Source organism: Nannobrachium achirus (genome assembly GCF_963921795.1).
Source record: "Nannobrachium achirus genome assembly, chromosome: 4".
Classification (NCBI taxonomy): domain Eukaryota; kingdom Metazoa; phylum Chordata; class Actinopteri; order Myctophiformes; family Myctophidae; genus Nannobrachium; species Nannobrachium achirus.
Genome location: NC_137813.1, coordinates 21,949,149 through 22,093,327, shown reverse-complemented (window position 1 = coordinate 22,093,327; position 144,179 = coordinate 21,949,149). Strand labels below are relative to the sequence as shown.

Below are 144,179 nucleotides of genomic sequence, written 5' to 3'. Positions count from 1 at the left end.
ATACTGTCTTCCCCTTTCAGCCTTTGCATATCAAATCCCCCCCAGAGTGCCCACTGAAGCCTGATGCACTGAGCTCATTCTCTGACAGATAGACCACCTGCTAGACACCATGGGCTCATTGGCTACAGCTGTGACCGTGGTCTCTGTGCTGCTGGCGGCTGTGACAGCCAGTATGCCCCCTAAAACAGGTGAGATGGCCGAGGTCAATAATCAATACAACTAAAGTAGTGTCAATACAAGCGTGAAGTTAAGATGGCAGCAGATGGTAATTTCAGGGTTTCTGATCATCTGTGTGTGAAGGCTATAACAAGTTTATAATTCTTTGCATGATGAAAATGCATCACATTATTATTTTGTGTCAAAAAGACAGTCAATGCAATGAAGTATAAAGTAGACTTAAAACACAGTTATGTTATTTTTGAGATCTAAGAGAATTCTGAAATCACAAGAGCACAGACCTCAGGGGGTCAGCGTTTTCTGGTTTATTAAATTGATTTAGCTGTGTTTCAAGTAGGGGAGTTCTTTACATTTTGGCCTATGCTTGACATATGGAGGATATTAGTGCTCATCGTCAAGAGGGAGAAGGAATGATGTTACAAATCGGTTACCGAACCTCTGCATCATACCGTACATGCCGTAATTATTGAAAATAATTTTGATCCTACTTGTTCCAGTGTTCCTGGAGAAGCAGCAGGCCAGCCAGGTGATATCCCGTCCGAAGAGGGCCAATGCAGGCAACGAGGAGAAGGACCTGCCCGCCAACCTGGAGAGAGAATGTATACAGGAGGTGTGCAACTATGAAGAGGCCAGGGAGGTCTTCCAGGACTCCTACCGCACAGTGAGTTCCTCTCCTGTTGAATGGGGCCTATTTCATGCTATGCACAGTTTGCACACTAGGCTAGGAATCGCCATGTACCTCACGATACGCATCACATCGATTCACGGTAAAATGTGCGATTGGATGCGAGACGTAGAATTACGGCGTTCAACTGTAACAATATATTCTTCAGTAATGAACTGCTCTTCAATGAACTCATCGTGCAAACTGTGTCTTTCAGGATATTTTCTGGTCAGTCTATATTGGTAAGTACTGTTTCTTTCTTTTTTTGTTTTTATTTTCTAGATAGTCAGTGTGCCAGGTCAACATCATTTTAATGACACGCCATCACAATTCTGACATATTTTGAGTGTCAAGACATTGTTATAACGGTCATTCAGAGCAATAATCACCTATCTCCCAGACTACCTCCCCAGTCAAATAATTATGTGAAGGATGTAATTTGCTGCACATTAGATGACTTAATTTATTTAGTTTAAAAACAAATGTTTTTAAAATCTAAATCCTCTCTCACACTTCTGCTAGTGTGCCAGTGATCCCCCCCCGTGTCTAAGGTTGCCTACCCCTGATGCATAGTAATAGTCCTCCTGGTAAAACCTCCTCAAACATCATGTAATGTTTGTTCTTCAGATGGCGACCAGTGTGCGGAGAAACCCTGCAAGAACGGAGCCATGTGTTCAGACAGTGTGGGGGGCTACGACTGTGTCTGCAAGTCGGGCTTCTCTGGCGTCCACTGCGAGACAGGTGAAAAAAGAAGATCCTCGTCCTTTTTGTTCAGCCACACAACCAAGCTTTACTTTAATAGTTTTTGGTCGACATTCCTTCGTAATATTATGAATCGGTATTGATTGGTTCCTCTCTTCCTGCATGGCGCAGACCAGACTGTGTGTGTTCTGGATAAGACCAAGGGCTGTTCACAGTTCTGTAAGCCTGGCTACGTGTCCTACGAGTGCTCCTGTGGACGGGGCTGGAAGCTGGACCGCAAGGACAAGAATAAGTGCGTGCCTGCAGGTATGTATGGTCTTTCCCCTTTGGTGCCATTGTAAAAGAGAGGAGGAAATGATGGAGTCTCTCCACCATCTGTGTTATTTGTTCTGTCATCCTTCATCCGTGCCTTCCTCTCTTTTTTTCTTTCTCTCTCCTTCTCCCACTGTCTCTGCCTCAGTGACGTTTCCATGTGGGAAGGTGGGCAGTGCCAGCGAGTGGGAGAACAGACAGACTGCCAACGTCCGCAGCAGCTTTGAGGGAGTGAGCTGTAGCTCCACGTCATGTCCCTGGCAGGTAGGAACACACACACACACACACACACACACACACACACACACACACACACACACACACACACACACACACGCACACACACATGAAACATGAAAACGTAACATGCAGTTAATCTCTGAGCCCGACACAATATTTTGGTTATTCAAGCAAACTGTTCTAATCAATTTGAAAAAACATCGATTTTGTTAAAACTTCTATTTGATAACATTTGACTTATGCCTGGACGGCTGAAGTAGCCGTTTGGTCACCTACTGTAGGCTGCTAATCCAGACTGACAGCGTGTCGCGGGTTCGAGTCCCGATCTCGGCGACCTTTGTTGCGTGTCCCATCTCTCTCCCTATTTCCTGTCAGACTACTATATATCTAATCTATCAATTAAAAATAAAAATAACATTTGACTTATGCAAATAAGTTAAACAAAAAAATGCTTTTTGATAAATACGAAATACAGTAAACACACAAATTGAACTGGATTTGAGTCCTACTAAAACATGCCCAAAATAGGAACACCAGGTTGAAATTGGTAAAACATTGGGACACATTGGCTGCATAATGAAATACTGAGGGCTTCCAACATAAAAAAGACAGTAAAAAGTCTTATTTGGGATGTTCCTTTTAGGCAGGGTGTTTAACTGTACTTGTACTGTACTACATTTCAATTGTATTGACTACACTTGTGCTGTTCTCCATTTTCTTGCATAACAAAAATAATCAATCAAACAATTGCCGATACCGACGTAAAAGAAAAAGTCAAATAATGACTGATATATTGGCCCCACTCGCTACCGTATCTAACGAGAGTCCATGTCATGGTGGTTCTCCAGGCCATCCTGAAGAATACGGAGTCCGCCGGGTTCTGCAGCGGCGTCATCCTGAAGGAGAACTTGGTGCTCACCTCAGCTCAGTGTGCCGCCCAATACACCACCTTCCAAGTGGCCGTGGGTGAGTGAACACTGGACCAGCCTGAGAGCTGTTTGAAGGGTTATCATGTTTTCTGTCCCTCACAGGAAATGGGTTCTTCATTAATCTACACTGTAAAATCATCAGTGCTGCCAGTAGGCCCTAGACGTTTATACCTTTTGAAATATTTAACTTTATCCTTTAGTCTAAATGTCTGACTGTACCTGGTGCTTTTTACATTTCTGACTAATAAAGTATTCAATCAATCAATCAAATATTGATGATGGATGTCAATGGGGCTTGGACCGGGCTGAAACCTTGCCCTGAAATTTGGAGTCATATGTCTTAGAAGGACGACATCATAAATGACTTGATGTCACAGGCTGGCCATATGTCAGAAGTCCAAGATCCACATCGGATCCATGCCTTTCCCATGTGGATCTGGATCCTGAGATTCACATGATCCGTTTGTACACCCATGGTCCGATTAACACATAAATAGCACTGCTCACTTCACACTGGGTGTGATTTTTGACAATATTCTGAAAAACAGGGAAACAGTTGACAACATTCCCAAAACATGGGCAGCAGGTTGAAGGTGGTTAACACCTCCCCCCATCTCCCCAGGCAAACGTGTGACCACGCATGAAGAGGGCGAGCAGACGCTGTATGTGAAACTAGTCCACATCCACCCGCTCTACGCGGAGAGCCCCGACAACGACCTGGCCGTGATCGAGCTCCGCGACCGTATCGTCTTCAAGAAATCGGCCATCGCCGCCTGCCTGCCCGAACGGGACTTCGCCGACAGCGTGCTGATGTCGGGCAACTTCAGCGCCGTGGTCACCGGCTGGAAAGACCCCAAGGAGGGACCGGAGGTCCGGGGCCCTCTCACTATCAACCACCTGGCCTACGACCGCCTGTCAGAGTGCGTGGAGAGGCACCCCGGGCTGATGACGAACAAGATGGGCTGTACCGTCCCCAGGGCCAACGCCGACTGCACCATGAGCTCCGGCAGTCCCCTGCTCACTCTCTACAGGGAGGCGTTCTACCTGACTGGAGTGGTCAGCCAGCCAGCAGGGAGCGACTGCACCAAGGGCTACATCTTCCAGAAGGTGTCGCGGTTCCTAGGCTGGCTTGAGCCACTCATGGACTCCCGCTGAGCTGGGGACAAGAGGTGAGGGAGAGAGGGAGTGGTAAGGGTTGGACGTGATGATGTGATGGTACAGGATGGGAAGGGGCCAAGGGGGGTATGTTGAACCTCCCTTTAGGGATCAGCAAAGGGAATCTAATCTAAGAGATGGTGGAAATCACTGGTTCTCAAACTTTGAAATTTGAAGGTCTCCCCTTAACTTTGACAGCGTACAAATGGAACCAAATGGACCCATCAGGGTCCATTTGGTTCCATTTGTACGCTGTCAAAGTTACAGACTTGCAAGGGTCAATTTAGACCCCCATAAAGGAACCTAGAAAGTCCCTGAAATCCACTTTGAGAACCACTGTTGTAAATTAAATGTAGGGGTGGATACAGAATGACTTAATGGTGAACTAAAAACCCCCAGGGCAATGTTGAGAGTTTGCAGCCATCTAAAGGTTCACAATCCTTTAAAGGGCCAAGGCTGACCTCTGGACACTGTGTTGTGAGCCACACAGCTGCACATAATACAATGAACAATGGGTATGTCTAATTAGGTGTTTTAACGTGATCATGCCAAATGCTAACTGTCAATAATCAATAGTATCGCTGTTTGACGATTCTTTGACTTTTAGATGGCAGCAAACTCTAGTGATTTAGTCCCCCTTTAAAACAGGGAATTGGGTTTAGAGGAGAGCAGATGCATTCCATTGTGTATTTAAAGGTTTCATTAGAGGTTGTGTTGTAACTCGTCACCCATATATCTACAATATTTCCTACTTGACTACATCTTAACAGATATAATATATCCATCCATTGAGGGCATCTCTTGGCCCTTCTATTTTCGTCTGTGTTGACTTCCTCATCCATCCACACGGTGGAGGTCTGTCATGAGGAGACAGCGACAGAGACACCCACCATAGCATATAAGGCAGCCAGGGGAGGATGCATATTATGCAGCATGCCTTTTGAGTTGCGGCCGTACTTGTTTAGCGCTGTTTAACTGACGTAGTTGTTTTACATACACAGACCGCTGTTACTGGTTGTCAAAGCACTGACTCTGTATTAATGTTACTGTTAATTACTCTACTGAGAATGTAATAATAAATCCCTAACACAAGACCTGGAGTCAGTCATGTGTCGTGTCATCAGTAATTAATTAATGAACCCACTTAAACCCTCTAGACCAGGGATGTCAAACATACGGCCCGCGGGCCGAATCCGGCCCGCGAGATGATTCAATCCGGCCCCCCAGGCTAGAGCATACATTTCTGAGCATTTAGGAAAAAAAAGTAAGTCTCTAGCCCATTCCTGTCAATAGTTATGATTGTTTTAAGAATTAACCTAACTAATGTCTGTACACTGCAGCTGCAGGCTAGGTTTCTCCCACCTGGCAGTGATTGAGTTGATTGATTGGAATGTTAAGTGACCAGCTCTCTCTCTCTCTTTGAAGATGACAGCATTGCTAGGAATAGGGTGGTTGGTCTGGCTATGAATAATACCTGAACATACCTACAATATTCGAACTGTACTCAAAGATTACACATATTAGACATGGAAATTAATGTTGTTAAAAAAATAACTTATTTAAAAAATATAATAATAATAAAAATGTAAAAGTTTTATTATTCCGATATTTTCTGAATATGCCATTATTGTTCATTACTTTTATTTTTTTTATTATAAAATACAATAAAAATAATTATTGTCCTGCATCAATAATATTTTTTTAGCCATTTACAAATTATAGCGTACTGGAGACTATCAGGAATTGAATTATTCTATTATCAAATGGTTTATTCTTATTGGCACTTCGGAGCCAATGTAGACTCATTCCTAAAACAGAAATTTGATTACAATAAATGCATGCCTATTGATTCCGGATGCCATCCGGAATCAATGGGGGGAAGTGTACTATTATCACATTTTTGTCTTAGTAATGCGACAAATAAAATAAAAATATATTATTGAACTCAATTCTCCATGGCGTGAGTAATCAAAGAAAAAGAAGTCATTTTGGGGATGAACTACTCCTTTAAACAAATAGCATCTCTCGTACCTAACTGCAACTGTAATACCAATAATGAAAGTAGCTATTTTACTTAATAATGAACACAATTTGTAAAATGATATACTGCTATACTGCTAGCTACAGCAGTGGCTGAGACGACAGGAAGAAAAACAGAGCGAACATGTGCGCGAGTTTGCATGCCATCCGATCCGCGACTGGTTCGGCCCTCATCAAGTCGCCTTTCATCCAATGCGGCCCTCACCCCAAGATGAGTTCGACACCCCTGCTCTAGACTTAGTAAACTGGACCTGAGTTGGTTCCGTATTTGGACCACTTTTGCCCGAAATAGCCGATCTACAAACTTCCTGACAGAATATGGATGCTGGGGTTCAAGATGTTAAAATAACAGGTCTAACAATCTGAGTATGCAACATACAGGTATAGTAGCTCACCAAGAAATGTTTTATAAAAAAAAAAATTAAATAATTTTAACCACTCGACACATCATACTATATAAAAATCCTTTTTTTAAATTGGCTTAAGGGAGGACCTAGCCTGATTTCAGACTCAGCTGAAGCTTGGGTCTGACATTATGCCCTGTTTGAGCGATATTTGGAGGGGAGGGACTTTGACGGCACGGATTGCTTATTTGTTAAACCCACCGCCACCCCCTGCGCTAATTGGAGGAGCCGTCCTTTCGGCTCCAGAAATCACTTATTATGAACACGATACCAGACCAGAGAAACAGTACACTCTGAGAGTGGGCGGGTCTATGGGCTGGAACCAGGCTAGGGAGGACCGGCCGTTCGATGGACCAGACTCAGCCATAACCATACAGTATAAGGAGTTCCCAATGCAGCTATGCCCAAATATGGAGTGTTTTGTCTAACCTCAATGTGTCCTCAGGCAAACAAATCAATCAGCTCCATATGGGCACAAAAGGGGGCATGCCCATACATAATGACAACAGGGATCTCCATATAGGGGCATAAAAGGGACAAGAGCAGAAATCTCCATATATGCCATGGACATATCGGTCGGATAGGTGGTGTGACGTAGGTGTGAGGACTGTGTAGTGTCCGGAACCTCTGGTACAATTAAAATAGCCAATCCACAAGCTCACAACATAGAAGCGCACAGATTTGCTATAGTATTCGCTGCGTAGCACCAGCGTACCCTGATACTGACAGTAGCCTATCATGTTAGAATCATGTCAGTATCATGGACTGCATCATGTCAGTATTATGGTCAGTATTGGCTTAGGCTACTTTGGAGAGTTTTTGGTCTGTAATGACATGCTCTAAATAAGGATGGTTAATGTGCTTATTTTCAGATCAATGTGTTTAGATCTTTATTATTATTATTATTATTACTAGAAGCTCGGGCGGCCGAGCGTCTAGTTGGCGCCCTGGCCAACTCGGGAACAATGTAAATAGGGGATGAATGCCCCGCCCTTTAATGCAAACCCCATTATACCTGTTGTCATAGGATCTGTTTTGACCATCTGTTTGCGTGTGTCCATTTATGCCCATATATGGGGATATCTATCTGTCTACGTCCATTTTATGTCCATATATGGAGATCTCTGTAGGACCCGTTTTGACCATCTGTTTGCCTGTGTCCATTTATGCCCATATATGGAGTTATCTGTCTGTCTGCGTCCATTTTATGCCCATATATGGAGATCTCTGTAGGACCTGTATTGACCATCTGTTTGCCTGTGTCCATTTATGCTCATATATGGAGATATCTGTATCTGTCTATCTGCATCCATTTCATGCCCATATATGGAGATCTCTGTATCTGTTTATCTGTGTCCCTCTATGCCCATTATGGAGATCTCTGTATCTGTCTGTGCCTCCGACTGTGTTGCAGACACAGTGCTGGTTCCCCCTTTAATGCAAACCCCATTATACCTGTTGTCATAGGACCCGTTTTGACCATCTGTTTGCCTGTGTCCATTTATGCTCATACCGTATATATATATATACGTATCTGTATCTGTCTGTCTGCATCCATTTTATGCCCATAAATGGAGATCTATGCAGACACAGTGCCGGTTCCGGAAAACCCTGATGTCAGACATCAGAATCCGAACCTGTCGTGCTGGTTCCAGAAAATCGTGTATCGGATCGGTTCGAGGCCGGGCACTGCACTACCTGCTGCGGCGGGGAAAGCGCGTGCCGAATTTGAAATAGGGAATGAATGCCCCACCCTTTAATGCAAACCCCATTATACCTGTTGTCATAAGAGCCGTTTTGACCATATGTTTGCCTGTGTCCTTTTATGCCCATATAGGAACATCAGAATACGTAACCATGGCATTTTTTGTTGACTCATGTGGCGTACGTGATCTCAGAGCCTTTTATGATGTGATGCCACAATGAGTCAGCGCTTGCGCCGATTTCCTCCGGAACAGCCTGATGTCAACAATCAGCCCCGCATAAGGAGATTCCGAACGTTTCGCGCCGGTTCAGGAAAACCGCGCGTCGGGTCGGGTCGAGGCCCGGCACTGCACTCCGTGCCGCGGCGGGGAACGCGCGTGCCGAATCTGAAGCCGGTGGGACGAACGGTTCTCGAGATACGCGGATTACAGACAGACACACAGACACACACGCAGACTTCTCGCATTTATAGATAGATTATTTACAATTGAAATTTATGATTAGGCTCTATAGACCCTAGGGTAAATGGAATTACCACCACATAAATATGTTCACTTTATTACAATTCAGAGAAGTTGGAAAAAAAAGCAAAACCAGCATGCAGCAACATTTATATCATAGAACTGCCATAGATACTGCATCTTGGGAACTTATCTTGAATAGATAAGAGGCTATTGTACTTTGCCTTCATATATCAAGTCTACACCCTCCTTTGTCCCAAATATGAGGCTGCCCTCGCTGTCACATTCCACGGTGTTGTCTGGCAACCTTTTCCCACAGACACTACCGCTTCTCAGTCTTCTCACAGCCTCCCCAGTGTCCAGGGCCAGCACAGGGCGCGCTCCCACATCACGGAGGGACAGAAAAGAAAGGAAACAGAGAGCGCTGGAGACGCCAAACAACAAAAACCTGGCCTGACACTTCTGATCAGACCCTTGAAAAGGACGGCTCAGAAAGCCGAGGCCCGCGTTGGCTGTTGCCATGGCGAACGCCTAGGAGATGGCTCCTGGTTCCCAAAAATGGCCCAGATCCTTTAGTGGGCCGGTCAGTGGAGATTAATCTCAGCTCCTTCCTTCCTGTTTCTGGCTACTCTCTCTAGCCCTGCCACCTCCGCGTATATGCCCACACACGCACGCGCGCGCGCACGCACGCACGCACGCACACACATTTAAACAAAAAATATTATTCCTTGTCCTCTGTGTCTGTAGCACACAAATATCACACAACCATTGCAATGGCATTCTTTTTCTTTTCTCCTTTTGTCTCTTCAACCCTAAAATCTCAACCAAGTGGGAAGCAGAGAACGTGACGTGACTGCCAAGGAAAAGTGGGCATAATAATGAGAAGGAGAGAGGGACAGAGCAGGCGATATTTTTGAACTGTTTGAGAAAGTGACAAGCTGAGGGCGGAGAGATGGAGAGAGGAGAGACTCGTAGATGCAGTGCTGAGAAAGAGAGATTAGAGGACCGGGGATTTAACCCATTTAGAACGGGTACACATTTTGTGTATCATTATTTTATGATTTAACTATTGAAAAGTAGCAGATATACAAGCTCACAGCGCGGCACCGAGTGCCGCGCTGCAAGCTTGTAGATCTGCTATTTTTGAAAAATCGTGAAAATTATAATTTTGACCCGATTCTATAAGTGTCTTTTGAATCCTTCTAAGATTTTTTGAAAAACCTATGTTTCTATGTCAGCAACCTGCCGGCCATCGTCAAAGAAAAGGTCCTTTTCACATAGCTGGAGCTCAGTTAGTCTGTTCTTGAGAGACCACTATGTCAGTGGTTCTCAAACATTTTCATGTGAAGGACCCCCAAAATTATATTTATTTGGCCACGGACCCCCATCTCAAAATATCTAGTTCCAGGGACCACCCAGAAGCAGAATTTGAGTTACAAACGTTCGCTTTGAAAATACATATATTCAAAGATTTGCACACATTTTCATGACTTTTTCTAAAATAGCAGATCTACAAGCTCGCAGCTCGCTGTGAGCTTGTATATCTGTTATTTTTCACTGGTTAGAGCATTCAATAATTCTAGGCCTAAATGGATTTAAAAAGATGGGGATGATGTTGACATAGAGGAAGCCAGGCGTTCTGCCGGCGTCTTGATGGATCTGTATTGGAAGTGAATGAAAAGGCCTGAGAGATGAGCATTAGAGGGGCCATTATTGATGGCAGAGGAAGGTGATAGCACTTAATGTCAAAGCTTTCACTTTCCCTACACACAAACCATATCGTCACTGTCAGACGGAAACCTCGTACTGTATGTCCACAACTGTTACTTTTCAGGGTTTGGAAAAAAGAATTAACTTTGTTCCGATCAATGTAATTATTATTTAGTCACAAGCTCTTGTACTTTTCTATTGCTTCAGTATTTATAAACCACTTTCAGAGATTTTCAGAGATACTAGCGAAAACTGATGATCTACAAGCTCACAACGCATCCCATCGCGACTACGTTGCGAGATTGTGGATCAGCTATTTGTGGCACTATTGTGGAAATGTCTTGTATGACATACATTTAGCAAACTTTGATAAATGGAGATACAAGGTTTCTGCCCGACGGCGACGATATGTTAAAGCATGACATGATGGCAGGCAGGCATCTGCAGAACACGGCAGACATGAGGGAGAAATGAATGAAGTGAAGTGCAATTTGACTGTATCTGTCCTGTGGGCATACTTACGCAGTGAAATCCTCCGTGTTAATTTAACTCTGACAGAGTAGGAATTTAACCACAGAGTTACAAACGGGTAAATGAACACATCAGTAATCTCTTTCACTCCCCAAAACCTTGAAACTAGCCAAATGATGTAACCTCAAATTCCACTGCTCCGACCATGTGTGTGTGCATGCATGCATGTGTGCGTGCGTGAGTGCATGTGTGTGTGAGTGCATGTGTATCTATGCACAGTTGCACATGTAAGCGATAGCCTGAGACTTGGTGGTTTGGTTTGAGAACAACATCAAATGCCAGTATAGAAAGAATTATCGGATCTGATATCTGATCTTATGCAAAGGGTAATTCTATATGTGTGAAACGTAGAAGGCAGAGTGACCGACTCAGGGTCTTAATACTGTGTGTGTGCGTGCATGCATGTGCGTGTACTTTGCAGCTGAATCCACATACCGTATGTGGTGCAGTAATCCCCAAGATTCCAGTTACCCATCCACCACCACACCCCCTGCCTCTGCCTCCCTCAAACCCAGCTCTGTTCCTTGCCAGGCCCAGAGAGGGGGCTCTTCAACAGGACTGGTTGGCACAGGTTCAGGACCCCTCACATGGTGCCCCCCTATTCCGCCAGACGGAGGCAGCTTCCACTTGGCTGGGTAATTGTGCAGGAGCGAGGATAACATGAGTCCTCCAGGGGTTAGGGTCTGGACTGGGCTTAAGAGGACTGACTAGCTGATGGGAGAGAGAGAGAGAGACGGACTAACAGAGAGATAGACAGACAGACAGACAGACAGAGGCTAATCTCTTATGTAACTCCTCTGCAGTCAACCTCCCTCCCTGCGTCAGTCATGATATCAGTCGTTTAGTCATGACCTCATCTCACTGCCACCAGAAATGCTACATGTGTAGCTTAACAGAAAACGAACTTCACGTGAATTAAACACTGTCCCTATTGTGGGCCTAATGGCCTATCATTATAGGTGAAACTTGTGAAATCGCTGTTCTAATAAGCTCGCAATAAGATGCGTTTTGAGCTTGTAGATCGCACTTACTCGTCAAAGTATAAAATAGGCCTTTAAGTGGCTAAGACATATGGCTGAGAAAATGAATGTCTACCAGTCCTCCAAGGCTCTCCTGGAGTTCGCCATACTTTGCTCGGGTTTTGTTTGGGAAAAGTAAACCATTTTGTCCCCAACCTGATAGATACATTTAATCAGTAAAATGGACTTTCTGATAGTTACGTCACGCTGTCAACATACAGCCATACTGTTAAGATGACGGTGAGTAAATCCTACTCTTACATTGATTTGGCCCTGGCTGTCTAGGATTAATTCTCTTTCACGTCCATTGAGAAACTCGAGGACACCTCAGTGATCTTAGGAAGTGTGCTCAGGTCTGGGAGGCAATCTTTGAAGAGACCAGGCCGATGTGTGTGTACATTTTTGGAGTGGTGAAAGCACTCCCAATAGACAGGTATGTCTGTGGGTGGCTGGCTATGTGGCTGGCTGGCTATGTCTGTAGCCTGGCAATACCTCTAGTGGCCACACACAACACACATGTTAAAGGAGGGGTGCTGTTTAGCAGGCCAGGCACACTCAACACGCACGCACGCACGCACGCACACACATGGTATAGCTGCTCAGATTCACCACTCCACTTCGAACCGAGGTTTGATTTTTCAAGTGTAGGCTATGTTCTAACTCCCCCATCTCCATCTTCAAACAACGAGGTTGTACAAATATTGTACAGATAATGGTACATTTTAGATGCCAGTAATTTATTTAGTCAAATAAACAATAACTATTTCACACTGATGGTTATACTATGCATTAACAACCTTGAATTAGGCCTTCCTAACCCCAAAATAAATTGACCAAAGACCAGATGGCCTCCCCCCAGCATTTATCTGTATGTTGACCTAACAAGGTCCCATTCATTTGACCTTTAATGTCGGCCCATCCCTCTGATAGGGAATGCTGCCCACAAAGGTCATGACCTCTATGGGTTTCAGCAGTCAGTGCAGAGCGTGACAGCCTTAAGGCACTGTGGCAATAAGGACAGATGAGGTCAAGCATATCCCCTCTCCATACTCTATACCTGGGCCACCTTAATTACCTCAGTGACCAGCTCAGCACAATTCACCACCACAGGGCACAGTGATATATAGCCTGTATAGTAGTATACTATATAATACTATCTGAATAAAGTCAGCGTTATTTGGCATATATATATATATATTGTGTACAAAATGTAAATGGTGCATTTATACAGAATGTACAATACATTCACCCATCCATGATGGAGGCACCTGCTCCGCCAGGGGTTAAGCGTCTGGCTCAAGGACGCACATGCGTGCGTGCGTGCGTGTGTGCGTTCGTGCGTGCGTACGTACGTGTGTTCATGGTCCTCTTTCCTGTTACAAAACTACTCTCTTCTGCAATCTACATCACCCAGCATCCAAATTGTTGATAACAGTCTTCATTCACTTCTCTAGGAGCCACTGTGGTAGCGTACAGTGGGGATGTGCATCCGACGACAAACTGCTCTTAAAATAAGAACCTCTTCCTGTTCACTCACACCTGCATCCTGTCATAGTTATTACTTCCTGTGAGGTCACAAGAACCCCGTCCTGACATTTGTCAATAGAAACTGTACAAAGCGTGTGGTCTGTATGTTGGATTATCCTAAGAATAGATAGCCACCTAATAGTCACTGTGAGGGTCCATCATCAGTGTTTTTCTTTGTATAGGAAGGCTCCTAAGTCCTAACACAGTGACCTGGAAGTATCTAGGCAATCGCCATGATACCGTAAGTGCAGGTCAAAGGATTCCTTTTGCTCCATTTATTTCAGAAGCGATCACACAAATCAGCCGTTGTAAAAGCACAATCAGTTGTGTGGTGTGGATGCACGCACCCCAACTACATCGCGGTTGTACTGTATGCATATGTCAACAAGCTGCTGTTTTCATCCGACTTTGTCCAGATTTTTTATTGATTGATTGAGGTATTTATTAGAAGTATTGCATAGGAGAATGTACAGTTTCATGACAGTACAGTTCACTGATACAAGGTCAACTAAAAGGAAACTCAGGTAAGGCAAAGCTTATTTCGGTTGAGATCCTTCTCTTTAACTCATATAACATTGAATGACAGACGGATAGAACACAGTACTATGCAGTAGATATCTTCAGCAAAAAAGTATATGCTATATATTTAGTAGTAGGCTACTGTACTGTATATAGTATAGGCTATGTTGCAAATGAATACTTTGAAGGAATTTAATGGACTTGTTTTTTTTTAGGTCACAGTGACTTTGACTTTTGACCTTTGACCACTTATTTCTAATCAGTTTTTATTTTCTCCAAATGCCATGAAATTCCCTCAAGGCATTCCTGAGACATTACGCTCAGAAGGTTGAGACAGATGGACGGACGGACGGACAGAAAATGTGGAAACATAATGCCTATTGCCACAGCTGTCGACAGCGGAGGCAAAAACAAGTCCCTGGCTGCATGTGCAAATGGTTAATGCCCCTGTGCAGTTTCAGATTGACTGACCAACCCACTAAGGAGAAAAATGCATGACAACAGCATGTTCGCTGATTGGCCGTTATGTTACTTTACAGTTATTCTGTGGGTTCTGCTGCATTGATGAGACCATTTTGTAAGCTTCTGCACTTTATTGACCATGGTCACACATGCACACACGCACGCACGCACACACACACACACACACACAAACACAGGATTATATCAGTGTGCAATCTGGTTGCTATATAGACTCCACATTTACTTTTTATGTTGTTTTGTAAATGTATGCCCTACTTCGTCATACAAGAGTGTGCACCTATGTCGGCTTTTCCGACTCCCCCTATTTTTGCAAATAGGAGGGCTAAGAATCTAAGTGACAAACTAATAAACAATGACATCTCTATACAACCTAAATACTTTTTATCTACTTTACCTTCAGGAAATTTCCCTTGTAAAAGTTGCACTAACTGTAATGCTATGATTACTGGAGAGACGATAACACATCCACATACAGGTAAAAAAATCAAGGTAAAAGGAAGAATAACCTGTAAGACTAAATATGTGGTATACCTATTGAAATGCCCTTGTGGTTTGTTACGTTGGCAAAACTAAAAGAGAGCTGAAAACAAGAATTATAGAACATAAAAGCAACATCAGAAACAAGGATGAAAAGTCTCCGATAGCCAGGCATTTTAATACTACTAAACATGACATTTGTACTCTCAGATTTCAAGGTATAGAGACAGTTAGCCCTTTAAAAAGAGGTGGGGATAGAGACCAGTTGCTGCTCCAAAGGGAAGCTTTTTGGATCCATACACTCAATACTGAGTTTCCTAAGGGATTGAATGAGGAATTATTACTGAACTGCTTTTTGTAATTTGTTTATTTATTTTTTGAAATTATTGGATTCTTTGTGGAAACTGCATGATGTAATGTTTTCTATTTTCTACTCACTGTTTAAAAACTTTTTAAAAAAAGAGAATGTAAACACATGATGTAATGCATTTCCTGATGAGACTCAGCTGCACTTGATTGCAGCTCATCTTTATATGTCACTTCCGCCCAGGGAAGTTCAGTTTAGAGACGCTCGCTGAGGAAGGCCACACGGCCGAAACCGGTCCGTCTATTCGGTGAGATGCTGTGAAATAATGATTTAATAAATCTACAAGAAACTACTCCAGAGAGTGCGGATATTCCCTTTTTTCACCTATGTCGGCTGTAATATCGTATCGGCCGATATTTGCCTCATTGACTGCCATCGGCATTAGCCTATGTGCAAATTAGATTACATGCTGATGGCAGTTTTCTGTTCTTATGACGCATCAAGGTCAAGGCAATCTGAGTTCCCAGAGGTTATTTTTCTCGCCACTAGGGGTAAGGTCAAGGTAACCAACCCATAGACTGTAAAAAGGTGCTGACTTATGGCATGGTACTGTACTGACTATAGATGGTGTTGACTATGGTGCGTACTTATGGCACTTTTCTGGTTATTATGAGATAAGGATATTATTATCATGAGAAAGATGAGATCATATATTATAATCATGAGAAACTTTCGTAATAAATAGATCCTTAGGCCTATCTCATTATGATAAATTATCGTACTTAATTATGAGATCCTTAACTCAGGAAAGGAAAAAGGAAAAAATATAATTCTTCAATGCAATAAATGTAGTTGATATTGGTAGGAACACCCTGCCCTGACTGGGAAGTAGATGAGGTGATGAAGTAAAATGATCGACAGACGGACAGACAGACAGACAAATAATAGCAAAGAGACTCAGAGAGAAGGAGAATATAGATTTTGTATAGAAAAAGGAGCATCGCATACATTGCTTACATAATACACAGAGCCATTAAAACAAGCACTCTTCCCATTAAAACCAAAACTCACCCAGCCAAACATAGCCCTGCTTCCTGTCTGTAATTCTATAGTCAATGGTTGGTATCCACAGTCTGAACCCTATCCGTCTCCCTTTAAAAATGGCAGGCCAGTTGTCTACCGTGAACCATCCCTCTCAGGTCGTCTGTGACAGGTCTGCTTTCTGTCCCCTGAGTCAGAAATAAACGTGTAGAAGCAGAGTTTTTATGTTCTACAACAAACTCAAACTCTCAGAAAACTGCAGATCTGCATCTGCTATCTCTCAGTTCTTTTAAATCTAAAGCTGAAGAATTGCCATTGCCTTTTGAGATTTTTAAAATAATTTCTTGTGCTGCTCACAATATAACTTTATTCTTTTATTTATGTCTGTTTTATTTTAGCTTATTCTTATTTTATCTCACGCCTCAATAACTATTTTTAATTGTATGCTAACTTATTTTTATAATGTGTATAAATGTTTTGTTTGCAATTTATCTATCTTTTAATGTTTTGTGTAAAGCATTTTGAATTGAAAAAACATTTTACCTGAACATTTCAAATAGGTTACCTACCGGTAAGTAGGCCTAAGACTGGAACACTCATTAAGTCTGCATGTTTATTGCAAAGGGTGACTGACTCACATTTCAACAAGCTTCTTCCTCAGAGTCAAGCCGCTTGTTGTTAAGGTTAAACTAACCTTGCCTTGTCTATGTTACAGTATAAACCTCAGCTGTATCACGGAATCAGATATAGGCTACACAAATACATAAGGACATATTAATGTGTCAAGAGGTGCCCAGTTAAATTGTATATAGCTTAATTAATCAGGCACGTCTTGACCTCTATGTTTACAAGAAGCTGCTGCAGTTGGCTCATCGGTGGTAGATTGACTTGAGAGTTGCCAGGGCCACACGTACAGTCGAAGCTATACACATGCAACATGTGTATTTTGATTTTGCACACGTTTATATTTCACATTATATATTTTTTTATTATTTCTGTTGTAATTTCGGTTGAGTCTCCCTCTACCTAAGGGTGGTGAGTAACGTTTCAATTGAGTCGCATTTGCGCATAACAAGATGACACCAGACCGTATCGTACGGCAAGTTCTGAAGTTTATTACACACACAGTGAATATATATGCAGTGTTGGACACATGATGGTGAAGATAAGATATGAGACAAGGACAAGAACAGAATGAATACAGAACATGCATCTGGTATATCATTGTGCACAGACGTCAGTCTATCTGATAAAGTAGTCGATGGTCATGGACATGGTATCAAGGGAATCAATGGTCCTATTGCTTACGCATGAGAGTGATTCACCACATGTATGTAGGCTACAGTGTCAAGCAGATAAAGCTCATAATTCATACTTTCTTAAAGTGCATTCATCGTGTGCGCTCATAATGCAGCTGGGCACAAATGTTAGTTTACAAGGCAGACAGTGTGTGTGGAGGCCTAATCGTGACAACGCAGCACCATATGGGCTCCTCTTCAGCAGCACGTTGCCACAGGCCTTCACTTACTCGACTCCTATCAGAGAAATTACACAACTGTCATGAACAGGAAGTACTGTAAGTAACACACTGAAGTCTCCTTAAGGCCAATCCACACCAATGCAACTCCTTGCAACGTGCAACTATACTTGCAACTACTTGCAATCATTTTGGGTCCCAGTCAGGCATGTGCACACACATAGATAGATATTAAAGGGGGCTTGAGCCCCTGCCCTTTTATCCGACTGTAAAAAGTGCCCTCTCCAGACCATGAATGTAGGTTTCACTATGGTGAAAGAAATGCAAATGTCTTTCGTTCCATGCCATATTCTGAAGGCAGCATTCAAGAGAATGTCCTTGTACAAACTCTCCTGAACTTGAATGCAGCATCTCCAGTATTGACTTCATTATGCTTAGTTCAGTGCGGTATCAAGTACCAAAAATAGCCGACCTCCAAGCTCACAACGCATCGCAGCGCAAAGCGTTGTGAGCTTGGAGATCTGCAATTTTCGATATTTCCACACAGCGCTCACAGTGGGTCTCAATGCAGCAAGCTGTGAGCTTGTAGATCCTCTATTTTTACAGAATATATAGTGCACAGCAAAAGCAGGAGGGGGCCTTATAGAGCCCTTGGAAATCAGTTCAACTATCAGTTCAACTATAGCCTATAGTGTTTAAGTGGTTCAAAACTATTAGGTTCCGAACGGAACCCTGTTTATTTAAAACCGGAGGACAGGGTCCCCCTAAGGGATAACAGCGCCATCTGGTGGCGCAACAGAGTAAAACTCATAAGCTCCCGAACGTCAAATACAAAATGTCGGGAGGGCTGTCAATCACAAACGAGGGCACCGCCCCCCGAGTGTATAAAAGCCCCCTGGGCCAGCATAGCTTCCTCTAAAGCCGCACCTCTGCCCGCAACAAGCGAACCGAGGGGCTTAAATCGGGGGACCCTGTCCTCCGGTTTTAAATAAACAGGGTTCCGTTCGGAACCTAATAGTTTATTGTCAAACCTCCAGACAGGGTCCCCCTAAGGGACTCATAAACACCCCGAGAAGCCATGCACCGACAGAACTGTCGTGAACCCAGACCACAACCTGAAAGAGTCACCGTCAACCGACGTGACCCCTCCCAGGAACCGGCCGACCCAGACCCACAGGGCCTGGGCGTGTCCAGACAGTAAAAAGACCCTGACAGACCGAGATCTGCCTTATGCACTAATAGCAGACATAGGTCTGCCTTATAATACTACAGTAAGATAAGGAAACAGTCAGGGTCCCCCCCAAGCCACCCAGGAACAGCGGCACGCTGTCCCAGGAAAGGGAGAGAAGAGAGCCGTCCCACTACACAGTAGATGGGGCAGCAGCACCCAGGACCGAATGCGCCAAAGCAGAAAGCGCAAGGTCCAAGTGATAGTAGGTCGCAAATGTGGAGGGCGAAGACCAATTCGCCGCAGCACAAATCTCATTAATGGAGACCCCCTTGGACAAAGCCCAAGAGGTCACCACACCCCTAGTGCTATGGGCCTTAAATGCCACCGGCACTTCAGACCCCGCACGGGCGTAAGCCAACTTAATAGCGTCCACAATCCAACTTGACAAAGTTGGTGTGGACACCGCTTTTCGTTGCCGAGCATTCAGAACAACAAAAAGCTGAGAAGTAGACCTGCTGTCCGCCGTCCTGTCACAATAGGCCTTCAAGGCCCTAACAGGACATAGACAATGAAGACGCCTATCCTCCTCCGAAGCAAACGGAGGAGGATGAAAAGCCGTCAGAACAACAGGGTCCTTCGGGACCACCCGGTTCTTCGGAACAAAACCCAAATGAGGTTTAAGAAGAACCCTAGAGTCATTATTGAGAAACCTCATACAATCATGACTCACTGAGAGCGCATGAAGGTCGCTCACTCGCTTTGCCGTAGACAAAGCCAGCAAAAGAGCCGTCTTGAAACTCAAATGCTTCAAGGAGGAACTCTCAATAGGTTCAAACGGTGCCTTGCATAGGCCCACAAGAACCACCTGTAGATCCCAAGAAGGGAACAACACTCTAGTCACAGGTCTCAAATGGTCGACACCATGCATGAACTTGACCACCTCAGGGATTTTAGACAAGCCTTTGCCTGCCACCCCCAGGTGACAGGCATCCAAGGCCGCTAAATAACCCCTCAAGGTAGAAAACGCCAGACCCAGGTCCAGGCGGTTCTGCAAGAAATCCAACACCCTCTGGGCTGGAGCCAAGTGAGCCACCACAGGAGGATCCTGAAGCTCACACCAGTCCAAGAAGGCATTCCATTTTCCATCATACAAAGCCCTAGTAGAGGAGGTTCTAGCACTCTGAATAGTAGCTACAACCGCTGGTGAGAAGCCTGCTGCCAGCAGATTCTCCCTCTCACGGGCCAAACCCACAGGTCTAGGACCCGCGGGTCTGGATGGAAGATCTCGTCCCCTGCCTGGCGTAGCAGATCCCTGTGCAATGGGAGCTGCCAAGGGGACCGATAGAGCAGTGGGGTGATCAAGGACCTCCACACTCCCCAGGATGGTGCCACCAGAAGAACCTCCAGGTTGGCACACCTGATCCTCTCCAACGTGGGAAGGATCAGCTGCAGGGGCGGAAACGCGTAGAGAAGGCCCACCGGCCACTCGTAAGCGAACGCATCCGTCCCCAAGGGAGAAGGCCCCCTTACTGAGAAGTAAAGGGGACACTTCGAGTTCTCCTGGGAGGCAAAGAGATCGATCCGAGGCTGCCCGAACCTGGAGAAGATCTGCCTCACTACTGCCGGATGGAGTGACCACTCCTCGTAGCGAGGCTCCCCCCTGGACAACAGATCGGCGCCGCCGTTCTGAAGTCCCGGAACATGGGAGGCCCTGATGGACCTGAGACGCGGCACGCACCATAGAGCCATCTCCCGAGCCAGCTGATCCAGCGTGCGCGAGGATAGGCCGCCCTGTTTGTTGAGATAATACATGGCCGCCGTGTTGTCCGTCCTGACTAGGACATGGCAACCCTGGAGAAACGGTTCGAAGTACTTGAGCGCCAAGTAGATCGCCATCAATTCCAGATAATTGATGTGAAACTCCAACATAGCCGGAGTCCACAGACCCCTGGCTGAACGCCCCTCGTGGGTGGCACCCCACCCCGAGCGGCTGGCGTCCGTGGTAATCACCTTGCGTGACACCACCTCGCCCATGGAGACTCCGGTTGTCAACAACGCCTGATCCCTCCAAGGAACCAGAGCGTCCAAGCAGACCTGGCTGACAACCACTTTCCTGTAGCCCTGCCGGGAGGAAATCCTGAGTGCCAGTGTCCACCGCTGGAAAGGTCTCATATGAAACCTGCCCAAGCGCAGAAGTTGCACCGCTGAGGCCATCAGCCCTGCTAACTTCATACACTCCTTGTATCTGACCACCTGGTTCAGCTGAAAGGAGCGGAGACAAACCAGAAATCTGTCCACCCTCTCTGGTGAGAGGCGGGCAGACATCTCCACCGAGTCCAGAGATATCCCTATGAAGGAAATCTGCTGACAGGGTGTCAACATGCTTTTGCCAAAATTGACGTTGAAACCCAGAGACTTCAGGTGTGATAACACCAGATTGGTATGACGCGCCGCTTCTGAGCAGGAGGCGGCTGAAATCATCCAATCGTCTATGTAGTTTGCGAGTCTGACCCCCTGTCGCCTCAGTGGAGCTATGGCCGCTTCGGTCACTTTCACGAAAACCCGCGGGCTCAGGGAAAGGCCGAAAGGGAGGACCGTGTATTCGTACAGGCGCCCCTCGAAGGCAAACCGCAGGAACTTCCTGTGGGGGGGATAAATAAGGACGTGCTGATAAGCGTCCTTTAGATCCACTGAACAGTGGAAATCCCCCTGCCTCATTGATCTCATCAGAGCCTCTGACGTCAACATCCTGAATTTGAATTTTTTCAAGTGCTTGTTCAGAGCACGTAAATCCATAATCGGACGTAGCCCCCCCCCTTTTTTGGGGACCAGAAAATAACGGCTCCAGAAACCTAGACGGCTCTGATCCCGAGATAGCTCCACTATAGCGCCCTTGCGCAATAGCGAGCTTATCTCCTCTCTCAAGGCCTCTGCCTTCAAGCCACGGGCTCGAGTGTAAATAACCTTGCTGGAGAGAAAGGGTACTTCCGCGAACTGTAGCCTGTACCCCCGTGTCACCGTCCGAAACACCCATTGATTCGGATTGCAACGTTTCCAATGCTCCGCACACCGAGCCAGCGTGTTGTTGAGCAAAGGAGAAGCCTTGGGGTTGTACAGAGTCCGCGTGACTAAAGGGTCGCGAGGAAGAGGTTCCGTTCCCAGAAGAGAAGTTTCCGTATCCGGTGGCCACCTCGCTGCGCAGCGAGGGGTCTCCGTGTCCGGCACTTTCATTTCCGTATCCGGTTGCCATCGCACCGGAAGGCGCGTGACCCCCGTATCCGGTAGGTTCGTTTCCGTATCCGGTAGAGACCAGAAACGTAACGCCCTCCTGGCCCCGCTCGTTAAAGATGCAGGGGGAACACAACGTGGAACCCGGGGGACAGGTTTTATTACATAAGAAACACAATCCCCGGCTTGGGGAAGTGTGTTTACGTTTAATACCTTTTCTAAGGCCTTTATTTTCTTCCTTACGGGAAGACGAGGCCGACCCTGGTTGTTGTGAAAAGCTGACTTCTTCCCTATCGTTAGCACCAAACCCCTGTCCTGTACTAAACTCGGCACTGCAGTGCCGCTCAGTGGAGACAGAGGAGTATTGCATAGAAGAGGAGTTGAAATGCTGTGAATAGGATCTAACGTAAGAGGAAGCATTTTGCAAAGAGAAACCCCTGGCTTGTACCCCGTCTGCCTGACTGGATAAAGCGGTGCTTTCTGAGCTGATAGAAAATCCAACCTGGACTTCTCTATACTGGCTGTATTCATGCAAAATGGAGTCGTCTGTGCTAATGCAGGAGGAGTCGAAATAAACAGGCATTGTTTCATCAACATACTCTTTATTTTTATTGGCACTGGACACAGAGGAGGAGGCACACATATTATTTTCTTGGCATGAGAAATAATTATATTGTCCACCCGCCTGCGTTTGATAGGGGGGGTCCCCTGAAAATTCAAGGGGGCCCCGCCAAGGTCCAATGTCACTTCCGCGACGGCTTCCCACGGGCCCTGTAGGAGCCGCTCGGTTTCCCGCCCCTGTGAGGGGGGCGAGGCTGTGAGCGGGCAGGAGCCCTCACCTCTCCGCGGGTGGGCCCCGCAGAGGAGGAGGGGGTCCTGGGGGGATGGGGTTTTCCCCTGCTGGAGGAAGAGCGCCCTCTGTCAGCCTGACCTTGGGCCTTCCCTCGTCCCTGCCTGTCAGGTTTAGGCTCCTGTTTGGGCTCGGTGGTAGCCTCCAGGAGCTCCAGGGTGATCCTCTTGGCCTCCACCTCCTGGCGGAGGAGATCCAGTCCACCGCCCATCAAGGTGGTAGGGTGTCCGGGTAGGTCCTGCATGACCTTCGCGGTCTCCACCCCCGAGGAACCAGGTAGCTTGACTTTGTTGAGCCACCTTTGCCTCTCCGCCTGCATCGAATAGTCCATGCCATGTCCAAGCCATTCGATGGCATGGACATTCAGGTCCACCAGCATGCGGAGGGTCTTGTCCAACTCGGCTGCTGTGTCTTCAGGGACCCCCTCTAGCTCACCGAGGAGGCGCCTGGTAGAGGTGAGCAACAGCTGTGTAACGTTCAGTCCTCTGGCGGCCAGCGCAGAGGATCTGTAACAGTTCCTCACCAAGGCAGACTGTTTGTCGTCGAAATCAATGGCGAATCCAGGCGCCTTGTTCCCGACAGCCAGCTTGAATGGACAGCGACCGCCCGGTGCCGTCCGCTCGTGCTCTGGCTTGATGTTCCCCGCAAAGGACTGAGCGAGCAGCTTATCCATGGGGGGACACAGGGGATCCCTATGCTCTCCGCGTTGAGGCAGTCAACAAGGAAAGGGAGCTTCGGGGGGTCCTTGTGAGTGGACCAGGTGGAATGCAGGGCCTCCGCAAACCCAGGCACCACAGGGATCTTCGCCATGCGTGGCGGTGGGGAAGGCTCCACGTCCTGGCCTAGGATGGGGACTCTGTCCCGGGGTCCAAGCGCTGGGGCTTCGAGCGGCAGCTCCAAGCCACATCTGATGGCGGCGCGCTCCAACACCGACAGCTCGTCCAGCGGGATCGAGTCTGGGTCGGGTGCTGTTGCTCCGCTCCCCCCTACTGGCGTAGTAGGGGGGATGGGAGCAGTATGGGCCGGGGAGAGCACAGCGGAGGAAGGAACCTCGGTATGAGGGACCTCCTTGGCTGCGTCTCCGCCCTGTCCGGAGGGGAGCTGAGGGTCTTCCTCCTCATACTCACCCTCGGACCCTTCCTCCGACATCCCAGGGTCGTAGTCGTCCTCCGCCTCATCTCCATCGCTGTCGTGCCAGGAGGACTGCATGGCGCGCTGCTGGGGGACGGAGAATGACAGAGGAAAATCACCGACGGTGAAGTGGCCAGAAGCACCGGGGTGGAACTCCTGGAAGGCGGCCTTCGTGGCGGGAACTGGCGGTGAAACCACTCCGAAGGCGGCCTTGCATGTCCTCTTCTTGGGCACGGCCCCAGTGCCAGGAGAGACATGAGCAACAGTGGAAGGGACCTCCGGTGGAGCGGGAGTGGAAACAGGTCCGCTAGCGCCGGGGCTACCGGTGCTAGAAAGGGCCGCATCCGCCGGAGGCCCAACCTCGTGGCGAGTAGCAGCGCTGTGGCGTACAGCGCTGACCGGCACACTAGGAGGGGTAGAGGGGGAAGGTCCAGCGACGAGAGCGGTGGCTAGGCCGAAGCCAGCGGACGCGATCTCGTACCGGGCCCGGAGGGCTACCTCGTTGTAGCGGAGGCAGTCCACGCAGTTCACCCCCACGGCTGGAGCTGGCGGAGACAGAGCAGCCAGGGCATGTCCTACCCCCTCGCAGACGATGCAAAAAGGGTGAGTGTCCTCCCTTGCGATGAGTCCTCTGCAAGCAGGGTTCCCACACTTCTTGGGCACCATAGCCAGCAAGTGGCTAGGGCTCGGTCCTCTGGGTCGTGGCGCAGACATGCTAGCGAGCTAGCTTAAGCTAAGCTAAGCTAAGCAAGGCTAACGCACAAAAGACCGTCGAGAGAAGAAGCGTGAAGGAGAAACAGAGGAAACAAGTGAAAACAAGGAGAATAACTGAAGAAATTAGACGTTAAAGTGGGAGAATATTCTAAAGAGGCCTGTGGCCGACTTCCTAGCCGTCGCTTTAAGCTTAAACTTTAAAATAATAATGGCTGAGTTCGCAGTACTCTAGTTGCGGTAAGCAGAGGTGCGGAAAGAGGAAGCTATGCTGGCCCAGGGGGCTTTTATACACTCGGGGGGCGGTGCCCTCGTTTGTGATTGACAGCCCTCCCGACATTTTGTATTTGACGTTCGGGAGCTTATGAGTTTTACTCTGTTGCGCCACCAGATGGCGCTGTTATCCCTTAGGGGGACCCTGTCTGGAGGTTTGACAATAAACAATTGATTGCTGTGAAGACAGCCAAACAGTCAACAGATGATGATGATGGTTGTGTAACAATGATGATGATGATGATGATAATAATGATGATGATGATTATACAGGTATATTGATGTTGATGATAGCAATGATAAAAGACCACAGTGTTGATGCAATCATTGTCTTTCAGTTGAAGGGGGTGAACTTTCACCTCCCATCATTCCATCATGCTGCCACTCACCCAGCCTGCAGCTGTCAGATTAGTGTTCAACCTTCAGCTGCCAAGTCGTCCCCCTCCCCCCCATATGACACGCCTCCTTAAGCCTAATTTATACCCCCTAATTTATACCCCATAGCAGGACGGAGTCGCTTGCCAAAAATAAACTGATTGTTAGCTTGTAGATCACTGTTTTTGTCAGACAGAGAGAGAGAGAGAGAGAGAGAGAGAGAGAGAGAGAGAGAGAGAGAGAGAGAGAGAGAGTGTGTGTGTGTGTGTGTGTGCGTGCGTGCGTGCGTGCGTGTGTGCGTGCATGTGTGTGTGCGTGCATGTGTGTGTGCGTGTGTGCGTGCCACAGGGGCCGTCATTGTGTCATGCGTCTCACTAACAAATGTAATGTTACAGGACTTCGTGCCATAAATTTCCAGACCCAAATTACGCCCATTGATAATTCACATCTCGTGGGTGCAATTTATCAGACACAATAATGCATATAGAGTAGAAGGACAAAGGAAACTCATCCTCTTGGCCTTCCCTGTCTAACAACACAGGTCTATATATTCCATGATCACTGTGTGCGTAATATTCTAGGGCAGGCAATCATAAATCATCTAAAATCATCAATAGCCTATTATTGATGATTTATGATTGCCTGCCCTAGAATATTTACGCATGCAGTGTGTGTGGACAGAAGAACTGTCGTGGGGGCTGGTGAGGTGACCATGTTCTCTAGGGGTGTAACGATACATTTAAAAGCAATACGATACACATCACAACACTGTGATTCTCTTGCAAATACACGGACATTATAGGCCTATTTTTAATACTATATTATTACACTAATGTTCTCCCTTCTCCTTGGGTGAGTCGACAGTCGACTTGTCCCTGTCGGTGGGAACCCATTGGTTTCTATGCTGCGAAAATGAAGCTTTTTTGCCCTTGTATGGGTGTTGCCATCATTGTTTTAATGTGGGTACCAGGAATGCTATTGGCTGCCAACGGTCACGTGCAACCGCAGGGATACATGGGACATTGTCTTGATCACAAACCCTTCCTACAGTATACCCTGCTTTAACATCAATTATAACATAAATTGGACCATATTTTCACCAAACGCATATCATGGTGGTTGAAACAAGGCTTTAAACTAGCGACAGGAACCATAAAGTATTTATGACAATGTTTATTAAGGTAAGAAAATCAAATGTAAAAGTTCGGGGGAAATGAATGGAATCCTATGGTGAAAATGTTGCTTTTGGTACCAGAACAGCACAACTAGCGGCCAATCATAGGAACTTTTAGTTCCGTGTTTGCTTCATTTTAAATCCAGACAACTGGGCCCCCATGTCCCAATCCGAAAAACAACTTCAGGGACTGCTGAAGGGGGGGAAACACTGCTACAAATCACTGTTCACCACTGGGCGGGACCTCCACACACTATCACACAAAAACACGCCTTCCCTGACTGAGTAGATGGAACGAAACAGCTGTGGACGTGTGGTCAGGCCTCACCTTCCCTCTATGATCCGTGCCAGCAACTGTACATGAGCACAGGAGTCACTTTGGAGGCCATTAGGTGGGCGTATATATCCGTCCCCGTGGGACAAGGCTCACGTGCCTGTGGCTAGAAAGGACAATAGATTTGGGGGTGACCTGCAGCTCTGGGCTATAAAGCAACTTAAAGGACAACTTTGTTCATATTTTAGATAGTCATTAGAGAAAAGAAAAGATGAGTGCTAAAATGTTTTCATTTACTTCTTTCTATCGTTTTAGTGATTTTAACGATTTTGATTTGCATGCATGCCCCCAGGTTAGGGGCATGCATTCAAGTGGCTAAATATGTATTTTTAGACACAATAAGCCCATTCCCAAGATGCACCACAATATTTCAAGGGCAGATGTGACTATGGTGACTGGTGTAAAATAGTAACAGACATTGCCGGCTTATTGTGTTAAAAATAGACTACATATTTAGCCACTTGTACGCATGTCCCCACCCACTGAAATCAAAATACTAAAATCGCTAAAACAATAGAAAGCAGTAAATTAAAACATTGTAACACTCATCTTTTCTTTTCTCTCCCAAAAGAAAAATGTGATGTGTCCCCAGGACAGGAAGCTCTACAAGTGTCGCTTGTGAACTTGCTATTTTCACTACTCAAATTTGTTTTCTAATTTCTATGATTTATTTATGAAATTGCTGAAAACTAATCTTTTCAACATTTATGCTTTTTTGGGGAATGTTTTCTGAAAAATGGTTATAAACAACAATAATTAAAAACAAAACGTAGGAAACCAAAAATTAGGGGACCCATAAAAACGTGTCCGCGACCCACACATGGGTCTGACCCACTCTTTGGGCAACTAACTGGCAACAGTGATCTATTCATTGCACATGTCATGCATGCATGATCATCCTTGCACTAGTAGGCTACACCAGTATAGTGGCGCACACACAGCGAGGGACACAGCGGAAAGGCAAGGCAAGGGACATCATCACATTGGTCTGGAGACTCAGTGGAGAGCTGTCACGTAGCAGAGCGGAGAGAGGGATTATCATTACGCGCGCGTGTATGTGTGTGTGTTTGCGGAGCGCACGTTGTCATCCACGGCTGATGCAGTCCGCTGGGAGCAGTGAGCGTCGAGTCCACGAGCTGTGGACGCACACAGCACAGCGGCATAACGGCGCAACAACCACCACTCTTCACACGTTTTAGCGCACATGTTGTGTGTGAACGAGCAGCGGATTTCCACGCCACGGCTCCTCTGTTTTTACTCATTTATGTTGAAGAGCATTTATTATTGACAGACAGCGGATAGGCTCGGGTTGGAGGAGAATAACGCACCACTGAACAAAGGATTTATGAAAAAACGACAGAAAAGCGGTCTTACAAATTCCACAAACCCTGAAACCATCTCGCCTGTCGGCTTTTTTTTCTCCGAACGGTAACTGGTGGGTTATTATGAATGCATAATCTATTCAAGAGGAGGACAACGGGGACGGCTGTGTGAGCGCTCCTCTTTGCAAGCCTGGAGCGGGGTGGAAACGCATCGGTCCACCGCGGTGGGTGAACGTGGATGGAGAGAGAGTGAGCCCCCGTCAGATGGGGTTCATTCCGAAATGTGACATTTTCCCATACAGCCTTCTATAATAATAATAATAACGTGCACGTGCATCGCCTCCTACCCGAGTCGCTCTCTATTGGATCTGTTTACGTCGCTCAAGGTACGTTCTACACAGATATTCCACTCAGTAGCTTAGGCTTATCGATTAATAGAGGAGAGTCAGCTGGCAAGATGCATGTGCATGCTATATTTAACGCGCTTTTATTGCTGTGTGAATTCACCACCCCGGCTTACGATGGAACCAGACGGGCTATTTCAGGATCCATCATCAGACCAGCGTGGGGTGGAAGTTGCACCGTTGACATTATTGCGAGAGAAACCGCTATGTTGATGCACTACAGTAGCCTATATGCATTTGTAACGTATTAAAGCTCGCTCGCTCGCCCGCAGGCCTGGCATTTGCTGATGCCAAAAGGGCACTGTTGTAGGCCTACATCATGTTGTTTGGGAAATGTAAGGTGGCATATACGCGGCTCACCTCGACCTTAGGCTTAGAGAGGCAGCTTTGGCATTTGGGAGAAAAAAAACATAGCAACCAATCTGCCCTGATAGCCTGTGGATTCAACATTGTGTTTTTTTCGTGCCACTTTATTTATAGAATCAGGCGAGTGAAAAAGATGGATGGGTATTATTGGGTACTTGAACTGATTTACAGCTCCATTTTGTGGCAAATCTGGTCTCGGAACATTTGCATGTTTTTACAGTGTCGGTCACGGGGCCCCTCCCACTCCTTATTGCAGACACACATGAGGTTAGATGTTATTCTTTATTTTAGGATCTGAGAACCTCCCCCATCCCACCCTTCTCTTTCCCACAAGCCTTCCCCCTCTCCCTCCCTGTCCCTGTCTGTCTGTCTCTCTCACACTCACACACACACACACACACACACACACACACACACACACACACACACACACACACACACACACACACACACACACACACACACACACACACACACAGCCTTATAACAATGGTCTTGCTGCTAGTCCCTAAAACAAACTCTCTTCTGGAATCCCCTGCGGACCCTAGTTGTGCTCAGTATTGTTAAAAGAGTGTGTGTAGGGGGGGGGGGGGGGGGGATCTGCCAGAGAAGAACATTCCCGTTCTCACTGAACAGGTATTTGCTTCAAATTGGACCCTATAGGTCAGCTAAACGCATGGGTGTCCCCTTATAGGGGATTCATCACCTCCACCAGACTCTCTCTGGCCACCCATGATCACCCAAGATCTATCAAGAGACAGGACAGACACTGTATATCTTCTGAACCGGTAAGAGGTTGGATATTATCACGCCACCTGCAAGACTTGAAGATTGGGATGGAATGAGACCTCACTGACACAGCATGGGCTCGTGATAGTTAGAAGTGGTGTATGTCTCTGGTCAGATCGCTCCCCAGGGCCCCTTTTAGTGTTCAACCATAAATCAATATTCAGTAGTAGCGGAGGTGCTGCTTTTCCCCCCACACACTGTGTTATGTTATGTTGAGAGATACCGGTAGTTGCTTTTCTCTTGGGACTCTCCATCGCGCTCTCCCACCATATGTATCTTGTTTGGATAATCGTGTGTGTGCGCGTGTGTGTGTGTGTGTGTGTGTGTGCGCGTGTGTGTGTGTGTGTGTGTGTGTGTGTGTGTGTGTGTGTGTGTGTGTGTGTGTGTGTGTGTGTGTGTGTGTGTGAGAGAGAGAGAGAGAGAGAGAGAGACCATGACCTCTTCATTAAACATGTACACCTGACACAGCCTAGTGTGTGAATCGTGTGTGAACAGCATGTATGGTTTCATGGGAACTTCCCTGTTTCCCCTTGTATTTGTGCACAGGTGCACCCTCCCACACATACACACACACACACACACACACACACACACACACACACACACACACACACACACACACACACACACACACACACACACACACACACACACACACGCGCATATCCTGGTACTACACTCCAGTCAGATGCTAACACATGACACATAGCAGACAAGGCTTCATTCCAGGTTGGGAGCTTCCCCCGCACATCCTGCTACCTCGTCTCACCAGACCCAGTGCTACACAGTATTTCTTCAGATGCTTATCATCACACTGTCTAATATTTCTGATAATAATACACCCCCCGCTCTTCATCCATAATGGATGAACCACCTTGATACCACATAGGAATGGAACACTTGAGACTAGATGTCCCCCTCGATCTCCCCCTCTGAAGCAGAAATGGGGGGTACAAGAGAGACCAGGGAGGAGAGGGCGGGGTGCCACTGTTAATTGCAGAGTCAATTAGCATACGGCCACGCTGCGAGCCCAGCCACATGGTAATGAGGCCTAATTAGGAGGTGGCCGAGGGGAATAACTCCACTGCCGATCTCTCCGTGCAGACACCCAAGGGGGGGTGGGTCTCACGATTCAGTCCCTTTTTATTATTTTTATTTCTCATTCGTCTTCACCTGTCTCGTTCCAACTCTTGCATTGGTGCCACTGACCGATTCACTAGAATTTCAGCTTTCCTTATCGTTCCACGTCCATCATCTCTCATCATCTCATGATGTTGTTTGCTCATTCTTTCCTGTCTTTTTAATCTTTTTTATATCCTCTCTATGAGGAGCATAAAGCCTGCAAAATGTTATTAGTGTAATGGGAAGAAGAGCCAGCCACGCCAGATTATATACTCTAGTCTATAGTGCTTAAAGACTGTGCAGCCTAACTTGAAGTTCATGGCTTTGCCTTTGATCGTTGCAACAGCCATGTTGTGGCTGGGTGTCCTTCAGGAAAACATTTGACGACTGGAGTTACTCACTGTTTATACGTTGCTACAGACAACGCCAAATTTGTATTCAGAACTTCCGTCTTATGACGCTGTTATGCGCCAAAATAGCAGGTCTACAAGTTGCTTTCGGTGTACAGCAATCTCATATGACAAAGTATAAGGCTTCAGAGTGACAGCCTAAAATGTACATTTGCAAATGTGAATGATGTGTGGAGGTTTGCCTGCCAAGCAGCTCTTCAAAAGAGAAAACAAGAAGAGAGAGAGAGAGAGAGAGAGAGAGAGAGAGAGAGAGAGAGAGAGAGATTAAAGCCCTCAGGAGATTCATGTCCTCAACGTTGCTCCTGTGACCCTCTCCTCCATGAACCTTGCTTCAGGACAAACTGTGTCTCTGGAAGTTTACTTCTAGACAGTTATTGTCAGAGAATAGAGATGCTCAAAGCAGCTTTGAGGTGGAGGTAACAGAAGATAAAAGACCTGTTTGAGATGCCTACTATTTATAAGCTTAGCTAATCAGTTGTGCTGTACTGACTCAATTTAGCAACACAGATGTGCTTGTAATGCAAAGTAAAGCACAGCACATTGAGGTATAGCACCTCCAGGCACATTCATTGGCAGATTCATTTAATTAAGAGTAATTAAATATTGTATCTTAGCGTTCATTTATCCTATTCCAACGCTCTTCAAAGCAGGTTTTCAACAGAAAAACGACTTGCGACTTTCTTCATTTAAAAATACACAATTCTTATCACACAACATGGCCACTTTCAACCTGGCATTCCTATTTTAGAGATGTCATTATAGGCAAAGACTTTCAAAAATCTTCAAAGATAAACCAAAACCAAAAGGCCTGTCATGCTATTTTATACTGTACAAACCCCACTGCTGTTACGGATGTCTGCTGTTACAAACCGTGGATGAGTACGACACGCGCATCATCATCATGATCATCAGCTGGCAGATGTCAGGACACTCAGACCCTGCTTGGCCCCAGAAATAACATGCTAGCTGCTGCATCTGGATTATTGTGTTGCTGGACACGCACGCACACACGCACACACAAACACGCACACACACACACACACGCACACACACACACACACACACACACACACACACACAGTTATTGTTCCAGCTGCCTGAATGGAGTGATAGGTGAAAAAAAGAAGATGGAAGGGAGAGAAGTCAAAACGCAATCATCCGCCCAATTATGGTTATGCTAATTACACCCAGCATCTGGTTGTGCACTATGTCTGATAATTATAGTGGATGGTAATTGTACAGGAGGGCTTGTTAGATGATTCACCGTCTCTGTCCATCCATTCTGAAGCACATTTGAGCGGTTCAGATTCAGAATGCTGCAGAACTGTGCTCACATTAGTATGTTTTCTGTTTTCTGTCAGCGTTTTGTTATTAGTACGTACATATGCCACATTCGGGCATTGTGCAAAAACGCTGCACCTTTGCACGCATGCATAATACATGCCACAAGACAGCATGTTATATTTGTATGCAAATGGATCCGGCATAAATGGGCATTGTGCCAGTGTGTGTGTGTGTGTGTGTGTGTGTGTGTGTGTGTACATACTGTTGTATGTGGACGTGCTTTATGAATAAATGTATGTGTGGCACGGTGTACAGGGCTAATGCCTACAGTAATTTATAATCCGTCGTATGGCAGTGTCTTGTCGAGAATAGACGATCTACAAGTTCACAATGCGTCACATCCAGCATCAGGCTCAAGATGGATGTCTGAGGCACCAGAAGACTCCCTGACACTGACAGGCGGATGCAGACATACAGCCATGCAGCAGCGCTGGCAGGGGCTGCCTCTTTCCCTAGTTACATAAGACTCACACATAGAGAGAGAGAGGGGGAGAAAAAGGAAAAGTGATAAAGGAGTAGGGAGGGCTGGAGGGGACGCAATTGGAGCAGCAAAGGAAAGCTTGAAAGAAAAAGAGAGAGTGAGTGAGAGTCGGGGTACAGACTACAGAGGGATGCAGGGTAACAGAGAGAACAGGTGGAGAGAAGAAAACGAAAGAGGCAAACTGGAACATAAAGGGTGGTATGCAGAAAGAGAGAGAGAGAGGGATTTCTTGCGATTAAGCAGTTGGGTGAAAGAGAGGGAGAGAGAGGTGGGAGGAGGAGGATGTGAGACACATCTTTCACAGCACATCTTCAAATACAGCGGTGACATGAGACGGCTCCAGCAACCGGATGGAGATCCCAATCTAAATGAATAGGGGATGATTTAAATGGGATGGGGGGAGCTAGAGGGAGGATAAGACATCCTCTCTGCTCTGCTATAGGGAAAGGAAAGCTCGAGGCTCTGTCTCTTCAAATGACTCATAATATTAATAGGAGAGGAGAGGATGAGAGACTGATGTGCTGTGTGTGTGTGTGTGTGTGTGTGTGTGCGTGTGCGTGTGCGTGAGAGAGAGAGAGAGCGAAAGAGAAAGGATGAGAGAGAGATTTGGCTTGTACTTTCTGTGTGTGTATCTATGTGCGTGTAGTCACTGACAGCACACTGTGTACAATACATCCTTCAATCTTCAGTTTATCAGCCTGTCTGGAGGACCCCACGATCTGTGCTGTGACAGATGAGTGACTGAGTGACTGAGTGACTGCCATCACTCAGTGGGTAAAATGTAACCGTTCATTTATATCATATTGTACCTACAGGACCAGTAAGACACCCTAAGGGCGTGGGGAAAGAAGTTAGTGAATGAGTTAACGCGGTTACAGTCTAGGACACAACTTTCACCCTCCTGCCTCGTCTCTCTGTCCCTCCTTCTCCTCCTTAGAACCTCTGCCCCCTTGCCCCACTCTCCCTGTCTGTTTACAGACCAGTGTGCACTGGTCTGTTGCTGTGCGGTTTTACAGTGCTTGTCACTAAACACGAGACAAAGAAGGAGGCAGAGAGAGGTAGAGAGGAAGACAAGAGCACAGCCGATGTGAAAAGGGGAGACGGAGCGTTGTGGAAGGCTCTTTGAGGGTGAATGAGCCCCCCCGACCCCCGCCAGCGTCCTCTGTGCGCTGGATGTTTTGCTCCTGTCATTCAGAGCTGCAGCGTAACCATGGTTATCAGGGCCTTAGCCAGAGAGCACCATGCCGTTAGGAGCAAACTGTTTTCTCAAGTGTGTGAGAGGCAAATTGTATGTCGTTGCTGCATAGGTGGGTGCGTGTGTTATGGGCGTTGTGTGTGTGAGTGTGTGCTTGCGTGCATGGCCGTGAGTGTATGTGCATGTCTGTGCGGGCATTTAAGAGCCAGCGCTGCATGTGTTTTGGGGTATTCATTCGTCTATATGGGCTGATTGATGTTAATGTAGCCCAATAATACACCACCATCTGCACCACAAGGTCAATGACCTTGTGAGACCTTGCGATGCAAATTATGACCGTCATAATACAATGACAAAATGTCACAGAACGAGGCTCGTATGGAGAAATAATTTGAGTAATGGTAGCGGGTGGGGGGTTGTAATGCTTAATTTATACTCTAACTCATATTCTTGGCAGGCAACACCGTTGTACAACACTGTATATCGTCACTGTCAGGCAGAAACCTCGTATCTCCAAGTTTCAAATTTGTACATTTTTTCGCAAAGCAAAGCCCTGCTTCATCATACAAGGCCGTTGCACAAAAGTTGTGAAAACAGCCGATCTACAAGCACACAACGCCTCGCGGTGCGGGGCATTGTGTGCTTGTAGATCGGCTGTTTTCACTAGTCAATCATTTTTTAAATGATAAATACAAAACAAACTGTTTTGGACATACAAGGTTTCCACCCGACAACGACGATAAATAAATAAGGCGTAAGAAGGGATTCAAAGGGGTTTAGTTCTCAGAAGAATACAGTACATGCAATGGCTGTAAACAAATGCAAGGCAGCCGTGCCCGCAATCTGACATTCACACAATGTTTGTTCCGTTGTTATGCCCTTTGGGGCCTTAAAGACCAGCTTGCATAATGATAATTAACGAGTCACAAACAACCACTATGTTAAAAAATGCAAAAATAGGCTATGAAGATAGACACATCAAAGACTTAGATGAAGCCAACAGAGCAGCTATGCAGATAGCACAGCAGTCTTCTGCGTGTGTATGTGCTTTGTGAGCGAGAAGGCTTAGTGGGAGAGAATGTATCACCTCACTTTGATCTAGGTAGAGGGCTGCAATCGCTGATGTATAATATACATTCTGGATTGGCCAACATAATAATAGGATGTTCAATAAGGCAAAAGCCACAGTGGCCATATTATTTGTCAATGAGACACTAGATGTGCAGGATACGGTTGTGACTAACATTCATGAAAAGGATTTTGTCAAATGACAGCAACACTAAAAGAAAGTGTGATGATATGTTATAGCTATGATGGGTATTTAGAGTCTGTATTGCCATCCTGTAACTGATTCATCTGTCTAACCAATCCAGATTATAGGAACTTTAAGATGTAGTAAGTGATTATTATCTATCTATAAATGCGACAAATCTCTGTCTGTTTGTTTGTAATCCGCGTATCTCGAGAACCGTTCGTCCCACCGGCTTCAGATTCGGCACGCGCGTTCCCCGCCGCCGCGAGGAGTGCAGTGCCAGGCCTCGACCCGACCCGACTCGCGGTTTTCCGAAACCGGCGCGAAACGTTCGGAATCTCCTTACGCGGAGCTGATTGTTGACATCAGGCTGTTCCTGAGGAAATCGGCACAATCGCTGACTCATTGTGACATCACTTCATAAAAGGCTCTGACATCACGTACGCCAGGAGTCAACAAAAAATCTCTGTGAATGTGTATGTATGTATGTGAATCTCGAGAACCGTTCTTCCCACCGGCACGCGCGTTCTCCAGATATGGGCATAAAATGAATCCCCGAATGCGGAGCTGATGTCTGACATCAGAGTTTTCCGCAACCGGTACTGTGTGTGCAGAGATCTCCATATATGGGCATAAGGGGACAATGGCAAACAGATGGTCAAAACGGGTCCTATGACAACAGGTATATTGGGGTTTGCATTAAAGGGTGGGGACAAAGGCTAACAGAAGGCAAACAGATGGTCAAAACGGTCCTATGACAACAGGTATATTGGGGTTTGCATTAAAGGGTGGGGACAAAGGCTAACAGATGGTCAAAACGGGTCCTATGACAACAGGTATATTGGGGTTTGCATTAAAGGGTGGGGCATTCATGGGGTCCGCTCCAAAAAAGAAAATAAAAGAGACAAAGACAAACATAAGACAAGCGACAAAGCGTGGGACTGGGAGGATGACTTGAATGATGCAGATTTAAGCAGGCTGTGTATTCTGCTTAAAGAAGAAACAAACAAAAAGCGACAGAGATCTCATATATGGGCATAAAATGGACGCAGATAAACAGATATCTCCATATACGGGCATAAAGGGACACAGACAGACAGATACAGAGATCTCCATATATGGGCATAAAATGGACGCAAATAGACAGATATCTCCATATATGGGCATATGGGCATAAAATGGACCCAGAACTATATCTGCAGTGATCTCCATATATGGACATAAAATGGACGCCGACAGACAGACAGATACAGATATCTCCATATATGGGCATAAATGGACACAGGCAAACAGATGGTCAAAACGGGTCCTATGACAACAGGTATAATGGGGTTTGCATTAAAGGGCGGGGCATTCATTCCCTATTTACATCGTTCCCGAGTTGGCCAGGTCGCCGACTAGACGCTGGGCCGCCCAGCTTCTAGTATTATTAATTTCTTTAAAATAAGTGTTAAATTGCGCTATATTCTGATAGTCGTCATTGCTGTCTCTCCAGCTATTTAGTAAACAGAAATTATTATCCAATAGAGAACTCATGCAAGATACAGGATCAACATGTGAAATTGGAAGTGATGACACAAAGAAGTGAGCAGACAAAACTGGAACTGGAACAGATTGGATGATATTGGCAACACATCATTCTGAACATGTACCTGTATTTTCTGTTTGGTAAAGAACTGAACAAACACTCTATAGCAATGATTACTATCTAAATTAGCCTAGGGTCCCTTCACTTTTCAGGGTTTGATCTGGTCGGGAGCGGAAACCACTCTACGTCATGTCGTAGTCCTAGACGGACTACACTTTGGCCGGAACTATCAAACCGGAAACAGTTTTAACCCAAAATATTCCCCTGCACTCAAGGACATTCTTTTATGGCCTACCTAATAAACCCCTTGATGCGGCGTAGTTTTGCTTTTGGAAAATCCGTTTGGTACCGGTATATGCATCTTTTAGTCCAACTCGTAGCGACTGGCAAGACTACACTAGGCTACTCGAGCATTTTAATAGGGATTGGGGAAACAAAACAAAGCGCTTATTCTGCTTGTGGTTTCCTCCTAGAACGGATCAACGGCCCGTTGTAAACGAACACCAGGCTTTCCCCCGCGAAAGCCTGTGACATAAGGTTAATCTAAATATAGAGCTTTAACCTTTTCACACACACACAAAGTTTTGTTTTAACATTAGGGGCGGGAGAAACAATTATATGACATTCTGAGAGTTATTGTCTTCCATTTTAAAAAGTGAGTCGATACTAACATGATAATGACCATGATACTACTGACATGATACTGACATGACATGATACTGACCATGACACTGACCATGTTTACTGATGCTATGGGTTGTGAGATTATAGATTTGCTATTAACAAATTCAAACGGTGGTCAAATACATGTTAAATTGGGGGACCTTGACGTGAAAAAGTTTGAGAAGCGCTGATCTCATAGACCGCCATCTCTTTCAGAGCCACTGACTGCATGAAGATGTTAAAATCTTAGTGGTTTCACTAATGACCTTCATCAACATTTGATCACGGGGGGTGTTTTAGTTTTTTGGTATGGAGGGGGATGTGATGGGAGAAACATTCATAATCCTCATATGTAGAAGGAAAAAAGTGTCTATGGGACCTACTTTCCAAGCTCTGTATCGTCCCCCCACTCTGTACATGATTGTCCCAGTTCTACAGTGTGCTGGAGGGTGTGAGTGTGTGTGTGTGTGTGTGTGTGTGTGTGTGTGTGTGTGTGTGTGTGTGTGTGTGTGTGTGTGTGTGTGTGTGTGTGTGTGTGTGCGCGCGCGCGTGCATGTGCGTGCTTTCATGTCCCTATAGCTCTGGCTGGTGTGTAGTTAAGTCCAGCTCTCTCCCCTGTTGGCCTGGCCAGTGTTTTTCTGGACGAGACGCTGAAAGAGGATCTAGCTCTGAGGATATCCAATGTCCTTTATGTGGTATGTAAATACTGTGTTGCAGTCTATTTGTAGACGGCAGGGGAAGGTATTTCAGCCATGGCCTTAAAGTGAGCGTAGTGTCTTGGAAGCTCTGTGAAATAAACAAGACCCTGGCTGGAACAATACGCACCACAATGTTAATTTACCATCAACCACTTGAACCCCAGCATCCCTGTTCTGGGAGGAACACATCAGCAAAAACAGCTGATTCACAATGTTGCGTGTTGTGACTCGTGGTGCATTATGAGCTTGTAGATCGGCAATTTCTTGTACCGTAAGTAACTCTTAGTTTCACCAAGTATAAAGGGTTTAAGTGGTTAACTGGGGAAAAAATGCACCTGTGAGGGTACATTTTAATACATTGAGAGTTGAATTAACACTTTTTACAGTGTAGGAGAAATAGAGGGGCACGTGCGCCGTGCACATATTTGTATGTGTGTGTGTTTACTGTTGGGTGATGGTGATGACTCAGCACAATGTGTGTGAGGCAGCTTGGAAAAATGTATGAAAGGTCAGTGCAGTGATGTGTTGGACAGACAGTTGTTGACGGGGAGGCTTGCTCAGATGTTTGATTAACTCTGTGTGTGTGTGTGTGTGTGTGTGTGTGTGTGTGTGTGTGTGTGTGTGTGTGTGTGTGTGTGTGTGTGTGTTTGAGCGTGCGTGCGTGCGTGCGTGTGCAATGTACATCCGTCTGAGAACTGTGATGAAAAAGAGAAGCCAGGTAGACTGATGCAGCATTGATTTCCTCAAAGGTAATCTTGTTGCTGCCAGAGTTTCTCTATAGGCACTTCACTTAAAAGTGTACGTAAGGCACTGTGTGTGTGTGTGTGTGTGTGTGTGTGTGTGTGTGTGTGTGTGTGTGTGTGTGTGTGTACACACTGTATTATGTATAGTCTCGCATCTTGCCAGGTACCCGCAGATGGACGATAGTGAGTGGAGCTGTTTGTACTCATGACTTCCTTTCTGTGTATCACAGTTTGTCATAAAACATATACTTGATGCTACATCCCTTCCTGTCTGTACTGTAGGCGGTACAGTTTCAACTCATAAATCATATATCTTGTTTTGAATAATTAAAAAGGCTCTCTGATGCTGTCCTGCAGAAGAAAAGCGGTTTTTCTGGGTTTTTATTATTTTAACATCTATCTCCAATTCTCCATATATGAAGATCACGACACTGACCTCATCAAACCCTGGATATCCATACATGGAGACGACTGGATCATCACCTAGATCTCCATATATGGAGCTGGTCAATACCTCTACATCTGACCTCACAGACTCCATATATGGATATAGCTGACCTCTTCTGACAGGCGAGGTGACGAGGTCTTTAGGGCGAGGTCACTTCTCGCCCTTACTGGTTATTATTAATATCACTATAGTTCTGGGGAAACTTTATTCTGGATAAACCTTTCCGCTGCCATTGGAAATTGATGGAAAGTGATGTCACTGATTCTGATTGTAGTTGAGTCCAATAGGGGAGTGGTGCTAGTGAGGATTGGTCGAGCTTCACATGACGTCCCCGGCTATCTAGGCAATAAATAGGCAACCACACTTGCAATTTCCGGATAAACTTTTCCGCTGGCATTGGAAATTGATGGAAAGTGACGTCACTGATATTATCCCAAATATGGATATGACTGACATCTGACATCATAGATGTCTTACTAAATGTTATATTTCCTTTGTAAATCAGTTGCACTGATTGTCTGTTTCTGCTGTGTGAAATGTTTCACTGGACGATACACGTGAAAGGAAAATGTAGAATGGGCCAGGCTGCTGTGGTGGTCGGACACAAGCTGTACTGCTTTGGAGGATACAGAAACCAGAGGAAAGGAGATCACATTGATGTGAACATCTTCAACGCAAAGTCTTTATGCTGGAGGACGTTGAGGAGAGGAAAACATCAAGGAAAACATCGCCTGGAGTTCCCCCCTACACGATGGGGACACACAGCTGTGCTGATAGAAAATGTTGTTTACATCTGGGGCGGATATGTTTTTGTGCATCCACCCGAGATACATATCCCACATATATATCGCAATTCGTTCGACAAACCGTTCTGCAACCGTCTTTATGCATTTGATGTCAACGCTCACAGGTGGTTCAAGCAGGATATCTAGGACTCTAGGACTGTTCTAGAGGGGAGGTGCGGCCACTCAGCTTGTGTTTTGGGGAAGGTCATGTATATTCATGGAGGAGTAACCCGGCGGAATGAACGTACTAATGACACCTACAAGTTGGACACCACCACGATGGGATGGTCTTTAATTAACATCAGAGGCACTCCACCTCCTGCTTCAGGCTACCACTCTGCCACCATCATCGGGACAAAGATGTTCGTATTTGGGGGCTGCGACTGCAACACCATCAGAGTGTTTGACACAGAGACCAACAGCTGGCTGAGCTCAGCTTCTGCGAAGTTTTGTCCAAGACGTGGGAGGCCTTCAGCCTTTGTCTACAATGGAGAGCTGTACATATTTGGTGGCAAGACTCTGGACCAGAGTCAGACCGACTGTGATCTGTGGAGATTCAACCCAGAGACCTCCTCCTGGAAGAAGGTTAGGTCCAAGGGGATACGCCCATCTCAGATGTTTAGCTTGTGCTGTTGCATGGTGGGAGATCGTATCATCCTCTTTGGAGGAGACCACACAGCTGATGACCTGTACCTGTATGTCTTAGACTTGAGTCCTAGCCTGAAGACGCTATGCAACCTAGCAGTTATTAAGTACGGTCTGGAGCAGTCAGAACTCCCACACAATATCAGGTGGGAACTGGCAGCCATGACTATACCACCAAACAGCTCTCTAAAAAACAAAAACAATTAGCAAACCAGTGACTCCAACAGTGTTACAAAGTGAAAGTATCCGGTCTACCAGCGATATGAACAAATGTGAACTTAAAAACACATAAAAAAAAGGATGACGCAGGATGATGCAATGTAATGATATCGGGTTTGTTATGACTGTGTGAGTCATATAGTGACATGCCTATGGCATGTTGAGTTTGTTTATGGTTACAGTATTTCTGAGTAGCCTTGGTAACCAGGCTTTTATTAGTCACGGCAACCACACCTGCAATTTCCAAGTGCATCTTTCTCTAGTTGTGGGCTTGCCGAAGGCGAGAACACTATGTTATCCTCATTATTTATAGAGTGAGTTCCGCCGCAGACAGTTGGCATTTTCCGCCGCAGACAGTAGAAAGGCAGAGCCACTAGCCAATGAGTTGGCATGATTGTATTTGAGTTCCGTCGCAGACAGTATAAAGGCAGGGCCCTTAGCCAATGAGGTGTAATTGAGGTGTGGAAAATCTGGGAGTGGTGTTAGCTGGGGTATTGGTTGAGCTTCACATGACAATTAACACGTCACCTATGGGTTCTGCCGTATATTTTTGCCACATATTCCTAATATGTCGATGGGACAATTGGAGGGACAATTGTTTTAAAGAAAATGTTTTTACAAGTGAGCCCACACTGTTTCGTAGGAAAAGTATCTCTAGTTATTATCATCATCATCATCATCATCATAAACAACACGAAAGTTACTAAATGCTTCATGCAATGCAAAAACATATAAAATGAGCTAATTAAACAATACATATACCGAAATATAATAAAGAAAAGTATATAAAGAAAACGGCTGATGAAAATTTTAAATGAACACAATCTTGCATTTTCTATAACCTTTGCAAACCTACTCCAAGATGTTTTCAGTCAGACTCAGTTCGATTCATGCATTTTAAAGAAAATCGCAACAGACTCTGTATGCAAGAGCCTTAAGTCATCCACCCTCTGTTAACTGATGTTCATTGTTTGAAACAGAACTATGGCAGATTGTTTGTATCGTTACTCAGAGGCAGATGATCACTGGGGAAATAACCGCCGGTGCAACAAACTCTAGAGTCTAAAGCAGGATAACTCCCTCCTCCCCCTTTCTGTCCAGTTCTTTGTCTTTTCTCTCATTTAGTCTTTTTCTGTTTCCAGTCTTTGTCCGTCGTGCTCACTCTCCTCTCTCTGTTTTGTTCTTTGACTCCCTCAGAGATGGCGAGCTTCCTCCCTGTCCTCCTCCTCCTGCTGCTAACTGTGTCCCAGCGTGCCAACGGCCAGGACTCAGAGGACACGTCGAGCACGCTGCCCCGGGGCTGTGGCTGGGGCCTGGTGCGCCCCTACACCCTCCTCTGTGATCTGGACTCCATATGGGGGGTTGCCGTGGAGTCGGTGGCCGCCGGCGGGGCCCTGGCGTCCATCCTGCTCGTCCTCGTCCTGCTGTGCCGCGTGCGCCACATCAGCGAGGGGGAGAAGCGTAGCGGCGTGGGACCCATTCTCCTACTTCTCCTGGGCATCCTGGGCCTGTTTGGCCTGAGCTTTGCCTACCTCATCGAGGAGGACGCGTCACTCTGTCTGCTCCGCAGGGCCCTCTGGGGGCTCCTCTTCGCTGTCTGCTTCTCGTGCCTGCTGGTGCAGGGCGTTCGGCTGCGCAGGCTGGGCCGCGAGCGTCGGAGTCCGGGCGGTTGCGCCCTCACGGGCCTGGCGCTCGGCTTGAGCGCTGTACAGGGTATTATCGCCGCCGAGTGGCTGCTGCTGACCGTGCTGCGAGAGGGACGCCCCGCCTGCCAGTACCTGCCCCTGGACTTCTCCTTAGCCTGCAGCTATGTGCTAGCGCTCTTGCTGGCTGCGCTGACCGCCGCCTCCCTGGCACTGTGCGGGAAGACGCGCCAGTGGCGCTGCAATGCCATCTGGCTGCTGGTGACCTGTTTGCTGTCGCTGCTGTTGTGGGTGGCCTGGGTGGGCTTCTATCTCTACGGCAACGACTGGCTGGGGAGGTCCCCTGACTGGGACAACCCGGCCCTGGCCATCGCCCTGGTGGCCCAGGGCTGGCTGCTGCTGCTCTTCCACGCTATCCCTGAGGCCCACATCTGCATGAGACCCCCGCCACAGCCCACCGCCCCTGACTACTTTGACACCTCCCAGAACTCCACCAGGATGAGGGAGACCAGCTTTGACGAAGACATCCCCCTCTCTCACAGGCAGTTTGTGGAGAACCAGGGCTACGGCTACAGTGACGAGAACACTGCAGGTACGCTCCAACCCATGGAGACTGTAGGCAATTGTGAGTAATGAAACAACACCCGGATATACTAATAACTACAGATTTCACTCTGTTCAACATGATTATGCGTGTTTCTGTGTTCAGACTGTTCACACATCATTTTAGTCTGGACACCTGAAGAAGTGAATTAATATATTTGAATGAATATAAAATGAGTAATATATTTAGTTTGGTTTAGAATAGAAAGTAAGTGTTATTGGCAACAATTAAGGGCACAATAACAAAACAATTAAAAGTGCCAAAAGGGATTCATCACAAAAAAAGGCAAAGCTTGTTTCCATTGAGCTCCAGGTATTGGGTATTAGGTATTTATAGGCATTCTTAGGGAGTACACTAACATTTCCCTTACCAAATAGGGGTCTTCTGAATCCCCCATATAGTACATGAAAGCAGATCCAAAACAACAGGTGGGAACTGGTGGAGGGTGGGCGGCAGTTCCTAGAAGGGCAGCAGCAGCAGTAGCGAGAGACAACGCAGTAAACAAGCAAATGAGCAATGCAAACATCCCCTTTTAAACGGGACACACACTATTAGTAAAGTCGTGCATGTGACTGGTTGAGAATAGAAGCATGAGGCTGCATGAGGCTGGCTGACCAATGGTCGGATAACAGAAACTACAACAGGGGGTTTCCTGACTGAACTTGCTCTGTGCATTTCTGTACAGGAAAGATACAGGAAGAAAGGGGGGGGGGGGGGGCGGGGGGGTCCTTGAGGAGATAGGGGGGCTTGTAACTAGTGTTGGTTTTGACAGCACATTTTGATTTAGTTTTAGTCATATTTTAGTAATCTGAAATGTTTAGTCTAGTTTTAAATCTACAGTTGATTTTGTCATCATCTTCATTTTTAATTTGTTTTTATTTAGTTTCCGTCAGTGAAAAAGGGGTTTGTCGACGAGCATTTTTCGTCAGTGTTAGTCGACAAAATCAACACTGTTTATTTCTAACTCCTCAAGGAGGATTGGAACCGTAAAGGCTCCAATTGGTTTCCATTAGTACACTCTCTGAGTTAAATTAACACTGAGGACTAATGGGGGGCCGTGGCCTAACCCAGTGGTACCCAAACCTTTTAGCTCGAGACCCGAAAGAGAAATTTTATGAAACAAGTTAAAACAGCCGATCTACAAGCTCACAACACGGCGTGAAGCCTTCTTAAACTACTTGCACGACTTCTTAAACATTTGTTTTCTAACTTATGGAATTCTTCGAAATTTATTTTATTCATTAATGAAATTACTTATTCATGAAAATCTTAGCCTTTTGGGTAATGTTTTTTGAAAATGTTTTGAAATAACAATAATTAAAAACAAAACTTTTAAGGAACCCATAGAAAATGTGTCCGTGACCCACACATGGGTCCTGACCCACTGTTTGGGAAACAGTGGCCTAACGCATATGACACCTTCTTGGAATTCAAAGAATCCATGCTGAATCAGGAGACAGAATGTGAGTAACCTCTCCATGTGCTCTCTGTGCCAGCAGGCTTGAGGAGTGCTGGAGGTCATCATAATGGGAGCACTGGTGCCAGGCCCAGCGCTCCTTTCCGCAGCAACGTCTACCAGCCCACCGAGATGACCATGATCCTCAACGGGGGCGCGGTGAGTAGAACATCACAGGTACACACACACACACACACACACACACACACACACACACACACACACACACACACACACACACACACACACACACACACACACACAGCTCACCCCCAAGCACGTGAACACATAGACATCAAAAGGGGGCTTGAGCCCCTGCCCTTTTATCTGCCCGTAAAAATTGCCCTCTCCAGACCATGAATGCAGTTTTTACTATGGTGAAAGAAACGCAAAGTGCCCTCTTTCCATGCCATACCTGAAGGCAGCATTCAAGAGAATTTGCCTTGTCCAAAGTTTCCAGAACTTAACTTAAACGCAGCATCTTATGTTGAAATAATTGCCCTCTCTGTATAGAATTCTATATCGTACGCTCCAGTATTGACTTGATTATGCTTAGTTCAGTGTGGTATCAAGCACCAAGAATAGCCGACCTCCAAGCTCACAACGCATCGCAGTGCGACACGTTGTGAGCTTGGAGGTCGTCTATTTTCGACATTTTCACCAAAAGGCCCTTTTAGAAATGTCAGCCCCTGCCTCTCTAACATTCTGTGCCCTGCCGCCAAGTGCTCGTCATGACTATCAGATTAGCCATCAACTGGGTGAAGCTGAAACAGAATTTAACAAAGGCCTCCCTCCCATCACTTGCGTTCTTTACACACAAAGCTCTCTCTCAATCAACAAATGAAATGCATGCACGTCTGTGCCACCAAACGACAATGAGGGAGGTGTGTGAGTGTAAGAAAGTAGCCTTGGGAACCAACAGTTCCAGAGCCATGTGGCCCATATAGGTCAGCTTCTGTTCATGTACCTGAGGCAGCTTGATGTACAAGTACATCCCCCAGCCATGATGTACAAGTACACATACTGTACCATGCCAACCATACGTGTGCATACTGTACATGCAGAGTTTGGTTTGTGCACTATAACCTTATGTGTGCATCTGTGTGTGTGTGTGTGTGTGTGTGACTGAGTGCATGTGTGCATTTGTATGTGTGTGCGTGCAGCCGTGCGCACGTGCATCTATGTGCGTGTGTTTGTAGGCTGTGACTCTATCTCCTCAGTGAGTGATGCAGTCGTGTCCTGGCTCCTGTCAGGTCCTCCATTGTGCCTGAATAGATGGGCACTCTGGCTGGTGCAGGGCAGGTGAATGCCTTCCATTCACCATGCTATAAATAAAGCCTAGCCACTCCGCCAGAATGCTGAGGCAACATTCTGTTAATATTCTGGCCATGTATATCAATAAAACCATAAAGCCAAAACGGTTTATAGGCACTATTCCTGGAGATCTCAAACAGTGTGATTTAGTAAACGTGCTCTGTGAATATGCGTAATGTTCTCTCCGCAGCGTAATAGATCATTACTTGGCTAGAAACTGGTGTGTGTCAAGTGACTTGAAAAAATAACACATCTTGCTGATACCAGCTGTGAACATTCTGTTTGCATGTACTACTTCAGTTAAATTATTCTATATAGCAGTGGTGCTTAACGTTTTTGAGAACCAGGTTTTCCTTTGAGGGGTTTCAAATGGACAGTTATGGGGGTACTTGATATAAAACTTTTGAGAACCACTGCTATATAGTAAGTAGAAGCTACTGGTGTGACGAACCTGATTCATGGAGTTCTGTCTCTTACAGGTACCCTCGGCCCCCCCCACCTACACGGGGCGGCAGCTGTGGTGAGGAAGAGGACGAGAGAAGATCATGAAGATGAAAGGATGAGAGGAGGAGGAGAAGAAGAGGGAAAAGGGTTTTTTGGTTGAGGAAGTATACGTGGTCCAGGGGCTGACAGCCCGGAAGAACATGGACTTCAACAAGGACCCCATGTCTCTGTGTTTAGACTGAGGACTTACACACTCAAATTACACACTACTACTGTGTGTGTGTGAGACCGGAACAATGGAGGACAGAGCCAATGTTCTTCTAAAACACCTCCTGTAGCCTACACACATCTCTGTAGGAAGGTGGACGAGGCTAACGAGAAGAAAAACAATATATGAGCGCATGTGGCTCTGGAAATATTGACACTCTCAGTATTATTCTGTTTGAACTTTGCTCCCCTGAGACTGTATACCACTGTAAGCATCCTTGAAAACTGTGAAATGTATCGCCTAATGTCCCTCCCTCTCTCTCTGTCTCTGGTTCCCTCTTCCTGTCAGTCAGGGTGTGTGTGTGTGTGTGTGTGTGTGTTATGCTATGACTCGCACCGCTGGCGCTGCAGCAGAAACGTGTGGCTCTGTCCTCCATTCATCCATGCTGCAGGTGCAAGCCCTTGCCAGCCTCCCGCTGAAATGAATGCCATCCTCAGAGATGTGCACATGAGAGAAGTGTAGACCTTGAGCAATCCAAAAGAATACAGTGCGTGTGTGTGTGTGTGTGTGTGTGTGCTATCTGTGCATATATTTGCCCTTCACCTCAACTCTGGACCATAATACATCCTCCTTCTCTGCTTTCCTTGGCCCTTGCTCCATGGATCTCTCTCTCTCTCTCTCTCTCTCTCTCTCTGTCAGTCTCTAGTGTGCTTATATGTGTATCTACTGTGAGTAGCACATAATTCCTCATCCTCCCACCCGCATGGACTGTTCCCAACATATAACACAGACTGGAGTATGGAGTGAAACTCCGACGTGACCACACATTAAAACAACAACAAAACATGACCACCTGGTAGCGGCTCACCTCAACAGAGGGGACGGTGAGGCTAAATGAAATGGCATCCGACTGCGACGGGATGGAGCGCTTTCTGACTGTATGCAGAAGGCGACAGTCAGTCAGTCAGCGAGGTAGCGTAGCGTCTGAATCTAGGTCAGACTTGTGTGCTCTCTCGCTCATCTCCAGTGTCTCCAGTCTAAGCCAGCCGGGAGAAACTGTCACTTTATATCAGGGCGAAAAAACAGTCCACTGTACTTATTCCCTCTTATCCGTGTTGTATGTGTGCATATACGCGTGTCGTGATTCTCTCCTTTGTTTTGTTTCGCGCATTGGAGCGCGACGAATCCACAGCGCATTTCCCTTCTTCCTCAATTTCACAAGATCCCATGAAAACGTAGTTTATATTTTGTTGCGCGAAAATGGTGGTCGAAAATGCGACTTGGTGATTCAACCCTTTTTTTGGAGGGTGATTGACTAAATATGCAGTATACTGAAAGCCCAATTAGACTTAGTTGTGTGCAGGTGTCACGCGCCACAAATAGCAGATCTGCAAGCTCACGACGCATAGACCTGCTATTTCTGGCACGCGATAACCCGCACGCGACGAAGTATGCCTCAGGCTATACTGTATACATACATATATTGAGACAGAGACAGAGAGAGGTGATCGTTGCGTGCAGACATCCAAGAGCCTTAGAAAGAGAGAGAGAGAGAGAGAGAGAGAGAGAGAGAGAGAGAGAGAGAGAGAGAGAGAGAGAGATCAGATTTTCAGTGTGATGCACAAGAGGGGGAGATCAAATGAACACTGGTGCAGAGGACTGAAGGAGGAGAAGGGAAAAGGGGGGATGGGTAGAGCAAGAAGAAGAGAACAGATAGGCTGGAGTCTCGGAGGAGAGCAGGACGAGGGGGCTTGAATAGTCGATATGACAGTGACGTCCCTCTGTGTCCCTTCAGTCAGCCTCCTTTATTCTGTGTGAGAAAATGGCTCCTTCCTCTTCTGCGAGTATGTGTGTGTATGTCGCGTTGTATGTGTGTGTGTTTGTTTCTTTGTTGCAGTGTGTGTGTGTGTTGTGTACAATACATGTATGTGTGTGGTTGCGTAGGAGGCTGCGCTACGCAACGTGACCGTCCTCTTCATCTGGCGAAGCCTCCGTTGTCTTGGTGTAGTGGTTAGATAATCGTCTAGCCTGTACGACGTCCCAGTGCCAAGAAGGACATTGCTTTCTCCGGGGTCTCGTGTTTCGAGCCCCTGTACCCCCAAAACCACCCCTCTCCTCCAAGAACCCGCGCAGTACAATCCTCAGCGTTCCTTTAATTTGGAGGGTGTAAAGATTGACCCATACCAATTTGGGTCATTTCACCCTTGGAATGAAATAGACCCTGAGGGTTTTACTGTGTGTACATAGTTGTGCTGTATAGCATTTGCTTGGCTGTTTACGTTTTTGTTTTTGGTAGATTAAGTTTAGACACCAGTGCTATATAAAACCACTGGACATCTGACTACTGCAAAATGTTTTATTTTTTATTCTTTGAAGGGATTTTTAACTGGATTGTCATATATTATGCTTTTATTTTTCACTTGCTGGTGTCTTTCTTTTTTTTTACTAGTATTTTCAAATGTTTTGCGGATACTAGATATGCTGTTATTTTTATTTGGGTTAATGAACAAAATTATACCATCCGTCTTTTACGGGGATGGAATTTTGTGTCCCCTCTGTAACCGTGCGACTGAGATGTCAAAGACAGACGTGGGTTTACTGCTGTAACAGTTATGGGGGGGGGAAACAAACCTACCACTTTTCTCAGAAGTATGAATTATTGCTATGAATAACGTTTTGCACTTCATGCCGTAGATAATGACTGTGTCCGTGATATTATAAGGTGATTGCAGAGAGCAGCGCAGGGAATGGTGGAAACAAAGAACTTTGACCCTGCCAGTGGTCATACCGGTCACCCTCCCAGCCCCGCTTCCAGTGCCCCCCCCCACCCCTCAACGACAGAAGAGATGGACTTACTGGACAAGGGGTTGTTGACCCTGGACTGTACTGTTCGAGCAGGTCTAACCCTAGAACTGGTGCGATGTCTGAAAAGAGAAAAAGAGCTCGTTCAATGGGGCCAGGTTCTGTTTGGGCTGACCTGGGAGTCAGGCTATGGGCCAAGGATCCTTGCTTTTCGCGCGAGAAAGCAGCCCTGTTCCCCAGGGCTTTGGGTGAGAGGCAACTGGAGGTTCAACTCCCATAGCTGAGGGGTGAGGGAGGTTCATTATCGTGTTGTTTTCACTCAATGTGGAGTACAAAAAAAAGAAAAAAGAATACTATTAATAAGATGTGACGTCGTAGATTTTGCACTTGTCAACTACCTATCTGTGCATGCTCATCACCATTTCTACTTGTAAGACCTTTCTCAGACGTACTGTTCGATACTAATTCTATTTATGTCAAGGTCATGTGGCAACAATCATATTTTCTGTGTATATCAGAGATGACACAATTATGTCTGTGCTTTCCTAAAACACAAAAGAGAGTTTGTTCTTGAAGTTCTTGAGAGACAAAAAAAAACACATTTATATATAAGAAATAAATAAATAAAAAATGGAGGTGGTGCAAAATACAGGTCCCAAAATAGTCCCAGAAAATACCTGAAAAGGTGGATGTCACCTCATCAATGGACCTAATTTTAACTTCCTCTGTTGGTTTGAAGACTCACTGGGGGATAGAGGCAACTTCTGAGAGATATCTCTGTGTTTATCGAAATGAAATAAACTGTGGTGAGATTTGCACAACAATTCTATACGTATAGTTTTGTCATCCCTGGGTAGCCCATGAAACGTACCCCTCCTTCCTGGGTTCCACGTGCCCTTAAAGGAGCAGTTCACCCCAAAAAATGATTTATTTTTCTATCAATTGCACACCCCATGGAGCCTTCAATTCATGGAGATTCTTTTAGTTTCTGTCATCAATTATTGGCCCAGGAATGCGACAGAAACTCCAACAATTCAAGACTTCATGGGATGTGTAGTTGATAGAATTGGGGGGTGAACTACTGCTTTAAGCCTCATTTATATTCTGTATTAGAACGGCACGTTGCTTGTTTACAAGAACTGATCTTCAAATGTCACGATGTGATGCTTGAAGATCAGTGAAAATCAGTGTAAAGCAAGCAACGATGTAGGCTATATTGTTTCCCTCGCTATGTTTGGGGAAGACGATCGCTTGTTTTCGTTACCTCACCGCACGGCGGTAGTGCAGGCTTGAGGCTTGCAATCTGCGCCCAAGCGAGCCATTTTGAGCTGTCAGAGTTGGAAGACGTGGTTGACGGCAAAACGAGCACCCCCTTAGCCCTGTTTCAGCCAATCACAGGCCAAGTCCTCCCCAACCATTCCCCAACTCTACTGGGTAAACAATGTTGCACACTGTAGAGCCGTGCACGTGGTTCCCAAACGTTTTAGCTCAAGGCCCAAAAGAGAAATTAGACCTTTGCCGGGACCCAAACTGGGTCGCGCCGGGTTGTGAGCTTGCAGATCTGCTATTTTCACTACTTCTTAAACATTTGGTTTCTAATTTTTGGGAATTTCTTTCACCTTTCACTCGTGAAAATGTGTGGAAAATGTTTTAATTGATTTCCAACCCATGAAAAATGTTGGATTTTTGTGGAAATCTTTTAAAATAATAATGAATGGAAAAATGTAGGAAACAAAAAACAAAGGGGATATTCACTCACGACCCACGAAAATGTATCCGCGACTCACAAATGGGTCCCAAGTTCCCAACCCAGTGTTTGGGAACCAGTGCTGTAGAGTATATAACTGAAGCTTTACCTGTTCACTCCTGAATGGTCTGGCCTCTGAGTCTGGACTGTTCCACTTGGGCCCAGCTGATGGGAGGTGATATTGGTTTTCACAGCTGTGACTGTGCCGTGACGCAGCATGCCTATGTACAGTGTAGAGTTTGTTTCCCCTGATTTGGGAAAAAGAAAGCGCCACAGTTAAAGCCTCATTCATGCGTCGTCGCACGGCGGAGCATCACAGGGTAGTGAGTTTCAAGCTAACGTGCTGTTAGCAAGCCCTTAACTTACTCTCACACCGTTGTGCGACAAAGAATGAATAAGGCTTAACTCTTTGTTTCTGTAAACTGATTCAGGAAAAAAGAAAAAGCATTCAATAAAATGTCATGTTTATAGTTAACTTTGAATTCCATGTGGTCTTTTTCATTACAAACATAACGCTGCCATGTGTTATGATTGAACTATAATACTAGTAGTAATATTACTATGTAATTCAAATGACAGATTTCCGCATTTTTCGTAACTTTTTGACATTTCCAAAATAGAGACACCAGGTTGAAAGTTAAGAGAGACAGTGTGGCACAACCACCAGTGCTTCTCAAAGTGGATTCCAGGGACTGTGGGTTCCTTTAGGGGAGTCTAAATTGAACCATGCAAGTCTTTAACTCTGACAACTCTTAACTCTTTGTACACTGTCAGAGTTAAGGGGAGACCTTGAAATTTGAACGTTTGAGAACCACCGAGTTACAGTATGCGTCTATTCCCTACCAGTCCAATGCAATGCCTACTTCATACTGCGGCTACAGTGTGATCCGGTTTCATCCAGGCACAGTGCGACCAGGGAGCTAGCTGTCTGCACTATCGGATGTCCCCGGAATGAAATGGTCGGTTTTATCACCTTGCCCGGTGGCAGCTTGGCCCCGTGGGCATTGAAGTACCTGCGGAGGGAGATACATGACCCGCGCTGCGGCTCGCTGGGCGGCCAAGTGCCTCGCTGACTGGACCGCTCACGGAAGCACTTCATCATGTGGGGCACCTCTCGGTGCTCAGTCACCGGGCCTCTGGAGGAAGACGAGTTGCAGGTCAAAAGTATCCCCATAGATTTGTTACGCCCATGAACCACTGGACACTGGCCAGGAGTGCACTCTATCTGTTCAATGTTATTGACATACAGTCAAGTGAGGACAGTTACAACCTACACAGTCTTAAAGCCCATTCAGAACGGGTACACATTATTGTGTGTCATTATTTGATGCTTTAACTATTAAAAAATAGCAGATATACAAGCGCTGCGAGCTTGTAGATCTGCTATTTTTGAAAAATCTTGAAAATTTGAATTTTGACCCGATTCTATAAGTGTCTTTTGAATCCTTCTAAGGTTTTTTGAAAAACCTATGTTTCTATGTGTCAGAAATCTGGCCAGCCATCGTCAAAGAAAAGGTCCTTTTCGCTTAACTGGAGCTCAGTTAGTCTGTTGAGAGACTACTGTGTCTCAAACATTTTCATGTGAAGGACCCCCAAACTGATATTTATTTGGCCACGGACCCCCATCTCAAAATATCTATTTCCAGGGACCACCCCTAGAAGCAAAATTTGAGTTACAAACGTTCGCTTTAAAAATACATATACTCAAAAGATTTTTCACACATTTTCACGACTTTTTCAAAAATAGCAGATCTACAAGCTCGCAGTGCGGCACTCGCTGCCACGCTGTGAGCTTGTATATCTGCTATTTTTCAATAGCTAAAGCATTCAATAATTCTAGGCCTAAATGGGTTAAAGTTAACATTAAGTGAGGGGAAAAAAACTGCAGAGTCCAGTGGTCATCATCAGCGGTTTCTTTTATTCAGCATTCCTGCGTGTGTCGCAAATCAAATGGTATATTTGCTGCTTGACCTGCAGCAATAGTCTCTAGAATGATATGATGTACAGCAGGGATCTTCAACGTTTTCAGGCCAAAGAGACCCTTTAGTTGAGAGAGAGATGAAGCAGGGACCCCCACAACCTGTTCATAGATTCCATATAGTTTCATTGTTTGACAGCACGATCATCGGTGTATTTTGGATTAATGTCAATGTGTGTTTTCAGATATTTAACCACTTGAACCGTCAATACTTAATAAACCTGACCTTTCACTCTGTACTTAGTCTGCTCTTTTTCCCCTCTACACCAAACCTCTTTGCCAAAAAATAGCAGATCTACAAGCTCACAACTGCGAGGCGTTGTGAGCTTGTAGAACGGCTATTTTTGTCTAAAGTTCTCAGAATATGGACACTAGGGTTCAAGTGGTTAATATAAAAAAGGGTTTCTATCACACAAAGATTTGGAGGCCCCCCTGTAGTAACTCTGAGGACTCCCTAGGGGTCCCGGGCCCCCTGTTGAAGACCCTTGATGTACAGTATACTTTGTATGGCACGGGCAAGCCTTCTAGATCTGTCCAACCTTTAGGACCTGTACAGTGTGGCGATGTGTAACTGAGTAATTAACCGTTGGAAGAGAGCCAGCAATTGCCTGAAAAGGAAGCAAATTCAAGTCTTTCCACAAACGTTAGTGTATCACATACCCTACCAGTCAAATGTTTGGACACAGCTTTCATTCAATGTGTGTGAGAAGCTGTGTCCAACCTTTTGACTTGTAGGGTAATTTCCAAGCCTGCAAAGCAGTTTTAAAATGTCCATTTTCTTTCCAGGTCTTGCTCTGTTTCCTGATTAGCAGGATAGAACAGGCCACTCATTACATTCACAGTCATCTGGTCCCTGGCCGAAATTCCTGTTTTGAATGGAAAGGCTATAATCTGCCTCATGAAGTGCTGAGGTCTTATCTGTGTGAGTATGGAAAAAGGAAATGACAAATCAAGGAAGTATTGTGGATTGTTCCGCTTGTGAGCTGTCGAGTAGACATACTGAGAGGAAATATCCTGTTTGTTCAAGTACTATGTGCACTCCGGTCTGAGCGAGATAGAGTAGTATCAGAACCATATGGTGTGTTCTTATTTGCTGAGACTTCACAATCCTGCAACGTGATCCATCAATGACATGAAATGAAATGAAAGCAATCAACTAATTGGACATGAACGTCAAGACTACAAATGCTCGACCCAATCCAATCGGGCATCAGGCATTCTAAATGGCTTGTTTGACTGATCAGTTAGATTAGAATTGACTTCCCCCTTAATGCAGCTTAACAGCCTTTAAACTTGTAAGACACAGCCATAATGGCTTCACTGAACGGCCTTAGCAGAGGTCGTGAGCGCCAAGCAGAGACGGCGACATTGCGGCCGGGGACAGGCCTCCGTGCTCAGGCACGGTCAGGGAGTTGGTAGGCGACGGTGCGGAGGTCAGTCGCTCCATGCTGGGGGTCAGTGACTCAACGGTCTCCGGGGTCATGCGGGCGTTCGGGGTATGCACCACCGTGCTCTGCGGGCTCGGCGACACAACCTGGATGGACACGCCCGAGTTGGTGGGCTCAGGGGTCTCCGGGAGATCTGTGGCGGCCGAGCTCACTGGAGACAAAAAAACAAAAAACTAAACAACAACAGCAACATCCCGAACATGATGTCAACAAACCGTGTTTCACTCAGTCATGTGTCACGTGCTTCGCTGTGGCAGCTGCAAGGCTATTGTGCTGACCTATTGTCAGCTCCCCCGAAAGAAACAATGGCCTTTGACATCACGGCCAAAGTGAACCGGCTGCCGCAGTATATTTGATCAGTTGAGCATTTAAGCCTGATTTATACTTTGATGTATGGTGGTGTTGTGTGGCAAAAATAGCCGATCTACAAGCTTGGCTATTTTTTTCAATTACAAATCCCACAGGCCTAGTCTATCTTTAGCCTGTAATGACATGCCCAAAATATAGACACCAAGGTTAATGTGGGCAATTACTCCATGGCAGGACAGTGTCACCGTCCGACAAGATTGCAAATGGTTTCCAGTGGAACTCGTTTAGATGCTTTTGCACAAGGTAATGATGGAGGATGTTTGGCAAACCATGCTCCTTGTCCCGTGCGCTCACGAGGCTGAGGGACTGACGTTAAACGCTGACATAGAGTCAAGGACAGACCGGACGGTGATTCATGAGGTGCTGAAAGCTGCACCTGTCCAATATGGAGCCCTGAACGTTTGACCTGGAGATATCGCTGCCTCTGTCTCTGGGCAGGGGCGTCACAAGGGGGGAAAAAGTGGGACTGAGTTACTAGAGCCCAAGGTGGAGGGTCCTGGAATTATCTTATACTTTAGCTATTGAAAAATAGCAGATCTACAAGCTCAAAAAGTCTTGAAAATGTGTGCAAATCTTTGGATATATGTATTTTTTAAGCAAACATTTGTAACTCAAATTTTGCCTCTGGAGGGTCCCTGGAACTTAGCCTCGGAAACCCAGGATTTTACCTGGAACTAAACTAAATATTTTAAGATGGTGGGTCTGTGGCCAAATACATATCATTTTGGGGGTCCTTTACATGAAAAAGTTTGAGCACCACTGACATAGAAACAGGTTTTTCAAAAAACCTTAGAAGGATTTGAAATATTCAAAGACTTTTCAAGATTTTTCAAAAATAGAAGATCTACAAGCTCGCAGCGCTGTGAGCTTGTATATCTGCTATTTTTCAATAGTTAAAGCACAAAATAGTGCGTAATAATGCGTTCCCAGTCTAATCCTTGTACCCAGGGCCCAGAATTTGGTGCGACACCCCTGTCTCTGGGAGGCGCTTGGTTTGCTTCCTCCTACATTATTGTTTTTCTCTTCGCTCACTGATTCCGTTTCAGACTGTGAAATATGCCATGGTGGGCCGGGTATCGTATGGTGCCCCCCCCCCCCAGTCCCTTTTCCCCTGGTCAAATGAGCTCAGTGCAGCTGTTAGGGGGATCCGGTTAAGGCACTTGGATACAGTACACAGTAAAATCCTGGGTGTTCATTAGACTTTAACAGCAAATATAGAGCAGAAAGGGTCTATTTGTACACTTTCAAACTTGAATCAACGCTACAGTGTATAACTATTTCATGCCTCTAAATTTCTTTCAGTAATCCCCCCCCCCCCTCTCTCCTGTCTCTCTCCGTCTGTATCTCTCTCTCTGTCTGTCTGTCTGTCTGTCTCTCTCTCTCATTTTGTTTCTCTGTCTCTCTCTCTCTCTATGAGTCATATGTCTCCCGCCCTCTGTGGCGCGGGGCTGTGCCCGCTTCATTACACCCAAAACAACAGGCGAAACCAGCAAACAAACTGCAACTTCAGCATCAATGTCCCAGCAAGGTCTCTCTCTCTCTCTCTCTCTCTCTCTCTCTCTCTCTCTCTCTCTCTCTCTCTCTCTCTCTCTCTCTCTCTCTCTCACACACACACACACTCACTCACTCTGCCTTTCTCGTCCCATCCCTCTCCTTTCTCTCTCTGGCTCGCGGTAACCTGCTGTAGATCCAGACTGTTTCATTTAAACCTGACAGTGTCAAATGGATCTCGGTTAATTCACCCATTTGTAACTCTGACGGTGTACAAATGAAAGGAAATAGAGCGTTTGGTTCCGTTTGTACACTAGATTGAAACGAACACTATGGATGTGCAGTGGTGTAAAGTAACTAAGTACATTTACTTAAGTACTGTCTGTACTTAAAGGGGGCCTGTCACCTAAAGGGTTACTGTCACTTTAAGAATCATCTTAAAAAACAAGTTAATATTTTATGATGTCATTGTGGGGATGCGCAATTATAAGCCAATAAAATGAATTGTCTGTATAGCCTGACTGTATGACTACTTACTGTACTGGTCAGCTGTTGTTGGGAGGCGAGGGGCAGAGTACACTGTGACATGAGCATCAGACTGTTTCAGACCGTTTTCAGAGAAGCTCATGTCACAGTGTAATCTGCCCCTCAACCCCTTTAGGTGACAGTACCCCTTTAAGTACAGTTTTGAGGTATTTGTACTTTACTTGAGTATTTCCAGTTTTCAGTACTTTCACTTCTACTCCACTACATCTCGGATCCAAATATTTTACTTTTACTCCACTACAATTATTTGAAAACTTTAGCTACTAGTTACTTTGCAGATATAAATGATTATATTACAAAACATACATTAATGCACTTTAGCCCTATTCTATACCTTGGCTATTTGAAAATAGCGTTGAAAACAAGCTCACAACGCGTCACATCGCGACGCGCTGTGAGCTTGTAGATCTGCTATTTTCAATCATTTTGTACTTTTACTTTTGGTACTTTAAGTACATTTTTGATTGCATTTTGATGCCAATACTTTCATACTTTTACTCAAGTACATTTTGAATTCTGGACGTTGACTTGTAACGGAGCACATCTACAGTGCAGTATTGATACTTTCACTTAAGAAAAACATTTGAGTACTTTTTCCACCACTGTGGATGTGTCAGTATGGCAGCAGTTAGCTGGCTCATCCCATTGTAAGAATGTTTCACTGCCCTGCTACCGTTCCACTGTCACTGACTTTGTAGTGTGGAATGCATCACGCACACACATGCACGCACACACACGCATGTACGCACACACACACGCACACACACACACACACACACACACACACACACACACACACACACACGCAGGCCTGCCACCATTTTGTATCTCTCTCTCTTTTTATCTGTATTCTCTGGCCTTCATGTTTTTTTCTTGAGATGTGCCCACTGCCCCAATCTCTCTCTCTCTCACACACACACACACACACACACACACACACACACACACACACACACGCGTGCTAAGAGACCCTGAGCCCTGAAGACATCTCCTTTCTGTTCTTCACTTGCCATCTCTCTCTCTCTCTCTCTCTCTCTCTCTCTCTCTCTCTCTCTCTCTCTCTCTCTCTCTCTCTCTCTCTCTCTCTCTCTCCTCATCTAGAGCCCTTCACTTCAAAGCCCTGAATGAATACACTGATGCTGCAGCTGCATGGTGTGTGTGGGTGTGTGTGTGTGTGTGCCCGTGCGTGCGTGAGTGTGCTCTTTGCACACAGGCATGTGTATTAAGACGAAAGTGTGGTTGAATGCATGTTTCATGTGAGTATATACGTGTGTGTGTGTGTGTGTGTGTGTGTGTGTGTGTGTGTGTGTGTGTGTGTGTGTGTGTGTGTGTGTGTGTGTGTGTCTGTGTGTTGCCGTTATCAGGAGCTGTTGTGAACCACAGGAGGAGGTTCCAGATCAATGGTATTATGGTAGCAACCCTGAGGCCTGCATTCACTGATAGGCCACAGCATGTGTGTGTGTGTGTGTGTGTGTGTGTGTGTGTGTGTGTGTGTGTGTGTGTGTGTGTGTGTGTGTGTGTACCTCTGCTCTCTTGCTGAGCCCAGAACTCCTGGACCTTCTTGCTAATGTCACGGTTCTCCTCTCTCAGCTCTCTCTGCCACTGACGCAACTCTTGCACATCTGGACGACCTCTGACCTGCATGACACACATGCACGAACGCGCACACTCACAACGGCAGATGTACACAAGTACTGTAACACAACAATAGGTTTTCATTTTCAGTTCACAGATAAGGGAGGCAGCGGACACTGAGCAGAAGTTTGCCAATAATGCTTTAACTCTTGGCTTGGGCGTACAGTACCTGCCCTGTGGCAACTAGTTTATGGACATTACTGAGGCCTCCAAATATAGGCTCCAGCAATTTACATTTCATTTGACCAAGTTACATCATAGCATCCTTGAGAAGTTGGTACTTTAGGACGGTGGTAAGGATGAATGCCTCATCCAGACTGTGGTCGAACTTCTAAAATGGACACTTGTCTACATCAACAAAATGGTAGATGGTGCATTTATATAGTGCTTTTATCCAAGGCGCTTTACATAGATTGTGCATTACATTCACCCATACATTCATATACCGATGGAGGAGGAAACCATAAGGCACCAACCTGCTCACCGGGAGCATCTAGGAGTTCAGAGTCTTGCTCAAGGACTCTTCAACATTAACTCAGGGGGAGCACTGGTTCGAACTGGGAACCCTTCGGGGACCCTTCCTGCTCTAATGACGGTTTCTCTACCCCTGAGCTATGCCGCAGCTCTAACAGCTGTAACATCTGAACTAACAAATTAACAATGCTATCATGCCTAGCGATGTACATCACCTTATACACATAGCAGCCATTCAGGAACCAGGATATTATGTGTTTCAGTGACTGAATTATGACTATGGTGCAGACAATGAGGAAAAGATTTAAGTCTTGTTGGAAGTACTTTTAATTTGGCTGTAAAAGTGACTATGATCTAATCCAGTGGTTCTCAACCTGTGGGTCGTTTGGGGGGTCCCCAGATGATTAGCTTAATGTGAAACATTGTTATCTCTCTCAACAGTAAACAAACCAACATAAAGTTTAAGTGTATAGAGTGACATTCCTAAAGTGACAATTTAAGGACTTTTAAATTGTGAAAATAACCGATCTACATGCTTGTGAGCATGTAGATCTGCTATTTTCACAATAGAACCATGTTATACAAAATGTAATTCCTCAACTCTTAGTGATTGTCAGGGTGTGTGTGTGTGTGTGTGTGTGTGTGTGTGGGGGTCCCCAATTCAAATATGATTAATTTGGGGGTGAAAGCCTGAAAAGGTTGAGAACAGCCTGCATCAGTGACCCACTGATCTAATCAACCCCCCCCCCCCACGCACGCACGCACACACACACACACACACACACACACACACACACACACACACACACACACACACACACACACACATACACACACACACACACACACACAGCACTGTCACACGTGCCCGAGCAGCACATGCATACAGTAAATGCCAATAAACAAACTTCATCAATATACTGTAATCGTGTAGCAGGTCAATCAATAGCCAACGGAATTGTCTTTAAATTGCCGTGCGTGCATGTCGACCTGATTGGCCGTGGTCCCCATGCCACTGCTGCACAGAGAGCATGCAGCGTCAATTAAATCCTCGGTGTTCATTTAACTCTGAGAGTGTACATTAAGGTTCCATATTCCTACACTTTTAGAATTTAGGGTCACAAATGGACAAATCAACACTGAGGACTTTAACTGTGTGCTGTGCGTGAGTTTATTGTTAAGTAGAACAGATGGGGCACAAACCTACATATCACACCTGGCTGGAGATTGCTTAATCACGCATGTGAGTGTGTGTGTGTGTGTGTGTGTGTGTGTGTGTGTGTGTGTGTGTGTGTGTGTGTGTGTGTGTGTGTGTGTGTGCAGGGACATGCTGGGCCCCTGATTCAGCCCGGGAAAAAGAGTAGAGGCTTTCATTACGCGCTATAGAGAGAGATAGCGAGATAGCGCTGCTGCTACTCAAATATTTGCCATTTCAGATCATGACAAGTGACAAGCCAGTGGGCCAATTACTGTACATGAGTTTTATTTCGTCGTTGTCGAGTGGAAACCTTGTATGTCCAAAACCGCTTGTTTTGTATTTATCATTTTAAAAATGATTTAAAATAGTGAAAACAGCCGATCTACAAGCACACAACGCCTCGCACCGCGAGGCGTTGTGTGCTTGAAGATCTGCTACTTTTGTGCAAACAGTTTAATTTGTACTTTTGTGCAAACAGTTTAATTTTTTCCTAATGGCCGGCCTGGACCGGCCGGGAATGAACCGGCCGTTCGGGAGTTGTCCCACTTTTCCCAAAGGCCAGCACGTCCCTGTGTGTGTGTGTGTGTGTGTGTGTGTGTGTGTGTGTGTGTGTGTGTGTGTGTGTGTGTGTGTGTGTGTGTGTGTGTGTATGTGCGCGCATGTGTGTAAAAGTGTGTGTGGCCACTTTCACATGCTCTTGTATTTTATATGGCTCAGTTGGCAGGATAGTACATAAATGGGTCAAATTTCCTGGCAGATGAATGTTGATAATAAACTCGCTCTGAATCCTTTCTATCTGTCCAGTCACTGGGTTGTTTTTGTTGTTGTTGTTGGGGTTTTTCTTGGAAGAAAGCCCTGCTCTCTTTTCCTTCGACTGCCCTGCCCCTATGTATGTGTGTGTGTGTGTGTGTGTGTGTGTGTGTGTGTGTGTGTGTGTGTGTGTGTGTGTGTGTGTGTGTGTGTGTGCGTGTGTGTGCCAGCCATAAATTGGTTAAAACAATTACAGACAATACAGGCTTAAAGGAGTAGTTCACCCCCAACATTACTCGTTTTCTATTGATTACTCAAGCCATGGAGACTTGAGTTCAATAATATTGTATTTGTCGCATTCCTACAACAAAAACATTGATTATAGTAAATGTACCCTGACGGTTTCCCCACCCAGTGCCATGCATATGCATTTGGGTCCCCATCTGGAATCAATGGGAGTACATTTACTATAATCAACATTTTTGTCTTAGGAATGCGACAAATACAAAATAATATTATTGAATGGAGGGTGAACTACTTCTATAACTCTGTGTTAGAATGTCCAGTAGAGGTGACCCTGGACTAGAGCGAGAGAGACACCGGGGAGGTTATAGGTTTGTCTGGGGGTCAGGAACACAGTCAGAGACCAGGGTTGAGGATTGGTGAGGCAGGGTCAGCGGCGTCAGTTCAGAAAAAGGTAAGGTATGGCAACATGACTGGTGTCTTGCACGCGCGCGAAGGCATAATATAGTAAACGTGCCACAATTAACAATAATGCATTGCACCTGTGCAGCTGACCTACGGAACCTGGGAATATATGCTACTATTCTATGTTAAATTTTGCATTTGTAGTTATTTTAATGTAATTTAACAACAACATAACCAGCACAGATAGACAATGAGACATTCATGGATTTATATTTTAAAGTAACTTATTTTACTTCCCCCCCCCCTTTGCCCAGGGTATGGCAGCTGCATACCCCTGCCATACCCAATTGACGCCCCTGGGCAGGGTACATACAGCCTGCATCAGTGACCCGTCATAACGGGGTATAGAGGATATTTTGGATTAGGGAGGGACTGAGTCGTTGGACTGTGTTACTGTGCTGGCTGTAAACAAACCGTGACAGTAACAGTCCAGGACAACAGACCCAGCAAGACACACGTGCATGCACGCACACACACACGGATGCACGCACACACACACTCGCACTCCACATACGCACAAAAACATTGATTGATTTTATCAATTGAAGAGAAAGAGACCAAGCTCTGTGTATGTGTAAGGTTTGGGTGACTGTTGGCTAGTGGGTGTGAATGAATTGAATAGAATACATCCCTAACAACTATATACTCTCTCTCTCTCTCTGTCCTCTCATCTCAAATCATCCTCCCTCACTCCTTCTGAAGGTGTGCCATCTCCTTCCTTTCCTTTCCTTTCCTAGCACCCACCGCCCACCTCCTTCCCTCTGCAGCTCTCCATTCTTCTCCACCTCTCAACCCCCCCTCCTTCTCTCCTCCAACTTTTTCATCCTCCAGTCCCTCCTTCTGTGGTAGCAGCGCTAGCCTTTACTGTCGCTAGCGTTTAGTGTTGTTGTGCCTAAAAGTGGGGCTGTTATATAACGTGCAGCCTGTTGAAAGGGGGCCGCGGTACACAATAAAAGTCCTGGATGTTGATTTAATTCTGAGGGGGTTCAAAAACGGAATCAAAATGGACCCTCACGGGTCCGTTTGAACCCCCTCAGAGTTGAATGAACACTCAGGATATTAAAGAGTATAGTGAGTGGAGGAGGGACACAATAGTTCATTCAGCGGGTGTCAGAACACGGCAACAGCCTTTCTGCAGACGGGAGATACAATAGAGATGGAAATGAAGGTTGAGCATCAATGTGGGCAATAGCCACTGTTTTGTGTGTGACTGTGTGTCAGGGACGTGCAGAGAATGTTGGAGAGGCAGGGGCTGACATTTCTAAAAGGGCCTTTTGTTGAAAATCTGGAGGTCGGCTATTTTCAGTGCTAAATAAGCATAATCAAGTGAATACTGGAGATGTGGCGTAGAGATGATGCCTTCAAGTTCTGGAGAGAGATGAGGCAATTCTCTTGAATGCTGCCTTCGGGTATGTGTGTGTGTGTGTGTGTGTGTGTGTGTGTGTGTGTGTGTGTGTGTATGTGTGTTTTATTCCCCCCTTGTGCATCTTTCCTTCTGCATGTGCATTTTGTCTGTGTCAGCCAGGCAGAAACGTCTTTATGTCCCTGTTTGCATTTTTGTCGCCATCAATGATATCTGATATTGTTTACTGCGTTTACATTTTGGAAAGGGATCAAACCAACCATCAACGATGATGTCACTACCATGCCCCCCCCACCTCCATAAAAGGGGTGACAAAGGAGAAAAAAATAACAAAAACATGAGCGTGTTTGCACGCAGCATTTTGAAGCCTGTCTATGTCTATCAGCTCAGGTAGTTATAGCGGGGGTAGGGCTGTCACGATATGACATTTTACATGACGATTAATTGTCACTCAAATAATTGGCGATTAACGATTTAATTGTGTTTTTGTCGTTGATAATTACATTTCTGTTTGGCTTTTAGGCTTTGAAGTTGTACATGGCAGATATGACACATAACCTAAATATACAAAGAAATTACTGACATATTTGACAACTTACTACTTAAAAAATAACTTTGATAGTGGAAATAGCCGATCTACAAGCTCACAACGCGTCGCGATGCGACGCGTTGTGAGCTTGTAGATCTGCTATTTCCACTATTTCTGACATTTTTCAACATTCACGATTATGACGATTATGACAAAATAATTGCGATAATGTCAAAATAATCAAGCATCAATTCAAGCATCATTACATTAATGAGCAAGACAGTGTTCCGACACTCAGGGGCACGCACGCATACACGCACACACGCACACACACTCACATTATTGGACACACATGCACATACACATCAGCATCCAAAAACACTCCAAATGAAGGACCCCATCCTCCTTAATCCCTTCATGCATCTTTAATCAAACCAGGGCAGAACACAGCACACGCATGTACAAGCACCCGCACTCACTCACTCACACACACGCACGCACACAATGTGCCTCACATAAACACTACACAATCGCCTCAACCATATTCATTCACATTAGTAAGGTTCAGTGTACCTTCATCTTCCTAACTAGAAAGTGCTTTTTAAAGGGAAATTCCACCCTAAAATGGAATAGACATTGTGCTATCAAGCGGACGTGAGCCACGTGAGCCAAGTGAGCTAAAGCAAGAGAGTCGCCGTGTCCACTCAGCGCCGACTCAGCGACTCAACTCCGTCCGAGTTACGTCCCGACTTTCGGCACCTCTGCGCGGTCCAAGTAAACACAGCGGAGCGCTCCCTACCTCCGGTTATATTTTGGGCTATTTTGACATGCCCAGATATGCTATCGTTGATGTAATGTGGTTAAAAGAATGGAAGATTTTAATAGAATATCTCAAACAAGTCATGATGCTGCGATTTCCGGCTTAGGGCCATCATGTTGTGTTGTGTGTGACTTAACAGTACAACAACAGTGGAATAGCACAAATCAATTCTGCTTTAGGGTGGGTTTTCTCAGGAGAATGGGTGCACATTGTTGACCTTATACTGTAGAAATAGATATTACATGGATATATTGTATGTGGAGGGCCTCTGTCCTTCTCTGCAGTATATCAAATCCGGGAATGGTGGTATGGATAGGGGACATTGGGGCTAAGTAACGCCCAGGGCCACTGTATGTCCAGAGAGTCTGTGCTACATCAACATCAGTGTCACTGCACATGGTCCATCACTGACTTTACAGTGGTCAAATCATCTTAGATCACCCATGGCCTACTACAGTACAAAGGGGACCAACTAGTGCATTCCCAAGACTATTCAGCTGGAATCACAGACCCAGTTCCCCTGCTCTCTCTCTCTCTCTGTTCGTGTGTGCTTGCGGGCGCACGTGCGCATGTGTGTGGTTGTGATTCTCTGGCTTGTGTCAAGGCTGGAGAATACGCTCAACACAATGCCCCACTTTTCTACAAAGACTAAGCCTAGGCTACACCAGTATCCCTCCTCAGACATGTTGGACTTGCGAGACAACACCCTGAAAAACAAAGATAAGTCTAATAACAGCGTGAGCTCGCTAGTTTCCACTGTTGAGTGTTTAGCTATCGATCGTTACCGATGTGTGCCGTTTGTGAACCAAGCCACACAAATCACAATGTGGTGTTCCTTGGTTAAGCCAAACTACAGGGAATGCATGCATGTTGTGGGCATGTTCACTAGTCTAGTCTATTTCTCCTTTGGACAAAATGTTATGGCAATTGCAATCTTTATAAATGCTTCACCAATAAAATACCAAGTGCTTCACAAGGTGGGTATTTCTATTCATAGATTATGACCCAAACTCTCAATAGTATATAACTCTACACAGGAAACAGAATTTGAGAAAATTCACCATGCATCTCAAACTTTGCAGAGTTGTAGTAAGAGCAAATTTTCCACTTGCTGTCTTGATCCTGTTACTTTACTTCACTCGTTAAGATGGTCTTCAATAGTATTTCAAACAGTGTCATCTTACTATAAATGCGACAAATCTCTGTGAGCGTGCGTGCGTAGATGTAATCCGCGTATCTCGAGAACTGTTTGTCCCACCTGCTTCAGATTCGGCACGCGCGTTCCCCGCAGCGGCGCGGAGTGCCGTGCCCGGCCTCGACCCGACACGGCGCGTGGTTTTCCCAAACCGGCGCGAAACGTTCGGAATCACCGTATGCGGAGCTGATTGTTGACATCAGGCTGATTCGGAGGAAACCGGCGCAAGCGCTGACTCATTGTGACATCACTTCATAACAACCGGAGGGGCATCATTCCCCACGGGTGGAAAAGCAAGCAGGCTGCGTATTATTGCTCAAGATGAAGACAGACAGATACAGAGATATCCATATATGGGCATAAAATGGACGCAGACAGAAATATATATCCATATATGGGCATAAATGGACACAGGCAAACAGATAAATCGGGTTTGCGTTACTAAAGGGTGGGGCATTCATTCCCTATTTACATCGTTCCCGAGTATGCCGGTACCCGACTAGACGATTGGCTGCCCGAAGGGCAGAGATCTCCATGAAAGGGACACAGACAGACAGATAGTGGTTCCATATAAATTATGGGAAGAATATGTGTCAGGCAAATATCATGACATAACTTTTTGTGTTGCACAATGGAGCTGCCTTGAGCATTAGCTGTTCTCACAAAATGCTTCCACTCAGTGATGTAATTACAATAAATGGACGAGTAATACATTTCTAAAATTAAATGAGGAAGACATAAATGTTATTAGTTGGCCCCAAAGCGGAAAAAAGGGCTAAAAAGCAAAAACAAATGCATGGCAACCCGAATCCCTTGATCAAAAGGGAGTCGGGTCAAAAGAGAGTTGAGTCAGATTATGCTTCAGTTCTCAAATAATATGATGCTGTGTGTCAACTGAAACATGGAAGCCTAGCTGTTATTTTAAACTCATATTTGAGTTTTAAATCCGATACAAAGTGACCAAAATAGCATTGTTTCATCTCAGAAATGTTGCCAAAGAACCACTCCTACACTGAAACACAAATTCAAGCTTTCATCTCAAGTAGCACTACTGTAAAGCATTTTTTACATGTCTATTTCTCAGCTAGCCTACAATCACCAGCTCCTTTTGTCTTCCAGAGTTGATGTTTAAAGTAATTCTACTGGTTTATAAAGCTCTCAACGTGTTAGGGCCAGCATACATCATAGACTCCCTGTTGTCTTCCAAAATGAAAAACTGTAAATTGTTTGTTCCTTTACGAGCCCCCTAAAGGCCAGACCGCACCAATGCAACTCCTTACAACAAAAATGTTTTAAGGCAATGTCACACCAATACAACTCCTTGCAAACTGCCATTGGGGATAATGGTTGCAAGTACTTGTAAGTAGTTGCATGCAACGGTTCTGTTGCAAGGAGTTGCGACTTGTTGCATTGGTGTGGACTGGTCTTAAGATCTCCTACTGCAAGCTTGCTAGATATGCATAACAATACACTAACCATTTCAATCCTAGCATCCCCAATCTGGGAGCAACATTTGCAGAAAATAAAATGGAAAACAATTAGATATTTTCTTTAGAAACCTATAATGTCATGTCCAAAATAAGCACACCAGGATTAATGCCACTCTCTTCCCAGCAGCAAGTCTAAAACTCCCATCGATATTTTAATTGGATGCCCTATTTATTACACTGCTACAACGCCTCCATACCTCAGCCCAACTGGACTAGAATGGTCTGAAAGGTCGCAGAGATCAGTGATGTGTGTGCGTGAGCGTGTGTGTGCGTGCGTGCGTGCGTGTGTGCGCGTGCGCCATACAGTAGCAGGCATGGATGAGTGGATTATAACTAGGATAAGGCACAGAGTATAAAGAAGATTATATAATATGTTTGGAGCTAGTGGCTCTTTCGAGTGCTACCAGACTGAGGCAGTAGACAATAGCGTTGTCTGGGTCGGCGATGTGGACTCGGGTCCAGCCTGTGTTTCCATTTTGGCTCGTCTTTAGCCCACAACACATTGCATTGACAAGAGTTGAATAAGGGATGGAGAAAAACATCCCCTTGCTACAAAAAATACCCTCCCTCCCTCTGATCCCTCTTGGTCCAGATCTATCTTATACTCTCTCTCTCTCTTTCTCTCTCTCATGCTAACAAACACACGCGCGCACACACACGCGCACGCGCACACACACACACACGCACACGCACACGCACACACACACACACACACACACACACACACTCTGCAGTCTGCGCTGCGTCAGGCAGGTTACATAACAGAGAGAGATGGAGGGAGGAAGAAGTAAAAGGAAAAGGGAAACAGAAGAGAACATGGGGAGCGAGCGTGTGATGGATGGATGGATGGACAGTAGGAGGTGAGAGAGTGGTAACAGAGGAAAACATTGTTAATGTAAACCCACAAACCACAAGCTGTTGTTGAGTCACAAACAGCCACACAAATTTACTCTTACATACCAGAGAGAGATAAAGGGGAGCAGTGTGTGTGTGTGTGTGTGTGTGTGTGTGTGTGTGTGTGTGTGTGTGTGTGTGTGTGTGTGTGCGCGCATGTGTCTCCTCATTCCTCCCACACACTTCCTCGGTTCAGAGTTGTGTCTTGCTGGGTCTGTTGTCCTTGGCTGTTAGTGTTATGTTACGGTTTGTTTACAGCCAGCACAGTCCAACGACTCAGTCCCTAATCCAAAATATCCTCTACCCCGTTATGACGGGTCACTGATGCAGGCTGTACCCTGCCTCACTGATCCTCAACCCTGGTCTCTGACTGTGTTCCTGTCTGACCCCCAGACAAACCCATAACCTCCACGATGTCTCTCTCGCTCTAGTCTAGAGTCACCTCTACAAGGCATTCAAACACGGTTAGTTAAAGGGGAAGACCACCCATTTTCATATTGAATTACTATGTCATTAATATAACTTAGAGGAGTTGTGTGGAAATAGAAAAAAAGTTCCCCCCCTTCTGTGTTGCCTAGAACTGGAGGATTGATTTTGGGGTTTGTATTGTAAAGTACAACGGTGTGATGTCATCAAGTTATACTTTACAATACAAAACCCCAAAATCAATCCTCCAGTTCTAGGCAACACAGAAGGGGGGGGGGGGACGACTTTTTTTTCCTATTTCCACACAACTCCTCTAAGGTATATTAATGACATAGTTCAATATTGAAAATGGGCGATCTTCCACTTTAAGGCGGTGTTTCTCCTCTCACATCCTAATCCAAGCCCCCCTCTCTACAGCATCAGCCCTCATCCACTCAGTGCATTTCCGCTTCCCTGCCATTCATCTATGCTTCTATCCACCCCTCCATCCTAAAATAGTACAAACATACTCTGAGGTTTATGAAACCGCAGCCTCCCAATCACCCCCCCCTCCCCTCCAAAATCCATGGTGTTGTGAGGAGGTTGCAATGCCATCAGTTGTCATGTTGTGAACCTCAGAGTAAACACAAGTGGGGAAGCCAGGCAGCCGGCTCAACGCTGCTCTCTGGTGGTAGAAGTGGGGACCGTTTTGCCCCATACGCTATTCTCCTTTAAAGACAAAATGTTGCCCCCTGTTGGAAGAATAGCAAGCACACATACATACTGTACTGTATGTACTACACTAGTTTATCTTTCTGCTCACTTGAAAGGAACATCATTCTTCATGTCACCCGAGCAGGCATTTTGCGCCAAGTAGCTTACACAGCAGGAGGCTTTGTATGATCTGTATTTTCCCAGAGGGTGGATAAGAGATGATAGAAAACAACAAACATTTGTGCTGTGATAAACAAAACCAAAAAGACTATTCCCTTACCTACACTATACAAACAGGGAACTGAACAAGTTTGGTGCCTGCAAGTGTGCCTGCAAGAGCCTCTGTTGGTGTGTACTGTACAGTAAACATACTGATATCACAGTACGGAGCACTTCATTCCATAACTCCCACTCAGGAAGGAATTAAGCTCAGCATTACTGATGACATAAAAAAAGCATCAAATTAAAATACATGCCAAGCAGGGGGGGGAAGCTTTTCCAACCCAACAGGGATTATGCAGTGAGCTCGTTACAGAGACGTCACTGTTGGCCAACACTGGATTTGCATAAAGTCAGTCACTGAACTGTCAGCCCCACATGACATAATGCAATGTTCCATATTGGATGTGTAGACTTAGGACAGTTGGAGCTACGACATTAACGTAGCAGGTCCGTCATCTGAAGATCCCCTGCTACAATTGTAGCAGGTGATCTTCAGATTATGCTTCACTATGCAAATGATACTGCATGTCAACTGAAACAGGTTGTTAATGTTTTATACATTTTTTTGTTTTATCAAATAATTAAAATAGCTCATCTGAGAGATACTTTCTTTTAAAAACACTTTTGTTTAATGTTCCCAAAATATGAACCCAGGTTGAAAGTGGTCAACTGTCTCATGTCTTCAGAGTCTACCTCTCTTTTTTTTTTCTCCCCCCCATGATAGGCTGGTTCCTACCTACCTTGCATCCCCTCCAGAAAGCCTGGATGAGGAGAGCAGCCTCATCCTCTGTCAGTAACAGAGATAGAGGGATGGGAGGCCTGGGACTGTGGAGAGACAAGGGGAGAAGGATGATAAGCTAGGTCACCGTTACTTCACAAGGACAGGAAAATACAGCTGCAGTTTAGGGAACGAGCCAGTGGCACATACCATATTCATGTGGCGTACATTTTGCTCTTGTGCAGTACTTGGGGGTACTGCACAAGAGCACGATAACGTGTGTATTTGTGCATGCGCGCGCCGCACACGTGTGTGTGTGTGTACAGGCTTGTAGATTGGCTATTTTCACAAATTATTTTTTATTTATGGAATTTCTTAGAATTCGTGACCCATAGAAATTGGTTTCGTGACCCACACATGGGCCACGACCCACTGTTTGGGAAACAATGTTATAGTCTTTACTGTACATTATTATTGTCACTTACTGTACACTGAGCCATTGCTTGACAAAAGGGATGTCGTGGAGTTTCACAGGGCTCTGCCCTTCCCTGCGGGCACTGTGGCTATGGGACGAATAAAGACAACACAACAATAGAGGTTTTTGGATCAGATATCGATTCTAATATTGGGTGGTAAAATGTTTTTAAACATGAGAAGAACTGGTAATCACACTGTTTCATTTGTGGATTGGAACAATAACTCTAGATAACACCAGAATGAGTCACCAATGTTTTCCTGCAATAAGCAGATGTTTCAAAAGAAGAAGGTCGGTGATTGAGCTTTAGATGAGGTGAGTGCAGGACTTACTTGTACAACCACTCGGTAAGGAAATCACACGGGTTGAACGCTGTTCTTCTCCTCTGAAAACAGAAGGAGAGTCATCATCAAAGCACTGCAATATGAAACTATTCAATAGACTTTTATTTTATTTTTAATCCAATGGCAGTGTTATGGTAAGGCATTGTACAAACTATTATATAATTATTTTCTTCATAGAAAAAGTAATTAATTGACAAGACAACAAACAGATAAATGTCCAACAAGGATTACAATTAGTAGACATTTTGATAAAATAGAATACAAAACAATAAGATGGTGTTTTCTTCTGCAGCAGAACAGTGGGTCAGATTGTTGAATAGGTCACAGTGTATGTCAAGGGTCTTCAACAGGGGGTCCACAGAGTTACTACAGGGGGTCCTCCCAATTTTTGTGGGGTAAAAAAAATCTACTTTTTTATATTAACCATTCGAAACCTAGTGTCCATATTCGGAGAACTTTGGCCAAAAATAGCAGATAGCCTGTGAGCTTGTAGATCGGCTATTTTCGGCAAAGATGTTTGGTGTAGAGGGGATAAAGAGCAGACATAAGTATGGAGTGAAAGGTCAAGTTTATTAAGTATTGACGGTTCAAGAAGTGCTTAAATATCTGAAAACACAAATTGACATGAATCCAAAATACACTGATGATTGTGCTGTCAAACAATGAAACTACCACCAGTAAGACTCCCTAATCGGGAGATAAGCGACCGTAGGTCACTTATCTCCACAAATAGGGCAAAAATTTGTTTTGCCAAAATCTTCCTGATCCATGTTGATGACATGAGTGTAGACATACTGTGTAGTGATTTTCGTGATTTTAGGGCAAAATCTGTAGGAGCAGTGTCCAAAAATGTGTTTTTAAAAATCGGCCTGGAGGTGGCGCTATATGGGAGAGATTCATGTTGATGGGATGAGTGTAGACATACTGTGTACCGATTTGCGTGATTTTAGGGCAAAAATTGCCCCGTTGGGGTGGTCATTTGGTCAGTTTAGCACATTTGGTCATTTTTTACATCTGGGGGTCCCCCAGGGACCTGGGGGTCCCTGGAGCTCCGGGGGTCCTTGGAGGTTGTAGTTTGGCAGGTAAGGAGTGTGTGTGCAAAATTTGGCATGGATCGGGCAACGGTTGCGGAGATATGAGCAGGGCAAGAGTGTGACGTGTGACGTGTGACTGACGGACTGACTGACTGACTCACTCACGGACAGCCTGTGGAGGTTTTGGTAGTAAATGCGACCTACGGTCGCAATAATGGCCTGAATGTAGGACGAAATTTTATTCTATAAAACACATCCTCAAAATATGGGGTCCTATTATAATCGAGGACTAGACATTTTCCATTGTCATTACACATCCGCGCCACTATTACGGTAAATGCATTGAATATACTATATCTGCTATTTTTAAATAGTTAAAGCATTCAATAATTCTAGGCCTAAATGGGTTAACTCTAACCCCAAGACTCCTGTGGACGTCTTAGGCACCCATTGTGTTAAAGGTGTTCATTATAAATCCATCAATCACAAAGGTTTCAAGTGTGTACAGTAGGTCTCAGATAATGTAAACGTAGTCTCTCATAATGGATCAGACATGGTTTATCATCACAGACCAGACACACTTACAGTTTGTATCATTATACTGGTGTTATATCCTCGCTGTCGGGCAGAAACAATTCATCCTTTGTCAAGTCCCACCCGTTGTCCCGCACCTCTTCACACCCATTGGTTGCTATGTCTCGGTGGGACATTCGGTGGGACACTCCATCCACTACCATTGTAATTCGGTTGCTTCGTATTGTTATTCTGTGTGTTCAATTCTCATTTCAAACTTGGTTTCAGTAAAATGGAGCTTCTCAGTGGCAGTATAGTGACTCAGAATGTTTTTAAATGATTTTATTTCTCCAAAAATTATGTTTCAGCAAATTCAACATAAAAAAGGCGGAACCAGGGTGGGACAAGGTAGATAGAGCCTTCTGGTTGGTCAGTCAGGGACAAACCAGAAGGCTAACAAAGAGTGAATTGATAAAAACGTTTTTTCTATATATGTATTCTATATATTTATTTTGTCTTCAACAATTCTTTTTCACAAAATGATATTTGAAAAATAGGTAAGAGTAAAAGTAAGTAAGCCTTGCCGAGCCATGAGGCCCATATGACTCGGCCGAGCCTTGAGGCTCATAGGGCAGGAGCCTATCTCCTGTTTCTGTAGCGTGAGGCAGCTTGATGTACAAGTACACCCCCTGGACATGACACTAGTATGTCGCAGGGGCTTATCCCCAATCCAACCCTTGATGCTGAGTGCCAAGCAGGAGGCACTGGGTCCCCATTTCTTTTAGAGTCTTTGGTATGACCCCGATCTCCCAGTCTAGACCACTAGGCCACTGAGCTGGCCTAGTGGTCGTTTTATAATCAGAGTTGTCCTATATTCGGGCCAATACGGTATATGGAATCTATGAAAAGGTTGTGGGGTCCCTGCTTCATCTCTCTCTCAGCTAAGGGGTCCTTGGCCTGAAAACGTTGAAGACCCTGTCATAGGTCATAGTGTATGTTCACAGTCAGGCAACAGTGCTGCTGACCTGGAAACACTGCTGTTGCTCAGCCTCTTTCAACATGGCTTCCAACGCAGGCAGCAACACTGGAAACACACTCTCCTCCAAATACCTGGTGATCGGACCTAACACACACACACACACACACACACACACACACACACACACACACACACACACACACACACACACACACACACACACACACACACACACACACACACACACACACACACACACACACACACACACACACACGCGTTTGCTCATGTACAAGCTCACAACGCGCCGCATTGTGACGCGTTGTGAGCTAGTAGATCGGCTATTCTTGGTGAAGAGAGTTGGGGTAGATGGAAAAAGAACTCATCAAGTACAGTGCAAATCAAGTCTGTTTTACTAAGCATAGAGGGTGATTAAACTTACTGAAGCGATATTGATGAATAAATTCCAAATATTATCAAAGTATTCTGAGGCACCCCTGGACTGGCATCGCGTCACCACTTTGGGGAAACCCTGATTTAAACTTACGCTCATGGAGTTGTGGTGGGGTCATAATGTCTACTGCTGCCACAGGTGGGCGACTGTGACTCGCTGTAGGTGGGCGTTTTTCCAAGATGGAGTAGCCAGCCAGAGCAGGGTGGCTGAGCAGCGGGTCGAAGCTCTTCCAGGGGTCATCGTCCACAAAAACCTGTTGAGACCCATGATGACCATCAGTCATCAGTCATCAGTCAGTGGTTTTCAACCTTTTTCCCATATCAAGGTCCATTATTTATTTGGCATTTGAGCCACGGAACACCATTTGATGAGATTTTAGCCTCTCAGATCCAACAATAAATTCAAAACCTAGAATTTATCGTTGGATAAGATGGTGTCCACAATTCCATGCTGTATTGATGAGGTGCCATATAAGAGAGAGAACAGGCAAAAGTTGATACAAATAAAGAAATACATCTACATTCTCTAATTTGTGTAGACTTATTAAGATTAGGTAATGAAGATGTTTAACGATAAATTAACTCTTGAGAGCGTAAAATTAAACCTGGTTACCAACTTTCCATCATTTAGCTGGGGACCACCTGGAACCCCCTCAAGGATCACTGGGTTGAAAACCACTGACATACACAATTGATCTAGTTGTAACTCTGAGAAATGTAACCAAATGGACGATATGACTGATCAGAGTTAAATTAACACTGAGGAAACATGATTTTTTTTAATTGAATATTTCATCAGTTTGCAAAAAGAAGGAAAAATCACACCCGTGTGAACTGAGCGGTGGTTTACCCATCCCCCCCCCCCCCCCCCGTGTGTGTGTGTGTGTGTGTGTGTGTGTGTGTGTGCCTGGCCTGAAAACAGCGCCCCTCCCTTAACATGTGTGGTCATAAAAGGTACACCACAGGCAGGCTACATACAGACAGACACACACCAGAGGCGACAGACAGACAGACAGACAGACAGACAGACAGACAGACAGACAGACAGACAGACAGACAGACAGACAGACAGACAGACAGACAGACAGACAGACAGACAGACAGACAGACAGACAGACAGACAGACAGACAGACAGACAGACAGACAGACAGACAGACAGACAGACAGACAGACAGACACACACACACACACACACACACACACACACACACACACACACACACACACACACACACACACACACACACACACACACACACACACACACACACACACACACGGCCACGCTATGGAGACGGTGTGACCACCGCTCAAAAAGAAAGGGAAAAAAAAAGCCCTATGCTTGTTGGCTTGTTTCCATTGGGGTCATTTGTAGGCCTACTCAATTCAAAGTTCTGTAGTCAGAAATTCAGAATGTATTAATAAGCCTATATGTGGACACGGCAGTTGTGGATAATGAATGATATATAGGCCTACCGACCTTAGCTGTAGTCAGTCCATAGAAGACGGGGGTGTGTTTGCTGGCACTGTACTGTGAAACCTGACTGCTCACAGAGCCACAGTCTGTCCATGAGGCGTCTGGGTGACTTGGCTGTTCAGCTTCATATTCTTCAAAAGTGATGATATAGTGGAGTCAGTAACGCACTTTTTACTTCAAGTCATGATGCAAAGGTCCCCTTTGGTATGGAAGTACCTGAGGGCCATAGGAAACAATTCATCCAAAGAGACAATTTAGATCACCCTTCATTTTCTATCTATAGCCATTTAAAAAATGGCCGCCAACAATAAACCACTATTACACCAGACCCCAACTTTGCTTCTGTTAGAGCTATAATAATAATATTGGTGTCAAAGTGTACATTTTTGGGGTCGAGGAATTCAACTAAACAGGTTTCAAAGCAACAAACCCAATACATCACTAAATAACATGACAGCGGGGGGTAAAATATGCAAATCTCATGAAAAATAACACGTTTTAACAGGGTAACTTACCCCCCCACCCCTCCCCCTAAACTTTGATTCACCTTTTCTTTGGTATGGAAGTACCTTAGGGCCATAGGAAACAAGTTATCCAAAGAGACAAGTTAGATCACCCTTCATTTCTATCTATAGCCATTTTAAAAATGGCTGCCGACAATAAACCACTATTACACCAGACCCCATCTTTGCTTCTGTTAGAGCTATAATAAGAATATTGGTGTCAAAGTGTACATTTTTGGGGTCTATGAATTCAACTAAACAGGTTTCAATGCAAAAAAAAACAATACTTCATTAATTAACATGACAGCGGGGGGTAAAATATGCATAATTCATGAATAATAATACGTTTTAACTGGGTAACTTACCCCCCACCCCTCCCCCTAAACTTTGATTTACTTTTCCTTTGGTATGGAAGTACCTTAGGGCCATAGGAAAAAAAACTAATCCAAAGAGACAAGTTAGATCACCCTTCATTTTCTATTCATAGCCATTTTAAAAATGGCCGCCGACAATAAACCACTATTACACCAGAACCCATATCTTTGCTTCTGTTAGAGCTACAATAATACAGTCTGTCTTGCACTTCCAATGGAGTGCATCACTGCTTGGTGGCATGTGATCAAATTATCTTCCTTTTTGAAGGAAGAGGGAGAGTCGAGCATTAGGACACAATCCTGATGTCGTCCCCGGAAACACCATACAGCTTCTGGAGACATTTCTAGAGAATGGGTGTGTGGGTGGAGATCATCTCAGTGGTTGGGCTAGGGCCAGAGAGCAGCTGAAGAGGTAAGGTGAGTTCAGGCAAGGACTGCCACACAGACTGTCTTCTTGCCCTTGCCAAATGCTGTGTTGCTTCCCATTAAAGCATGGAATGCTGGCAGTGCCATTGCCTTGGATGGTCCAAGACTGAGCAATGGCATGTGCTGGAATATACCTGGTAAGGGAAAAAAATATCCAAAAGAAGGGGAATGTCAGACAAATTCGCTTCAGTCTGGGAGAACACCAGATCCCATCAGTCATTGAGAAGCCGGTGATGAGTTTGGAAATGTCTTCAACCGCACTCTGAATGACAGAGATTCCATCAAGGCAACCAGTGCTGACCTGGAGGGGGCTCCCTGGAAGATTCAAGGCCTGTGTCTACCAGCATGAAATGCACCCAAAAATCCTCTGGCCTCTACTCATCTATGATCTGATGGCTGAATGAAGATGGCTGGGATTGCCACGCAGCCTAAGCAAAATCGGGCCAATAAACTCACGCTCTGTTTCGGCACGGGCACATGAATATCTGCAGTACACATAATGAGCACACAGGTACATACCTGAACATATCCTGAGCAGCTGCTCCAAGGTGTTGGGTGAGGCCTGAGGGCCAGGTTATTTCTATTGAGGCACCACCAGGTCCTGAAATCCATCGCTTAAGGAGCGGCATTGCTCAGGGGTAGAGAAACCGATATTAGAGCACGAAGGGTTCCCGAAGGGTTCCCAGTTCGAATCCGGGCTCCCCCTGAGTTAATGTCGAGGAGTCCTTGAGCAAGACACTGAACCCCTAATTGCTCCCGGTGAGCAGGTTGGTGCCTTGCATGGTTTCCTCCGCCACGGTGTATGAATGTGTGCGTGAATGGGTGAATGTAATGCACGATCTATGTAAAGCGCCTTGGATAAAAGCGCTATATAAATGCACCATTTACCATTTACCATTTTAAGCAATCAGCAAGAGCATCCAATACTCCCAAGCCACAGCTAAGGCCATTCATTGTGTCAAGGAAGGGAAAAGGCCAGAGAAAACACCAAAGAACTGCTCTGCTGGTTTGCTCTCCACAGCCCGAGACTGAGTGATGACAGTTGACCTGGAGAGGCAGCTGAAAATTCCACCACACATCTCCCTGTCCAGATTGAGACCTGACATAATCTGGCAGTCTGGAATTTGCCAGTCACTCCCTAAGCACAGCTACGCCACTGTGCATAATAACAGTTCCCAACAAAGAAGAGCCTTAGGCAACAATGTGGATGCAGCAGAAAAAGCCTCCAGATTAACACATTGACCGCCATTTTAACATACCTCCGTACTCCCACCTGCCATTCGTCTCCATAGACTTCCATGTAATTGGGTGTGCACGGATCATGCACACCCATGCCTAGATAATGCACCACGTGTGTCCACATTGCTCACAGCTTTCAAACAAAAAAATCCGAATGGAAATCCATTCAGGCATTCATGAGATAACAGCCACTATGTTTAACAAAGATGGCTGCCAAAATGGCTGCCATGCTTGAAAGATGGGGTTGCTATGGGGGTTAAACATGCAATTTCGCGATTGCTATCATGCCTACTCCATTTTTTTGGGGTCAAAAACTTTTTTTGAAAAAAAAAAAAATTGTTTTTTTTTTTTTTTAATTCTCGGGACTATCGGGCCTGGCGGGGAAAGACATTGGAATAATCTCGGGACTATCGGGCCTGGCAGGGAATGAGTTAAGAGGGGAGAGCAGTGGGGACAGAAGCATACCACTTGGATACATAACGAGGTCTGATCAGCTTCGGGTCGCCTGAGGAGGCTGACTCTTGCAGGACCCAAAACACCCAGTGACTCCAGGAAACAACACTGATGATGTGTCCAAGTCAGTAAATGATTTGTTAACTGTTAATGAAATGTGATTAATTATTTCACCTCCATTTTGAGGGTAATGAGAAAACTATTGTTTTTTGTTGTTGTCTTGAAACCAATTTAATTGGATTCCTTTTCCTCAGAAATGATATCTCTATCAGAAGCAAAGATATAGGATGTGATGTATTGCTGTAAGTGTAAATGATGGCTGCCATTTTTTTAAACGTGTATATTTCAGTAATGAAGGGTGATCTAATTTGTCTCTTTGGATAATTTCTTTCCTATTATCCTAAGGTAGCCTACTTCATTGCCAAAGCTGGAAAAAATGTAACGTTACCCTGTTAAAACGTATTCTTCTTTTAATATTTTACTCCTGTTGAAACATTTTTTTTTTTTTTCATTGAAACCTTGGATTACTAGACCCCAAACATTTACACTTTGACACTAATATGATTATTATAGCTTTAACAGAAGGAAATATATTGGTTCTGCTGTATTGTTTTGAATTGTGGCGGCCATTTTAAAAATGGCTATATAAAAAAAGGAAGGGTGATCCAACTTGTCTCTTTGGATTAGTTTTTTCCTATGGCCCTAAGGTACTTCCATACCAAAGGAAAAGTAAACCAAAGTTTAGGGGGAGGGGTGGGGGGTATGTTACCCTGTTAAAACGTATTATTTTTCATGAAATGTGCATATTTTATCCCCCGCTGTCATGTCAATTAGTGAAGTATTGTTTTTGTTTTTTGCATTGAAACCTGTTTAGTTGAATTCCTAGACCCCAAACATGTACACTTTGACTCCAATATCATTATTATAGCTCTAACAGAAGCAAAGATGGGGTCTGGTGTAATAGTGGTTTATTGTTGGTGGCCATTTTTAAAATGGCCATAAAAAGAAAATGAAGGGGGATCTAACTTGTCTCTTTGGATTAAGTATTTCCTATGTCCCTAAGGTACTTCCACACCAAAGGAAAGGTGAATCAAAGTTTAGGGGGAGGGACGGGGGGGTAAGTTACCCTGTTTAAAACGTGTTATTTTTCATGAAATGTGCATATTTTACCCCCCGCTGTCATGTTAATTAGTGAAGTATTGGGTTTTTTGCTTTGAAACCTATTTAATTGAATTCCTAGACCCCAAAAATGTACACTTTGACACCAATATTATTATTATAGCTCTAACAGAAGCAAAGATATGGGGTCTGGTATATTGGGGATTATTATTGGCGGCCATTTTTAAAATGGCCATAAAAAGAAAATGAAGGGTGATCTAACTTGTCTCTTTGGATAAATTCTTTCCTATGGCCCTAAGGTACATCCACACCAAAGGAAAGGTGAATCAAAGTTTAGGGGGAGGGGTGGGGGGGTAAGTTACCCCATTACGTGTTATTTTTCATGAAATTTGCATATTTTACCCCCCGCTGTCATGTTAATTAGCGAAGTATTGGGTTTTTTGCTTTGAAACCTATTTAATTGAATTCCTAGACCCCAAAAATGTACACGTTGACACCAATATTATTATCATAGCTCTAACAGAAGCAAAGATATGGGGTCTGGTGTAATAGTGGTTTATTGTCAGTGGCCATTTTTAAAAAGGCTATAAAAAGAAAATGAAGGGTGATCTAACTTGTCTCTTTGGATAAATTCTTTCCTATGGCCCTAAGGTACTTCCATACCAAAGGGGACCTTTGCATCATGACTTGAAGTTAACAGCTTATTTTTCGGCGTTACTGACTCCACTAATATAGAAGCATGGTGTTATCACAAATTCACAAAGCCGTTTTATTTACCACGCTAATTTAAGATGTTCGCCTTACCTTCACACACTTCTTCCCACAAGGATTTCTTAGCGCCGATGATCTTTGCCATTTTCAGCTCAATTGAAGACAAGTTGCTATGGACGCACTGGTTGCCAAGAAAGACGTGTTGACGCCACGACGTTCGCCAACGAGGGAAGTAACCTCGGCTACTTTTTTTTTTTTATACTGTTCCACCGCGGAGGAAAATACAACAGAGGAAGCAGTCTGCAAAGTATCCAGTCTTCGATTCACCACTAGATGGCAGCAGAGAAGCGAACATGTCGCCTCAGCACTCAACCAGAATCCACAAAGTCACTGCTGGCCCCATTCAGTGGCTGAAATGCAATAATGCCAAATCTCATCCAAGTTGACCACTAATTAGACCAAAATGGAATGCTTAGTTTATAAATCAAGTGCAGTTGCCACTATTACAACTAGCAGTAGAATAAATATAAGACACTTGGCTTTCTACCATATATAGTTATTCCAACAATAAAGTATTCAAATAAAAGGGCAGAAGAGTTTTTATGAAAATATGACATTCGTAGTAAGTTCTCAAAATTAAATTCTTTATTGGAATACTTTCCAAAGCAGTTAAGCCATCTCATGACAGCAGAACAACAAAAATAACAATTTATCTAAAGACAAAATAAAATAATACAAATTACTGTCCAAAGATGGTTCCAAAACGCACTGAATAGCATTTGACAAAATATACATTGCACCAAGTCCTATCTTGTGGTAACTAATTGCCCTATTAATAATAAATAAAACCATGATCAAAATATTTTTACATTCCATTTTTGACTTCTTTGTCTCCGCAAACAAAATCATTAACTAGACCTCTTTATTTTTAATACCACAAATTATTTAGACTTGTGCAACAAACCTCTTTAGTAAGTCAATACAGTGCATCCTTCGATGTTCTCACCCGCCCCCCCATAAAAACAAAAATACAACAAAACAAAACCAATACGCATACAATGAGTAATAATATAAATCATAGTTAACGGTGGTAGTAATAATTAATATAATAAAACAATAACAAATGACGGGGTGCACCCTTTTTGTAAAGCAACACTGATAAGAAGCAAATATCAAAAAAAGGACCAACTATCAACAATGAAATATACAGATTACATTCCTTCAGGGTGTGAGTGTGTGAGAGAACAGAGGGCGTCCTAGTGACGAGGACGTTTACGACTGCAGAGAGAAGGGTCAAAAGCGTTCAGGAACAATCTAGAAATTACAGCGTCTACACGGCTGGCTGTAGACTTTCACTGATGAGATCCAGACCTAAAGCCTAATTCAGTTTTCATTTCAAGGACCACCAGTTTGACATGCATTAGACCACACCAGCCCCAATCTACACTGTAAACTGAAAAGGGAACACAATGTGCTTTTGGTGGCCAAATGTGTACTCCGAGGTAAGATGGAGCCGCTTGCCAACAAGAGCTGGACTTGTCTGCAAGGGACACCTTCGTGCTATGGAGCAAACATTGAGCTTAGGGTTTTCACATGTCAAACTGTCACATGCAGGAAAGAGTTTACACATCCGTTGTGTGTAGAAGGTAATTAAGTCTGCGGCTAAATGTAATCTTAGGAGTCCGTCTATATAACCGTTCACAAACGTTTGTCTATGTTGCTAAACGTATGTTTATATATATATACTGGACTTGTTAACACTCTAGCCAGGTGCGCTCCACGTCAGTGGTTTTAGTGTAGCTTAGCAGTGTTGCTAAAATGAGTGTTTTTTTTTTTAAATCAAGCACCCCACCCTCCCACCCACCGGAAAACACATTCAAAGCCTGTCCATATGCAATGTGTTCACTGTTCAGTTCCAGAACAGTGTAGGTGGGCTGTGGGTGGATGCACGATGCCTTGTGTGCTATGAGACATGATGGGTTAGAATCCAGGGAACGATAGCAATCCTTGGGCTTGAGTTCAAACCTTTTTGCGCACCGACAATAGCAGATCTACAAGCTCACAACGCATTGCGCTGCGTTGTGAGCTTGTAGATTGGCCACTGTCGGTGCACTGTCGGTGCACAGGACTAAAGTATGAAATCAGGCTTTAGTTGTTGGTGTTTGTGTGTGTTTTCTGGTACTGCAGGCTGCCCAATCAGCAGCAGCGGTCAAGTCACTTTGGGAAATTCGACAAACACAAGGGAAGCAGTTGCCTTGACGACAGCTTCACAGGCAAGATCATGTACTGTGGCTTTGATCCTGAAAGTCTGATAGACTCTCAACGGGAGTCTAAATTAAATACACATGATTAAAAATGCAAACCATGATCAGACAGAAAATATGAGTAAATGAGAGGGATGAGTCGGTTGTCCTCTCAGTCCAATGTTCCAAACTCACATCCAAGTGGTGTAGTCAACTGCACCCCCTGGGGGCCTGATGCCCCCGCCGGAAGAGCAATTCAGTGCAAGAGGCGTTTTAAGGAGAGGGACTGGGGCTTTTTCTAAGCTTCCTCCATCATCATAATCCTCCTCCGCAATCCCTGACGTTCCGAAACAGTCTGTTCCACATTCCACTCGGTACCATGTACAAAAAAACAACAACTCAATGATTCTCTCTGTCCACATTCCATTAAAAAAAGAATTCCCACAATTCCATTTCTTTTTCATGTCCAAGTCTTTCAAGTGACAACGTCCCCACATTTAGCCCAGTCCCCTTCCATAAGTCCAGAGCTATGTACAGATAGTGTGATATGTACTATATGAGAGTGTTATAGTAGGAGCTGCTTCACTGAGGCCGGGGTTCGCCGTGGACCCGGAAACGATAGAGGCAGGTGTACTCCGGATGACCCCAGTTAGACAGCACCCGCACCTCGATGATCTGGAAAGCCCGGTCGTTTTGCTCCTGAGGAAGAGAGGACACACTCAGTGCTGCTGCATGTCTTATATACCTCAAGTTTAATTTGTATTCTTTGCTATACAATGGTGGTCTAAATAGTGAAAATAGATGATCTACAAGCTTACAACACAGCACAACACGTTGTGAGCTTGTAGAGGGGTGCCAGTTTCACTTTTTTTAAATAATCATTCAATAATATTAATAGTAACTGTGGTAAATATTATCATGATTTCAATTTGAGGTCATACTGTATCACCCCAGCTCTATTGGATCAGAGTAAATAGGTACTATCTTAGAATCCTATGTGTCTGCTCTCCTGGAATGGACCCTTTCCACAACAGAAATATTTATGGGTAAACACACTATTTCTTTTAGGTTCAGTGTCGGGTCAGATAACCTTAGCAGAAGTCCTGAATAACATAAGCCTGGTGGATTTAAGTCTGCTTAGAGAGTAGTGTTACATTTCGACAGATTTTAGTTACCAAAACAGGGAAGGACTGCAGTGAATCCCCGTCGTCCTGGTAGATATATTGACCCAACAGCTTCCCTTCCTCTTGGTACTCGTCGTCTAGACCCTGTTACACATAAATAAAAATAAAGTTATATCAATGCTAGAGCCTCACAGATGCTCAGTCAGTACTGGCTTGAATTATGTGCTGGAATGTCTCTTACAAAGACGGTGAAGTTGCGCGGGGCGCTGGTGATGTTTCCAGTTGGTGACAGCGACTTGGGAATATGCTCCAGGCAGAAAGCAGTGGGGCGGATCCTCAAGGACAGCCTGATCACCAGGTAGCCCTGGGAGCCCTTGAACGCCCAACAGTTACCTGGATAGACGTCAGGCTGGCGGGGTGAGAGGGAGGAAATATGAGTACGCTTTGACACAGGCGTGGATTTATGAAAGTCACATGTTTCCATCTTTCAGTCAAGCATTCAATTTATCTTGGGTAATTGCACACTCAACAAAATCCCTGAGACACTCACATATTCCCGGGAACACATTTTGCTGTTTGGGAGGGGCTTACAGTATGTACAGTATGTAGCAACATATTTGTTTTTGTAGGCTATTTCTGATTTAGCCCCAACTATAATAGGTTAGGCCTAAATGGGTTAATAATACCATTTCAGAAGATGATAGAAAATGGAGAGTTCCATTACCTCTTGGGTATAATTAGAAAACACACACTTTGGTCTTTTAGAGGTGATATAGGGAGGGAGAAATACCTCAACATAGCTCCTCTATAGACCTTTTTATTCGCACATCACTGATGTGTTGACTGTGAACTGATACTCTGATTAGGTCCTAGCAATTCACGAGCCAGTTGTTCTGGGGAGCACCCGTTTTGGTTAACTCTCGTTTTTAGGGCAAATGCATGAGTTTTTAAATACTTGAAAACAAGTCATGTGTGCAAGGCATGCCCACGCAAGCTGCTAGATGAGCAAGTGGGCGCTGAGCAGCCGAGGGCGATGTGCGTCGACAAGTACACCGTCAGAGTTGGCAATGCGTGGTGGACAGAACAAAATAGATAATCACATTAAACAAAACAAGCGCTCCCTTCACACGTCTCAGCCAATCACAGCGGTTGAAGGTGGGAGTTTGAGCTAGCGTATAAACGGTTCCAAAGTCAGCTGACCTCACTGTTGAAAAGTCAGTGTTTGGTGTTTAAAGGACTACAAATAACTAAGTTAATGTGAGGTATTTCTGGGTATCTCTGATTGGTGTGCAGTTTCCTCGGTTGTTCTGGGATTCCGTGGGACACCAGCGAGCCTCACCTGGATGACAACACGCGGTGACTGGGAGAAGTACCACAGGGGAAGCCCAAACAGACTCATCAAAGCCGTCTTGGTTTCATAGGTCTCCGAGCAGCGAGTGCTCAGGATGCTGCCGCCTGGGAAAACAACAAACAAACAGTCACGAACAGTAACCAACCATGCAGTGGCCAGGTTTCAAAGTACATTACGGCACAGAGATTAAAGGACAGGAACATCAACACTGGCACTCTAGAAAGTATAAAAATATTGCCTTAATCCACAAATCCTGCCAGATGAAGCCAGAGTGTACCAAATGAACTTGCGAGGGTCCATAACGGGTTTTACTATGTGCTGCATCTGTAGCAACATTAACCGGTCTCCATCTCTTTCATCTTTGCATTTTATGAAGCATACTGGTCACGTGAGTCATCACACTGGTGAAAAACAAGCTTAACTATAGAACCTGACCTTTGAGCTCTAAAAGCCTCACATCACCTGACATAGTTAATGCCTATATGGTCCATTATATTATAGAATATTAGCATGCATAGCCAGGTTTAAGCAGAGCTCAGCTATCTAATTTCTTGCATTACATTAAGAGTTTTGTGGCTTGTGGATGAAAACTCTTTTGAAGAGAGACATTCTTCTTACCTCCAGACTCGAGGGCATAGTCTACCAGGCCTGTCCGATCCTGGGAGTAGAGTTTCAAAGCGTTCTGGACAATCACTTGCACTTGCTAGGGGAGAGAGAGGAGGGGTCACATTAGGAGCTCGTAGACACTTCAACGTACGCAATTGTTGTTTATGATTGCCGTGGAACTTCACAATGATCCTCCAACAGCAGAAAGGCGTGACCCAGTACCTCTTCAGACAGTCCCTCTGCGGTGGCGGTGTGCTGGACGCTCTTGGAGACCGTCTGGGTGATTGTGTCGGCGTGGGCCTGTGCCTGGGCCAGAGTCTGTTCTCTGCTCATCTCCAGCTGCAGGGACACGTTCCTCAGAATGCTCAGCTCCAGGGAGGCCAGCGAGGCCTGCAGGTCCGCTCCGCTCACGTAGCGCTGGGACAGCCAGAGGACCAGGGCCTCCGGCAGCTCTCCCTGCTCCTCTCCAGCCTGCCCGCTGCCGAAGAACAGCGCCCGCAACTCCTTACGCACCTGGGCGGACACCTGGGAGGACACCTGGGCCGATACCTGGGATGATATCTGAGAAGAGGTGTACAGTTAGAAAGATGAATGTATACACAGTATGTTCATGCCGTGTTGTAGTCTTTAGAAAATAGTCTCAACAACACTGCTTAAAAGAGTAAAGCTCCTTATCGGTCTTCCTCACCTAGTTAGGAATATTTCTTATCTAACCGTTTTGTCCAAAGGTTCCATGATTTCAGAAAGACCTAGAAAGGTAGCATAATGTGACTATCCTAAATTTGTACATAAGTAATAACTCCTCACGCAAAAGAACTGACTGACTCCAAAAAAATATTGTTAGCAATTCATAGAACCCGACTTCGATGCATCAGATGCTTCCAACTGAAGTCAATGCGGCCAAATTTCCTAAAAATGTTATCACCTCGGAGCGCCGGTGTTACTTACCGTCTCATGGAGTGTGTCCAGCTGCTCACACTTTCCCTTGCATCCCATAACGCCCTGGAGGTCCTGTCTAATCCTGCCCAGCTCCAGTTCAAGCCTCTGTACCTCTGCTAGCAGGGCATCATGGTCCTCCTGCTGCACGCCCACACTATGGCCAAAGAGAATGTTATTTGCAGACCGCATTTATTTACCCCTTGAAGTCAGCTTTCAAGAAACAAGACCTCCTGTCCCTGTGTGCAGTTTGCAAGTGAATCCACACACACAAACATGTCACAATGCTTTGATGATTCCGAGGGAACACACATGCTTACATAACGTACAAACCCTAGTCTAGATGGATTGGCCTCTGGCTACAGTGTAAACAAATTTTATAAAAAAGAAAATTGAATATAATATTTATTCCCAAAGAAAGTATGGCGGAGCTAGAGCTAGCTAAAACTTTTGAGGAGAAAGTCATGAACCCACTAATTAAAGCTGTGTGTACCTGACAGGAGCTGGAGCTGGGGTTGGAATAGCTGCCTCCTTTTCTTTCTCTTCTTTCTCCTGTTCATACTGTTGCTGCTTCTGTCGCATCTCCTGAAACACATGACCATGAATGTTACGGACACAGCGATCGACAGCGTGTCATGTTTTGGCACGTCAACACAAACATCAACTGCAGTCCCATTTGCGTGACCAAGACCTCTTAACATCAAGCGGCGGTATGCATAGTTAAAAGTAGTTCGATTACAGTGGTTGGAAACATGGTAAATGAAAAATAAGGCAATCATCCTCCATCAAGGGCCTTTTACTTTGGAGAACCTGCATGCTTCATGTGAAATGTACAATGTGTGCACTTGATTTATGATCCGGCAAATAATAACCCTGTCATTCGTAGGTATAGGTGTGTATGCCCTAGAGCAGAGATTCTCAAAAGTGTTTCATACCAGGACCCCATTTTCTTTTTGTGGGGCCCCCACACTTGATTTATAGTGCAATTTCAAAGTTGAAATGAAGCACATTTTAAAATAAAAAGATACATTGGTAGCCTTGAATAGGAATATTTATCAGAAAATACATTTAGAGTACTTAAGTAATACCTGCTGATGTTGTGTCTTATCAACATTAATTAATGTGTGTATGTATATTGTATAGTACACATTTGTAAATGAATGAACAGTATGCATTTGAAATATGCATGCAATATAGCCTTCACATACATCTCTTGCCAAGACCTAAAATCAACTAAATGCATTCAAAGGCTATGCCAAAACCAACCCCACCACCACTTTTGATCCCACCGTCACCACTTCCCTTCGACCGCACTTGGTTTGAACACCTCTGCCCTAGGCCTGGAGCATGTACCGTCTCGTGGGAAGTTACAGAAGCACATTATTGTGTGTTTTCTTGGCAGCAACACAGTGACACTGATGATGTACCTCAGCCTTGGCAGAAAGCAGTGTGAGCAGCCCTTCAATTTCTGACAGTCTCAGCTTCTGGCTGTGTTGCTCCAGCCTCTGCTCCTCGTCACTCTGCACACCAGCACACACAGACAAGAGAAGGAGGAAGGCGGGCTGAGGTTAGAGCTGGCTGGTGTGACTGAAAAGTGTTATTTGACTAACAAATGTACTTTTCTAGCACAGGTTTAAAGAGCGACAGAGAAGAGGAGAGATTTTTGTCACGTTCTACACTTATACAGTCAAAACATTTACAGTGAGACACTTTTATTTTCCAATAATGAAATATTAACATTATCCCACTATTTAAGCAATATATTTTTTTGTTGATCAAGCAATAACTTGATATAAAATATTAATTAAATCATTAATTCATAAGCACGCAATCTTTTGCTTCTAAATATAACACGCCACAGAATGCTGTGATTCACCAATCAGAATGTCTTGATATTTTCCTGTTGGTTCGAGTCTAGCTGCATTTGTAAAAAAAAAAAAAAGCTCTAAAAATAACCGCAGTGCTTGTACCTGAGCCCTGCGTGTGTCTTCCTGTTGCAGCTCTCCTCTCAGCACAACGAGTCTTTGCTCCAACAGCGAGGAGACCCAGAGTCCCAGGCTCTCCCTGTTGGTCTGCGTGTGGAGATGCTCCTTCAGGCCGCTGTAGAGGCTCAGCGTTTCCCCGTAGCGTTGCTCCTGCTTCTGGTCGCCTTCCTGGATCTGTCCCCACAGCAGAGCCAGCTGCCGCTCCACCTGCTCCAGACGCTCCAGGTCCAGGCTGGAGACCACCACGGGGGGAAGGACGGGCTGCATGGAGGGCATTATGGGACAGGTTATGAATTGTATTCATTACAAGTAAGACTCCCTAATCGGGAGATAAGCGATCGTCAGGTCGCATACACAAACTTTAGAAGGCAATGGTAGCCAATCAGGGGGGAATATGGAAAATGGGACAGATCCATGTTGATAACATAACTTTAGAGACCTGTGTACCGCTTTACGTGATTTTAGGGCAAAATCTGTAGGAGCAGTGTCCAAAAATGTGTTTTGCAAGAATCGGCCACATGGTGGCACTAGAAGAGGGCCATGTGAGAAATGGGGTGGAGGTTGTGGTTTGGCAGCCAAGGAGTGTGTGTGCAAAGTTTGGCATGGATAGGGGCAACGGTGGCAGAGATATGAGTAGGGCAAAAGTGTGACGTGACATGTGACGGGCAGACTGACAGACAGCCGGTGGAGGTTTTGAAAGTAACTGGGACCTGACGGTCGCAATTAATACAGGGAGCAAGACAAAGACAGGTAAACTGAGCGACACCCTTGTGGCTCATTCAGTTAATGCCATTGACCAAATAACTACAACGTGGCCTGTGCTGGGTTGAATTCCTACTCTTTGCCCTGTCCTCAACTGTCCTAAGAAAGTAATGCCACAAAGCCATAATATGTTATGTATCTTCAAAGAGCAATTTCACTGCAAAACCATATTAACATTTACCAGATGGGGCTACATACAGTATCTACATAATGTACAGTACAGCAGAAGCAGTGGCAGGGGTGACTTTGGACGCGCATACTCTACCCAACATCCAATTCTGAAGAGCTATTTCACTACCTAGAACTAAGGAGAAACCAACTGATTTCTGTGTCGATTATTGTTTTTTGATCAGGCACCTTTGTGACCTAGTTGGAAGTCCTTTGTAAAGCAGGAAGGACTGATGATATAAGAGCTGTGAGCTCATTTTACACAAACATAAATACAAGAGTCATTCCCCAAAATGTAATGAAGTCAAATGTACTACTGACAAACAAACACCATGTGCACGAGGGCTCGGTCTGAATGATGCTCGCTCTTACCGGTGCCTGTGAGACTGGGGTTGCTGGCGTGTGCACCAGGGGAGTCTCTGGTGTGGGGACAGAGGCAGGTGCTGGTGCTGAGGCTGGGAGCAGGTCAGGCAGGAGGGTGAGAGGATTCACAGGCTTCCACTCAGTCAGGTTTATGGCTGGGAGGTAGGCCAGGAGGACAGCCGTGGACGGACCCCACCACCATAAAGCTGAGGACAGAGATGTTGGGTGTTAACTCATGTTTCTATATCGGTGGTGCTCAACCTTTTCAAGTCAAGGATCCCCTAGAATTATATATATCTGGACCCAAAAATCTCAAAATATTTTGTTCCAGGAACCCTGAGAAGAGATTGGAGTTACAAATGTTCGCTTTAAAAATACATATTCCAAGATTTGCAAAACCTTTTACGATTTTTCAAAAATAGCAGATCTACTATCAGAGCTTGAATATCTGCTATTTCTAGTGATACGGATGCATGTACATGAACAAGTTTCCACTAGAAAGATTTGCTGCTAGTTGATGTGTAAAGGAATATTTCTGTTTTATTGTTGTTCAGATAAATAATTGGGCAAATTCTGTATTTTTGCATTGCTGCTATCGGTCCTATGGCCACCCCTAAGGGATGCACTAGGGAAGAAAACAAGCTTATACCCAAAACCTACCAGATTTGCCAGATAGTGGCACACCCTATAAGTTATTATTGGATATTTTCAATATTTTTTATTCAATTAATATGTCTGGCTTTGTAGTTATAATATTGAATTTTCTCTGGTCCTTTGAAAGCTAATTCTGCTGCCAACTTAAACTTAAATAAAACTTAAGATGTAGTAGAAGTCTCATCAAACGACAGGCTGGCCAAGAAGAGCATGCATTAGATGTAAATGTTCTTTACTGGACATTGCGTCTGAAGACATGTAACATTTTTCTGAGAGTTTTACCGGCTAACAAACTCTGGTTGTGCAACAGTATGCAAGGATAGAGGCGATACACAGTGATGGGTAGTTCTGTCACTGGGAGCCCAGAGAGGGTGACCTGATTCTGGTCCTGGATTCGAAGCATGCTCTAGGGACGTGTGCTGGTTTGCACTCCCAGCGTCTTATTGCAGACAGATCTGTGCATCCGTGAGTGTGTGTGAGTGTATGCTAAGTGGGTTACACCTGCAATACAGTGGCATAACGCTATAAGTCTGAGCTCTAACAAACTCACCCAGGAGTAGCAGGAGAGGCAGGAGGAAGAGCAGAAGTTTCCTAAGTTTAGGGAGACATCTGGAACACAGATCCACACAAACACACAGGTCAGACAATCGTACATAGCGGAGCCAGACATGTGATGTTGATATAAACATTCCAAGAGGGCCCTCACAAATCATAACTCACAACGCCTCAAAGGGAAACTTTCCTCCCCCCACTGAGATAACGCTGCATTATTAAATGAAGATGACATTTTGAAAAGGTTCAAATAAATAATTCAACAATATGCTGTCACCTGGAGTGAATGTCTTTAGTGACTCGTATCATAACTTGGCCCCAACTGAAGAACTGAAAGGAACGCTGAACAGGTGAAATGTGTTGCTGTTGAATTAATTAATTGATTGGTGCGCAACCTTTTGATTACATGAGATTCCCATTGAGATGCATTTTTTTTCTGTCCCATTCTGAACACGTTTCAATGCCTGATCCTTCAATACCCAGAATTCGCTGCAAAGGCTTGGATCTTGAGCAGTGCCCGTGAGTGCCCTATTTTTGCCTTTTAGAAAGCTGATTTAGTTATGGTATCCAGATGTAGAGTATTTTGGTTACTTGTTAAAATATGCCAAGTATTTGTATACGCTAGGTTTTAAGCCCATTCTTGGCACTCTAGTCAAACAACAGTCAAGTAAATAGAGTTTACTCAATCCTATATTTACTCAATCCTATCAATCCTATCTGTTTGGATAAGGGCATCTAAATGCCTTAATCATGAATTGCCAATTGTAGCAATTCAGTCTCTCTATGACTGCAGCAACAACGTCAAACTTTACTTTAAGGTAAAAGTTGAGATGAGGGCCGGCTTCTTACCGTGTCAAGAAGAAGACGTTGAGCAGAGAGACAAGCGAGACCAGCTGGTACCATCCTGTTGCAAGGAACCACAGCAAACCTCTGCCTGCCTTCACTGGACAGTTAAGGGGGATACATTTTTAGAACATTTAGTTCACAGATACAATGTCAATGGATTATTCTACCACTTTTTCTAGTCACATGTTCAAATACTGGATTCTGATTGGCTAAATTCCGGAGGTTATGGCAGAACAACCGCCGCAGTTGTGTGAGGACGAGATCAATGCGCCTCAGTGTACATCCGGGGACTTCAGGAGGTAGTCGGAACACCTTTCCCCCAACCAACATATGACGGTCGTAGCGGTCCTATGTTTACAAACGTGCGTACGACGTCGCCGATTTATTTGGATCCAATGCAATCCGCCAACTTTAAAGCCCCTTTTCTCTGAACCTATGCCTTTCTGGAAGCGAACAGCCTCTATTTACGGCCGGAACGGTCCTTCTAACTGACGTTAGCTTAGCTGTATGCTAGACATCTTTCTCTGCATGGAGTTGGCGTCATCTGGTGGTGAGTAGAAGATGTTGTTTGTGGAACTATTTGCTGTCGTCGCGGAAGTTTTATAGGCAATAATGATTGTAACTTAATATCCTTGCAAGTTACAACTATGTGTTTTCTTTCATGGATACGGAAAAAAGTGGTAGAAAAGCTATTTACCACTCGGGGTCGGACATTATGCTCTGATAATGTCCTGTGTGAGGGTGTTATCGGACTCGGCTTCGCCTCGTCCGATCACCCCCTCACACAGGACATTATCAGAGCATAATGTCCTCTCACTCGGGGTAAATTGCTTACTTAACACTCTTTTCCTGTGGATCATGTTACCAAAAGAAGAAACAGAGAAGCAGTTTTAAGGGATGTGGCAGTATAACTAACCTGGAGCTGCCAGGAGCATCCACAGCAGTGACAGTAGCCTTTGAACCACTGTCCCAGCCCCCGAACCAAGTGCTTTGCCTGCTCTCACCACACAGTAGCCTGGCTGGAGGAGGCAATAACCTGCAGGACAACATGGGGGAAAATGTACCTTTAGAACAATTAGAAGAAGGTTGATTTACGCATTAAGACCTGGAAGCATTTTATACTTTAGCTATTGAAAAATAGCAGATATACAAGCTTGTAGATCTGCTATTTTTGAAAAATCATGAACATTTGTCCAAATCTTTGAATATATATATTTTCAAAGTGAACATTTGTAACTCAAATATTTGCTTCTGGGGGTTCCCCGATATATAATATTTTGAGACCGGGGTTCGGTGGCAATATTCATATAATTCTAGGGGTAGAAACATGCGTTTCTCAAAAACCTTAGAAGGATTTAGAAGTCTTGCACAAATGTTCCCAATTAAAAATAAGTTGCATCTCTACAAGTTCATAGCGTGGCTGTGAGCTTGTAGATATGCTATGTTTTAATAGTTAAAGCATAAAATAATGGTTAAAGTTATAATGCGTAATAATAATGCATTCCCGGTCTAAATGGGTTTACCCCCATCCATTTAGTATGATATGTCTCTGTCTAGTGGGACAATGGTAAGTGGTTAACCTGTGTAAGCCAGCAGGCTCCACAGCGCCCCCACCAGGCGCTGAGACCTGGAGGACCTTTTAGTGTGGACGAGGACCGAGTGCGTCTCAGAAGAAGAATACTGCCGACCTTTACAGTCATCACCTGTGTCAGTGCAATGAAAGGATGGAAGCAGACAGACAGAACACACAAAATGAATCAAATCATAAATTAACATGGAGAGCAACTAAAATAAATTAATAAAATAAAATCTGCAAATCCAATGAAATCAACGAAAACATAAACAACACAAATCATGGAAAAATAAGGCAAACGGAAACAGACGAAAGCAAAAGACCAACATTTGTGTGTGTGTGTGTGTGTGTGTGTGTGTGTATTATATAATCAATTGGAGTTGAAAAAAAGTAAAACTGAATGATAATAGGACTGCAATAACTGTGCTGGGAACTTGATCTATCATATGTATTTGTCCATATTCCACCAATACCACGTAAATCAGTTCAATCCAGGCAAATTTGTGAAATCGATTATTTATTTATTCCTAATTATTAATTAGCATTATTGGATGAATTACATACAAATAATACAATTGGATTGAATTTAATCGGATTTCATGAATTATGATTTTGTTGAATAATTTCTGTGTTGGGAGATCCGAAATGCACATATACGAATGAATGTCACTAAACATTAAGCCCTATTTTTAAACTGGGTCTTCAAAAAAAACGGAAGGAGCGCACGCCACTCGACCAGCATCTGGTTTCCAGCGGGTCACAGTGGTCAATAGAGGTTCACACAACCTCTGCCCACTCATCCTAACACAGGTCACGCATAGCATTAACTCTGTCAGTCAGGGTTACTATGAGTCTCAATGTCAAGTATAGATAGTTTGTCTACTTACACAAGGAGCCGTTTAGATTGAGATGTGCTGAATCTGTAGTCACCAGGTCTTTCACATTCATGCTGCCACAGAAACTGGAGTGAGCTGAAACAGACAAGTACACGTTTAATTGCAAGACAACAATGCGATGTTATATGCCACGAGAAACCACTGGTCCCAAAGAGAAAGAGAGAAAATGATTTGCATGTCACCCAGGTGACAAACAACACACGGTCCATTTCCTTATGAAGGACATATAGGAACAGAACTGCATGCAACTGTGAGTGATGCTGCTATCAGTAGAAGACAGACTGCTTAGAAACAGTGATAAAGTTTTGAGATGTAGGAATCGCTTCCAAGAGCTGTGGAAAAGGAAGGAGCATGGTAATGGAGAAGAACAGGCTGACCGGAGGGATGAGAGTAACGGAGAAAGAAAACAGAGAGAAAGAAAGAAATCTGTCTATGACAGATGTGCTTTTCCTCTCACAATATGAAAACAAACATGACACCTCCATTACTTCACACATGTTATCCTCATCACAAACATCTTTCAATACAGAGGGAAAGAAAAAAAATAATAATACGTTGATAAAAATAGAAGGGCAGCGGGGTCCAGGGGCTGCCACCGCCTGAACCTTTACCCCCTCTCAGGTGGGTACCTTTTCCTTCGTAGCCATTGGCCCTGTAGCCTATCATCCTGTGGAGTGTGGTCTGCTTAAACAGCCACAGATGGGACACGCCGGAGGTCACAGCCCGTCTCACGGACCCTGAGAATGAGGCCAGGGCACCTGGTGGCGACACACCCAAAACCACAACCACACATTGCTTGTTAGTCAAACAGCCATGATTCCATACCGGGGTGCTGGCTAGAGAGACAGGCAGGAGGAATGGTTCAGTTAATGTCTATACAGAGACCCAGGGAAGAGAACCTTAGGAGACAGGCATGCATGCATGAGTCTGATATAAGGGAATGGGGTTAGATGGGAGATATGAATAGACCAATGGCTCAGTCACCGAGGACAAGGTGGCAGCTCAGGCGAAAACTGGGGGAATGAAAAAATGACTATAGCCTGATTTACACAACATCGTACGCCGAAAATAGCCGATCTACCAGCTCACATTTTGAGATTCTAGGTTAGCTATTTTCCATGCACAACACTCTTGTATTATGGAGCATAATAATACATAGGCATAAGACTGCAATTAGAAGGTTATTAGGTGTTAGTGTTGTCATGTTTTACACAGAGACGTCTGGAGATTCCAGTGTACAATACTGAAGGATAGACGTCAGTGGGCATGGTTTCAGCCCAATCCAAGTCCTTTTGACTTCCATTATATCATGGCAGTTAAGTATGTGAAAAATATAAAAAATATACACATCTAATGTGTGAAGGTACAAAATGTGCCTACTGGCAGAATGTATAAGAGATTTGGCACAGATCAGTTCAGCAATTTGTAAAATTAGCTCCAGACAGACAGACGGCTAACCTACAGAGCCTGGTTACAAAATGCAGCCACATGAAACAGAGAAGAGAGAAAACAGGACAGGAAATTGATGCTGGGTGGAGAAACCCCCAGTGGTATACTGAGTATATACTATATATATATACCTTTTCCAGGGGGGCTCTTGGCCCTTGAGCCCAGCCAGAGCACACTGTTGAAGAGAAGGGTGACTAAGGACACTATGGGAGCCAGGGCTCGTCTGCTGTAGTGCACACACGTATGCGACATAGACGCCAGGAGACCTGGGAGAGAAACACCGATGATGGTTACTGCCTGACCAGAACGCTGAAGAGGAACTGGATTCCTATGCCAGAAATTAAAATCTATAGGCTATATAGAATACACAATGTGTGGTTCACAAAATGACTGCTGGGTAAAGAGGGGGGGGGGATAAATACATAAAACCAAACAACAGGATGACAGTCATTCATCCATCACGGAATGCCTTTAATCAACATCTCACCTGTCTTGCTGCTCCGGCTCTTGTCACGGGAATATATATTAGAGGAGGATAATGATGAAGATGATGATAACGCTGCCGCCGAGGAAGAGGAGGAGGAGAGTTTGTAGGCGGCAGCAGCATCAGCAGCAGCCTGAGATGATGATGACGACGATGATGATGAGGAGAATGCAGAGTGGGTGGTGAGGGCCTCCGTCCTGGGAGAGTGGATAACGCAGTCTTTACAGATGTAGCCGTTGTGAACTTCAGTGCGGGACTTTGACGCGCTGGCGCACACACCCCCGTTGGCACTCGATGACCTGTGGTCAGTGCTGGAACTCCTCGCTGGAGAAACGTACAAACACCAATAAAACCCTAAATGGTTGCTCTATACAGGGCTCCATACTAGGTTCAATGAATACTGGATAACCGCGGTTAGTAGGTATGAAATAACCTGCCATCATCAAGTAGATAATAGGGCATTAAAGGAGTAGTTCACCCCCAAATGACTTTTTCTATTGATTACCTGTAGTCATGCCATGGAGACTAGAGTTCAATAATATTTTTAGTTTTTTGTCGCATTCCTAAGACAAAAATGTGATAACAATAAATTTGCCCCCATTCGTTCCGGATGGAGACCCGTTTCGAAACGGGTCCCCATCCGGAATCAATGGGGGTACATTTACTCGAATTACATTTTTGTCTTAGGAATGTGACAAAAACCAAAAAATAAGATTGAACTCTACTCTCCATGGCATGAGTAATCAATAGAAAAAAAGTCATTTGGGGGTGAACTACTCCTTTAAGATGCAATCCATAACTTTCCTGTTCTACCTAAGATTTGAAGCTGGGTCCCCCGCAGTAGCGCCAAAATGTCAATACCACATGTTGTAAACCTGTAGTGGTCCTACCTGACCACAGGTAACTAAAATCACCACAGTTCTGTTAGTTATAATGTACTAACATACTCTTTCATACAGAATGGTCAAAACAACGTTTTGTTCAGAAAGTTGTGGATTGCAACTTTTAAGTGGTTAAAGGGTTATTCAATATTTCAAGTAAGTTATCCACGGGAGAACAATCGGTAAATGAAATCTCATGATACGTTGTTATATCGATTAAAGAAGGAAAGGGCTAATTCCAGAAAGCTAACCGCTACTGACCTGTGAGTTCAGCATCGTGACCCGACCCTGTAAAGACAAAGCAGTTGTCAGTAAAGGCCTGTTAGAGCTCACTGACTTCACTCACGAAATCAATTTGTGGGAGTCCCAGTTCTCTCCGTAGCTAATCACCGGAGCAATCATCAGAGGAGTTTTACATACATCGATTAACCTGCCTCATCATCCCTTTGGCTAGCGTATACACAACTCATTAATCCCTGCTTTTAACACTGCAGCTTTACATGGATACAGCCAACAAGAGCAGTTTAAGCTACAATTCAGTTCCCTTTGGAATGCAGCTGTGTGCAGTGACTCACTGGGGTGGGACACTATTTTCTTTTCTGCCACAAGGTTTACTTTTCCATCGACAGGGCTGGTGAGATCCCAGCAGCACCAGTCAAGCAGATTCATTGGTCAACATGCGATTCCTGACTGGCGGGCCGGGCATGCTACAATCACGTGATGTATTGTAAACATCAGATGGCATGCTGCCCACACAGTATGCTTTTCATCATTTACTCATCTTCTACAGTCATATAAACTGGTGACCTCAGCATGTGGCAAAACACTTAAATAGTCATAGGCAATTCAAATGTGGATGAAAATATTTCTAATCTGCAAAAGAAAACAACAATCGCTGACCTCATGAAATAAGGGTGAAAGGTGTTCTGACTGATGCAATAGTAGTTTCTGGAATTTAAACTTGAAGGGAGTGCAAGTGCTTTTTGTTAGATGCCAAATCATTGCGATAAAGCGTGTGTTAGTCAACATGGGTCTCACCATCACTAAAAAATATAAATGAAATAAGATTTTCAGATCAGGATACGCATCACAGAGAACCCTAAAAAGATTAAATTGTACAGTTCCAGTTCCAATTTCGATTTGTTTCATATGTAATTCTCTCTCCTGAATGGATCAAATTGGTATTGCGACCTGAATTTCTATTTTCTGTTTACTAAAGTGCTGGAGAGATGGGAAGACCCCTGTTACTATATGCCCACTTTAAAAGCAGCTGCCACAAAGTCATATGAACGATAAAGTACATAATACTAACCCCAGTATCCATCAACAGTGGTGGTGGTGGTTGTGGTGGTTCGCTGCCTCAGGCTGGACTGGTTCAGAATGGAGGTGCATAGGGAGGCATCTGTGGCCGCGTCGCTCTGCTCGACGATGCTGCTGCTGATTGGTGTGTTGGTGGCAGAGAAGGACAGGGTTTTACTGGGCGTGATTGTCTGGCTCAGGGACAGAGACTGGCTGCTGGAACCGGACTGCTGCCTTCTGCTGCGTACCGTCCTGGGAGAGAGGGGAAACGTGGGCGTGATGTGATTAGACCTGCAACAGATCATCAAACTACTTTCTAAATCTTTTTGCTGGTGAAGGTTATGGAGTGCATATAGTGAGTGATATGAAATGTAGCTTATGAGAACACAATAATCATTGTTTGGTCAACATCATAGACTGCCATCTGGAGAAACTATTCAATTACGGCACTTGTCACTTCTGGGGTAGGGACAATCCATGCTGGATTATTATTATTATGCATCTTCAAATAGCATAAATGGACTGCAAAGGGCTGAAAAGGTTCATTCATAATCGATGTACCAGTAATTGATTAAAGATCTACTCGAATTTCTCAGCATTGAATCGTTGATATTAGAAACAAAAGTATTTGATAAAAAAACATGCTCCTCAATTATTTGATTTAGTGAAAAAGTAATATTTGCTAAGAACATAATCGATAGTTGCACCTCTGTGATGTACACGTACGTGATGAAGACAGAGAGACAGAGACAGAGAGAGAGAGAGAGAGAGAGAAGGACATTTGAACAGACCCACTGCACTCACAGACAGACTCACACATACTAGACAGACTGCTGGTGTAAGTCACACTGTGTTTATGAGACGTGCTGTGACAGTCTTACCGTGCCTCTCTTCTGCTGCTGCTGCTGCTGCTGTAGCTGACGCTGCTATTGCTGCTCTGCTGCTGGGACTGGGAGTATTCGGCCAGGCCATCGTTGCCATGGAGACCGGCACCGGTCTGTAGACGCAAGCTCCGCCGTGACATCCTGGGCGAGTCGAACACGGGCGCGATCTCGTGCTCCTTCTCGAACTCTAGGGCTACCGTCGAGTAGCTGGAGCTGAGGGAGGAATGGGGAATGGGTACAAAACGAGAGTGATGAGTCAAGAGATAAGGATACCGAAGAGATGACTCCGGAACTGACAAGTCAAAGAGAGTGAGAAATAGGTGTGGTGGAATGGAGGTAAGTAGGTATTGGTAACCTAAAACATGAGTCAGCCAACCAGGCGGGAGGAACTGACTGCTGTAGGGAAATCAACTTGGAGATACAAGTAGGCAAATTCAACACACACACACACACACACACACACACACACACACACACACACACACACACACACACACACACACACACACACACACACACACACACACACACACACACACACACACACACACACACACACACACACACACACACACACACACACACACACACACACACACGTTGACCTGCCTCAACATCAATAGCTGCACATCGGCTGCTTTCTCCACTGTCCACTCGAGAGAAAGCTGTGTGAACGGCAGCAACCAAAACAAGCAGAGACTGAGGCAGCTCTCTGGGAGAGAACACAAAATAGCTGTGACGCGGTCGTTCCTCGTAGCCCGCCAAAGGGGCCTGACAGGAAATGACTCACTCCGTAATACACATGAGAAAAATGGAGAAGAATAATAGGATCTGTGTGAGAGAACGTGACAACAAGCCCCCATAGGAAGAATGAGCAGATTAACATAACCGCACAGTATGAAAAAGTACACGGCGCTTGACCTTTTACCAGCCACAAGTGAAAATAAAAAGATGAATAGTAATTAGTAAATATTGACTTTTATACTACAGAAGGCTAAGGGAAGTTGACTCACTATGGCAACGCCCATCTTGGCAAAGTCAGCACAAAGTCAAGAGGCCAACATTCCAACCAAGAGAAACTTGGATAAGGGTGGTTAGCTCTGCCTGTGCCTGCACTCAACCAGCCTATTCCAAATGTAGGGTACATCAAGTAGGGGTGTAAGAAATCAGCCTGTCTAGCCGTGCATGTCAACATCGTGAGCTGTGATCAGTACAATATCAGCCGTTCAAAATGTAATGTCTGTAATCCTTCTAATGAGCGGCAATCCGCTTTTCAGACTGGTAGAGGAATGCTCCTATATAAAGGTAGGGGGGTAAGTGATATTTGACTATTTGTTTGTTAAAATAAGTGTTAAATAGCTCCATATTCTGAGCTACTGAACAAACACTATATAGCAATGATTACCATCAGAATATAAACCTTTCAAAAAAAGACAACTTTTGTTTTAAATAAGAAATATCACATACCCTTCCTTTAACTATACACTAAAGCCAAGGAGTTCTGGTCAGATAGCAATATGTATGAAACTGCATCATTTCACATAGCGGCGGAAGCACTGCCATTGAAGGTTAACGTAAATAAGTCTTTATTTTTGGCAAGGGTATTTCAAAGATGGCGTTTTGATTATTCCAGCATTGTACACTACAGTAGAGAAATATTACAGCGACACACAAACACACACACACACACACACATTATTTTTTTAAGCTAAAATAATTATCAATATTCTTTCTCCCTCTTCGCCGCTTGCCAAAAAGCTTTTGAATAAGGACTGCAATGCGGACATGTAACAAAATATAAATGAGACTCACTCCACAGACGAGCAGAACAAGACAGGCGAGCAGGACAGGACAGACAGGACAGACGCTGGGTGGGTAGAGTGGATGTCTTGTAGCAAAATTACCAACCGTTATTACATTAAAAAATGAGCCGTTATTACGTTATGTGTTGCTAAACTTCTGTTTATCATTAGGTCACCGGTTAGCCCTCCAGCCAACCCAGTCTGTGTCAAAGTGCCCTACTTTGACACAGACTGGGTTTTCAAAGTGGGTGATGGGGCACCCTGGGGTGCTGCGATGGCAGTCCAGGGGTGCCGCGAGATAATTTGATAATATTTGGAATTTATTTGGACACTTGAAAAAATATTTAGTATCATTTTAAACTTGAAAGTTTAAACTACAAAGTTATTTTCAGTCAGTTCTAACCAAAATGGCTATTATCTCAACATTTTCCTCACAACATAATCACTAAAATATGTGTGTGTCTTTTGGTAAAGCAAAGCCCTGCTTCATCATACAAGACTGTCGCGCAAAACTAGTGAAAACAGCTGATCTACAAGCACACAACACCTCGCGATGCGTTGTGTGCTTGTAGATCTGCTGTTTTCACTAGTTTAGTACATCTTATAGATGATAAATACAAAACGAACAGTTTTGGACATACAAGGTTTCCACCCGACAACGACGATATGCTATAAATATAAGGTGCTGGGAGTGAAAATTATAATGTAGGCGTGCCTCGGATTAAAAAGATATTTATGGGGTGCCCCGAGACAAAAAGGTTTGGGAACCCCTGCCCTACACACATAACCCCCAGCTGCTCTCCAGGAGCCGTATTAATGCCACCCACTGCTACTAATAATTCAAGGAGAATTCCTGACTGGTGGTATTTTTGTTAACCGTAATCTGATTCCATTCATCGTGGACAAACTCAATTTCTAGCGCTCACGCCGCTCAGTGGCTCTGAGCTCATGGCAGCCCATTAGGGACGAAACTCTGTGGAAACATCTCTGCCATTATGAAAGACAGATGTAAACAAAACAAAAAAGAATTGTTGAGCGATACAAATAAGATATAGCGTAATGCCCCACCGCTCGCAGTCGGAGTGTACTAAAGATAAAAACAAACAAACAAAAGAATCCCGTAGACCTGTACCAGTCGTTCTGGGATATCACATCAGATTAAAAGGTAAGAAAATGCCTAGATTGGAATTCTCCTTTAACACTTCCGCAGCCTAACCCGAGCGTTGCCATGGTTGCCATGGTTACCAAGGTAAACAGGCACTTAGAAACACGTGCTTGTGAAATACGCTGGTGCATAAGTCATGACGCAACGTGCACAGAAAGCAAAACCGAGCGTCTATGCTATGACTCCTATTCTATGTGGTAACATGAAAGCCACTGTACCGCTCTTTTTCAGGTCGGCCCCGGTTAGGATTTTAGTTTCGCGACCGGCTATGGCGCTCTTCAAAATAAAACTACCGGCTATGGTGGCAGGCGTTGTGTCAAGTTGGGTTCAAAGCAGAGGAGTGAGACAAACATCACGTATGTGCAAATGTACAGTGACAAATACCCCCTAAAACGACTAAAACGACAGGACAGGATAGGCAGGGTGGATGATAAGGGGGAGCGACGCATCTTATCACTGACTTGAGAACAGGCTGTCCACTTCCTGCTTTGAACAGAGTGACACACTGGTCCTGGAGTGGTGGAAGTGACCTCCCTTCTCTAAACAAGAACAGTTGTTTGCTTTTAGAGGACAAACATCTGGTGACAGTCAAGTGCTGCTTGCTGAGCAGTGAGCGTCTAAAAGGCCTATACGAGCAAACAGCCTAATGAAACGCATGTGACGACGAAGCCATCCAACCTCCTATTGTGCTGAATATGATTGTTTGTTGTGTTGTGTTCTGTGTGTGTACTGTACAGTATGAAATGTATTTTTTCTCCCAGAATGGCTGGGGAAGACTTCAGCTGAGCCGTCCTGTGAAATTGGAGCAAGGAAGCGCCTGATTTGGTTCCCGCGATAACCTATTCCGTCCACCACGGCTTGCCAACTTGTACAGTTGGGTCGCTCGGGCGTCCATCACGAGTCTCAAGGCCTCACTGTGTATGCACACCTGCCTTGTTGTAAAGTGATTAAAAAGGTCATGCTTTTGTTGTAAAACATTGCACATACCCAGGATATTGAGTTAAAAAAACAAAAACAAGCACTCATCTTTCCCAGCCATCCCGGGTTCTCAACCTTTTCAGGCCCTGACCTCCAAAATAATCATATTTTAACTGGGGACCCCCCCCCCCCCCAACCTGACGACCCCCCCCCCCCCCCAACCTGACGAGCACTAAGAGTTGAGGCATTACATTTTGTATAACATGGTTCTATTGTGAAAATAGCAGAGCATGTAGATCTGCCATTTTCACAATTTCTGCCTCTAATATTTGACTATTTGTCCAATGTTTAATGTGTAATTTTAGAGGTATTAAAAAGTCCTTACATTGTCAGTTTAGAAATGTGCAGATACCCTCTATACAGTATACACTTAAACTTTATGTTGGTTTGTTTACTGTTGAGTGAGAAAACAATGTTGCACATTCAAAGTTAATCATCTTGGGACCCCCCAAAATAATTTGGGGACCCCCCTGGGGGTCCCGACCCACGGGTTGAGAACCACTGTACTAGCATACACTAAATGTTGTTCTCCGTCCTGACACTAAGCCTCGAGGATTACACCTTCACGCCAAGAGCCAATTATGGGCTTTCCTTTTTCCTGTGCCTCCTTCCTCATCCCTATACACCTAAACCAGTGCAACACACACTGACCAATCGGTACCGTTGACTGAATTTGACAACCCCTGGCCAAGTTAGCCTACTTGGCTTGCTACCATTATCCATAGAGTTATAAGCCATTATCTCTGTGTCTCCTTCTTCAGGAGTGATTTCTGCTGCTTCCGTAAACACGGCAGAAGTGGCGGCGGCGCAAATGTCACGTGACGGTTTGCCGGTTTGGCTTTACGAGACCGTCAACATTTTATAACACCGTATTAAACCGAAAAACCGTACAACCCTACTGGCCAGTGGCCACCACTGTTGAGGGTTAAATTGAGCGTAGCAACGTCACTTTATTACGGAGTGTGTGTGTGCGTGGATGAGTGTGTGTGCGCGTGCGTGCGTGTGTGGTTTACTCGACCATCAGCTGGCATGTCTGACAGGGCAGCTACATAGATGTGGAAATGGAGGACAGATTTACCAACAGGGGGGTGGGGGTGGGGGGGTTATAGGGCTACTGTCTGCCATGCCAAGGTTACTCTGACTCGCTAGAGAGCAAACAGTCTGTGCAGAGAGGTGAGATAAGAACATGTTAGCATAATCACTACTCCTTTACTGTGTGTGTTACTGTGTATACACACTGCGACAGCAGACCTTCCAGTTCTATACACCCCACTGACCCCACACAGCCATGATGTCTGTGTGTAGTCGAATTCAATTCAATTCGGGGAAGATGTCGACGTGTGCAGCAGCACCCGAAACGCTGGGCTGGCACTTTCGAGCCTATTAAATTGCTTTCAGCCCGCCTGAGAAAAAAAAAGGCACTGCATGCTTGAGCACACACCTGAGCTAACTCATCATGTCAAATATTTGGCATGCATATTTGGACTATGAAGGTGGAAAACAAGAAGAAAAGAAAATACATTAAAACTGGTATGCCACCTTACCCACCCCCAACTCCTCACAAAGTAACCATCTTTACACGGTCAGCAGCACTCTCCAACAGCCATTTCTTATTGACAAAGCAAGCAGCAGCTGTGGTGCACATGCACTGTGACATGCAGTGGACACACGCGTCTTGCACGGAAGCTACTGCCGCAGCACAAAATGCTGCAGTGCTAATAAGGCAGCCAGCCTCCTGTCTGCACGCCGAGTCAGTACACACCACTCTTCCACAGTTGCATGTAGTGTGTGTTGCCAGTACACAATGACGCAGCATGCGTTGGTAATGACCTGAGACCGTGCCTGCGGCTTCAGAGCACTTAAGCAGGGCAGGGTGTGTGTGTGTGTGTGTGTTTGTGTGTGTGTGTGTTATGGATGGGACGATATGAACATTTCATGTCATGATTATTGTGACAAAAGAAATCGATCGAAATGTACGATATTATCGCGATAATCGAAATCCATTATCCTGGGGCGGAACATTTGCCAAAAAAATAGCCAATCTACAAGCTCACAACGCGTTGCATTTGCGAAATGTTGCGAGCCTGTAGATCGGCTATTTTTTGGCAGAGACATTTGATAGAGAGTGAAAAAAAAGACTGTATCAAGTACCTATATTTTAAGTACCTTTCACCAATTATAGGGGGTTTTATTGGTACTGGATATGCAGCTCAGCCAATAAAAGGTGAATTGATCCCAGTGCACGACGGAGGACAATATCAAGATAAATTAAATCTCCACAATACAATTATCTGAGTGTTTTTTAATTATCGTCCCATCCCTAGTGTGTGTGTGTGTGTGTGTGTGTGTGTGTGTGTGTGTGTGTGTGTGTGTGTGTGTGTGTGTGTGTGTGTGTGAAAGAAGGCAGTACCGTTTGTATTAGAGCCTACACATCCAGGCAGGCAGTGACAGACACAACTCAACCCCCTGCTCTACATGTTGGATGGGTACTTTGGCCCACTGCTCCTCAACTGAACACAGCTGGCAATGTCACAAGCACACGTGCACTGCTTATCAAACTAAAGCAACCACAATGGAGTCATGCGGCATGGCTGTAAAAAAATATATATAGGCAGGATATTGCTTAGTCCAGCGCAATAACGAGTAACTTACTCCTATGTGCAATGCCCAAAGACAGGCAGTGTAGCAAAAATAAAGCATGCACACCGCGAACGGGCTGTGGCGTGCATGCGGATCGTGCACGATGGACACACGTCAAAAGGTTCGAAAATTGTGGCAGGGAACACTCAAAGTCGATTTATGGTGTCAGTAAATGAGTTAACAAAATCAATAACCAAAAACTATGCATAGCTATCTTTTCCAGGACCTTCCAGGAGTCGGACCCTTGATCAATTCCAAAACTTTTCCAGTACTGAAAAAATATTTTTCTAATTTCAAAATATTTCCAGGAATTTCATGACCGTGGGAACCCTGTTAGTCAAAACGTCATCACAATTACAATGAAACAGTAATGTATACCAATTCAATAATTATAACCAATAAATAACCAGTAGAGGAATTTCTAAATGACTCCTTTTTCTGCCTTAGCCAACGTCATGTCAAATAACTAGAAGGTTTGCATGCATACTGAACAACATATACGCTGACACCGAGATAGGATGATATCAGCCGATAGCATCGGCTGACCTATAAAAAACGTCCGGGCTCAACTGTAAATGTTTTGTTTTGTTGGTTAAAGCATTTCACTTGTTTCAAGAATATCGATCTGTGTGCCTCTTTCTCCATGCTTGCTCTCACGGCCCACGTCAGTGATATAAATAGAGACACACTGCTTGAGAGACACACACACACACACACACCCTGGCAATCCGGTGCCTGGAGTCTATCCTTACACAACAACAGCTTAGCTGTCCAGTCTACCCACAAGAAATTCTAACTAAAAAGTGCCTGACAAGTGACAACCCCACTGCAATAAGGACATTTGCTGGCTGAAATATAATGTTTTTTTTAGTTTTTTTTAATATTACCTCCCTCTGATAATATTGAAATCAGACCTGATAAAACAATGTGACAGGGGGCTTAGAATCAGCAAAACAAGTTATTACTTATGAGTCAGAGTCATAGCCTAGAAAACTTGACCCCCCCCCCCCCCCACACACACACTGCAAATCCATACTGTCTGCTCTGCAGTGCATTGGACTGAACACACACGCATGTGCACACACACACACACAGCGCAGACAGAGAGAGATTATAGAAACCACGTGGGCTGTAAATCTCAACCCCAAACCGCAGGTGTGGTTACAAAGAAAGCGTACACACACACACACACACACACACACACACACACACACACACACACACACACACACACACACACACACACACACACACACACACACACACACACACACACACACACACACACACACACACACACACACACACACACACACACACACACACACGGTGTGGTTTTCAATAAACCACAGAGGCACACACACACACACACACACACGGTGTGGTTTTCAATAAACCACAGAGGCAGAGCAAGAAGCTAGCAGTCACAACATGTATGCCTACTACTGTCTCCCATTATATAACCAATGGAACATTCCTAGTGTTTGATAGATGAAGGGGTCAAGTCAACCATCTTTCAGGTATCAACATGAAATAAAGTGGTTGGGCTGTTTCAGTGCCATCACATGATTGACGATGGTGAGAGGGCATAAAAACACATCTTCAGTATCAGTAGTTATATCACTGACAAAATATGATTGAAAGCGCCTGTTGGCAGGTTAAGGGTTACGCGTTAGAGGAAGAAATAGAGGGACAATCACCCATTAAATAGCCTACGTATAAGTGAAAAAGCTGCACACTTCAATTTTGTTTGTTTTGTTTTTTGTATGTCCAAAAGTAGCAGAAATAACAGATCTACAAAGCTATTTGTCATAGGACAAAGTATAGTATACATACTGTACATAGGAGCCCCTGCCATTCAACACTGCCACCACAATCTGTTTACACACAAATTAGACTATATTGAGCATCTTATGCCCAAAAAGGGGGTCCGCCCCTGCTCAATGGGGAGGACATAAAAGCAGATTGTTGTATATTGCACAAGCACAGAAGGGCAGGCCCCACCTTCCTGTTTCCTAAAACCATTAGGTGAGCAGCGACAGTGGTCTTTCCCCTGAGACCCTGAGGCCTATATTTATCAGAGACCAGGGACTCTGAGGCTGGGCTCAGCACAGAGAGCACTCATATTTCCATCCGTCTATCTCTGGGTGGGAACAAACTGGCACTGTGATTATGATTGCCAACCTCGCGTATCCCTCCCACAGCCTGCACTTCCATTTTTCCCCCTCTCCCTCTCTTTTTCAGTTAACGGTCTTCACTCTACAGTACACACTCTTCAGTCAGCCGTTTCACGTTTCCGTGGTTGCCATGGGGACTACTCCAAACAGCTCCCTGGGCCCCAGGGTGAGTGGTGTGCATGTGTAGCTGAAGGCTTTCCCACTTCCAACTGCATGCTGATATCACAACTACTGGAGCCAATTGGTATCGACTACACTGAGCCTGATCAAATCCAAATCCTTTGTACAGTATATACCCAACTGGTCGCCACATCAGCTGTCATATAAACAATGATTATCCACAACTTGTGGCAGTTGAGGAAGAATCGATGGTTAAAATATCTGCAGTGCGGACTGCAGAGATACTGTAAAGGGGAATTCCAAATTAATTCGACGTGGACCTAATTTTCCTAACAATAAGTATTACATTCTAACCAAATGTTTCAGTTTAGTGTTGAACATGTTGTACTCCATATGCAAGATACAGGAAGTTAAGTCCATCCTTGCATCAGCAACGGTAGGTAGCTGCAAAGCTTGCACTAAAGCAATATAAAGAATATTTCAATTACGGAAATGTGTAACATTTCAGAAGCAGCAAGCCAGACGTAATAATATATTTTGTATTATTTAGAGATTGAAAATTAAAGCAGTACTTCACGCCACTATGGCAACCAGGCAGACCTGGTCCATTCCCCCGTGGGTGATGCTGAAGTTCAAATCTGTAAGCCTGTATCGTTTCAAGAGGAGAACTTTGAGCTGAAAATAATGCAACCAATGTTAAACATGGTCAATGGTGGTCAATGTATATCAATACAGAGTTTGTCACTTGCCAGTATAAAACCTTTAAAAACGGTATAATTACTATACTGGGTAGGACTGTCAGGTACAGCTCTGTCCTGGTTTTGCTCTTATCTGACAGGCAGAAGCTACTCTGTTAATCTAGCTGACTTCGAGTCAAACAAACACAACATCTGCTCTGGTATTCCACAGGGCTCGATTCTTGGTCCTTTATTATTCTCCCTCTATATACTGCCGCTGGGAGAACTTATTTCCGCTCACGGTGTGAATTTCCATTTCTATGCTGATGACACCCAGTTGTACCTTTCGGTGGCTACGGACGACCCCTGTGCTCTAGACCCATTGCTGACGTGCGTGTCCAGCATAAAATGCTGGATGAGTGAGAACTTTCTCAAGCTAAATGAGGACAAGACAGAAGTTCTCATAATAGGTTCTACTGCCCAGAGAGAATCAATAATAAATAGACTTGGTAACCTGGCTAAAGAAAATAACACCTCTGTTAAGAACCTGGGGGTGATCATTGATGCTGAATTAAATTTTAATACACACATTAATCATGTCACGAAGATTGCCTTCTTTCACCTTAGAAATATTGCGCGAATTAGAGCCTATCTGTCGCTGAACGATGCAAAAACGCTGATCCACTTTTTTGTTTTCTCTCGGCTTGATTACTGCAACGCACTTCTCTCTGGTCTGCCAAAGAAAACAACTGACAGATTACAACTTGTTCAAAATGCAGCAGCCAGAGTTTTAACAAAAACTAAGATAAGAGAACATATTACTCCAGTTTTAGCGTCGCTACACTGGCTCCCGGTTGTTTTTAGGATTGATTTTAAAATTCTTTTACTTGTTTATAAAGCTCTAAATGGTCTGGCACCTTCGTACCTCTATAACTGCCTGCATAGATATGTTCCAACCCGCCCACTCAGGTCCTCTAGTGCAGACCTACTTGAGGTGCCAACAATGACATATAAAAAATATGGTGAAGCAGCTTTCTGCTTCTATGGACCGACAGCTTGGAATAAACTACCACTACACCTAAGACAGGCAGCCTCGGTGGATAGCTTTAAAGCACAGCTCAAGACCTATTTCTTTACTCTTGCTTTTAGCTAAATTTTTTAATCCCTATGCTGCTATTGACGTCCGCACGGCTCTGAAATTGTTCTTCAATGTTCTATGCTTTTATTTTTTCTTGCTTTATTGTAATCATTTTACTTATCTCTTTTTTATGTATTTTTTATTTCTATTTTACTTTTTCTCTGTTAAGCACGTGTGCTTCATTTTATGCTCTGTAAAGCACTTTGAGCTGCATTTCATGTCATGAAAGGTGCTATACAAATAAAGTTTTATTATTATTATTATTATAGGACCTTAAAAGTAGGAAATGGTCACACAAAAGCCTTGTTATCAATTTAGCTCATAAAAGAGACACAAACACAATAGTTTTCCACTAGGCCACTTGGTCAAAGAACTGACAAACTCACTCTCACAACAGATGTCCCAGCAACTGTGACTACAGACTACTGCAACAACAACTGTCAACCATAATACTCAGTAACACCTCTGGCCTGCTGGAACTGCACCCTTGGTTCATGTCCGAACGAGCTTGACAGCCATGACTAAAACTGGGCACACCAGACTGGTTAGGCTGAATGCTCTTTCGCTCAATGTCTTCAGTTAGAAGGATACAGCCGTTTGGACAGAACAGAAGATGGTTCAAGTTTGGCTGGTATCTAATTCTCAGACCTGAATCTTAACTCTAGTGTAATAAGTTGGCTTTCACATACAAGTCATTATTATTGCTTCTACCTTTAAGCTACAACCGACTGACTGCATCTTGTCATTACTACTGCTCAGTGCTCAGACTGCTCACTCACTCACTGCCATTACATATCAAATCTCACATGAGGGAAAACACCGGCTACGACCACAGTCCCCACTGACTGAACATAAAATATGGAGGGCCTAGTAACTGAACACACATGCTGCAGAAGACTAGGGTCAACAGCAATGTGTCTCTGTACAAATGAGGCAACTCAGTACAGTCCATGCCTGGTATGGACCATTGCTCAAGCATTGATCTAGATACCGTAAAGCAACATCATGCTACATGCCTACTAAGGACAGCAGGAAAGTATGAAAAATGATCTTCGTATTCATTTATGTTTTTGAATTGTATGCCAGCAGTAATCAGTATGCAGACTATGCACTGTGTTGTTGTGACCTTGCAGTCTCTCCCAATCAGAGTTTAGCATGGTGTGAATACCCTCACTCTTTGCTATAGAATAATGCCCCCCCCCCCCCCCCCCCAAATGACCCTGGCATATGCCATGGTAATTTGGCAAAAGGTGGCAGAAGGAATTGAACCTGCTGAGACAACTGTTATACTCAACAATTTTTAAATGCTTAAGATACAAAAGTAATAAAGGCCCACACACATACTCCAGTTTTAGATGAGTTACTCACCTCACCGTTCAGAAAAAGGTGAGTTGTTTATCTTTATAATTAACTAGAATTGTAAAATGATCCAAGAGAATCTTAAACAATATTGCCCCCCCCTGTGGCATTTGGATATTTAAAAGATATTTGGCCTGCATCGCTGTATATTTCTGAGGCTTCTCTTATCATTTGTCAAACAGTATTGGCTGGATGCAAGAAGTCCTGCCTCAATGAGACCAACAGTTGCACAATCCCTTAACTAAAATCATTCGGTCAACAATGAGCTTCAATGTTGGGTGTCAGATAAATAAACCCAGGTTTTGGTGTTATCACAAATGAATATAGCGCAATCATGTTTCGGATTACAGGTGCAAGACTTTGGCACAATCTGTATATTTTTTAAACCACAAGTTGCCCTTGAAAGTATTCTTAAAGCCATTATGATTAACTAGAATTGTTAAACAATCCAATAAGAGAATATTGCTGCCCTGGGGCATTCGGATATTTTTAAGAAATTTGGCCTGCATCCTGGTATATTTCTGAGGTTTCTCTTACTATTTCTCAACCAGTATTAGACTTTGATGCAAGAAAGCCTCCCTCAATGGGACCAACAGTAGTGCAATCCCTTAACTGAAATCATTGGGTCAACAATGAGCTTCAATGTCGGATGTCAGTTAACCAAAAGAATGTTTGGTTATAAATCTGTGAAACGACAGCGGTCTCACACAGGCACTGTGATGGCATCTCCGTGGCACTAGCCCCAGCCAATCTTTCACTCCTGCTCCATACAGGAGCTTCTAAACAGCTCTGGGTGTGGGTATTTGGGTGGCTAGCTTTTGCCTCTCCTCTCTCTGTCTCCCACTCTGAATGGTGCAAACTTGTCTAGAGGTCTTTTGACTTCTGACAACAGATGGTTGTCCAACGGTTTCTGTCACCTGACCCCGTCTCTCTCACCCCTGCTCTCACATTCATGAAGTACCCCCACCAACCACGCTCTCTCTCTCTCTCTCTCTCTCTGTCTCACACACAAACACACACGCAATTAAAAGATCCCGCTGACATTCTAAACAAACTATTCCCAATATATTTAAATGCAATTATTGTGTTGCTGCAAAATGAGATGAAAACTAAATGAGTGAAAAAATAAAGCTGATTTGTCTGGTCTCGAGGGAGCCGTTGGTCTTATGGTGACTATAAGATCATTGATCTAGCATGCAGAAAAAGCAGAAAGTAACTATTTGTCTAATCCTGGGATCAGTGCTGCTACACCAGACTGACAGAAAGGTTCATTATTAGTGTCTCAGCTGACCACATACAAAGGAACATGATTAGCTTGTTCCTGCCTGTCTGTCACATTATGTGACATTCCAGCGGCGTATGGACAGAGCTTTCTTATACTTTCAGCGTCTGACACAAGGTCCATTTCCACTAGTTGTCCCCCCATTACAGGCTTAAAGTGATAGTTCACCTATTTTTGACATAAAGCTGTGTGAAATACTTGCCATTAAAACAGTGGTTAAAAATGTATTAATTGATTACCAGAGTCCCGTGGTCAGAGTTCTGGTCAGTTTTAGATGAATATTAAATAGTTCCAATGGGGTGGGGGCCATTTGGCGTGGCCCAATCATTGAAAATAGTTTAATCCACAAAACTAGCGTCATTTGTATTGTTGGCCTATTTCCACCATATAGAGCGAGGTTTCGTTCTGATCAGCTGACTGCAAAGCACCTTGTTTTGGGGAAATACGTTGCAGCGGCGTAGTGATACTGGACACAAAAAATAGTACCATGTGACAGAGGGGTCAAAGTTGAACGAAGGTTGGTCTATTTGGTAGAAATAGGTCAACAATACAAATGACGCTAGTTTTGTGGATTCATCAATTTTTAATGATTGGGCCATGAGCCCCTGCCAAATCACCGGAACTACTTTATATTCATCTAAAACTGACCAGAACTCTGACCACGGGACTCTGGTAATGGATTAATACATTTGTAACCACTATTTTAATGGCAAGTATTTCACACAGCTTCATGTCAAAAATAGGTGAACTATCACTTTAAGATCTTTAGAAGCCGGGGGCCTGACGAATAAACCATACAAAAATCACCAACATCAGAACTATAAATTAGCCATCTCATCTGATGCCTCATTGATACAGAAAGATGCCTTAATTCATAGGGAAGAATCAACCTGGTTCTTAAAACTTGTGTTGCTTTGTAATATTCACATTCTATATGAATGCCCTTTTCATTTTTTGCTTAATCGCACAAACAAAATCCAACGTGTGGATCTTGGGATATATGAGAATGCCGTAGTTCCCATGTGAATCTCGGACTTCATAGGGCCAGCCTGTGACAACAATCATCTATGACGGGTGGTTCCTAAACTTTTTAGCTCAAGACCCAAAAGAGAAATTAGATGTTTGCCTGGGACGCAAACTAGTGAAAATAGCAGATCTACAAGATTACAATGTGTTGCTTCACGCCATTGTAGATCTGGTATTTTCAATACCCCTTTAAACTTTTTTTTATTGCAAGCTGTAAAAACGCCTCCGGTGTGTCAGACTTGCCATTAGAAAGTGGCCGTGCCAGTATCTGGATGTTAGGAACACCCCTCTCTTTTTTTCACACACTAATTATATATTTCTTTACTATTCTTCATCTACAGCATGTCGACACCCTGAGCCCCTACAGGCAAAGTCACACTGACTGACTGCCACTCCCACCTCCCATTAAAGGATAAGTGCAGCTGACATTAAAAGTGAATATAAACGTAGCCTAATCTATTGTAGTCACAGAGAGATAGCAGTCTGTGTTCTTCTGTATGGTATCCTTCACATCTGCTGACTTGAGTCTTTATTTACAGTGGAATGCATCCTCCATTTGTTTAAGATATGGTAGTAAATCGAGCGGGTGGCTGTTTGTTGGAACACGCCTGCGTGCACCTTTAATGAGCAGTAGTTTACTACTATCACTTAAGTGATGGCATCGGCAAGCCTCCAAAGTTTTCCCAAAAGGTCATGCAGCAAGCAACTTCGCATTACCAACCCTGCATCAGACTGCGAGTCTGAACCACTGCTACAGTGTCAGTTCAAGGTAACACAAGAGGCAAGGTATTTTACTTCTTGGTCTAGTCACACCCAAATAAGTTCACTTGTTTAGCCCGCAGCACCAAATGTTGACAGTGCTGTAGGAGAGGCCAACAGCATTCCATCACATGTCACACCCTGGAGGAGTGCAAACCACACCAATACTGAGATGGAGGGCTGAAGACCAGAGCTGGAGGAGGACAAAATTACACCTATCTCGGCTATCTGCATATGTAGTATATGCAAAAGTAATGTTTCAGCGAGCAACACTTTCATACATCAAAGTAAGAATGAGGCTTCACGCTCGCTCAAAGACTCAAGCTGTTTAATATGCTTAGTATGTGTATATTCATATACTCAGCATTAGCATTTAATTTTCCATAGTGGAGGTCTCCTCGCCATGAAGGCCATCATGTCCACTACCAGGTAGAAGGCTCAGCTGCACCTATCAGTCCAAGAATGGCTGTTTAGAATCAATGCAAGGAAGAACCTTCGTTTCAGGGGGGAAATCTTAAGTGCAGTGAAGCATGGCTATAAGCGCATCTTGCTTCTACTTGAACCTCAAAACAACAGTTATGTCACTGTCACACTGAATCATGGGTCTGATTAAACTAACCACAATCTTAAGGAAGAGAAGGGCCTAATTGAAGGGCCTAATTCAATTGGAAATCAAGGAATGTAGAGCATCTCTGCCTCTGGTTATCAGGAGAAGGGCAAAAAACCTGCATAACAAAATAAGTCTGCACAGTGCACACTGTTGCTAGCTCCCACTGTTTATTGTGACAAACAGTGCAAATTAATTTCATTGCCAGCATCTATCCACAACGATGTACTGTACAAATGTCATGAAGAGGTTTTATTATTTTATGATGTCATTTAGCTTGTAGCAATTACCCACAACTTTTTATGTGGCAAGCTGATAAAACATCTGCATGATCAAAGCGCTCGCTCAGGTGAGGGAAACAGGTCTTTGCTGTGGATGCAAGCAGGATTCCTCAAGTTAACATCACCTCATCGCCGCTAAAAAGGTCTTGTCACGTAAGAGACCTGAAGAGAAATGCATCAAGGAGAAACTGCGCACAAGCAGCACTGAATGTCACGCAACCACCGGGGGGTAATTCATCACTCTCAAAACCTTTCATTCTGCAGCACCGTGCTAATGAGCCGAGTGATCTGACAATACTGCACTGCATTATGGCTTGGCTGACGGGGCTCAACAGCATGCTTGTTCCACAGGCGTAACTGACTGGGTTTAAGGAAAAGGGAGACTAGCCACACATCTGGAGAGACCATTTAGAATATGGAACGCAACATTTCTGGCTGAGGAGATTTCTTTGAATAATATGCAGAGAACTAGGATCATTCACTTAAAAAAGGCCTTCAAGGTTGTTGCAACTCAAGAACGATATTCAGTCAGTTCACTGCAGGTCTGTCAGCCAACAGACAAAAAAGCTATGTATATACAGTGTATGATGGACTTGAGTAATTGTTGATGCTGGCAGCAGTGGGGTCTCACCTGAGGGAGTAGGTATATCCGGTGTTCTCTGGGGCACACTGTGGCGGTGTGTATGTGTGCAGTTGGGAGAAATCCATGGTCATTCTTGGTTTAAACTGCTAGAGTCAGGAGGACGCAAGGGAGGAGAGGGCTCTTTAGGCCATTGCCAGGACAAACCATTACCAAAACAGTTACTCACACAGTCAGGCCTCAGCAAACACAAACACACTCAATCACATGCATGCAATGCCTTGTTCAGCCTGTTTCTGTCCCAGTTTGAGATGTCTCATAGTTTACTTTGATTAGTTAGCATTGATTAGTTATTAATGATTGGTTTCTATTCAAGTGTAAACTATAGCATGTTGCTACAACATTAAACACAATGCTAGTGCTACGCTGCTACCCAAATAAATTCTGGTCCTGTTCCCTGGTCTGCACTCCAAAGCAAACCCAACCCTGCCGTTACTGGCGGCAACTCTGTACAACCGGAACAGAAGGTCCAGCCCCAGCCGTCACTAATGAGGACCGTTAGAAATTCCCTTTCCCCGGCGGGAACACAAGACAACAATGCTACCGACTGAGGCTCTGGCTGTGGACAAGAATTGGCCAACCTCCTGCTGCATCCTGGTTCAGGCTGGTTGTCGACGAAGGCTGTGAAATGTGAACGCTGGTAGGGCTGGAATGAATCAATCGCCTCTTCTCTTTCCCCGTCTGCAACCAGAAGGCGACACGTTTGGCTGGTGGGGACAGGACTTGAAACAATGAGGATCCTCTCTTCTCCCTCATTCCACACAGCAGAGCTCACTCCAAGTAGTCCAGTTCAATAATGACAGCGAATGCTGGCTGGAAAAGCCAGAGGTGGGGCCAATTTTATGTAATGGGAGGGAAACTCCTCGCCCACGGGGCTGGGCTTATCAGGAGTGAAGCTGAATGCCTAGACAGAGTGAATGTGTTGTTCAGATTCTCTTTTCTATGAACCAATGAAAATGTCTTACACACATTTTCAGTTTAAATAGGGTGCAGGCAGGTATGGCAGTTATATGGAGTTTGTTTCTGCACATCCAGGGAGATCACAAATGCAGCCAGCTAAAGAATAGAAATGCATTTGCCTCAAGTTGAAGTGATTAGAGTTTGCTTTCCATGCAACAAGCTTGCATGGGAAGGGGAGGGTAATTATTGATAGTTTGTAACCAAACGGACCATTAGGTCTTTAACTCAAGAGTTATAGGGGTGCATGTGGCCTAATATGCATTGCATACTAATCTAGGTGTCCATGAAATCAATAAAGTTTGAAAGACACTAAATGTTATGCTATGAATGGGTTTTCCTCCCACAGCCTGAGGCCTGAAGCCTGAAGGGACGTCCTGAAGATGACTACCTTCAGCGTTCAAACAAACAAGCCAAACACAGATGATGAAAGGAGTTTACAATAACAGAAGGCTTGCCTCAAAATTCCATCTCCAAAATCTGAAGTGCCCGAAAATTTGAGTTCAAATCCTCTCCTAAGATACAAAAATGTATGCTAAAAAAAAAAAGAGGGATCAATAAACAAATACATTCTGACAGGATTTGTTTCTCTTTTTTATCACCAACTGGTTGCATTGCATTCCATCATAATGAAGTCACTGAATGAGGACATTTTAAGTTACTGAATGGGGACGTTTTGTCATATACAATATCCCTTCTGTTCTATGAACCGGGGTTGGAACTAGAATTACATCAGATATATGCAATGAAGCCAACACCAGGTCTGACTAAAACCTTGGTGAGGACTGACACGTTTGAATGGGCCTTTTTGGACAATATGGATAACTGACAAGGCAAAGGCATATATAGACGCTATAGTCTGCTAGCCATAAATCATAACTCTTGTAGAGGTTGCTTATATTGGGACGTTATGGGGGAAAGCCGGGAAACAGGCTGAACAATATCAGGCTCAAACACACCCACACACAGTCAACAAGGAAGGATGGATAGATACGGTTAAATATTTTCTACCACTGCTGCTGCTGCACACATGCTTCTCAATTAGTTAACACTGGCTCCTTTACGCAGAACAATAGTGTGTTCAAAACAAACTGTGGTTGGATCCTCTCGCTGTCAAAACAACCATTCTGAGCGGTCCCGTTTAATAGCCTACTCAGATAAATGTATAGCCTATAGCGGCCACAAATATTGTAATACCATATACGAATGGCTGCTGTGTGTGACTCTGAATGACATCTATAAACCCCGTTACACTCTCACATTGCTTAATGCTAAATTTAGACGACAACGCAGTCACTCATGAACGCACTGACACACACAGCCCGGTGCGACGACGCACTGTCTGTCTGCACCAATCGTTGTTATCTTCAATTTTAAAACAGGGCTGTTGATCGTTTTGTTGTGAATACACCAGCCTATGGGCAACTGAAAGCACTCAACAACAACAAACAATTATATTCGTGCTGTGATCATGTCGCAGACGTGTAGAAAATAAATTAAATCGCCTTGCGAATGTGTGATCTAGCTAGGCCTAGAAATGTATTGCATTCGCCGTCCAAACTGTGTTCAAGGTAAAGGAGCCCACAAATCTCAAATTAAATTGCTATTTTGTCTAACATGAAATCAAATCAAATCCATAACATAAACGTATGGCCACGGCATCATCATCATCATCGCATCCACTTGCCGGTGTAATGAGAGTCCATATTATTCTTTATGGGAGCGTTAATCCACAGAAACAGGACGCGCAACGCTCCACGTCTCGCATCCCGAGACGGACGGCGCAAATTCTCCCGTGCGCAATCTCACGATTCTCCAAACGAGAGATCCCCGGACAACAACAAAAACAATTCTCCTGCTGACGGACAGAAAAGTTTGAAATAAGCTCCTGCAATGCGTTATGCTCGTGCACACAACAAGCAGAATTCCAAAATGGCTTCCCAAACGCAACAAAGCCGAGCCTGAAGGCATCGCTGATCCTCCCACTTCCATGCCTCTGCTATTGTCAGTCTAGGGACAAATACTGCGTCGTATGACGGTGTGGCCACAAAAAGAGCAGATCTACAAGCTAACAACGCGTCGCATCGCGACGCATTGTTAGCTTGTAGATCTGTTCTTTTGGTGGCGACACCAATGCACACACTTCAAATCTATTGGATGACGAAAACACAATTTATTGCAACCCAAGTTGCTACTGTTATTGCGTAATAAACCTTTAATTGGAGTGGACCAATTACTGTAATTAATACTGAAGCCTGGTCTGAGCCAAAATTACCATCATGGCCTGACCGCAGTCAGGTCAGTATCTTGGAATACTCACAAGAAAAACTGTTAAACATATGACAATATATGCTACTTAGTATTATAGCCTATTATTACTGAGTGGTACGCGCGTGACAGTTGATCCTCAGCTGATCCTCAGATCAAAACAAAAACAAAACAAAATATAAATAAATATGGAAATGCAAAGAATGGAGGTACCACACTGGTGTGGACCACACATCTCGACATCTGCTTCAAGCCTTCTTCATCTCTGCAGTGCTCAGGAGCTACAATGGGCGTGTGTGTAGTGCATTACATGTGCATTGTAATCCAACAAATAATCCCAAATGTATTGCTGCTGCATTAATGCCGCCCACAACTGAGTGGAAAGGATGCTCAGGCAACATAAAAACAATAAATTAATAAACAAAGAAACTGCCGCTTAAAGAAACAATAATTACCACCAAGTTACCAGAGGAGGTATAGAGTAGACAGACAGACAGACAGACAGACAGACAGACAGACAGACACACACACACAGGACAGGAGACATAAAATACACATACATACACGAGTAGAGTCATGCCATGCAGTCACACTTGAGCTGTCTTTAGTTGATTTGCCAAATCGCCAATGATCTACTTTACAATCAAATCCGGATCAACAGTAATCACAGTAGTAAAACCCTATTAACAGTTTATTTGGCTCAATACAGGAAAACACTATTCCACCACCATTTATGAGACCCTGAAAGACTGCCAAATAGGCCTACTTTACTTTATTGATTGATTGATTGATTGAAGGCTTTATTAGAAGTTTGCATAGGAAAATGTACAGATTCATGACGGTACAGTTCACTGGTACAAGGTCTACTAAAAGGAGATCCATGAAAAGACTAAGCTTATTTCAACAGGAAACCATTTAAGTATCTCATATAACATTGAATGACAGACAAATAGAACACAGTACTATGCAGTAGATATGTAAAGAAAAGGGGGAAAAAAAGAAAAGAAAACAGTAAATCTAAACAAACAGTAAGTATATACAAGGAATATACAGTAAATCTAAACAAACAGTAAGTATATACAAGGAATATACAAGTGTACAATACAAGGAAGGGGCAGGGAGGGTAGGGTTGGGCTAGGTTTTTTACCAGTTGCGAACGGCTGCTGCCTGTAAGTGGTTTTTCAGGGCAATTTTAAAGGATGCTAGTGATCCACACTCCTTTATGGCCTTCGGTAAGGCATTCCACATTTTTGTGGTATAGCAGAAGAACGAGTTCGACCCTTTCTTTGAGTTGACTCTGGGTTGAACGTGATCTGTGGCACTGCCTCTGGTGTTGTAATTATGGACATCCTTAACGTTGATAAAGTATTTTGACAGGTACTTGGGTATCATAGTGGTGTAGTGTATCTTGTACACCAGGCCCATTGCAAGTTGCTGTACTCTGTCATCTACTCTGAGCCACCCCACTCTTAACTGGTGAGTAGCGGTGAGGTGAGTCTGATAGGGAATGATTTACACAATGAATGATACCAAAGAAAAGGGAAGGTGACAATATATGAGCATGGATAAGTGTTGCATACATAGATGAACATTGTCAGACATGAAACCAGCATTGTTTTTGTTTAAACTTAAGCAAAACGGGTGCATTTATATAACTGCCAACTTGTGCCAAGAGAAGATGGAACTCGGGGACGATGCGCCATCTACTGGCGACCAAACCAAACCCTTCCCAGTATCATCTTTGACTTTGAACAAAGTAAACTTTGACACCAATCAAAATCAATCACAGTCTATAGCCTATAGGGCGGGCGGACTTTAAACGTCAAGCAAAGATACCCTTCCATGGCTCTGAAATTTTGAAAATCAAGGAAATGGACATGCAGGAGAGATGCGACTTTGAAATTAGAACAAGGGTGATCTTTGTTCCCATTTGATGGCAACTCATTTAAAACATAGTGTAGCCTAGCTTACACCATTAAGGCGTAGGCTACGAGAAGAGAACAGTTCTGGTCAGAAAACAAATTCACTCAGCTAATCTTGGGTTGCATTTAGTCCTAGTTCCTACACCACCAGGTGTTTTGATATGATGCAGAACATTAGTTCTATGCCAATCAGACACATTGAAACATCTGTGTTGGTCATCCAAACAAGGCCGTTCAGGACTACAAATGCAAACCATTAATAAACGTTAATGACCCTCTTATTATTGGTCAGCTAGAAGTATGTCTCCTTTTGGAATCATATATAGGTCTACCTAGTATTTGGTATATGACGGTATCCATCCCAAATACAAAAAGGCTACTACAGACAGAGTTCGGAAAACAGCCAAGTGACTACTACACAAGAACTTAACATAAGTAACACAAAGGGGCATACGGATACAACGCGTGCCAATGTTCCCAGCATCGAACAGGAAGTTCAGGAAAACATTTGACAAACATAGCCTATCTGAACAAAGCTGCAGTTAAAACTAACGTTACCCTACGGCCATTCACACAACGCGACCGAGGCACACATGTAGCTATGTTCATTTACATATGAATACAAACGTTTTAGGCGTGTCGACTTTACCTGTCAAATCCAAACAGCACGTAATGATGATGGGACTTGAACGACAAATTAATCTTATTCTGTAGATAGGTTCCCCGGGTTAAATCTGTGCGTGGAAGTCTCTGTTTTCAAAAAGCAGGCTGTCTCTTAACGTTCGCCTTTCCCGCACACAGAAAGCAAGCTAATATTTTCCGTTGACAGTATGTCACATGACATGGTACCGCTCCTTATTTGGTCAAAATGTCCAAATATGGCTTCCGCTTCTGTGGGAACGACTAACCTCGCGTCACCAGGCTTTCTGCTGGGAGAAACTTGCTAACTTGCTAGGAACTTGCTAACTGGCTCCATCTTGTGGCTGATGTATCTGAATACACTCTGAATAGTTATTCTTACACAGATCCATCTCAGAAAATTAGAATATTTTGTATAAACAATTATGACTGACTGTGGAAACTTCCCACTGGACTTCTAGCAACTCTGACTTCAGAAGGTTGACATTTCTCTATTATAAATCCTTGTTTTGAGTGCTGGTCTTGTGTAATAATATTGTAATATTTTGAAATATATATTTTTGAAATATGCCATAAAAATTCCAAACCTTTATAAAAAAAGGTTTGAAATAATTCACTGAATGTACAATGTATCTATAATATATGAAAGTTTCAAAAGATATATTAAAGTTTCAAGAAAACATACTTTTACAAATATTCAAATTTCTTTAGATGGATCTGTACATTCCCTCATTGGGCAGTATAACTTCTTGTGGGACGTGGGTGAGATAATAGTGAAATTAATCTGTTCCTCATATTTCTTGGGACCCCCTGGAATCTTCTGGAACCCACTCAAGGATTCATGGGGCCCCCAAATAGTCAGCACAGTTCAGTGTGTTGACAGGTCCAGTTCATTTGGTCCGAAGCTTTGATGAGAGAAGATTGCCGGACAAACACCCACACCCCAGCCTCAGGCTCTCACACAAAGTCCCCACTCACTGGCATTGTAGCCCAAGCCCGTGAGAAAGGCCCTTGAGAAAGGCTTGGTAGCCAGTGACAGTCTAGCCACGGTTTGATTAAACCCTCTACCAAATTGTTGCTCTGGGATATACAGGTGTAGGGGTCCTCTTGCCATTGACAGACCTCTTTGAACACCTGGGCCTTTAAGTTGTGTTCTGGGTTGGTGTGAGGGTCTTCTAGTGCTTCTGGTGCATCAAACCAGCTGAACATCTCATAGATAATTTTTGCTGCCATTCTTTCCGTGCATGCCTACGGCTACGTCCTGTAATAGTTCATATTGAATACGTCATATGATATACTGTATATGATTGTTGACAGGGAAAGGGCCAAGAATGCACAGCATACAGTTGCAGCAGGTTGTGTGAACGTCAAGTAGGGTCTTTTTATTCCATACCGTTGTCTCACTTGTGCACATACTGTATAGGCGGGTGAGCGACCTGGGGTGAACTGGTTCTGACTACCAGATGGCCTCTCTACCCGCTAAGCTAGCCACCCACCATAAACAAAATAGTACACCTTCTTTGTCCAAAGGTGACACTGCGGCCACTGACAGTCTTTGACCCAACATCACCGGACCCAGCTGGACCACATCACTGTTACTCTCATTGCAGGTTGTATGGATCAAGTGAAGCGTGTCCGTGGTTCCCACGTCTGTCACTAGAACAGCTATCGGTAGATAGCTGTTCTAGTGTTTGTTAGTTTATTATATTTGTCATTTTCTTTTTTGTTTAAATTAATTTTAGTATGTTGTTTCTGGTTATCGTTGTTATACATATACTTCTTGATTTTATATGTACTTTGTGTCATATTTTAATTCAACACCTTTTGTCCCTGCAACTTTTCGACCAACCGGGCCAGCTGTCCTTTGGGTTCTTTAAAATTGAGGATCCAGGTCAGGAATAATCAGTCCGGAGCAGGAACCTGTGTCTATACTGTAGGTACGGAAGGAAGTGCCTGACAGCCTGGACCATGGGCAACAGCTCCTGTCTAGTTGCACAATAGTCCTAAACTTCCAGTTTAAGGAGCAGCTGTATCCGTTCTTCCCCTCTTGGGACAACACTGTACCATAGTGCCAGTACCAAACGCCATTTCCATGCAATTTAAAAGTTAGACCAAATCTATTCTGGGCATTTGTTGGCTTAGTTATTCTTAAGCCTCTTGGTTCATTCTAAATACAAATGTACTTATATTTATATATATTTTTAAAAATAGATTTTCAGCAGTTCACATTCCTTGTATTTGTATATTTGGGGCTTGTGGTATGTGTGAAACAAACAAACAAGTTGTGCTATACAATTAAAGGGCTGGTGGATTATCTTCAAATTGTCAATGAAAACCTGCAAAACAGGATGGAAAATGCCAGTGATGTCATGCTATTGTCCCCGAGATCATGTGACTTCAATGTCTGAAAGGTAATATGACTGAGCCTAGTGAAGGTGTCATTCTACTCTGCACACCCTCCTTTATGCATTTAAACAAACTGATACTGTAGTTTGTTTGAATCAGTTAGTTCTATAATGAAAATCTTATTTTTCATATGTTCATTTCAGCTGCTTGCGGCACAATCTCCAGACAAGGACCGCTGTAAGTATATCCTACACTTGTTTTAACAGTCTCAACAGCAGCCGGTCAGAATTATTTCTCTATACTCTATTGTATCATAAACATTTTCATTTACGTTAACTTTAACTTAATGTTGTCTCTTTTTACAGACACCTATTGTGAAAGCTGTCTTGTCACAGCACAAGGTAGGATGAATAGCCTATCTATTGTGAATGGATTGCTGAACAACATTTAGACATGTACATGGAGTTATTGACGACTGTAGGATACAGTATATGAGTCTGTTTAGTTGCCATTGTATGATCACAAAACAGAGTGACTAAAGAGCCCTGATTTCATGAAATACATTATCAACACAGGACTTAAGCTCATTTGAACTGCCATTTATTTTATTTCTAAGACAATGAAAACCTGCTAAACTGATATGCACTGATATGCTGCTTTCTAGAAATTGAAAACATACTGAAGGAAGCCCCAGTTGAGAGCAGACAGCAAGAGGTTGACAGACTCATCAGTGGGAGTGTATGTGAGAGACCTCCGTTCTACAAGCATGACGGGCTGTCTACAGACAACGACAAAATGATATCCTCCTGCAAACACCTGCTAGGTAAAATATCAGCCAGTGGTCAATGAGGTCTTGTACATTCACAACACCAGTGGTTCTCAAAGTGGTTGTGTGACACCCTAGGGTGCCGTGACGTGAAGTCCAGGGGTGCCGCAGAATACTTTGACAATATTTGGAATTTATCGCTTCAGTTTAACCACTTAAACCCTCCAGGCTAAGTAAGACGGACATACAAACCTCCTCGCCAAAAATAGCAGATCTTCTTTATTTTTGGTGAATGTTCCCCCTAGAATAGGGATGCTGGGGTTCAAGTGGTTTAATGTCATGTATGAAGTTATTTCTCTCAAGTTTTCCTCATGACATAATGCTGTATAGGAAGAAAGATTTACATATTTACGTGCCGTTGCCGTAATATGACATGTACGGTTCTATAATGTAACAATGTAATTGAGGGGTGCCTTGGATGACAAGGTTATTTGCAGGGGTGAGGGTGACCGAACCACTGCACTACACATGTATGTTTTTAAAGTCTAATCCTCTTTTGGTTCTCTATTCAGATGCTCACTATGAGCAATTCCATGCAGCTTTGCTGAATAAAGAGCCAGAGCATCTGGATGTGGTACTATGTTACGAGCAGTCCACAGCATGTGTAGGAGTGAAACGCCTGTCTTTCCAGGTAGGACGGATGCAGCATGCATTTTGAACTTATCAAACCATTCATATTCATTTTTGATTCGATTGAAACTTCATTTTTTTTAATTTATTACAGAATTCCGGAGCCACTTTCAAGGAAAGCGACATTGAAGCATTACTCCGGCACAATGAGGCAAATGTGCGCATTGCCAAACCTACCCGTCCAAATTCACCCATAAAAGATGAGTTGTAAAATATCACGTTATAGGGCGTTCATCCCAGCCTTAGGGTGTACATCCCAGTACACGCACAGGAGTGGAACTTCCCCAGTCTGCCTTGGGGTGTTCTGTTTATGTGTTAAGCTTTATTCAGCATTATTGTGCATGTCACATGCAGGGATAAACACTGGGCAGTGGCATGGGAACCCCCCCCCCCCCCAACACACACACACACACACACACACACACACACACACACACACACACACACACACACACACACACACACACACACACACACAGGTCACCAGCCTCCTCGCCTATAACATTTTCGCCACAACACATTTGGTCTTTTCGCATGGTTTTTGAGCCACGAATTGAGCATAGGCGAAATGGCTCTTCAACGGCAGTGAAACGGCCAGACAGGTTAGGTGAAAACACACTCCTCCACGGCAAAAACGCCACGCGAAAAGACCTAATCCATCAAGGCGAAAATGTTATAGGCGATTATGCCTGACACCCACACCCACACCCACACCCACACACACACACACACACACCCACACACACACACACACACACACACACACACACACACACACACACACACACACACACACACACACGCACACACATTTCTCTGTGTCAGATGAGCTGCTTGTGTGCATGAGTCACTCAACAAAATGAAATATTCAAGAAGTTGGCATTTGGCAGCTGCTTGAATTCCAATTCCGTCATTAATGATATTGTTTGCTACAACAAATACAAATGTATATAACATTATGTCACCGTGGATGTCTTTACTGTTCAAATGAATAAACAATGAGCTCTAGAAATATTTTATTTTATTTTATTTTAATTCTTGGAATTTTGGAAATGTAATTCTAATTGTGCCATATAACTGTTTAAATGAAGGTCTTGAAAAAAGGTGATTAATTGATTGATTGATTGATTGATTGATTGATTGATTGATTGTTATCAACAGTTTGCAAATAGGTAAGACTTAATGATTGTTAAAAAGGATAACACAAAAAGCCCCAGGGGCTTGTTTCCATTGTCCTGTGTGAATACACTCACAAATTATTATTAGGCCTATATTCAAAATTATAATTTGGAACTGCTTTTAAAATCACCACAAGGGATTGTGGGTTTTGATCTAACTAAATTAGACCACCACGTTAATTAATGCAATTATTGTAATAGTGAGGTAATCTACAGTGGTGGTAGGCTCAGTTCCATTTCTCTCTTAACATTGGTTGGTCTACAGCTCTACACAAACAATAATAATAATAATAATTAATCGAGCATCAAGTCAATTCTTGTTGACGTATGGATGCTAGGTTAATAAAAGCTCCTGTAAAGGTAATTTATAGAGAGAGGGCCTTAGGACTGAAATGGAACGGAGGCGGAGCCCATGTGCTGTTGCTAGGAGGCGCTGTTGTGGCCCGGAAGAGTGGCAGACAGACAGATGATGATGAGAAGGAAACCACCCAACTCCAGGGAAAGGAGACACAAAACATAAATTCTCTGTAAATGTAGCGACCAACGTTTTTTAAAAAGAGTACATGTTGATCTGAAGAAAAGGAGAGACGTACCGCCGTTTTTCCATTTGCTAATGCGACGTTGAAACCGAGGTAAGACAAAAAGGCTGTGATGAGAAATAATGGGAATGGGAAGGACCCTCTCGCAATCACGAACTGTCATTCTGCTTGAGCACATCTGCAGCAATAACAGGTTGGCATTTTATATTCAAATATGGTTCCTAGCGTGGCCTTGAAATGTTTGTCAACCGGCTACCTTTAAAATCGAGGCTATCAATGGTCTTGCTGTCTATTGTTATAACAGAGTAGCCAATAGCTGGCTACTACTATCGTTGTATTTGTAGCCTATAGGCTGTGATTGCACGATGCACCTACTGCAGGCTAATTAGGCTACACAAACCTCTTTAAAATGAGAAGCTTGCCTTGAAATCCATTAACATCACATTTAATATGTTGAGATACAAGATCAAATATGACATATCTGAAGCTGAAGCAAGTAGATCTATCATTACTGCTATTATATTAGGCTATATTGAGATTCAGCTATCCTATCCATCTGTATATTGTATTTCTCGAGATATATTAGCCTGCCATTTTTTGCACAATAATACATGGTGAAATAATTGTGTCCTTAAATGTAGCTTATATTGTATTAGAATAGAGAACTGGCAAGGTCTCTTTGAAAGGGTATGGATGGCTATCCCATTGCTGACAAGCATTTCAGAAATAGCTACACGTATTGATTGGATACGTGATTCCTCATTGCCTGCCATTAGTCTGGAAATGTGAGTAAACACAGAGCCTCGCCTCACACCAAATGGAATGGCTGGAATCCGTGTGATTCTGTTGTTATGGGCAGACAGACCCTCTTTTGTTGTGCTTATCTCGCTCTTCCAGTTGCTCATAGCTTTAACAATCACAGATAGGGTTGTCTAGTAACCCACATCCTCCTCATGGCTCCCGCGCCACAACACACAGCCAAAGCGTCGCATTCAAGTGTGTTCACATTCCAGCGCCATATAATGTATCTCCGGCTCACGTCACATTCGCATGACGAGGTTACATGACGACGTGTGTTTCCTATTCCCCAGCAGAAGAGTGGAGGAGTGGACACCCAGCGATGGACAGCTATGAGGACTTCTGTCTGCGAAATCTTACCGTACTGCAGGAGGAGGAGAAATCCAAGAAGATGGTGTCATGCTGTCCCTTGAATGCTCTCTCTGTCATCCGTTTCCATGGAAGGGCTGTGCTTTCACCTCTGGTAAGGAACTGGATAAAATAGAGAGACCTGCAAGTTGAGTATAACATAATATGTCTTGGATGCAGGACACCAGTCACGCCCTTTACAACAATTGTGATTTAAATCAGATCCAGATTTTGGGCTGTTCCACAGGTATCCCCTAGTAGTAACCCAGAACCTGTTAACTGCACATTGATTCTTGTCATTCTATCTGTCCAACAGGAACTAGTTGACAAGGAGCCAAAACTACCAAAGTTCACATTTTACACTAATCTTGAAGAAAAGCAGCCTATCCCATCTGATACCACAATGACTGATTTAACAATTTCTTAGTATAGGTCTTGCACACACTTTGCGTATTTGAGTATTGAACAAGAGCCTTAGTTAACTTATTTTCCTTTCTACAACCAATATCACATGCCCAAAATAGTGATGTAAGGTTGAAAGTGGTTAATTTGATTTAAGGTTGCATCTTGAAAAAACTGATGTTCCGTTAGTGCTCTGAGGCATGTGAGCTTAGATCTGCAAGAGAGAGAGAGAGAGAGAGAGAGAGAGAGAGAGAGAGAGAGAGAGAGGGGATGACTGCTGAGGAACAACCAGGCTGATTCATGTCAGCCGGGAGGAGCCTGTGCTTCTGACTGCTGACTAAATGAGTTTACAGGAACAGCCAGATGAATGAGCTGGATGAGTGGCAGGCTCTCGCAGAGGTTGAAGGGTGTCTGTATGGATGAAAGAAAGGCAAAACCTCTCCTCGTGCCAGAAATGAACCAAAACGATGTTGATGAAAACCTGATGTAAGATGTGTTACAAAGTCACCTTTCTTTGTGTGTGTGTGTTTGTGTGTCTTGTGTTTCCAGTTGAACGTGGAGCAGCGTAGGGAGATGTGCGACTATAGACAGAGCGCTGTCCAGCTAGAGATGATGAGACAGAGCCAGCAGAGGAACAGCCTGTTGGCCAGGGTCCAGGACATTCTCCACCAAACTCAGGTTAGGATCCTTAGGACCCTATAGTCACTGTCACAGACATGGAGATGGTTCAATTGGAGGATTAGTTAATAATTCTGATAATAATAATAATACCTATATTTAAATAACGCTTTTCTAAATATTCAAAGTTGCTTGCTGTAAAGTTATCTCATACCTGTCACCACCATTGGGGAAAATGATTGTGCTCCATCCATGGTGTTGCTATTAACAGTGACTAGAAAATGCGTAAAGGTCTATTTAAATAATACTTAGACATGATCATAAATACAGTTGAAAGGTCCATCTGCCGTGTATGTAGTCTGTGTTTTGCCATACACCGTATTGTTTTCCCCCCTCGGGGGCGTGGCTTTCAGTGTGGCTTTATCTATTAATTAGGTCTGTGTGTCAGGCCTCAAATATAGCTCAAAAGTTGAATGACAGTCTGACTGGTAGTCTCTTGTGGCACATCAGTGTTGAATACTGTTGTCTGTCTCAACCCTTCCTCTAGTCTAGTAGACTGCTATATTTACCTGACGACACCCATCCTTCTCACCTCAAAGTGTGTTGAAATATTATCCACAAGAAAACGTGTTCAGGTTTTGAAATCACTTGCCTTAATTTGTAATAGGATGTCTGTGTCTGTTTTGTCTTGACATGTTTGCACCACACACAAAGCATCTTGTGTAGAGTATCATAAGTGAGGAAAGTTGAGCTCAGATTCCACACTAATTTGTTTCAGCTGAACTATTTATGTCAGTAGGAAGTACTCAAATATGATCGACTAATTCATTATTTCTTAATAACTGTCCTTAAACAGGTACACAGAGTGCCAAATAAGGAGAGTGACAAACAGCCAACTCCACCACATCCCTCTCCTAAAGCTGAGATAGTGAATGGCTACACCTTGGTCACTGACACGCCTGGGCTGCCGAGGGACCCTGGGTTTGAGCAACAAACAAGTGACCATGCCACCAACCCACATTCTGAGTCCCCCTCTTTCACCAACGGCTACAGAGAAGAGGAGGAAGTGAAGGAGAACGATGAGAAAAGTGAAGAAGAAGAGGAGGAGGAGGAGGACATGAGTCTCGACAGCCTCCTGAAAAGATCCAGAGAATATGTGGAGAGAGAGCAGAGCCGACAAGGGCCGAAGGTCATCAACAAGGTCAGCCATACGCCACCGCCCGAGAGCCTCTCCGACAAGGAGAATGACACCCGTGGTCCACTGGGAGACGCCGGCGTAGAGTTTGGATTCAGCCTGCGTCACAGCCCTGTCGGTCCACCGCAGACCAAGACACACCAGTGTGGAAGCGTCTCACCCAGTCTACCGGAGTCTTACACTCACCTTCCCAGTCCAGAACCCAGCCTCAGTCCCCGTGAACGCAGACGCCGACCCCGCCCGGTCTCTGCGGGCAACATCCACATTTCCTTCCCCATTGATCCGGCAGACCTCATTCCCAGAAGTCCAGTAAGGTCAGGGGAAAGTGCTGGCATGGCGGCCTGGGGAGAGGCGTTGACGGGGGGAACGAGGTCGACTGATCACTGGGGCCTGGTGGTGGGGAGCGGAGCAGGCGGAGTTGGCAGCAGAGGTAGCAGTCGTCGATCCAGCCACGGCGCTTCCAGTCCGCTGGCTGAGATCTGTAGCCCCCTCAGTGCTTCAGGACCCAGTCCAGTGGGACCCTGTGGTCATATGGCCCCAGGGTTTCGTCGCCGCTCTCATACCCTTGACAGTCAGCCGCATCCCTCCAACCCCCCCTTTGGAATCGACCACGTAGACCGCAGCCAGGAGAGGGTCCCGCGCTTCATGGCCGGAGTTGCACGCTTGCCCCCCAGCCGTTGGACTCCGGTAGCGCCTCTGAACCAGTCATATGAGGTGGAGAATCCCTCGCCCTCCCTGCTGAGGCCCCATGTGACCACTGATCTGTATCAGGTCCAAGTCAAGATGGAGACTAATGGCCTTCAAGGGCCCAACAGCGGCAGGATCCCTCCAGCCGTACTCAGAAATCCCACTGAGCACCAGTCAGGTGACTGCTCAAAGAAAATCATTTTTTCTTAAATGTTTCCTTTGGATGAACTAAAGTCTAACTGTGTGTGTGTGTGTGTGTGTGTGTGTGTGTGTGTGTGTGTGTGTGTGTGTGTGTGTGTGTGTGTTCATGTAAGTGTGTGCATCATCATCATCATCAGTGGAGACCCAGCAGCGAGTTCAGGCACTGGAAGACATGCAGAGGAGACTGGAGGAAGAGCATGCCCTGCAGATGTCTCTGCTCTTGGCAGAGCAGGAGAAAGAACAACACCGCCTCCGACAGGTCAGGATTTGATATTACACATATTGTCTCAAAACATATGGTAGTAGTAGTACAGTTGAAGAAACACACACACACACACACACACACACACACACACACACACACACACACACACACACACACATATATATATATATATATATATTATATATACAAGTTTCCAACATCCCATCGTGCATTGCACAGAAGTTGGACGGAGCTTTCGGCGCCACAGCCGAGTGTGATCTACATGCTCACAACGGTTGCATCTGTGACACGACGTGAGCTTGTATGTCTGCTGTTAACCGGAAGTGTGGTGCAAATTGCAAGTGCAAATTCTCCAGTAAATTCCAGCGGAAAGAGGTGGACCTGATGAAGGTCTGAAGAGACCGAAACGTTGCTGAATAAAGTTATAAGTGAAGACAGTGTGCGGGACTCCTTCTCTCCTCTCAGGATATATATTTTTTTAATATATATTATTATTTCTATATTTAAGTCCTTTTCCTATTGGATCTACTATACAAGTTATGACACATGCACAAAAGAACACTATTTATTGACTGGTACAGTGAAAGAAGAGAGCTTGTTTTGACATTGGTATATTACATGTGTGTTTTAGGACATGGAAGAGAAAGAGAGAAGGCCTCTGAGTGGGCATGCAGGTGGGCGGGATCGTAGGTCTGTGAGTGACAGCTATCCTGCTCTAAGTCCTGCCCACACCCCGGCTGAGCGGTCACCAGGCCATAGCATAGGTAGGTACAGTAGTGATGGGCAATCCCGTTCATTTCAGTGAACGGATCATTTCGTTCACGTTCACGGTAATGACCCGTTCAAAAGATTCGTTCAAATGATTCGTTCATAGCGCGATCGTTCCGTGAAAAACACAATCGCGGGAGCGTTTTTATTACGTCGCGAGTACAGCCCACCGTCGCATCCTGTCTGCCGTCCGGGGCTATTAGGGGAGGGGCGGGGGTGTGAACGAAAGTGTGATCGACCTATTTCAGGGATTTGAACGAATCGTTCACGAGTCATGCTAATGATTCGATTCTTATGAACGAATCACTCATGAACGACACATCACTAAGGTACAGGTCTAGCTATTATTTTGTCTGTTTCTCGTTTGCAGGTAGATGGTAGAAAGGTAGATGGTACTTTTTGGAACCATGGTCTCCTGATTACCATGGAAAGCATAGCGCCACCGCACTTGCATTGAACTTGACATTAGTCGCTAGACACCAACTTCCTACCTTGTCTAAATTCATAACCTTTCTGACAAAATGGGAACTCAACAGTATTGACAAAAAGCTGTGGTTTAGTTGTTGCATGTTTGCATAAAATCAATTCTCTGTTGACAAGAGTTATTTGTGTTCAAAACAGTGTTGGATGACATTTACTGTACAACCCCCAGTAAAGATGCCCACTATTTTTTATACACTTCCAACATAGTATGTAAAAGCTGATTGTCTCTTTTATGATTCCCTTCAGGTTTCCCTTCTCCTCTCAGCTCCACCGTTCCGTCCCCCTGTCTCCAGCCTCCAGTCTACCTGTGGGGACCCACTTGGGTGTCTAACAAGCCCCGGGCGAGGCTCAGCCAGGTGGGGGAGATTTTTGATAGTGCCACTATACGTTAGCTTCAGCGCACATCCCTGCGCTCCATTTGTATCTGCATTTGTATACATTGTCTCTCTTAACATTTTATTACTATTTTCTCCCATTCACCAGGTCCTTACTGCTGAACAGCAGAGAGCGCTATGTCGACTAGGTGCCATCACCCGAGGCTTCCTCACCCGTAGACTGCTCAAGACAGAGAAAGTCAAACACCTCCGCCAGACCGTGCTGGTGAGTGTACACATACATGCTCATGATCTCAGAGGTCTGAATGGTTCATAACGTAGCAGAAGATCAGAAATGTATTTTGGCCATAAACCATCCACCTTTATAAACCAACCATAGTATACATACAGGTAGGGAGCCAGTGTAAAGATTTAAGAAATGGAGTGATATGACACTTTCTTGGCCTTAGTGAAGACTTGAGTAACATCGATTCGAATCAACTGCACCTGTCGGATAGAATTATTTTAGGGAGACCTGTAAAGACACCATTGCAGTAATCCAGTCTGCTGAGGAATCAAGATAAATGCATGAATGGGGTTTTCCTGTTGAGGCTGTACTTTAATCCTTGATATATTCCCAAGTAGGAGGCTGACTTGGTTTGTAATTGTCTTAATGTGGCTGTGGAAATTGTCCATTAGTAAACCAAGATTTCTGTGACATTAGCAATTGAAGCTGAGCACTGACTTTTAATAGCTCTGTAAGGGACATAAGGCCTGCAGAGGTGCTTTTCTTATTACTCACCATGCATAGTCGTACATAAGGACCGCAGGAATACACAAGAAACGGAGGGGGAGAGAACTTTACTCCGTTTGGTCCGGTTTGACTCCCAGTACGTAACACTCCGGATGATTTATCTCCGTATACGGACGCTTACGGACAGCACCCAACTGAACGGACTGAACGGACTGAACGGACTGAAGATGTATCCGTAGCAAGAAGTACCCACGGCCACCGTTGTCAAACATAGGCGCAGTAGTGAGGAAAATTACTTTTCCTCTGCTCTATGACAGCGGTTCTCAAACTATGTGTCCCAATGATGAATATATTGTATCAAGAAACGGTAAAAGAAAAAAAAAAAAGGAACGTCGCAACTCGCAACAGGACGGCTTGACACACACACACACACACACACACACACACACACACACACACACACACACACACACACACACACACACACACACACACACACACACACACACACACACACACACACAGCTCACACTCTGCTCTAACAGCGGTTCTCAAACTGTGTGTCCCAATAATAAATATATTTTATCATGAAACGGAAAAAAGGTCGTTACACAACCACTTGAAGAGGACGCCTCGACTCACTCATCACGCATCAACAGTCATCAGCTGAGCACAGACAGCGAGGCACACAAGTCACAAGAAGAGATGATGATGCGGCTCATTTATTACTTGGGGTTGGGAATTATGTTCAATATATGAGCGGTTGTGTGTACGTGTGTTTTGTTATAATTAGCCTACTCCGGGTCCGCATCCATGTGGTTAAATGTGTACCCTCGCGGAGTTGCATTTACTGCGATAATAATGTTGCCGACAGCAGATGCAGTCCAGACTGTTACCACGTATTTATACTGTACCAAACATCACGGCGGGTCAGAAATCTGTGGTTCTACATATTTTGGCTAAATGCTTCGGTTTTTACACGTGTGAGAACCACCTTCATGTGGCGCGCGGACGCAAACTGGAGCAGAATTGGAGCGGAGAGCGGGTCGGCACATAAATAACGTGCATGTCTACTATGAATGGAGACGCAGTAACCGTACGTAGTTCCTCACCCAAAACGTACACAAAATCAACCATACGTAACTATAAATGGCCCTTAAGAGTAATGATGGTTGAAACTTCTATAATATGCATGCTCATGTTTGTCTGCTCAGGACACACAGGAGTTCATCCACTCATTCAAGACTGAACATCCACAGAGGAGACACAACGTCTCATCACAGGACCTCTCCCTACAGGAAAGAGTTAGAGCCCAGGTAAACATACACCACTCACATGCACCATGTAGAACCCTACGAGTGCGTATCAATAGTTGTAATATTTAGTGTGACTATATATAAAAAGCAAAAGATTGCTGCTATTTGTTTCAAAAAGCTTTATACCCTGCACATACAGTATAACATGTATAGAACGACACAATGTGACCTAGTGCTCTTTACACAATGCTGTTTACACAATGCTGTTTATACAATGCTGTTTATACATTCCACATTTTCAACTGTTTTTGTTATATTTTGACACTTGCTTTGGCAATGTAATCGTATGTTTTCTCATACCAATAAATCTCCTTTGAATTGACATTTTTTATTGACTAAAAGGTATTTATTTTTTCGTCCCTCAGTTACGCGCAGCCCTTTATGACATCCATGACATCTTCTTTGAGATGCCCCTGGAGGAGCGACTGGGACTGCTGCAGCAAGAGAGGGAGCTCTGTGCAGAGAGGAGGCTACGAGAGATGGTAAGAGAGGGAGCTCTGTGCAGAGAGGAGGCTACGAGAGATGGTAAGAGAGGGAGCTCTGTGCAGAGAGGAGGCTACGAGAGATGGTAAGAGAGGGAGCTCTGTGCAGAGAGGAGGCTATGAGAGATGGTAAGAGAGGGAGCTCTGTGCAGAGAGGAGGCTACGAGAGATGGTAAGAGAGGGAGCTCTGTGCAGAGAGGAGGCTACGAGAGATGGTAAGAGAGGGAGCTCTGTGCAGAGAGGAGGCTACGAGAGATGGTAAACTGCTTGCTATTCTAGGGCGAACATTCAGCAAAAATAGCAGATCTACATGGGGGGAAATACTAGCAGACTTGGTACAGAGCAGTGACCCTCATAGTTCCACGAGGGCGATCAAAATGGACCCTTATTAAATGTCATGCCCTAAAAAAAATCATGATACTGTACGTCACGTGGTTTCTGTAAAAAAAAGAAAACAGGGCGGGACGTATACAGTATCACAGCTTGATTGACATTTGTTTCACCACTCGCACTCCGGCTCCCATGTCCGGCCCAGGACAATGAGGAAGTGACCTCAACATAAATTGTCTTTAATTTGTAAATCTGTGTATGTAAAATATATATGCCTCTCAAATACCTTACATCATCAACATCATTCATGTGAACTAGTTTGTTTATGCTTATTCATTGTAATGATCAAAATCACTATGATGATTGCGACCGTCAGGTTGCAAGTTACTATGAAAACCTCCACATGCTGTCTGTCAGTCCGTCAGTCAGTCAGTCCCTCCGCCTGTCCGTCATGTCACGTCACACTTTTGGCCCTACTCTTATCTCCGGCACTGTTGCCCCTATCCATGCCAAACTTTGCACACACACTCCTTGGCTGGCAAAACCACAACCTCTGCCCCTGATTTCTCACATGCCCCTCTTCTAGCGCCACCACGAGGTTGCTTTTGGCAGACAACATACATGGACCTGATTGTCGCTTAACTCCCGATTAGGGAGTCTTACTGGTTTATCGCCGCTCCGCAGTGTCTCGCCGTCATAGTGCATCTCTCAGCGTTGATAGAGTGAGACTTTGTCCCCATTGAGGCACGCTGTGCATAACTTCATGATGACATCGCTAGACAGGCTCAGAGAACCAGGGCTATAAATGGCCAAAATTACCTTTTTTATTTCATTAAATGAGCATAAACAAACTACTTGACATGAACAATGTTGCCATAACTAAGATATTTTAGGTATGATATATATTTTATATCACACCTAAAATATATACCGGTACATTTATTTTATGTGATATATATTTTATATCACAGATTTACCAAAAAAATACATTTTAATGTACTCACTTCCTGGTTTAATGCAAGGGAGCTGGTGTGCTGTAAGCAAGGGGAGTACAATATACAATATACTGTACAGTACAGTACAGTAAATGCAATAAACTAATGTGATTGGCTTATAACAGAGGTGCCACACCATTCCCAACATTACATCATCAATCATATTAGTTAATCAGATAGCCTGATGTTGCATTTTTTTTGCATGTCATGCGGTCTTTAACAGGTCTGTAACTCAGACAGTTTACAAATGGAACCAATAATTTGTTACTTTAAATACTTTGTTGTGGCGGTCCTCGAAATTTCAAAGTTTGAGAATCATTAGTATATAGTCTTAGGGGACTCTGGTTATCTAAGTAATAAGGTTTAAGTGGTTATTTTAAACCAATTACAGCCTACAGGCATCAACTGTTGTCACTTACTCTGGCATGTTGGAAATCACACTCCACCATCTCGTTGTTTCGCTGATGAGTTTGTTTCATCCACAGGAGAAAGCCAAATGCCCCAAGGAGAAGGTGACACTGTCTGCTGCTACTCAGAGGTCATTGGACAGAAAAAAGAGGTGAGATGGATTGGGCAGGGTTAAACATTTCATAGCTTGAATGTCATCTGACTATATTCACATAGCAGCTATTGTGCTCTTATTCAGAGGTGGGGAACCCCACCCCATTGGCACAATGGCCATTGTGACATAAGAACAAAATGGCCACTGTGTGTATATGGTCCTGGGAGAGTGTTTTTTGCAGGTCTTTCAGTCCAAGTGTATCAAAAAGGCAACTGGGTTAAGGCTTGTGATTGGCTGCGGGGAGGTGCCGAAAGTCGGGGGGACGGAGATACTCCTAAACCTAACCTTTACCCTAACCTCAGTAAAACTAATGCTGGTGAATGCTAACCAGGTGAAATGCTAACCTGCCGACACTGGTGAATGCTAACCTGGTGAATGTTAACCTGGTCGGACCAACGGAAGGTCATCTTCACCTTAACCAAGTTGCTTTTTTATACACTCGGACTGAAAGACCTGAAAAAAATACACTCCCATGCGGTCACTTGTAGTTGCAAAGGAGTCTGTATCACCTGTATAGCTCCTGTATCACCTGTATAGCTCCTCCTATCTTTGTTACATCTCTTGATGATATTACAGTGATTATTTATAACTAACTTGAATAGTTGTTCCATTTTGTTCAGGTTTCTTGTGGTGCCTGGTCCTTATTATTACATACATTTATAAGGTTAGAAGAAAACGAGGATACCTTCTTAATCGTTTTATTTTGAAACATGTCACAGAGACAGAGGTTCCCCTGTCCTTCATCAGTGTTGAAGTGTATATGACTCAGGTACAGTTTATACTGTATATGCATGAGGTACAATGATAAAAAGAAAATCTACACCACATACAACATTGCCTACACAAGCTTACAGGGGAAAATGATCTAAAAAACTTTATTTCAGTTACAAAACTGACTTGATTTGTGTCATGTTTACTGCTACTATAGGGACCTTATTCCAATCCTAGACAGATGAGTATCTGGCTACTAATTCAGAGTTTCATTCAGTTTGACGGAAATGTGGGTATCAATTATCATTCGTTGGGGATACACTGACATGACAGATACATATACATTGTTACATACAAAGGTTAATCGTGGATCTATGTCAAAAGGTATATATTAAAGCATGGTTATTATTGTACATAAACTATACTGTTACTGAGTTCATAAAGCCCCAGTGCCTATACTACTAACATTGGGTAAGAAGCTGTTAATAAAGCAGTGCATTCATTGTGACAAATAATAACATTAGTGATGGTTGGATACGGTCAAACATGGAAGAACATATTTTCATTCATGCCACTAGGGTGCACTGTTTCAGAGTGTATACTGTGTGTATATATTCAAAGACACCTCATGAACTTGATTCTTCAAATCAATTTAAAATGTCCTCTTTTATATTCAAACTCAATAAAGTGGCATGCCACCGGTTAAGTGATGTCTTTTGTATAAAGGGAGAAGATATCACATCATCAGTAGATCCACAATTATTGTTAAGTGTGCCAACAGATGGCAATTGATTCCTGCATTTTGGTCAAACTATATACCTGAGTCACATGTTACGCTTCAACACTGTTTGTCCATTTTTGTGACATGGTTTCAAATAAATAATATTTACAATGGTTTTGTGGAGTGTAGTCCTTATAAGTGATTACAGTGGTTGTAACAAGACGTGTTTTCCCCACGCTTTTTGTTCAGAGTTGGTGAATCTCCAGCCCAGGTCAGGAAGATACAACAGAAATCAAAGAGTCCCACTACCAACAGGTGCCATATATAGACCTCTGGTGTTTATTAGTCACAGCCAGATGTTCATCAAACATTATCAAGTATTACTTTACTTAAATGTGACTGATATCCCCCCACCTCTCTCTCTCTCTCTCTCTCTCTCTCTCTCTCCCCCTCATTTTCTAGGATTTTGAAACCAAGCCAAGGTCAGAACTCTCCCTCCTCAGGCCAGCTAAACCGCCAGGGGTCAGTAGATGCCTCTTTACAGATCTCTGGCTCTGCCATGTTTTATTCTAAATTCTCATCTTTACCTTGTAAAGTGTTGGTTTAAACCAGGGGTCTTCAATGTTTTCAGACCAAGGACCCCTTAGTTGAGGGAGAGATGAAGCAGGGACCCCCACAACGTTTTCATAGATTCCATATAGTTTCATTGTTTGACAGCACAATCATCCGTGTATTTTGGATAAATGTCAATTTGTGTTTTCAGATATTTAACCACTTGAGCCATCATTACCTAATAAACTTGACCCTTTACTCTGTACTTAGTATGCTCTTTTCCCCCTCTAAACCAAACCTCTTTGTCGAAAATAGACGATCTACAAGCTCACAACGCCTCGTGCTGCGAGGCGCTGTGAGCTTGTAGATCTGCTATTTTTGGCTACAGTTCTCAGAATATGGACACTAGTGTTCATGTTGTTAATATGAAAAGGATTGGAAGATTTGGAGGACCCCCTGTAGTAACTCTGGGGACGCCCTAGGAGTCCCGGACGCGAGTTTCTAAATTCTAGGAGAGCTAAGGCAAGGAGCGCTCGTTTTCACCAGCGTCGGCAGGTTAGCTACTCACCAGCGTCGGCAGGTTAGTTTTACTGAGGTTAAGGTTAGGGTTAGGGTTAAGGTTAAGGTTAAGGTTAAGGTTAAGGTTAGGGTTAGGGTTAGGGTTAGGGTTAGAGTTGGGGTTAGGGTTAGGGTTAGAGTTAAGGATAGGTTCAGGTTTTAGTGCACCTCTGCCACGGTCCAAGTGACTACAATGGAGCGCTCCCTATCTCCGGTTCAGCCAATCACAAGCTTCAAAAATGAGTCCGGGGCGTGGTTTTGCCTTAGCTCTCCTAGAATTTAGAAACTCGCGTCCCGGACCCCGTTGAAGACCCCTGGTTTAAACCATGTTTTTGTGTGCTGCTTGTCTTCTTAAACTGTGGTGTTTCCCTACCAGGAGCTGGTACAGAAAGACCCCTGAGGAGAGAGTGAGGCGTTCAGACAGCCTGAAGAAGCAGCACTCTCTGGGCTAACAATGTGAACTCTAAGAAAATGTGTACCAACGCTGCTAATCTACTTTATAAAGTTGTAATGATTGTATGCAGTACCACACGCTACCTTATTTATTGATACCACACCTTGCTTGTATTACCACCTTGCAGTTATTACTGTATGCTAAACTTCACTGACTTTTAACCAAAATCTTATTGTTTTATATTGTAAGGAGGAAATGTGAAAACACTTCACAACAACGCGTTCTGTCTTCAGCGCTGGAAAAGCTCCCTTATCCTAGGTTTTAAATCGGTGAAGTTGTCCTTTAAGTGTGCCCTGGGTTTGACTTGAGTAGATTGATGGATTGATGGATTTAAAGTGAATTATTAATACGAAGAGAAGGAAGGAAAAAAAAAACATTAGATACTTTTATTTAGGCCTATGCTACTGTATAAACAGTTGTTGATAAAGGGATTGCCATTTGAAAACTTGTGCCTAGGAGAAATTAATATCCCTGCTATCCTGTGTCATAGTGTGGCACATTTGGCCAGTTGTGTTGTTAAGTTCTGTTATTTTTTGCCTTCGCTTTAAATGTTTACAATCAGTCTTGTGCTGGCCATCACTAGTTGCCATGTGTTCATAGTTTCATAAGTAACGTATTTAAAATGTTTTATCTCTGGAATCTACACCTCTTTAATGGTGCTGAATTTTTATCAACCTAATATGTACAGTATGTTCAAACATTTCAGTGTTCAACTTAGTTTGCTTAGCTTAGATCAATGCCAAATAAAATCTGAATATTTGTACACACCACTGAATGATTGTTATTATTGGATAAATTAGCTAACTGCAATGTAGCTATACTATTATGATGAGTAGAATCATCAATGTAATTGGAAATGCATAATGACTTCACAACAGTTTTAATTGTAACTTATAGATCATGTTCTAACATGATCACACACACACACACACACACACACACACACACACACACACACACACACACACACACACACACACACACACACACACACACACACACACACACACACACACACACACAGTGACTACACTACACTACACTACACTCTGCTGTTGATTAGTCAGCCTGTGCAGATACCCGGAAGCTGCGTGTCCATAATAAAGCTTTAAACCAATTTAAGTGAGAATTTTGACTAGCACAACTGTTACTGAATAGAAAACAGGCTACTTACTTTTATTTTTGACATAAAAACTAGATGTTTGATGTCAGTATTTTCTAATCAAAATGTTGTTGTCTATTAAAGGTCGTACTTGGATTCAGCAATCAGGAAAAGGGGGTACTGAAGCCGAAAACGACCATTGTAATATAGAATACTCATGCACAGGCAGGGCAGGAATTTCAGGGAGGCCATGAAGGCCATGGCCGTTGCCCCTCAGTTTGGCCTTGTGCCCCTCCAAAAAATGGCATTCCCTGAGGCCACAGAGGCCTTAATGCCCCAACTGACTGTACCACTTTCTCCTCTGTCTCTTTCTTGTCAACATAGACACCAGTGTCTCTTTCTTGTCATGTAGACACCAGTGTCTTTTGTTGAGTCTCTTTTTAAACCAATCCAGAATATTTGATTGGCACAGGGTTGAGGATGGACCAGATTTTAATTACCATTATGTATTTATTTCACAGCAGATAGTCTACATATTGAATTTAAAATCATCCTTAACCCTTAAATTCAATTACTTATTTTAATGGAATAAAATCGTGTTTTATTTGATGGCATTCCTGCCCTGGCATTTGGCCTCTGTGCCCTCAAAAAATGGACAACATCAAAGGTCAAGTGGCCTTGCCAATAAAATGACAAAATTCCAGGCCTCAGGTAATAATACCAGAAAAGAAAGTTTATGTAAGTACAGGTTACATTTTGTTTAATGTAGGAAAAGAAACGTGTTTTTTTTTACTCTGTGACCCATGAAAATCGGTCTGTGACCCACAAACGGGTCCCGACCCACTATTTGGGAAACAGTGCTCTAGAGACCAAAAAACAGGGATCAGCCAACTTTATGCATTATACTCAAGTTATAAATTATATTCAACATTTACTATTTTCTAAATGTTACTTTTCACTGGCCTCCAAGTTATTTTGCAACTTACAACTAGCTAGGTTTGCTGGTCTGACTTATGTTATTGCCTTGATGTTAACCTTTTATAGTTTAATGTCTTAACAACTTAAGATTATTTTTTAGCCCCAAAAATATATGTTGGGGTTTTTACAATGCATAGAACTGGTCATACTACTTGGTGTCCTTTAATTTCTGTCTAGTTCTTGGCTTCGCTTTAATTCAAGGGTCTTCAACAGGGGGTCCGGGACCCCTAGGGCGTCCTCCAAATCTTTGAGTGATAGAAACATTTTTCTCCTTTTTTTATATTAACCACTTGAACCCTTGTGTCCATAATATATTCTGAGAACTTTAGCCAAAAAATAGCAGATCTACAAGTTCACAACACCTCGCAGCGCGAGTTGCTGTGAGCTTGTAGATTGGCTATTTTCGGCAAAGAGGTTTGGTGTAGAGGGGAAAAAGAGCAGACTAAGTACTGAGTGAAAGGTCAAGTTTATTAAGTATGGATCGATGGTTCATCTCTCTCTCAATTAAGGGGTCTTTGGCCTGAAAACGTTGCTATTTGTTGGCTTTAATTGTTTACAATCAGTCTTGTGCTGGCCATCACTAGTTGCCATGGATTCATAGTTTCATAAGTAACGTATTAAAAATGTTTTATCTCTGGAATCTACACCTCTTTGATGGTGCTGATTTTTTATCAACCTGATATGTACAGTATGTTCAAACATTTCAGTGTTCACCTTAGTTTGCTTAGCTTAGATCAATGCCAAAT

The 144,179-nt window shown here is 44.2% G+C and overlaps 5 protein-coding genes across 9 annotated transcripts in view; 3 read left to right on the top strand and 2 right to left on the bottom strand.

Annotated features, from left to right (window-relative positions):
• proza (protein Z, vitamin K-dependent plasma glycoprotein a) overlaps positions 1 to 4,324 on the top strand; it is a 5,747-nt gene extending 1,423 nt beyond the window's left edge. Inside the window, exons 2-9 of the mRNA XM_080724399.1 lie at positions 21 to 188; positions 675 to 838; positions 1,059 to 1,083; positions 1,469 to 1,582; positions 1,715 to 1,849; positions 2,004 to 2,119; positions 2,944 to 3,061; positions 3,647 to 4,324. Of these exons, the coding sequence (XP_080580525.1) occupies positions 110 to 188; positions 675 to 838; positions 1,059 to 1,083; positions 1,469 to 1,582; positions 1,715 to 1,849; positions 2,004 to 2,119; positions 2,944 to 3,061; positions 3,647 to 4,179 (1,284 nt within the window). The 5' untranslated portion in view covers positions 21 to 109 and the 3' untranslated portion in view covers positions 4,180 to 4,324. The remainder of the gene's footprint in view (positions 1 to 20; positions 189 to 674; positions 839 to 1,058; positions 1,084 to 1,468; positions 1,583 to 1,714; positions 1,850 to 2,003; positions 2,120 to 2,943; positions 3,062 to 3,646) is intronic.
• Positions 4,325 to 28,738: 24,414 nt separating this feature from the next.
• Positions 28,739 to 47,141, top strand: gprc5ba (G protein-coupled receptor, class C, group 5, member Ba; the record flags this gene model as incomplete). The annotated part of the gene is made up of 4 exons (XM_080725060.1): positions 28,739 to 28,834; positions 42,798 to 43,835; positions 45,347 to 45,462; positions 47,097 to 47,141. Exons 2-4 carry the CDS (start codon positions 42,800 to 42,802, stop codon positions 47,139 to 47,141), a joined length of 1,197 nt encoding a protein of 398 aa, XP_080581186.1. The 5' UTR covers positions 28,739 to 28,834; positions 42,798 to 42,799.
• A 7,985-nt stretch (positions 47,142 to 55,126) lies between these two features.
• iqck (IQ motif containing K) lies at positions 55,127 to 81,011 on the bottom strand (the record flags this gene model as incomplete). Its single annotated transcript, XM_080723148.1, has 9 exons — positions 55,127 to 55,395; positions 59,174 to 59,288; positions 70,788 to 70,872; positions 71,251 to 71,328; positions 71,573 to 71,625; positions 74,157 to 74,254; positions 74,658 to 74,817; positions 76,045 to 76,172; positions 80,960 to 81,011. The coding sequence occupies 9 exons, from the start codon at positions 81,009 to 81,011 to the stop codon at positions 55,127 to 55,129; spliced, it is 1,038 nt and encodes a 345-aa protein (XP_080579274.1).
• A 537-nt stretch (positions 81,012 to 81,548) lies between these two features.
• Positions 81,549 to 122,507, bottom strand: sun1b (Sad1 and UNC84 domain containing 1b). Of its 5 annotated transcripts, none has more exons than XM_080724512.1 (24): positions 119,218 to 119,452; positions 116,565 to 116,659; positions 99,920 to 100,135; positions 99,052 to 99,290; positions 98,001 to 98,027; positions 96,862 to 97,182; positions 96,506 to 96,640; positions 95,555 to 95,683; positions 94,917 to 95,000; positions 94,037 to 94,159; positions 93,373 to 93,492; positions 92,460 to 92,553; positions 91,609 to 91,667; positions 90,414 to 90,610; positions 89,097 to 89,372; positions 88,554 to 88,646; positions 87,620 to 87,711; positions 87,139 to 87,283; positions 86,413 to 86,751; positions 86,203 to 86,287; positions 85,573 to 85,688; positions 84,475 to 84,642; positions 84,285 to 84,377; positions 81,549 to 83,808 (listed from the first exon to the last, which is right to left on the bottom strand). In XM_080724512.1, exons 2-24 carry the CDS (start codon positions 116,645 to 116,647, stop codon positions 83,692 to 83,694), a joined length of 3,351 nt encoding a protein of 1,116 aa, XP_080580638.1. In that variant the 5' UTR covers positions 116,648 to 116,659; positions 119,218 to 119,452; the 3' UTR covers positions 81,549 to 83,691. The 5 variants fall into 5 exon arrangements, with proteins under 5 accessions (XP_080580638.1, XP_080580636.1, XP_080580637.1 ...); XM_080724510.1 differs by lacking the exon at positions 119,218 to 119,452 and adding an exon at positions 117,155 to 117,342 and having other exon boundaries at positions 116,565 to 116,662; XM_080724511.1 differs by lacking the exon at positions 119,218 to 119,452 and adding an exon at positions 117,155 to 117,342.
• Positions 122,508 to 129,058: 6,551 nt separating this feature from the next.
• Positions 129,059 to 141,351, top strand: ccp110 (centriolar coiled-coil protein 110; the record flags this gene model as incomplete). The annotated part of the gene is made up of 13 exons (XM_080723147.1): positions 129,059 to 129,139; positions 129,976 to 130,104; positions 130,901 to 132,104; positions 132,265 to 132,386; positions 132,985 to 133,117; positions 133,851 to 133,960; positions 134,088 to 134,204; positions 135,887 to 135,988; positions 136,354 to 136,470; positions 138,281 to 138,354; positions 140,039 to 140,104; positions 140,252 to 140,311; positions 141,276 to 141,351. The coding sequence occupies exons 1-13, from the start codon at positions 129,068 to 129,070 to the stop codon at positions 141,349 to 141,351; spliced, it is 2,382 nt and encodes a 793-aa protein (XP_080579273.1). The 5' UTR covers positions 129,059 to 129,067.
• Positions 141,352 to 144,179: the final 2,828 nt, after the last annotated feature.

Excerpts from the sequence above, each read along its gene's own strand:
- sun1b (XM_080724510.1), bottom strand. Across the intron at positions 92,554-93,372 it reads GATGCTCCTGGCAGCTCCAG|TGAAGGCAGGCAGAGGTTTG; the intron begins GTTAGTTATACT and ends TTAACTGTCCAG. Across the intron at positions 83,809-84,284 it reads TGCAGTCCTTCCCTGTTTTG|GAGCAAAACGACCGGGCTTT; the intron begins GTAACTAAAATC and ends TCTCTTCCTCAG.